This window comes from Wolffia australiana, chromosome 6 (assembly GCF_029677425.1).
Source record: "Wolffia australiana isolate 7733 chromosome 6, ASM2967742v1".
Lineage (NCBI taxonomy): Eukaryota > Viridiplantae > Streptophyta > Magnoliopsida > Alismatales > Araceae > Wolffia > Wolffia australiana.
The window spans coordinates 9,456,753-9,600,931 of NC_135840.1; the positions used below are offsets into that span (position 1 = coordinate 9,456,753).

At 38.7% G+C, this 144,179-nt stretch overlaps 7 protein-coding genes, 1 long non-coding RNA gene and 2 pseudogenes across 12 annotated transcripts; 4 read left to right on the plus strand and 6 right to left on the minus strand.

The window, feature by feature from the left end:
* Positions 1-2,426: 2,426 nt before the first annotated feature.
* On the minus strand, positions 2,427-5,242 carry ABCI11 (non-intrinsic ABC protein 14). The gene is made up of 10 exons (XM_078577314.1): positions 4,973-5,242; positions 4,628-4,707; positions 4,493-4,544; positions 4,275-4,408; positions 3,618-3,732; positions 3,440-3,526; positions 3,304-3,352; positions 3,066-3,150; positions 2,852-2,964; positions 2,427-2,693 (listed from the first exon to the last, which is right to left on the minus strand). Exons 1-9 carry the CDS (start codon positions 5,111-5,113, stop codon positions 2,877-2,879), a joined length of 831 nt encoding a protein of 276 aa, XP_078433440.1. The 5' UTR covers positions 5,114-5,242; the 3' UTR covers positions 2,427-2,693; positions 2,852-2,876.
* Positions 5,243-8,837: 3,595 nt separating this feature from the next.
* LOC144704852 (putative pentatricopeptide repeat-containing protein At5g40405) lies at positions 8,838-10,905 on the plus strand. Its single transcript, XM_078577411.1, has one exon. It carries the CDS (start codon positions 8,914-8,916, stop codon positions 10,792-10,794), a length of 1,881 nt encoding a protein of 626 aa, XP_078433537.1. The 5' UTR covers positions 8,838-8,913; the 3' UTR covers positions 10,795-10,905.
* Positions 10,906-31,810: 20,905 nt separating this feature from the next.
* Positions 31,811-48,454, minus strand: ISPD (Nucleotide-diphospho-sugar transferases superfamily protein). Its single transcript, XM_078576577.1, has 12 exons — positions 48,243-48,454; positions 48,075-48,145; positions 47,881-47,952; positions 47,182-47,237; positions 47,031-47,110; positions 46,841-46,920; positions 45,656-45,733; positions 43,180-43,248; positions 35,009-35,077; positions 34,878-34,924; positions 32,369-32,459; positions 31,811-31,967 (listed from the first exon to the last, which is right to left on the minus strand). The coding sequence occupies exons 1-12, from the start codon at positions 48,376-48,378 to the stop codon at positions 31,917-31,919; spliced, it is 900 nt and encodes a 299-aa protein (XP_078432703.1). The 5' UTR covers positions 48,379-48,454; the 3' UTR covers positions 31,811-31,916.
* A 15,214-nt stretch (positions 48,455-63,668) lies between these two features.
* Positions 63,669-67,567, minus strand: LOC144704750 (oxidoreductase, 2OG-Fe(II) oxygenase family protein). Its single transcript, XM_078577276.1, has 7 exons — positions 67,399-67,567; positions 67,163-67,326; positions 66,773-67,089; positions 66,499-66,637; positions 65,803-65,869; positions 65,607-65,728; positions 63,669-64,123 (listed from the first exon to the last, which is right to left on the minus strand). Exons 1-7 carry the CDS (start codon positions 67,530-67,532, stop codon positions 63,984-63,986), a joined length of 1,083 nt encoding a protein of 360 aa, XP_078433402.1. The 5' UTR covers positions 67,533-67,567; the 3' UTR covers positions 63,669-63,983.
* Positions 67,568-70,460: 2,893 nt separating this feature from the next.
* LOC144704668 (uncharacterized) lies at positions 70,461-72,257 on the minus strand (annotated as a pseudogene).
* Positions 72,258-77,511: 5,254 nt separating this feature from the next.
* LOC144704667 (phosphoribosylformylglycinamidine synthase) lies at positions 77,512-79,225 on the plus strand. Of its 3 annotated transcripts, none has more exons than XM_078577165.1 (5): positions 77,512-77,761; positions 78,093-78,196; positions 78,615-78,728; positions 78,815-78,898; positions 78,965-79,225. In XM_078577165.1, the coding sequence occupies exons 1-5, from the start codon at positions 77,518-77,520 to the stop codon at positions 79,019-79,021; spliced, it is 603 nt and encodes a 200-aa protein (XP_078433291.1). In that variant the 5' UTR covers positions 77,512-77,517; the 3' UTR covers positions 79,022-79,225. The 3 variants fall into 3 exon arrangements, with proteins under 3 accessions (XP_078433291.1, XP_078433293.1, XP_078433292.1); XM_078577167.1 differs by having other exon boundaries at positions 78,829-78,898; XM_078577166.1 differs by having other exon boundaries at positions 78,096-78,196.
* A 21,810-nt stretch (positions 79,226-101,035) lies between these two features.
* LOC144704950 (chitinase 4 pseudogene) lies at positions 101,036-103,111 on the plus strand (annotated as a pseudogene).
* A 19,064-nt stretch (positions 103,112-122,175) lies between these two features.
* LOC144704359 (ribonucleases P/MRP protein subunit POP1-like) lies at positions 122,176-128,981 on the minus strand. Of its 2 annotated transcripts, XM_078576770.1 has the most exons (12): positions 128,873-128,981; positions 128,345-128,793; positions 127,802-127,898; positions 127,539-127,646; positions 127,225-127,440; positions 126,308-126,426; positions 125,724-126,200; positions 125,530-125,638; positions 124,922-125,460; positions 124,245-124,400; positions 123,407-123,503; positions 122,176-122,309 (listed from the first exon to the last, which is right to left on the minus strand). In XM_078576770.1, exons 2-12 carry the CDS (start codon positions 128,779-128,781, stop codon positions 122,301-122,303), a joined length of 2,364 nt encoding a protein of 787 aa, XP_078432896.1. In that variant the 5' UTR covers positions 128,782-128,793; positions 128,873-128,981; the 3' UTR covers positions 122,176-122,300. The 2 variants fall into 2 exon arrangements, with proteins under 2 accessions (XP_078432896.1, XP_078432895.1); XM_078576769.1 differs by lacking the exon at positions 122,176-122,309 and having other exon boundaries at positions 123,262-123,503.
* Positions 128,982-133,289: 4,308 nt separating this feature from the next.
* On the plus strand, positions 133,290-134,957 carry LOC144704365 (chitinase 4-like). Its single transcript, XM_078576776.1, has 2 exons — positions 133,290-133,749; positions 134,398-134,957. The coding sequence occupies exons 1-2, from the start codon at positions 133,338-133,340 to the stop codon at positions 134,805-134,807; spliced, it is 822 nt and encodes a 273-aa protein (XP_078432902.1). The 5' UTR covers positions 133,290-133,337; the 3' UTR covers positions 134,808-134,957.
* A 1,804-nt stretch (positions 134,958-136,761) lies between these two features.
* On the minus strand, positions 136,762-140,160 carry LOC144704367 (uncharacterized). Of its 2 annotated transcripts, none has more exons than XR_013581802.1 (3): positions 138,938-140,160; positions 137,098-138,535; positions 136,762-136,950 (listed from the first exon to the last, which is right to left on the minus strand). It is a non-coding gene; the product is annotated as an uncharacterized LOC144704367 (long non-coding RNA). The 2 variants fall into 2 exon arrangements; XR_013581801.1 differs by having other exon boundaries at positions 136,763-136,950; positions 137,098-138,585.
* Positions 140,161-144,179: the final 4,019 nt, after the last annotated feature.

A 144,179-nucleotide genomic window follows, 5' to 3' on the forward strand; every position in this document is an offset into this window, starting at 1 on the left:
GATTTTTAGCTTCCCTATATTTTTGTTTACACAGTGGACATTTATATTTTTCCCTAAAATATGTAAAATTGACAAAAAAAATAAGCATGAAGCTTTTTATATGATGACATAGAAAAATAAAAAATAAAGTGAAACACTATAGGGCGTAATAAAGGGGATGCAAAGATAAATAGTATTTTCAAGATAAATTTATAAATAACGTAAATGGATTAAAAGAATTCAAATTATATCTTGCTCAAACATTCATTAAATTGAAGATGGTTGAACTAGTGGAGGGTTTTAAAAAAAATACTCCTTTTAATAAGAATTTAAAATCTCAAAGGAGGTGTGATATTGTTATTAAAATGTTTTTAGTTTATTAGGCATATCATCAGTAATAGTGCGAAATGTAGGGCATAAAGTGCATGATGGTCGTACTAGGTAGTTTAGGATGAAGCGGATATATATAGATTTTGAAGATAGGATCATGAAAAAAAGGAATTTGTGCTCCAAACTTGAAGACGTACCAACCCCTTCCCTACTTAAGAGTCTATTAAATGAAGGAACTGGATAGACAAAGTCAGATTGATGATCCGTCAAATGAGGCCGCGTTCTTACTACAGTACATTCAATAATTCTCATAACTTCTACCTGCAGAATTTCTACCATTTGATTTTCAATCCACCAACTCAGTCCACCACCACATAACCTTCCTAACTGTAAAGTCTCATCCATGCTTTCTAAAATCAGGGGTGGTATTACTTGGAAGACCTCATGGTGCACTCAAAGATTTTAATGCTTAAATTCACTCTCTTAAGATTAAGGATGTAATGAATTTCTAAAGAACCCCCTCCCCCAATTTAGCATATTGCATGAATAGAGAGAAATTAAAAGTATCTCACTAATTTCTCCTCCAACTTAAATTTTGCATGGTCCCCAATGCATAAATACATACAAACATGCTTACTTGGGGGGATTTGTACAGCCTATAGGCAGTTGACAAATGCTGGTGTCAGTGATGTGTAGTACTGTATGATGTCTGTAACTTGGGATCCATATTGAATTTTTTGACTTAGTTTGCAAAATTGTAAATCTTTCCTTTTAGGCTACACTCTTGGAGGAATAGAGAAAATGAACATAAAACTCAAATACTAAATATAGGAGGTCACAAAAATCTGTTTGTCACTTTCCCCAAGGCCTGAGTGATGCTATTTCTCCAAAAATCATGACAAATTCGATAATGTATTTGACTCATCGAAAATTGAGCAGAATTGTCCACACAACCATTGAATCAATTTATATTCGCCTTATGTCCCTTAGTGTAGGAGACAGTCTAAAAAAATACATTTTTTATGTTTTGTGATAAAATATTCTTGCTGGGTTGTGTTCTTTAAGATATAAGTAAAACTGAAACACTTCTAAAATCACAAAAGGGAAACGTTTCTGAAATTAGAAATAAAAAATAAGCAAGACAGTTAGGCTTACATCCTAATATTGCCTTTTTAAACAGTTACAAAAAGCTAGGATTATAAAATAAAATTATTACTGTTAACCAATTTCATATATATTAGTTTGAATTACGAAGCAATGTGCAAAGAAGTCTTTGTGGGAAATCAATGGTATATCTAACCGTCTCTCTCTCACCAATCTCTCTCTCCTGATCTTGTTCTTCTTGAGTTAGTTTGATTTCTTTCACATGGAGGGCCCAAATGTCTATAGAGAGAGAATGTTGTGAATGGATTCATGTCTATTTAGAGAGAGTGATTTGAGAAGGGGGTTAGACCTGCTGACTGTCCACGGCATCGTAGGGATCATCTGATCATGTATAGATCATAAGTCAACTCTGTCTGAATTTGGAGGCACATCTAACATACTTGCCCTTGATCGGAGAACTCAAGATGAAGATGAGGATGAAGACACAATATGACTTTGGTGTCTAACCGCCAAAGTCCTATTGTGGGAAATTAGTGTGGTTTCAGATCAGGACCACCAGGGAGTGGAGGAAGCTCACCACCATACTGGGTGACATGTGTATCCAAAACATTTGACCTTCGTGGATGAGACAAATGAATATCACAGTTTTTGAATTTGAAGGGGTTTTGATTCTGGCAGGAATCACTAATTTTCACTCATCTAGGATGGATCTACATCCTTGAAATACTGGTTTAACACCTTGGGATAAGGGTGTCTCAACCACTGGTCAAGTCATAGGATTTTCCTAAGACATCGATAGGTTCTTGAGGTAAGTTCTTGGATGATTACCTAATTTATAGTAATGACCTGGAGGATGATACAAATTCAAAAAACTGCCCTTATCAATTGTTGATTGTTATCCAGAGGTTGCTTCTTATAGATACTAATTCAATCGCACGTTGAAATGCTTATTTTGAATTCTCATAATCCAAAAGCTGCTTCCAGCTAGAAGCCCAACAAGATCTGGACACCAATTCACAATGGAACATAGAATACATCAATTCATAAGTCAAATGCGTATTTACAATCCACTTTTCATGCAGTTGGTAAGTCCCAAGTCTTACAGTTGCCTTTGTTTTTCTCCTCTGGTCAATGCCCAGCAACGAAGGACCCATTTTACTCATAAGAAATCTCTCTTTCTCTCTCTGTCATTGTTGGATCAGGCCTTCCCCAGGATTTTCAACTTCTTCAAAAATCTTCTTACACTGAAAGTTGAACTAAGCCAGAGATGTCCAAATCACCTGCAAGTGAAATAGGAAATCAATAATGCTATTATACCGAGCAAGGATCAGCTTCAATTTGCCTCAACTTTTATGGAATTGATACATAGAAATAAAGAGAGGTACTTAATAATCAAGAGAGATAGAATATGGATGGATGAAATTTTAACTGATGCAACCTGGAAGGATGAATGGAGAGAAGAATCAAAGTTGTCCAACTGGTAAGCTTTCCTGCTTGAGAGCTCCACCCATTCCCATCCTCCATGATATATCGACAAGTGAAGATAACTCCCTGGCAGAGCCCCATAATAGATGAGGGTATCAGCAAGCTTAATATAGCTATATTTCATCTGAGCGAATAGATGTAAATCAGAAATATGTTAGGTATCGTACTTTAGGTCGTGACTGACAACAAGCAAAGTAACCTTAGTTTTCAGATCCCTCAGAAGCTTCACCACATCAGCTCGTGCTTTCCAATCTAGAATTGAGAGTATTTTATGCGAAAATTTAAAATAAAAAAATAAAAAGATAACCAAAAAGGAGTCTAACTCATATTTTAGTTATGACATGAAAAAGAATGAACACATTCGAAAAAGATGCAAGGAGTCAGGAATAGATGATGATCTTTTACCAAGTCCAGCAAGGGGTTCATCTAGCAAGAGCAGCTCTGGCGTATTAACCTGAAAAAGACCAAATTTACGGATTCTGATAAAAAAAAGTAAATAAAATAAAGGACAGAGATGTTTCGTTTCACATTTAGATCTTACTAATTGAATTCCTAGTGCAAGGCGACGCTTGAAGCCGCCGCTTAGAGCTTGCGGGTTTTGATCCAATGGAATCCTATTTAGCCCCACCTGATCCAATTAATGTAGAAGAATAATATTAGAGATAAATAATAACCCAATAATTATCTCAATGTATTAAGGAGAAGGTGGGTCAGCTTACAGCATCAAATGCTAACTGAAGTTTCATAGAGAGATCTTCTCTCTGAGCCAGATCTGCCCTCTGTCTTGGCCATCCAAATGTAACTTCCTCAAGAACTGTGTCAGCTAAAAAGTACCTGGTACGAAAGAGTACATCTTCAGAATATCACCTTTTTTATTTTTTTAGGCCAATACTTTATTCTACCAAAAAGACACTGACGAAGCTAAAAATTTATGAACCGCGAGCAAAAACATTCACCAATCCTTAGCAAAGTTTCTGACTTGAGTAAAATATCAAAGCAAGTGATAACAAGATGTGAGAATTTCTTTCTATACCTTTCATTTGCAAATACGATCCTGGATGAGAAACCTAACCTAATAGAGCAATTGATAAATTTACGAAAATGTCCGGCTGAGATTAAAAAAATACCCCAAGACATGGCCCGGATCGCATAACAATTTCTTTGGTTCATATTTAACTTTTTTTAAAAGAATTTTGGTTCATATTTAATAATATTATTTTAATGTTTTCTACAGGTGAGAATGGCGGGGAAGATCCCTTCTGGAAATGAGATTCGGATATATTTTATATCTAATTCATCCCCCGCGTAGGTTTTCCCTAGCAATCAGAAATCAACCTTATGATGAGACATTCAAGGCAAAAGTAAGGCAATGAAACCTTTCAGGAAACTGAAAAACAATGCCAATCCTTTCTCGAGATAATGCTTCAGGAGGTTGAATTGGCTTTCCATCCTTTCCATATCGTTGAAATGAAATAGACCCTGTTGTAGGCTTGGTCAGACCAGCGAGAAGCTACACAGAACAAACAAAGAGTTGCAAATTTAATCTCTAAGACGTAAAATAATCGTATTTTTAACAGCACACGATACAGTACACCTGCAAAAGAGTTGTTTTCCCACTCCCACTTCGCCCAAATATCAAGCCAAAGCTACAAGAACATAATCCAAAAATGAATGAGCAAACAACAAAGTAGTCACAAATTTCATAAATTACAGCTGAATTCCAGCTTACCTTTTTTCAGGAAGCGAGAGATCGACATCAGTCAAGAGATTATAATCTGTTCCCGGGGGGCGGTAGGTGACACCCCTCACCTTAAACAGACCATAACGTAGAATTATTAAGAAGTTATGACTATGACTATGACTATTTTCCCTGAAAGTGTAATCAGAAATTCACGTTGAGACTCTACAAATCAATCTATCTTTCTCACTCAATTCTCAGTATTTCTTTCGGGTGCTGATCTTTGGAAACAATAAGAGGAGTCCCGTAGATAGAACCATGATAAATTCACAGTATACAGGTGGGTAATGGAAGAATCAAGTGGAAAAGTAACAAACGCCGAAATAGCGACCACACCTCGAAACAAGATCGCTGTGCTGAAGCCCGGATTAGGGTTCTGCGCCAGGGTCTCAATCGAGGCCGAAAAGAGAGAAAAGGAAGCGTCTTGCTGGAGTAAGGGGAACCGCGTGCCGCCATTGGCGACGAAGCTGCATTCATCTCTTGCACTTCCGCCGAAGATTGAAGAGAAATAGAGGCACCCACAAGCTAATTGCTCTTCTGGGTCTCAAATCAATTGCAGAAACCAGACTTAAAGCCTCACCATGGAGAACTGTTGTGTGTTCTTTCTTGAAGTTTGGTTGTGTGGGTTATCTTGAGTCCCTCTGTGTCAAAAATTTATTAAATATTTTCTATCATTGCTAAGATTTCAGCAAACAAAGTAGTTTGAAGAAGTTTGGCAGATGTGGAAAAGTTGGGGAATATTTAATTTTTTGGAGTTTTTTAATTTTCAGGCATTCTAGGCAAAAACTTGATATGTTGCATCAAGAGAAGACAAAACAGGGTTTAAGGTGTTTCAACACCTATATGCTTTTCAAGACAACAATTTTCTGTTCTTTGTTAATGTTTGGTGCTTGTGCATGTGAGAGGGGTATATTGAGTCTCTCTTTTAAAACCTTACCAAAGAGCCCACTATTAATTGTTTTTATAATGGCTGATGTCTTACCTTGGATGTCAGCAAATAAAATAGTTCAAAGTAGTTTCGGGGAAATTCTGAAGTTGGGAAATGTTGAATATTAAGGTTTTAATTCATTGGCATTCTAGGCAAAAATTATATCTTCTTTCAAGTGAAGCCTATGATGATGTGAATGTGTTTTGGCTCCTCTATGACTTGAAAGAAACCTGTTTGGGTTCTTTCATGTTGTTTTTGGGCTTCAGCTTGTGGGGATACCGTTAGTTTCCATTTCAAACTTTCAGTAAAGAATTCCCTCACTAATTTTAGCAACGTCTGGTGCCTTGTATGAGTTTGAAGCAATCTGATAGATATTGTGTGTTTGGGGAGTTTAAAATTTTCCAGGTTTTAGTTTGCTGGTATTCTATGCAAAATGATATATTATATCTTAAGGTCTATGTTGAGCTTTGATGTGTCAACTCATGTTAGTTGTGCAAGAGAGCTATTGTGTCTTTCCCTGTTGTTTGGTGCTTTTGCTAATGTTTGGGGGCAGGGGGGTGTATGTGATGGAAAAAAATATGTGGGCACCAAGACAGTCACACATCCACATCTCATTTCATGTTCATTAATATAATATATTTATTAGAGTGCTTGTGTGATGCTTATAATTAAGTCCAAAAACACATGATCAGACATAGTGAACTACAGTGAGATCATAATACAGAGATCGGTTACAGTCAACCATGTGTTCTAAATATTTCTATTCGAAGGATAATGAAGAAGGACATTGAAGTGTTCAGATAGAATATCACTTTATAGTCTCACTCATATGGTGAGTATGGCGAATCTCGTAGCCATTAGTGTGGAGACACCGAGGATAAATAGTAGGAAAGAGTTCACTAAAATGCTTCGTACGAATCTCTGAATAATATTAAACCCAACTATATATTAGGTTGATTCATGTCACAGTTGTGTTAGAGGTCCTTTGAGCTGAGACTCCAAAGATGTCTTGTGGATGGATGGTTGTACTTCGACTATGACATATGAGTTCCTAACAATAGAATTATAAACTGTCTTAGTTCAAGTGCAGGAATAAGCTCATGAAGATGATTAAGGGGTTATGTTGGAATCTTCCATCATCAATAGAAGATGAGGCAGCTCAAGGAAGATAATGTGATAAATTCCTTGGCTGGGGCAATGTAAAATCCTTGGATGTGATGAGTTCTCCAATGTGTTTGAATACATTAGTACTAACTCAGATGACTGATTAGAATTTGATAGTTGACTGTAATGTATCTCATCCTAGGAGCATCAAGCGGATGTGAGGGATTGAACATACATAGTTACTGATGGCAGATAGTTTCCACAAGTTAGTACACTCTTATATATCTTATAGAGCCCAAGGTGTAGCTTGCATCCCATGGGCTGGAGACTCAACCTATCGATTCGGTGAGACCAATCCATCATTAATAACATATATGACGATATAATTAAGTAATTTGGAAGTCCAATAAATTTTATCAGGTCGTTGGAGCCATTAATTATATTGAATCATGAGTCAAGAAGGCCACAGACAAACGGTCTTTTGGAGGTCAGAAATTAGATTTATAGTTGAGGGATTTTTATGAAAAAACCCTACTAAGTATAAAAAGGGGTAGGCCTTGAAAGAAATTCAACCAAGATAGAATTTTTCATAGCCCTTACCTTTCTTCTCCATTCTCTCCTTGGCTCTTCTCCATTCCGAATGTGATCAGGATGACATGACAACGACGGTAGAATATGAATGGGCTTGTGATGATCAATGATGAGATTTAATATGTCAGAGATCATGTGGTTACATCTAGATGTTGCACACTTAAGTAGTTCAACACTGCTCACTTGAGGATCCCACAAATGACCAATCTGATCTATGCCCATGTGATTGGATCAATAGGTGTTGAATATCATTTAGATTCCGTGATCAATTTTCCTTCTATGTGAATCACTTTTGTTTTATCTAGATCAAGGCCATAGATCCCAATAGTGTGGTAGGTTGAGTATCCCTTTTCAGCCCTCAGCTTATGTCTAAATTTTAACAAATATATGACTATTATGCAGTTGGGCATGCTGATTTTTTAGGAGTTAAGTTTACCGGTGCGGTAGAGAAAAAAGTAATAGCTTGCACCCTATCATTTTTTTTCAGTTTTGAGGTGTTTCACAAAGTTTCAGTCATTTGGGACAGTGATCTTGATTTCTAAAGTCACACGAATCTTCATGAAATAGCTTTGCTGCTTTCGTCGTAATAATAAGTGAGGGTTTAAAAAGGTTTAATGGTTGAAAAGAGATCAAAACTTTTGAAAAACAATGGTTTTGCTTTGATCTGGGATTTTATAATGATTTTCCATGTTTAAGTTGAAATGTGCGTGCATGGTTACTTGTGTAGGAATCATTATAGTCATGAATCTCATTACTTCATGAAATCTATCAATGGTTACATGTGTTTGAGTGAAGTCTGTCTCCCTAGAGTAAATAGGATAGTACAAAAGCACTAAGAGTATGGAAATACTAAACTATAAAAATGGGATATGAATTATGGACACATGTAAGCACGAGATGAGTGAAATATTGAGTTGATGATAAAATCTTACACCTATATTGGTTCATCGATGATACATATGTTGGGTTCTAGTGTCCTTCTCGTGTATCCTTTGAATAGGAATATAAGAACACATGCTTAAAGACTAGTGATCTCTGTATTATGATCTCATCATAATTCACTAAGTCTGATCATGAATTCATGGACTTCATTATAGGCATCGCATGTGCACTGTAATGAATATGTTCTATTAATGAACATGAAACAAGATATGGAATGTGTGATTGGCTTACCGGACACATATATTTCCATCAGTATATACCTAGATCTACACACAAATACCAAAGAGATAATGAAATCATAGGCTCAATGCATCAAGCTCATCTAAGATATGTATTTTTGTTGATATTAAGCATTATTCTTCTTGAATATGATATTGAGTCATTTAAAATGCTCTATGGGCTTCAAATCAGTAAAACACATCAAGATCGTCGATGTGTTGTTATTTTTTCTTTTGATTCATCCATATTTATTGTAACAAAATTTTGTCTACAAAATGAGTTGATTTTGAATCATCAGTTGTATGTGAACCGTATGAGTATGACAATAACTTAAAAAACCATTGAACATATAATTTACTCACAATACCATGGTTTCACAATATATTTCAGAGACTTCATACCAACTTTCTCATAGTATTCTAGTCAACTTCTTCAAATTTTCTGTTCCAGAGCGCTAGGGGAGAGCGATGCGGCCTTCTCCGCCATTGCTGCCATGAGAGCTCCCACAATCCGGGCAATCTCCGCCGTTCCTTGCCCATTTTCTCTCCTCGACCCATCAACCGGTCTCCAAGAGCTCAGACAGATCCACGCTCAGCTTCTTGTCAACGATCACCTCGCCGACTCTCGTAAGCTGGGCAAGTTCGCCGCCGCTGTCGCCCTGTCAAGACACTACAAACCTTCTTCAACACCCCCAATAGACTACGCAGAGTTGATAATCTCCCACTCCCCAGCTCAACCCAACGTCTTCTCTCTCAACTCCCTCATCCGGGCTCACTCCAAAGGCCCAACTCCTCTACGTGGGTTCCTCTTCTTCCGCCAAATACTCCACTCCAGCGGCAATCTCCTTCCAGATAACTACACCTTCACGTTCCTTGTCCGCTGCTGCGTTGGTCTCCCCTCCAATTCAGGCGGCGCCGCCGTCCACGCCGCCGCTCTCCGCCGCGGTTTCGCCGGCGACTCTCACGTCCAGAGCGGGCTTATCCACGTGTACGCTGAATTGGGGCTCTTGGACTGCTGTCGGAGAGTCTATGGCGAGATGGGTCAGCCGGATTTGGTCTCCCAGACGGCCATGGTGGCGGCCACGGCGAGGTGTGGGGAGATAGAACTTGCCCGGGAGATGTTTGATGAAATGCCCACCAGAGATTCTGTCGCGTGGAACGCCATGATTGCTGGTTTTGAGCAGCTGGGTCGCCCCAGAGAGGCCCTGAAAGTCTTTCTGCAGATGCAAACTGAGGGGAGCGCAGAGATCAACGAAGCCACCGTCGTCTCTGTCCTCGCCGCCTGCGGGCAGATTGGAGCTCTGGGTTGTGGCCGCTGGGCCCATCATTATGTGTCCAAGGCCAGGCTGCGGATGACGGTTGCGCTGGGGACGGCGCTCGTCGACATGTATGCCAAGTGCGGCGACATGGGCAGGGCCATGGAGGTGTTTGATGAAATGCCGGAGAGGAATGTGACTACCTGGAGTGCCGCCATTAATGGACTGGCCCTCAACGGCGCAGGCGAGGATTGCCTGGCTCTGTTTCGCCGCATGGAAGAGGAAGGCCCTCGGCCGAATGAAATCACCTTCCTGGCCCTTCTCCGAGGTTGCAGCTCTGCAGGAATGGTGGAACAAGGACTCGGAATTTTTGATCGAATGAGGGGATATTACCAGGTCCAGCCATGGCAGGAGCATTATGGGTGCTTGGTTGATCTCTATGGCCGGGCCGGGAGACTGGATGAAGCAGCGGCAGTGATCGAATCCATGCCTAGTGAGCCCCACATTGGAGCTTGGAGTGCACTCCTCAGCTCCTGCAGAACCCACAACAATAAGGAGCTTGGTGAGCTAGCTGCCTTCAAGATCACAGAGTTGGAGGCGAAGAATGATGGCGCCTATGTTCAATTGTACAATATCTATGCTGGCAGTGGGAATTGGGCTGCTGCTGGAGGGGTGCGCGACATGATGAGGACCAGAGGTGTGTCCAAGGAGCCAGGGTGCAGCGCAGTGGAGATCTCTGGCAAGCTCCATGAGTTCTTCTCCGGTGACAGGTCCCACTCTCGGCAGGCTGAGCTCGAGGCCATGGCAGAGGAAGTTGCTCGACGCTTGAGGGCGGTTGGGTATGTACCTGCGACGAGCCTGGTCATGTTTGATTTAGAGGAGGAGGAGAAGGAGGATGCTCTTGCCAGGCACAGTGAGAGGATTGCCATAGCTTTTGCGCTGCTGAACTCACCAGAGGGGGAAATCATTCGGGTTGTGAAGAATCTCAGGGTTTGCATTGATTGCCATGAGGCCAGCAAACTGATATCCTTGGTGTTCCGGAGAGATATCATCGTAAGGGACAGGAGCAGGTTCCACCACTACAAGGATGGGAAATGTAGTTGCAGAGATTACTGGTAATAAACGGCTCACACTATATAATCAATTCTTTTACAACGGAAGCATATGGCTCCCCCATTATATGACTATACTGTACTTGGTTTACTAATGTCTCAGTTGACTTCAGGGTTATGCTCTCTGGCATTCTGTTTTCTTGTTGCCAGTTGAGGGTCAATTGAGAAGAAAGTTGTCAAAGAGAATACTTAACAAGATAATGCAGGTGATGATAATAGGGCAGAAGGAAAGGTATTATTGCATTCCTTTATCTGGGACAGATAATGTGCAGCCTATCCCTCACTTGTTTGCCCTATTTTCAGGTCTTAATTGGTATAATTGTTGATTAAAATTAAATTGGTCTGATATCATTGGCTAAAGGCATCAAATACATACCCAGGGGTTGAGGAAATTATCAAACCTTAAACTGTCTACAAACTTAGCGTCTCAGCTGAACATTACTTGAGAACCAATGCCATCACCACTTTAGTAAAAGAAGCTGGTAACTTTTGAGAACCAATGAAATCATCATGTGCCACAAAGACCTCTCTCATAATGGTATCCCAATGTCATGGGAGTCAAAAATTAGCCCAGAATATAACATGGGATGCAGAGCTAGCCCTCTCTGCAAAATTGGAGGTAATTGGAGGTTGATGACACAAGTTTTGGGCCACATGTTTGACCTTTTGTTAAGGAGAGGGACCATGATGCAGTAGCAGTCAAATTGATCAGGAATATTGTACCCAAAATGAACCATTTGGATTCCACAATCGAGACGCAGACTCTAGAAAAAAAATCAACTTGCCCCACGTTTAGATGAGCTTACAATGGAGACCCTACTGCATAGTGAACTAGGCTGCCCAAAATAGCAGAGTGCTTCCCTCATTTTTGGGGAGTAGCCTGCTTCTTCAGAAACTTCTTGGCACATACATTAAAGAAGCCATTGAAAGGTGACTGAACACCCGAAACATCGACTGCCCAAACTATTTTATAAGAACACTTTCTGCCCAGGCCCCATTAATTGATTGTAACAATATCATCACTGACTGTGATTTTGGCTGAACTAGTGCTGACGCTGAATTAGTCCAGCCAGACTGGCATGGAAGGCAACAACTTTTCAATTAAAATAAGAATGTGACCTCTCGTGACCTAGGAGTAGCTCCCATAGGAGTAACTTACAATCAAGTGTCCAAGTTACTAGATGCAAGTCCAAAAAAGAAACAACTCAATGAGCTTGGCAAGAGAACGCACGAGCACAGTTTAAATGGGGCCACTGATACTTCAGATACTAATAATAAATATCTTAAGTGTATTCCTGGCTCACCTGAGATGTCACACACGATAGTACACCCAGTCCAGGTTCACAAATTATCCAAAGAGACGAAAAAAACCAAGGCAATCCAAATCACAAGGGCAAAATCAAACAAACCACCACACATATTGCCTCCATATATGCCCGAGCGAAATCATCTGATGGCGTAGGCCACACTAATATCATTAAAATAATGTCAATAACTATTTAATTAAATACTTGATTTATTATGTATTTTCATTATGCACATATATTAACATAATTTAAGGGGAAACTGTTAAATTCATGAATTATTTACTATGTTCTTTTTCTCTGCATTTATTAAGTTATAAGAATAACGAAACTTGATTTCTTTCATTTAAGCGGAACTACTCTCACATTTCCTTGAATTTATCTTAAATACTAGTTTTAGGCTAATTTAATTATAATTTCTTGATGCATATTTGGGAAGCAAAGCCTAAGCCATGGAGTGGATTGATATAGGAACTTCAATACTCAAGGAAGAAGATTTTTCTCCTCTTCTTGGGAAGCAAAACAAGAATCCTATATCAAGACTCCTACGAGCCATGGTCTTGTTTAGAGACCATGCCAAAAGGAAGGAAGTTCTGTAGGACTAACTCTATAATTCGATATAAGAATTTCCTTAACTATAAGTGGATAGATGAGAATGTAAATCAAGGATTGATTGAATATATCTCATCCCTTTAACTCCCTGAATTCTGTTCCGAGACCTTACAACGCTACGATTGTTTTATTTAAATTTATTATGTACCACATCCTTGAAATATGTACCAAATCATTGTTTGCAGCCTAAGTGCATCAATTTTATTTTTTCCATTATCTCAAGAGAGTGTCGGATTGATAGATTAGAAAGGCACATCCGCTGATCTAATGACGAAGAAGAAAGAGCAACTTTGACCTTAACTTGTGTGACAACAAGGTGTATGTGTTTGGTCTAATTTGTAACTTGTTTGTTTCACCTTTGGGGCCAAATAATTCATTGCTTTAAAAGAGAGGATTTTTTATTAAAAATGAAATGATTTTATTTTTTTATTCAAATTAGTTTATCCTAACTTGATTACATTTAATATAATATTTGAAACAATATAAAACATTTAAGTATGTATTAAAACATATATTAAAAGCTGAATGATTTAGTACTTAATATTTGTCAATCTACCTTTACTTTTTTTTGTATTATTACGAAAATATTATAATTTTTTTGTTTAAATGATAACATTAAAACTATAAATTTATTCATAAAAAATGTTTCATAAAAACAACCTGTGATTGTCCACCACAAGAATGATAATACATGAATGAGGACATGATGAACTCACATCTATCAAAAGATATCCAGGTAGAGTAAATTTCCATTCATAATTGAGTTTACTCAATAATATTTATGATGTCCATGGCACTGAAAAATATAACTCGATTGGGATGTGCTAGGATTGTCTCCAAAGGGAAAAATACATTAGAAAATTAAGGTCTCTTTATAAGGTTTTAAGGGGGCTGAGAAGGAACATGTCCTGAGATAGGACACAGTGAGAAGTGTGAATTATTGAGACTCAAAGATAACTATAATTAACAGAGAATGTTTATATGCAAGTCGGAATAAATGTAGGGTCTTGGATATAGAGAGGTGCTGTGAGGAAGAGATGAGGATATATGTGTAAAAATGATGGTATAAGAAGATAGATTAGGAAATATTTGTAGATAAATGTATATAAATTCTCAATGGTAGAATTCAAACTATGTGGTTAATAGCTTTCAATACGTCATGCACATGTCTTTCTCATTAGAGGGGAATGGACAACCTAAAGAGAACCTAATGGGTACTGTTTACAGACTAGCGATAATTGATAATTAGCAAGTTTATGTTAACTATATTAGTAATATCACATCTTTTATAAGTAAATACTTTATTGAAACTATCAAATATTCAAGCCACTTAAGCTGACAAAAAATTTATATTTTTAGAATGATACTCTGATTTTCCAAACTTGTGGAAAAATATACACAATTTTGTAACATAAATTTCACATATAAATTTGGATAATTTCAAAAGTATTATATTGAACGCAAAATTTTTCTGTCATTATATAATTTTCTTAGACTAAAGCCAATCATTGGTTGTGACTAATAATTAGTTGCGTCAATCAAACGCCACATTATAAGATTTTATACTTAAATTTTGTAGCCATGAAAAATGGACTTAATGAAACCTGATGCACAAGAAAGGTGGTGGTTGATTAAAAACATTGACTTAATCCATAGTAGATTTATCCAGCATTTTTAATTTGCATGCACACATGATAAAAGGGATAATGCATTAAATGGGCCAAAATTATATTTTTATTCCTTTTTGGGTTCAGAAGGCACTTCGTGATTTGAAGGAAAACTTTAATGTGGATTTGTCTGCCAATGATTGTAACATTTTTTGGAAAATTTGAAAACAAGTCCTGAGATCAGATTGAAAGCGTAGATTTTTTCCAATGATCAGTACCTTTTATAATAAATATGAGGTCACTTGTTCAACATGGATATTTTGGGAAATTTGAGGATTTTCTGCAACACTAGTGATCCATGACATGGATTGAGGAAGAGAGAGAAATAATCGATATCCAGAATTATGCAGAATTATGGTCCAGAATGGTCCAGAATCATGCAATATCCAACAATATAGAGTTTTCACTGAAATCTTGAGTTTAGCTCCATCTTCATCATTGTTATCCATACTTGTGCTTCAATTTATGAATAGACCCCTATCAGTGTAAAAGGTCACATTTAGGTTTTGTTGCTAATTAAGGTTAATAAATTGATTTTCTCATTCAAAATATAAGTTTGATGCATTCTATATCTTGAAGAATGAAGGATTGAAGGAATAATCAATGTGATTCAGACTTTGAATAAAAATCACCACTCGGCCCATTGGGTTTATGACAACAATGTTGGTTTGGTCTTATCTCTTTTCTAGTTTGATTTATTTGTCCTTTCTTCTAGGTTATCTTACTGGATGATAGCATAGGTCCTCTCCTTTCTGCACACCATGACCACCTCTGTCATTTGCCATCGCACATCAGCCATCCATTTATGCTGTTCTGAGCAGTACTTATCCACATCACTAGCTCCACTTAATCTCTTCATGACATGTATCATCCACCATCAGCATGAGTGTTCTACAAACCACTATATCCCCATTCATGCTTGCTTAGATCAACTGTCATCAATGCTACCAAAAGGCCAGCCAAGATAATTTCATTCAATATAATTAGTTGCAAAAATTAGGAAATCTGATAAATATGTTGAGATTATTCTATAAAACTTGGATAAATTAGTTTAGGTTGGATAAATATTTCTAACCTTATTGGAATTATGTTATTATCTCATATTTAGATATTATATCATGTATAATATCTTAAGTTAGTATTCTTGCAATATATAAATCAATTGAAAAACTATTTTCAATACCTGGTCAATTTGGTTGAACCATTATTATTCCTTACTCATTAGAAAAGTTATAAAAACTTTTAGATATTAGAAACTCTAATTTATGATTAATCACCCTCACCCTTTGAATAAATGAAATAAGGAACAGCTTGATGGATACTAAACTACCTTGCTTTTTCTCAGCCTATTAATTTAGGTAGAAATTTAAAGATAGGTCTCAATTTATTTGATTTTTACCCTTATTTATTAAAGTGCAGATTGATCAATATTATGTGGCCTTAAAATTAATTAAACTTTAATGTTTTATTTAGTTTCATTAAATTAAATTAGTATTGTGTGATGTTTATAATGAAGTCCTTGAATATAAGGGATGACCACGTATATTATGATGAGATGATACTGGAGTGATTCTTGGCCTTTAAAAATATATTATAATACTCCTATAGAAAGGATAATTGAGATGGGCCTCAAGAAAACCTTATAGAATAACAGAATCAAATCCTTCTTTTATGGTTGATCCTTTGGCCATTAGTGTAGGGACCTAAATGATGGATGGTAGGTGTTGTTTAAGGAAAGGTTTCATTAAATTTATCTATATGGACCTCTATTGATATTATGGTTACCTATGAATCAACTTGATATATGTTAGGCTCTTATAATTTCCTAATACTTCAGAAACCAAATACATCTTGTGGATGGATGATCCTATTTAGAGTATGACTTACAAGGTGCTAATCACAATATTTATATATTCGTAGCTACATTCAAATTATATAAAACAAGAGATCCATGAAGATATTTGTGTTGAGTTCTATGTCCTTGATATAGATGAAAAAAGTTATTCCTATTGCAGAAGACTAATAATATATTCAAAATGGGATCAAGAAATAAATTATGAAAGCACATGGACATGGATCACAGTTGTGATTTCTTAGATCCTCGAGTGAGACCTTTTGAGCTGCTCAAGTGTAAATTCTCTGGATGTATCCATGATGAACTCAAATTTAGGGTGTTAATATGTCATTGATATTTATTTAATCAATTATCATTTGTAAAGCTTTACTCATAAAATAATTTGACTAGTTACTAATTAGAAAGGGTAGTCTTCACAAAGAACATATATTAGGGTTTAAATACTCTATAAATTATGATTAAAGAGGGGTGAGAAAAGATAAATATAAAATAGGAGCTTGTAATATGATGAATATTAGGCAGTGAGAGGTTGATAATAATTTGTTTACTAAGGATGAAATGAATAATAAGAGGAATAGGTAGGAGGAAGGATAGATCAAAGGAGATTGAGATAGATGAAGACGTGAAGTGATGATGGATGTAAACTATGAATCAAAAGATAGGATGATCAAATGGGTGAATGGATGTGAGTTAATTTGGATGGATGATGTTTAAATAGAATGGTGGAAGAAGAAATGATAATGATCTAACTAATGGATGTGATGGAAGAATGAAAAGATGGTTATGAGATAGAGAAAAGGATGATGGACCAGATGATTTCAGGTTTTTCTATGAGAAAAAGGTGAAGAGGTTGAGACCAAGGTTGGAGATGTTTGTGGTAAGGTGAGATGGTGGAATATGTTAATGAGAAGAAGATGACAACATTATGGATGCAGGTCTAACTAAAGGGATGTGAAGGCAAGAAATGAATGCAAGGAAAATGACTGACCTTAGATCCCTATGTTCTGTTAGGAACAAGACATATTCTTGATGCAGATCAACCTTCCCAATTCTCTGTTGATTGATAACACCCAAAATTCTGTCTTTATTTCATGTTATTAGCACAATTTTATGCATTTAAAGAGCTTAAAATGGGGTTGTTATCATATATTTACATGAAAATAGTGTTTTCAAGTGATTTCTGATTTTTCCCTAATTTTCTGTTAATTCTATGAATTTTAAAGGATTTACTGAAGCTTGAAATAACTATTTTTGAATGAAAATGGCAAGTTTAATATTTAATTTTGACATTTATCAGCATGGGGATGAATCAGTGAATTTTCTAGAATTTTTTACGAATTTTTAGGATTTTTCTGAGATTTATTTGAAGAGGAAATGTATTTATTCTAAGGAAAAAAGGTATATTTATAAGAGAGAAAAAAGTATTTATATCATTTTCGAACTTTGAAGGGCCTTTTTGCAAAGTTTCGTTGCAAAAAGACCCTGAAAACAGCTCTCGGTCACCACTGCAGGCGTAAAGATGTAATTTAAAATCTTCCAGGGTTTTATTGCAAATAATTTATTAATTGTTTTAATGTTTTAGAAGAATGTGAGGAGAGAGAATGCGCAAAGAGGTATATCTATAAATATTTTTTGGGCGGCGTCAGATGGCAACCATTTATTTCGCAAAGGACTTAGGCGTAAATTTCAGGGCGATTTCTGGGAGCGACGACGTGGCCTCATCGCAACCGTAGGATGAAAATCTGATGGCGGTCAGTGATAGAGGCCAGTTGCGGTAAGATTACCGCCCCTGCAACGCATGCTAAGTGCACGCACGGGCGGTGACGGGGAAAATTATCAATGGAAGCTTTCAAGTCCAGACGCACGGAAAGGTGCGTATCAAAATGTACGCAAATCCCGACTTTTGAATATTTGTCTTGGTTTTTTTTTTCCCAGGGGGTACGTCGCTCAACAAGAGAGCACCCGCCTGAAGAAGTTGAATCGGCACCACCAATGAGAGGGCGACACCTCAGCCTGCGGTTAAGAGAAAATAAATAAATAAATGAATGAATTAATCCAATGGCTCACATTGGTTAAATTCATTTATTCATAACTTTTGATCCATAAGTCCGATTGAGATGATTTTTTTATGGATTTGCTCGTATTGATCCCCTCTTTCTATCTTTTACAGTTGGATCACTGAGATCAAGCCTGTATCGATAGATATAAATTAATTACTAATTAGGGGTAAAATAGTAATTTATTCCATTTTACCTAGGTATAAAAGCCGAATTTCGAGAGGAGGGGGTCATTCTTGATGTTTCTCTATCACAGCTGCAAGACACAAAGGAGCCCCAGCCTGGATCAACCTGTTTGGTACATTTCCCTTTCATTGTATTTGGATTTTTGTGCATTTTGAATGAAATTAGTTCAATTTCTTGTTTCTTCTTCTTGATTGTGATCTGAACTTCTAAATCGCTTGGCTTGACGGGCATGTACAAGCCCTGATTAGGATTGAGAGGAGAATTTGAGGGATTTAACTAGGCATTCAATTGCATTCCCAAAGAAAAACTCTAAAAAAATTAGATTTAATTTTTAGGAGATTAAATTACCCCCATTTCATTTCTGAATTATCAAACTTACAAAACCAACCAAACTCAAATTTAAACTTCCCTCTCAACCTCTCTAATTGACCTCTTTGATCCTTTTATTTGGATCAAAGAAGCCAATTTAGAGCTCCCAATCTCTTCTATTCATCTCATCTCTTCTACCCCCCCTTTCTAAACTTCTCTTCTAATTAGAGTGAGTTGATCCTCATTGAAGATCAAATTCACTCTAATTGGGGTTAAACTACCAAGAATATCATCAAATTAAATTCCTTACTAACATCCCTTGGACGACACTCGTACTTATCACTACACATCTTAAGTAGAGTTTTTATAAATTTTGTTGCACAAGCCAAAATTCACAACGACAAGGGCTAAAAACTACATAATTTCTACCCCTATTTTTGGCTTATCATTGATCTTCCAAAAGCACTCAAGATTTCCCTTTCTTTCAATTTTCCTCTTTAGGAGGAAGTGATCTTAAATATAGTTTTTACAAAAATCTGAGGTCATATTTACAGATCCAGTAGCATGGATAGAAAGAGATGGGGAAAAGTAAGGACCACTCATACTTTCATCTTAAAAGTCTTTTAAGATTGTCAGACACAAATATTTAAATTCAGATCATTCGCAGACCTATAATTATTCTCTCTCATCCAATTTTGGAAGTCCAAATAAATAAATAACGATTAAATAATTCAAAAAACTACATATTAGTTCATAGAAATTTTAGAAATATATTTTTAGAATTTTGAAATATGTTATATATTCGAATATAATACCAGCCTGTTCAAGACAAATCATATTTTGATTAAAACAAGTATGTTCTATCAGAATTTTGTCGTTAGAAAACCCCTTAAAAATACTTAAAATGCGTTGAATGCAAATAAACATATAAATGTGGTTCTATTGACCTACTAAAATGCGTGTGGTCAGACCCTCATAATTCAATCATTGCTAGTCCCTGAGCAATGATTTCTAATATCCATAAGAGCATCCATTCACCTTGTAAACCAAAAACCATGACCATGAAGTATCAAAGATATCAACTACATCTCTAGATATAAATATACCTGTGTACTGCTAGAGTGCTCATGACAGTATCCCTCGTGATTTTGGAAAGAGATGGTGGTCATGAGTGAAGCCTACTTCTCACTAGGTATGATACTACAATCCAGGTCATATTCTCACATTTCTTACTATCTATGTCAATTTCTCAAAAGTGGGGATGTCAACTTGGGATTTAGGTTCCCACAACTTTCCTCCCATCTGAAAAAAAGGTTGTCATTCTTCTCATCTCAATCATGCACAAAGTAATAAACATGTATAAACGAAACATGTTTGATAAGGCTCCTATCTAACTATGTCTAAAGAAATAGGAGAGTGATGGATAGCTCAAATGAATGGATAAAGGTGTTTAAGAGATAATAGATGAACCCATTAATACTGTGATAGTTTACTCCCAATTGTAGACCAATAAGCATAATACACCAGAAGGGTGTAAAGAAGAGTAAGGATAGAAAAACCCTTTTTCAAGAAGTGGTGGACAACATGGCATGCACCACCTAAGCATGGGTTGATAAATGTATTGATAAAAAATCATTAAAGATAAAATTACATGTTTCTAAGGACAAGAACCCCTTACTAATTTTCTTTCTTCTTTTTTCCAGTTCCCTTTTTTGGTCCTCAGATTTTAGTCAATGTTGAGGACTCCATTTACTTTGCATCTTTACTTGGTTCTCTTTTTTGTTTATCTTTTTTCAAAAGGGTTGAACAAAAATAGAAGCTTAGCATGAAAACAGAGACATTTTGATTAAATATATTCTCATCATAACATTCATCCCATGCTTGTATGGAAAATATGAAATAATATGCGAACATGTAGATGAAAACAAGAGGGGTATAACATGGAAAATATATCATGAAAGATTGATACCACAAAGGTGAAGAAGAGAATAAAACTTGGGAGTAAGCATATCATAAGTGTTTAGGACTACATGGTAATAGATGGGTACCTATAGGAATGCGTAACAATAGGTGAAATAGTGAACTGTTAACTGAAAAAATGGGTCAAGAGGAAACACATGTACATTTCAAAGATGACTGAAGGTGACCCAAGGAAAGGTGATTATGTGCTTCAGAGTAGAATAAATGACCGTTTTTACCCCAAATGAGATTCCACTAAATGGAGATCTAAAACAATATATTTAATCATCAAGTCACAGGATGGATGATTTCATATATAAAAATTTTCAACCCTTTGATTTTCACTTATGTTCCTCACCCTATCAGATATCCTAGCCACTTAGGAGAAAACCATATGAATATACCATGGCTATACCATCAAGAGATATATTTGATTTGCTACAGGAGACTAACTCCAAAACTCATGTTGGTGAGATTTGGGGTGAGTGATTTTCGGAGATTGTCATGATTAAATTTATTCAGATTAATGCTAATTTTTTAACAATGTAGGAATTTTGATAAAAAAAACCATGTATTAACTCATGATTTAGTATAGTTAATGATTCCAATGACACAGTGACATTTAGTGGCCTTTCAAGTTAATTAGCTATATCATCATATATATGAATTATTGTCAGATTGATCAGTGCAATCTCCAGTTCATGGGTTGCTAGGTTACACTTTGTGCTCTAAAAGATAGCAAGGAGTGTAAATTGACTCACCAATGGAACCTATCTGTCATTGGTTGGATTGTACATATAGTCTGATGTAACATGACGTGCCGGGATCGAGTGGCTCATGCTACACCACAGGAGACGGGCTGAGCAAGTGCTTAAATGATGTGTATGGTTAAAAATCAACGAGAAATATATCGGAATTCCAACAAGTCCAGAGCGTAGGCACAGATAGCAACACGAAGGGTTTGGCATAGACGAGCCCCAATGATCTGACTGTTCGGTTAGAACGGCCGACGATGTGGGGCACATTTACCCTCCATGAGCGTCCGCGTCCATCTCTGCAAACGAAGCTAGTCTGACAAAGATGAAAGAGAATCCCTAGTACAGGTAAAGTGGCTAAACCTATAATCACGTTTTAAATACTCTCGGGGCAGAGGAGCAGTCAAAGAAAATCAGAACTGAAAGACATGTGATATAAAGGGAGATGGAGAGAGGACGGGTGACATGTGGTCTGTTTGGACACTCGGAGCATCCGCGAATGGATCGGCTGTGAGATGAACAGCGTGCCACAACGAAGTAGTTGATAATGGAGATGATGGATAACAGAAAATTCTGGGGCAGCTAGTGAACCCAGGAGAACCACAAGCTGGTCCGGTGGAGACAGCCCCGACAGTTTTATGTGGTCGCCCAGTTACAGATTGAGAACCTTGGCGGTTGAAATAACCAGAGGACAACATGTCAGATGGTCGCGATCGGAGATGCAATTCGCCTTTCACTCGGAAAAATGCTGTCTTTCAATGACCGAAGCTTGAAGAATGTCATATTTTTTCGAAGACTCAAGCGCAGCAATGAAAGGAGACCGGTGTGCGGATGTCTTGCCGTGGACGCAGATGAGAGCACTAACAACACTGGTGTCGGAGGCTGGGGAAGATGGACATCAGTAGATCGTCGTAGGGCACAGATTGACCTTCTAGTCGAGCTTCAAATTCTGTCTATGAGGAGGGAGATGAGATCACAGTATATTTCACCCAGATGCGGAAGAATAACCGTGACGATGATGAGTTTTCCCTTAGCGAATTGCAGGTTCCGTCTAGAAGAAGATGAGGAGTATACCGTTGGCTTTCTCATAGTCACGCTGAGTTGCTTTGAAGGTGAATGGTCGTGCAGGATTGGCAGTTTTCTGATGATGCAATCATGAAGGTAAATCTCCGGGTGGACACTCTCTGTTTTCTCTTTTCTCCAAGGAACCCTAAAAAAACAACGGAGAACATTTTTTTTCTTTTAAAACAACAACTTTTTCCCATGTTCGCCCCCCCCCCCCCTCTTCTTAAAGTAAAAGAGGTGGTTATGGGCGTCCTATTTTTCTCCTTTGAAGGGGGAAGCTTAGAGGGTGGACTTCAACAAACAGCTTACATGAGCTATCTACTCTTAAACCGAGGGTGGACAATCCCATTTTGACTGCTAACTCATCCTTGTCAAGTTCTTGCTTCACCCAAACTACGACTATTTAGAAGTCTGGTTAGGAACTCGTAGGCCATAGTCAAAGAACAGCGGTCAGTTCACAAGACCTCTTTGGTGTCTCAGGTAAAATCACCACTTACACAACCATAATGTTAGTTATATTTATTCATAGTTTAGTATAGTTCGATTGATTAAATACAAATTATTGAGATATTTCTATCAAATTTACGTATCTTAAGCATCAAATAATTTTATATGCATATTTTCCAGCTTAAAATTATTAGATCTATCTGTCTGGATTGAATGATATTTTTATGGATTTTTCTAAAGTCAAATTCTTAAAGAACTTAATTATCTGATTCATAATATATATTTATGAATTTTTTGGCATTATATTGATGGAGATATTGATGTTTTAAGTCAGAATATATATTTATAATATTTTTATGACTTATGATTAGTTCTATGATTAATAATTAATGTATTTTACATTTTAAAATTTTACCCCTTTATGTTTCCTTGTGGTTTGATGTAATGGCAACCAATCAAGAGTTTCGACAATAATTAGTAAAACATAGTCATTCTTAAAAGGGGATATTATGATATTTCAAATCAGAACACCATAATTCCCAATCATTACTAACTTTTTTTTCTTTTTGTTATTCACAAGGATGACATGAACCAATGAAGATAAGGACCAGATTTAAATTTTAGTAAATGTGGTTCAAAGATCAAGGAAAAAAGATTAAATAAAGGATTTTAAAAATTCAAAACTTGTGCTGATACACATGGCGTGCATGTGTGACGCCGTTATTGATTAAAAAAAAAGGATGATGTGACACTTAGAAACATGTCTCTATGTGACCCAATTGTTGGAATTCTCTTTCCCTTTTATAATAAAATTGACACACTGATATGTGGAGTTCACAAGAAAAAAAAATGAACGAATAAAAAAGTGATTTTTTCTCTTGTTCGTCGAAGCAATGACAGAGTGTTTTTGGAGCGACCGATCACAGATGATGAAACAATGGTCCTAATGATTAAGTAAATGATTATCAAATATTTTAACCGTAAATGAAAAATAAGGAAGCATCATTGACAATGATGAGGAAGGGAAAAAAAATGGATGGTCAGTATTGCTCCAACTTAAATGATTGACACCTAATCATCCAAAAGGTCCACTAAGCTGAGATTTTCAAGGTCACTTTGATTTCATCCATGTCTTGTCATCTTAAATATAGGCATGGTTCCTTGTCAAACTTTATCCTTAAAGTTTCTTCCTAGCCAAGGTAATGGAAAGACTATAAAGAGGTTATGTAATTTAGCAGTTTCAGATGATAGATTAGGAGTTCAGAATCAACTTTACCCTAGGTCATTTAAGAGTTTCACATGGATGAATGATCATATTTATGTGGTAATTGATGATGGTTTAGGTTTCAAGAAATATTTAAAATAATCTACTGTATCTTCTAGATCATGAGGTATAGCTTGACACCCCATGGGCTGGCTATTGAATATAAGTTTGATTAAATTGATCCTTAATTAATAAACTAATTCATAACTAAGTGAACTTAGAACCAATTAGGATGATTAATAAATATTATTATTTCATTAAAGATGTGTCCTAGGATGATACATGGGCATGTAGGGTCACATGGATAAAATCATAATACATTAGTGGATATACTCAAATTATAATGGCTTCTATCAAAAGTTTCCAAAAGAGTATTAATATTGAGGGTACACATTTCAAGAGCCCATGCAAACTAGGCTTGGACATACCAAAATTATTTGTCCCTCTTCAAAACATCTCATCCAGTGTGTCGGGTTGGTGAGAAGATCTACAATATTTTGAAATGATGTTTAAGAGAATCAAGATGATATCTAACATTGAAAGATCTCATTTATACATTTAGAGGTATCACATGTGAACTTCCTGAGGAAACTCATACAAGGAACCAAATAGTAGAGGAAGTGATTCCACATAAGGTGATGTAATTATCCATTGTTAATAGTTAATCTGATTTGTTTTGTAAGTTTTATAAAGATCAAGTCATTTTGGATACCCAATGAAGACTAAGAATCCAAAGCATTTTTTTTTATAGAAGATAGATAAATAAAAATTCCAAACAAATTTCACCTCAATAAACCTTTTGTATTCATTTTTATCTTCTCATTTGCACAGACACTGCATTGATTTAGGTTCTTCTGTCCACTTCCTCTTAACAATGCAGGCCCCTGATTGGGCAACATAATGCTAATAATTGAATTCCTAATATATATGCATATTCCCTTGTTCGATTTCCTAATAAAAGAAGTAAAAATATGCATTTAATGCTAATAATCGAATTCAACAAGTTACAGTTAAAAAGGGTCACGATTGTTTGGCTTCCAGAAAATGCTGCATACCCAAGAATTTGTTATCCCCAGATGTTTAGGTTGTCATTTATTGTGATTTTAGCCTTGCCACCATTTGTCTATGTGTCTCATTGTATTAATTTTGATTTTAAGTGCCAATTTTTTTCTGCCAGCATGTGCCCCTGCACACCTGATGCTGTCAAGTTAAGGGCATGCTTATAACTCACATTAGCAAAATTTTCCAATCATTCACCGTTATCTGAATCTGATGGAAAAATGAAATAGAGAAGGATTCAGTAGTGACAAATAGCATTTAAGTCCATAAAAATTTTAATCAAATCCCGAGATATATATTCTAAAAGAATAAAATTAATTTAAAGAGAAATCTGATGTAAAAAGTTTCTACAAAAATTATAAATTTAAGAGACCTCAGAATATGTGATTAGCCTAAAAATGATGTGAATAAGTTTTGTCTAATCGTATTGTTGGCATCCAAACTTATGCAACAAAATTAATTAATATCCCATAATTAAAATACAGAGATTTAATATGAGGAAGGGGCAGGATCCAAAGTGGCAGCGTTCAATAAAAAACTGAATAAAGATTTCAGTAAAGTTTTCTTTTGATTCAAGATACTATAGTAAAGGTAGAAACTAGAAAAAGTATTTACATGATTTATAAAATGGTTTTAGGTCATTATAATACTTTATTGAGTTTTCATTTTAGGTCCATATATCATTATAAAAAATGGAAAATATATATTTAAATTGGTAGAAATCATAAAATCATATTAAGGGCTATTTTCTCAATTTAGATCTTGATACCATGCAAATGTAGAAAATTTAATGCACAATTTCTTTTAATATCAATGGTATGTTAATTGTATTTTTCATGTTATCACTATAATTCTATAAATATATTAAATAATTTCATTCCTAGATAATAAACATTTATGCTTATTTGAATGCAGAAAACAAGTTAATTCCTTGATATAAATGTTTTAATTTCAAATTATTACTTCTACATAATGCAATATGAGAATAAGAAAAGGTGGTTCCATCAGAGATAGCAACACTTCCATTTTTATCTTACAAGGGAAATAAGAGGTTACAATTGATTTGGATGCCACTTGGTTGCTAAATTCGTTGATAGGTTTTAGTACTCTGATATTGAGTTTAAATTTCTAATTTCGGTGACTTCAAGTGCAAGTATTTAAACATTCAAACACTAACAATCAGGATATAAGCAGAGCTAAATAGTTAGTTGAGCAGAAAGCAAGGTATTCCAATCCAATTTTATTGAGGTAATCATAAAATTTTGGTGTATCTACATTTTACATATATGTTTGGGAATAGGTCAAATGTTATAATCCTCATACTTAGCATACGATGGGTTCATACATGATCCACATCCAAATTTGTTCACACAATAAAAGTGAAAAGATAGATTGAACGACACAGTTTGAACAAACTTATAATAAGGAAACTTAAAATCATATCAAAAAACATTTATAAGTTTTTTATGGAGTTATTTCAATGTTTGTAAATGTCGAGGTATCTAAAAGTATCGACAACATCCTATACACACCATATTTCATCTTCTTCTTCCTAATGAGGAATTTAAAATATTTTTCTAGGCCTTCTCACCATTCCCAATGTACCAGAGAGGATGCCCAGTGAGATATGATAGTATAGAAGTGGGGATGATGCTGAACGAGAGGATTTCACGAGTTCCTCTACCCAATGACTCATTATTTATATTGTTCAATTATTTCATAAAATCTGATAGTTTAAATTTATCCGAAAACATCTAATGAATTTTGTGTGTGACTCTTTATGACCCTAGACCAGCTTAGCTAATGATTTGATGAGTCACATAACTCGGAATTGGCTAATTGACTTAATTAACTACATGCAACTTGTAAATTTATTGATCTTCAATTCATTTAACCCAAAAAAGAGGTCAAGTCACTAAAATATTAGATGATAAGGTACATTTTTATTAAGTTAACCCTCTAAATGTTAATTTTACTGAAAAGTTAGGTAATAAGGTAAATTGCATGCCGTAAAATGTAAAATGAGTTTACTCAACCCTTTCATGGAACCTATAAATCATTATTTACTCAGCACACACACATGTATAAGTATATCACTCATCCACTACACACTACTCAAATGAACAGAGGATGGTCAACTTTCAAATCTTAATTAGTCACAGCAATTTGGATTCAAGGAATACTGTTATACTATTATTGTTTGATATTTTCACTTTTTTGGGCAATGACTTGATTGATTCATCTTCAGGAAGGCTTTCTCTTATCATATGAACGTTAAATGATCCCCTCTCGACCACAGAATCAACTTCTAGGAACTATTATTTAACTATTAGTATTTGAATTCCTGTGATTAAGGACTCATAAGTCAATGCCAAATACTATCTAGAATTTTTTATGGATAAATTTATTGCTTACTTCTTTAAATAGAATGAATATTCCTGTTGAGTATCTCTATATAAGTGGTGACCATCACTCTCACATGATCAAGATTGACTAGCACAATTTTATCTGAATATTTTTGTGTCATCCAATATCGTACACATATTTATGATACACTTTATGATATCCTATAAATAATAAATAAGTGTTTTAGTGTAATATTTTTCTAATGTGGTCATCATTGTTCATGCCCGTGGATTTCTTCATCGACATCACTTGTAAATACTGATGACAACAAAGTTGAATGTTAAAATGAATCTATTAGATTTTTGAATTGAAATTAGGAAATAAAATTCCATCATCATCAACCTAAAGTATTTACCCTCAAGTTGGTCAAATAACCCAAACCCATTCAAAGAGATATCAAAAGAGCATGATAAACCTCAAGTATTTGTGTTCCTTACAATGTTCAAAACCGTTCCTAAAAATCTACATCATAAAATTTTATGAAATAGGTTTATGGCCATACCACTCCTCAAAGGTAGTCTATTGATTTGTGACTTCTCCCAACCCAGACTTAACGATTCAATTATAGATTATCTGCATGTTTTTTATGTAATAAATAATTCTTGTATTCATTTTAAAGTAAAAAATGGTTCTTTAAAATACCAGCAGACGATATTATGAAGTGATTTGCCGATTATGAAACTTCTCAAGCATAATCTTATTTTTAATGTAACTTATCCAAATATGATTCAAATTACAAATTCTATATGATATGATTTTTTTCGTTGATATTAAAAATATGATTTTAAGAATTACTTGAAAATCACTAGTGAAAATCCTTAAGATATGTTGTCATTACAATGGTTCCACATAGAACCAATTGCGATAAGGCAATCATGTTCGCCCTATAACTATATGAAATATTTACCAATGACACAGTTCTGGCTCCTATATTTCTGGGTTGATTTTAGTGATTATATTTTTATTTAGGGAAAATTTAGAATCAAATCTGAAGATTTTTTCAGATGCTTCTCTCTTTCATGTTGTACTATGGTTTTCACATTGAGAGAAGGGGGACTGAAAAATTAGAGCTTCTTGAATGTAGATAAAAGTGCTCAAAAGTGAGAACTCCTACAGTGGAAAAAATATAGAAAGCAGTATAAGAATTAAATTTACAGCACATCATTCAGCTTTTAATTTTTTCTATCATAATGATAATTTGATAATTAATTGAAGATCCATACAAGAGAGTTAATACTTGGAGTTTCTGCATGCATTAAAGCACGTAAACTTCTTGAATAATTTATTACATCATTTTCTTTAAAATAACAGTATTAAATTTATCATTACTTTTAAAGCCTATTAAATAACTAAAATCTTGGATAAAATATCCCTGGAGGATTAGCGGACATTGACTAATGGTAAATCCAAAATTAGGCTTTTATTTTTTTCCTTGCTGCTTTTGAGTTTAATAAATAAAAATATAAACATGTACTCACATGAACGAATCTAGCTACTGATGAGTAGGGCTGTCTCCTTAAGGAACATTAAGGATCTAATATTATTTCAATAGTAATTAACAAGTTGAGGTGAGATACATATAAAATACATGATAGAGAGGCAAGTATAATGATCACCAAGGAGGTGATAAGTTTAGGAGAATTAATAGAAGTTATCAGTGAAGAGATAATGTTAAGAGCACGATTATAAGAATGAGTGGTTGAGAAAACATAGTAAAGATAATGAGGTCAAAAAATAAATAGTTAGTTAGAGATGTGATGGTGTAAGGAAGTATGATTGTTAGAGTCTTTGTGAGATGATGAAGACACCCTGATGTGAAAGGCATTTGATGCAGGAGAAAGATGTACACAGAAGATGTGATCGTAGGATGTGATCATCAGATGGATGTATGCTAAAGTTGATGATGAAAATAACCAGTGTAAGGTGAGGACACTTACCATAGATCCTTACCTTCTGCTAGGATTATGACGCTTAATAACTTCAGGTAAGCTCCCCTCTTCTCTGTTGCCCTCTTCTCAAATGCACAAGACACCTAAAATTAGTATAAATTATTATTAATCACTCAACTTTGCAGAATTTCCTTCAATTATTCAATCAAATTCAGATAAATTATGTTAAATAGGATCATTTTGTCGTAATTTTATGTAGTTCCCATTTATTGAATTAGATTTATTCCTAATCTATATTGTAAAAAATAAATTAAGTACGAATTCAATTTTTTAATCCTTGCTCCTTGTGGATTTGACCCATACTGGCTCTTTGATTGTAATTATAATTATAAATATTTTTTTCATAAATGATAAGCCTTAAACAACATAACTAACCATAATTTATGGTTTATTAGGAGGAAAAATAAAGTTTCACCCCGCTCAAAATTTCTCAACAAAAACAAGATAGAAAAAGGAGAGCAAAGAGAGATGTAAATGACATATCGATAGAGATGAGAGATGAAAGAGATGAACATAAAAGAATGAAGAGAGATATTAGAGAAAGGTATAGAGAAAAAAAAAGATAGAAGAGAAAGAGAGAAATGAGAGAATGGGTGAAATGGCAATGTTATAGAATTACACGTCTACTCCATCCTATTCTCTGCATGATGTGCAGGATAATCTTCATGCTCTGCACAAAGGGCGGTTTGAAAGTTCAAACCGCACGACGCAACCGCTCACCCATTGTGAACCTACCATTCCTCAAAGAAGGAAGTCATCGCATCAGTCATGAATGAGGGGAGAAGAAGGCTCGGCCGCACATTACTTTGCAGATAGTCTACAAGAAAAGGGAAGTGGAGCGACGGCGGCAGCCCACATCAGCTGTAGGCAAGTAAATGGCAAGTTTATCCCAAACAATAACATCACTTTTGGATTCTCATCCACCCCAACCAGGGGTTGGGATGGAAGATGGTCCATTATAGAAATAGTCCCTAGAACTTTTTGGGGGTGGAACCAGTTCAGGATGGAAATGGTAAGGCTTGCCATTCAGTTCCACTGGATCTGTCCCTAACCAGTTCTTGGCAACCATCTACAAACTCTTCAAAAGGTGAACCACCATCTTGCACTGCTACCAAAGATACCATCAGACCTTTAAGTAGCACAATGAAATTCAAAATTGTATCCCAATCGGGCGCATTTTTTTCTCAATAGCATAATACCTGTAACTAACTCCATAAAGTTTAGACCTATCTAAACTTTATGAGATCTTGTAAAATTTCCCGTATGAGATATATCTAAACTTTATACGATATCGGAAGTTTATGGAAAGATAGATCTAATAAAATGTCCAATAAGATAGATTTTATATGGGAATATTTTCAATACCGGAAGTTTCAGGGGTTCAACAGAAAGAAACTCAAGAAATAAGAAATTCAGGCATCTTCTGACACATCGCATGCTTTCCAACTCACTCACCGTTTCAAAGTAATTTCAGTGTTTCTTTCGTTGGATTATGCTGAAACTGATTCCAATTGTTCCTTAAGGTTCACAATACCCCAGATGAACATCACACGGTATCAGCGATGGAAATTGAGGAAGGTATGCATATGAATTGTCATTACTATCATATTTATGCTAGGATTTGGCACTCGTAAACCGTAAATGTCATCAACCCTTCTGTTGTCCAAAATGTTATTATACAATGACATAGTAATCGACAATGTTATCCTAGATAATTGATGCAGTCCTCCAATATATCTGTTAACTTAGAAAATTGTTAAAAAAATCAACCTTGTCAATTTTAACCACCAACTAGACAATGACTTTGATTGAAATTTTACTAACCAACGCACGGTTTATGTTGATAGTGTTGTCAATCGATGTTGACATCATCATCATAATCAAGCTGTCAACCATCCATCAGTATTAATGTCAAACCCCAGACCCTTAACTTTAAGGTGGTTGATGATGGCATATTCGTTAACGAGGTCATGTATAAAGTTGAAGCTGCCCACCAGCGTCAGCTGTCAACTTAAAGTCTTGCTAAAAAAGCATCAACCTTGGCAATGTCAACCGCCTTTATGTTAAGGTTAAAATATTCAACCTTGTGCGTTTTTCTTCTCATTGACTTCTTTGACAAAAACCAAATGGAGCAAGAGAAAACAAGACTATTAATCTGAAGAAATGTTTACCCATTTGCAAGGAAATGGTAAATGGAGACAATTAAAAACAAATTGGTTTGCCGATGAACATCAATTACGATCTCAAAATTCTCTCAGCAACTAACAAATCATCTGGCGTTGTGACCTGCAAAGAAATGGGAAATATGGATAAATGCATTTGATCTATTTATTAGTTATAACAGATTCGTCATAGATTGTTTCACAAAACCATCCATCAATAGATAATCCATGGTTCACAGAAACTACACAAGACAAACTATGTCTGCAGAGAGGACTCAGATTGCAAAGAACCAGAAGTTCATGAACTAATTAATTTACAGCCTATCACTCTCATCCATATTTCTTTCTGTCAATTTATCTATCTTTTTACTTATCTATCCGTCTCTCTATCCATCTATCAATTAATCTAACTCAACTAACTATCTATATCGATCTATCTACCCACAACTCTGTCTAACTATTCTATTTACTCTTCCATGTATCTATCAAACCTGGAATGCATTAATAGGGGACGAAGTGATGTACCTTGAGGTTAGTGTAAGAGCCTTCAGTTATATACACCGGATATTTAAGGTGCTCCACAATAGATACATCGTCAGTAACTTCAAGTCCTTCTCTGTAAGATAGAAAGAGGCACTTCTGAAGGGTTATGCAAGATCTGAAAAGACTCATCAGAGAATCATTACAGAGTTACTAAAACAAAGTGAATAAGTTCAGGTCTCAAGAGGTGTAGGAGGCACAGAACTCCTAACAATCTAGTAGTTGTGTTGGAGACATCAACAAACTCATCATCATTATCATTGTCATCCACACAGATCGTTATTGTCACTCGCCTATGACTAGAATGATTATGATGGGTTACCATCATCGTCATCTTAGCCAAAAACGGCTGATGAGATGACAGGGTCATATTTGGGAAAAATAGTATATAAATTATGCTAGTCATCAATCATTGTCATCATATTCTGGTCTAGTATTAACCCATTCTTTTTCTGGCTTGGACATCTTAAATCCTTCTACAATGGCAAGTCCATAACCGGATTGTGATAGCAGTCTTTCCACCTAGCATAGAAACCTGCTCTTACTTTTCTAAATAGTTTCTTTTGAATTGAAAATATAACTTCATCTAAATAAGAGAGATGAAAGCAGTTAGCAGGAAATACTATCGTCCATAACCAGAAAAAGTAAACACAAATTTTGGCTTCATGAGAAGTCCAGAAATACTGACAAAATCAGAGCATAAAACTCAACACAGACCAAGAACTCCCTTATCACTTTCTGAAAAGGAGTAATGCAGAATACAAACACCAATTGTGTAAGTTCCTGAATAAAATAGACACCGACACTGCTAAAAATGGATCACAGCAGATTGATCTGGGACAAAAGAACAAAGAATAAGAAACAATAATACGTTTAGAGGATTAGTACAGCTTGCTTGAGGCAATGAATCTAATCCATTAACTTTCTTGATTCAGACTGCAAATAATAGAGAGTTGAAATGGGTAAGGATAATAAGGCAGAGAAACCGGGAGAAAAACCCCCATACCCTCCCTTGATCACACCTATGGCGTAGAATTGCAAAAAGTTCTTCACGTATTATTAGATGACTTCTGACAAAGGCGGCACTTGAAATGGCAAAAAAATAGTGGATATTGACGCTTTAGTCATTGTGGGGCCCGGAAGAACCCACTCTAACTGCTATATGTCTGGAGTGACAATCTTCCCCTTAATTTTTGTCCACTATTCCTTCATACTCTCATTGGGCGTGTTTTTTATGAGGCATCATTTCCTCTATTTCCTATCACATTGAATGCATGTCACAGTAAAAGAAGTCATCTATGCCCCAAAAATCTTAATAATGTTGGAGAGGGTTTGGAAAAATTTTAAACGGTACACAGAGTTCTTGTTATAAAAAATTGTCTATGAGAGAGAATGGCAGCTAGATTCTTGTTGAGAGGAGAAAAGAGGGCTGGAAAATGGGCATCACGAAGGAGCTAGGGAAAGGCTGAGGGACCAACTTTGCCGGGGAAGAGGAAGATAAACACAACTTTAATAACCTTTTGTGTGCCCTCCCCAAAGGGAGGAACATGAAAACTGACCTAAGGGGATAAAACGACAAAAGTAGCCTAACTTGTAAAATAACAGAAATACCCCCTATGGGAGCCATGAGTATGTCGCCTTGGATACAATGGGGGGTTGTGTCATTCTCAAGTGGAGACAAAAGATAAACAAAAAGAACCCATCTTATCATACCAGTGCAGAACTACAAATTAAGGGAGGAATACACGGGAGTAATCAATGATGAATTAAAGTCAGGATACAGCCATCCGATCACTTACCATCTTGATCAGTACAGATTGGGAGTGATCAGTGAACTGATCTAATCAAGGAAAATGGGCCATCCCTTGACGATCATTGATTCTTGAGGAATGATTGATGGCCATCAGAGCTCAGATCAGGAAGACGGATTAGATCAGGCAAGCCCTAAGCCGATAAGATCGTCAACCTGATCAGTGATCGGGTAATACCGGTGGAGAACTGGAGGCAAAGGGCAAAGGACGACGCCACTGGCAGAGGTGGGCGGCGGAGTTGTGGGGGGGGTGTCGGGGTGAGGGATGGAACAGAATTCGATTGGACTGACAGATGATTGGATCTGGCAACAGATCGGTGATTTCATTAGCAATAAGGCACGTGATTGGAATGTGGCTCTGCAACTCTCAGGCGATGTGATTGTCGACATGATCAGGGGAACAATCTGACTACGGGATCATCAATCAGTCAACTCATCTGATCACTGTTCATGGCCTCTGTGAATCAGATCAGATCAAATTGTTCAAGTGATCAGGGGCCCATGATCAGATCAGGATCTCTTCTTTCTGATAAATCAACTTTCTTGATTGCCAAATATGCAATCAAAAGCAATCGAATTTTTGTTCCCTAATTATAGTCAAGGGCATAAATTTCCGAAAAACAACCCAAAGAAAGTTGAAGAAATCATGGTGCTTCAATAGTTCATTCACAAAGAAAAGGTCACCTGTACACAAGCTCGAAGCCTTCCCTCAGCAAATTTGGTTTGATGACCTTTCCATCCAGGGTATAAAAGATCAGACATCATAAAATAAAAATGTCCAAAGGCCACATTTGAACATTAAAAACTATGATAACCTGAGGAGTTTGCATCTCCCACAGTCGTTTCCTGTCAAGTGTCTTCACCACAAAGGAATCACTACCAGCCTGCATATTCGCAAGAAGGATATCGTCAATTGTTTGATTATGCATTTCGCTCCACACAAATACCTGTTATAGAATATCGTAGATTGTAGACAGTAAACAATGAACAGTTGGAAATTGGCAGAAAATAATAACATAATTGACCAACATCAGGTTATTCATGTTCTTCAGATCCCTATGGTTTTTTGCCAAAGGGAGTTACCACCAAGTCTCGGTTAAAAAGCTAAAATGCCAATCACAATTGTAAGAAGGTACGCCCATTAGTGGGCCTCAGGAAAGCTGAACTAAAAGATAAAACAAATTACAATGTGAAAGATAGATAATATGGAAGGCAAATGAGAGGTGTAGCCCATCTGTATGTACAACAAAACTTGATAATATGAACAAAGAGAAATCTCCACAAAGGCAAATATGAAAAAATGAAGACAGACAGGTGGGTACAAACAGCATGTGAGATTCACGCAGAAAATAGTGCCACTCCACAGTATTAGACGGGGAGTCATTTAAAAGTCAGAAGCTTTCCGAAAATGAGGAGAATGTTCATATTCCGCTAACATTAGCAGATCATTGATAAGTTTCAAAAAAACAATTGGCAGATCATTCTTGATTATTCTTTGGAAATCTGATAATCATTCAATTAAAAAAGTTAGGGTGCTATCACTTTTAGCACAGTGGGTAAGCAATTGAATCCAACACTCAATTAACAACCAATAGGGAAGACTAGATAAAAGGAGCTCAGAAAATTTCCGATAACGAAGATACTTGTTCATATTTTACATATATTAGCAGATCATTGTTGATTGTTCATTAGTAATCTGACAAACATTCACTTTCCATTGTTTTTTTTTTAAACAAATAAAAGGCAGTCACCTGACGAGTCATTAACCACCCGAGAAGTACATGGACCCTAGAGCCCGTGTGATACATGCTTAACCACTCCTCTTGCTATTCCCCCTTCGCGGGAACCATGCCGCAATGAGGTTGTCTACCTCATGGGTGAGTCCATCCAGTGAGGCCTGCCTCCCCCTGAAAACCACATCATTTCGATGCAGCCATATTCCTCAGAGCACCATCAGTGCGCGGCCCTTTTCCTCTTTTCTTCTATTTCCATCTATTTGCATGGATTGCCAAAAGGCCTCAGCTGATGTCGTATTGAGTCCTAGACGTGTTTGAGTAGGCCAAGTTGATCGTGCAAAAGGGCATGCAAAGAACAGATGGTCACAGTCGTCTTCTCCTTGCGTGCAAAAAATACAAATCGTCAGTATCTATGGGTACAACCGTTTCAGGAAGGCGCGAGTCACCAGTCTCTTGCGGTACAGTAGCCAATCAAAGATCTTTACCTTTAGGTCGGCTTTTAGGCGTCATATAGCTTGGCACGTCGATATGGTCGTTTGGTCCTCATTCCCTTGGCGGATCCTTGTATAGACTTCTTTGACTGAAAAGGGGGCATTATTCCAAATCCAACCATCCTTTGCTCCTAAACATGGTCGGATATGGAGCAAGGCCAACTGCATATCCGTGAATTCAGCTACCCTTTGGTCTGACAAAGCGCCGTCAATTACTGGGTTCCAAATGTTGTCCCAACATTCGCCCACTGGGGCCTCAGGATTTCGGGAAAGCGCATATAACCGCGGATATGTATCACAAAGGGGGCCGCATGGTGCCCATTTGTCTACCCAAATACGAAATATAGCGCCGTCTCCTAGCCTGGCTGAGTAAAACTCATGAACTTGGGAGAAAATTAGGCGAAGGCCTTGCCAGAAGGGTGACGCCCCTCTGATTGGGGTTGTTTTAGCCTCCCAATTCAAACCCCGACCATAGCTATCCAGCAACATCTGGATGACGAGGTCCTCACTGGATTGCATGAGCCTTGTCACCCATTTAGTTAGTAATGCCGTGTTCATACTTGGTAAGTGCAAGATTCCTAGCCCTCCTTGACTGGTGGGTCTGCAGACCGTGTCCCATGCCACCAATGCCAAACGTCGCTTGAGGTCTGATTCTGCGCCTTTCCAGAAGAATCGTCGCATCAGGCTTTCTAATCTTTGATTAATGCCAACTGGCATTTTGAAAGTGGAGAGATAGAAGATGGGGATCGCTGACAGTACTGACTTCAGTAGAGCCAACCAGCCCCCGTAGATAGAACCTTGGCTTTCCAACATTCCAGACGTCTTTCAACTTTCTCTACCACCGGTTGCCAGTCTGCTTTTGACAACCTCGCATTGGTCAATGGCAAGCCCAAATATCGCATAGGAAGACTGCCGATTGGTGTACCTAGCGCCCCAGCGCACTGCGTCTCCTCCTCCTGAGATAGCCCACTTCTCACGAAAGCTGACATGGCTCGATTGATTTGCAGACCCGAGAAAGCTGCGAACAAGTCGAGTACTGTGGAAAGATTTTTTGCTTCTTCCTCTCCGCCTTCTATAAAAATGGCGGTGTCATCCGCGTACTGCAATAGCCGTATCCCCTCTGGAAAGATAGGTGTCTGGTATCCCCTTAGGAGGCCATGTGCGCAAGCTAGATTCGTACATGTAGCGAGTGTGTCCACAGGTAACACGAATAGTAGAGGTGCAAGAGGGCATCCTTGTCTCACCCCCCTTTGTGGTTGTATCCACCCGCCTTCTGGCCTTTCGTTCACCAACACTGAAAAGGAATGTGATGTAATGCACCTTTTCACCCACTTGATCCATTCACTAGGGAAGCCCCTCCATTTCATTGATGCAAAAAGAAATCCCCAATCTAATTTGTCATACACCTTAGCAAAATCAACCATCCACATGAACCCTTTGGTCCCATGCCTTTTCCATGCCGTTAATATCTCTCCTGCTGCGACTGCGCTATCGACCAGTAAGCGACCTGTTATGAAGCTGATTGGGAGGGTCCAACGAGGCCCCCGATCACCTCTCTCAGCCTGTTCGCGAGAACCTTTGCAACGATTAAGTATATGGAGTTGGACAGGTTGATTGGCCTGAAGTCCTCAATTCTTTCGCACCAATTTGCTTTGGCAGTAGGAACAAATATGCCTTGTTTAATTTTTCCATACTACCTGACCCTAGTCGAAACTCGTCTAGTGTGGCCATCACATCAGATTTCACCAGCTCCCAGAACTTTTTGTAGAAGGAAACTCGTCTGGGCCTGGCGCCCCTTCACTGCTGAGGCCTAAAATAGCATCCTTCACTTCTTCTGCAAAAGGCTGAATCAACTCAGCTTGATGTGCATGTGCTAAAGTTTGAGCTCCCTTTCCGCACCACATCCATCGGTTGCGTCTACCTTTCTTATAGAGCTCACAAAAATGATCAGCGACTGCACGACCCACTGCCTGTGGCCAGTCGTGGACTTGGCCTCCCACTGTTAGTTTCCCAATATAGTTGGACCTGCGCCTGCCATTTGCAACTAGATGAATAAATCTTGTGTTAGCATCTCCGGCATGTAGCCACAGCTGTCTGGACCTTTGTCTCTAGTCTGTCTCTAGTTTCTTATCTTCCACGGCTACCAATCCTCTCCATTTCCTTCTATCGAGAGCTTCCTCTACTTTCAAGCACCGTGTATCCTCTAAGTCATCTAGTTGCTTGATTCTTCTTAAAGCCTTGTTTCTGGCCTTCTTTCTTTGCATATGTATACGCTTTTGGAACCCCACAAGATGACGGCGCAGCCCGTGGATTTTTGCGGATAACGTTTCTGTAATTGATCCTAAGTTTGAGCTGTGACCTCCACTTTTCCGTCACCTTGTTTTTGAAACCAGCCTCCTGGACCCACGATTTGTCTACCTTGAAGTATGTCGGCCTCTTGATCAACTCATTTGGGTATGTGGTATGAAATTGGGCGCGGAAGTGACCACACGTCTGCTAGTGGGAATCTTTCCATGAGCTCAAATAAGCATAAAAATCTGTCCAAGCGCGACATCCTGTTGGCCTGACGTGCTTCGCCATGTATAAATGCAGTCTGTGGGCCCCATTTCTTGAAGTGATGACTCCGAAATGAAGGCCTAGAAGGCTTCCGAATCAGCGTCTCTCCCTCCAGCTTCATTTGGCCGATCTCTTGCGTCTAGTATCACATTAAAATCCCTACCAAACAACATGGCGCACCCCTGGAATGTGTTTGCAAGGTCGGCAAGCTCCCTCCATAGCTCAATTCGCGGTTGGACATTTACAGGACCATATACCGAGGCTATGACCAGCTCAAAATTGTCTTGCAAGTGCTTTAGCTTTGCTGCTACAGTAAATTGCCCCTTCCACATGGCCACTTTTGAAAGCCGTGTTTCATTCCATGCTATCACCACTCCTCCAGATCGCCCAACTGCATCTACCGCTAGGAACCCTCAAGGAAGCCTCTTCCCACTACGTTCCAGTCCCTTGATTCTCAGCTTTCCAACATGGTTTCTTGTAAGCATACCACTGATGCCCCCCATTCTCGCAGGTAGCCCCCCACCACCCTCCGTCTACCTTCATCTCGATGGCGTCGAACGTTCCATGAAATGCATCTCATGATGAACTATCTTTGGCCCCTGTCTCAATCGGTGTCAACCTTAGACCCAGGGTTCACGCTATTCTTTTAGCCCGAGGATTAGTAATACGATCCGCTTCACTAGCTTTACGCTGGTGGTCATTCTCTACTTCCTCACTGTTGGTCTCGTTCATGATCTCCTTACCTTTTCCTGTGTCTCTGTTGACTCCTTCGTCACTCGTTTTGTTTTGGTGTTGTTCTTTGACATGCCCTCCGCTGCTAGCATCATACGTCCACTTTTACCAGCTTTGACCCACGCTACTAGCTCCTTTTCATGGCGGATGCCAAGTTTCTTACATTTGTAAACGAGACCTTCCTCGCCTATTCTGCCTGTTTGTGATCGTCGGCCTTCCATTATATCACGTATCTTGGTAACCAACTCCCTTATCGCAGTGCCTAGAGTCTGGGGTAACGTGTTTGGACTTGCTTGGCCTCCCTCCACTCTAGCTGCCGGCCCGTTGCTTTCAGTTGACACCAGGAACAATCTAACGAATTCACCTCCCTCCCTTCCTTCATCGGGTTGTGGCCCCCTTGAAGTTGGTGCATCTACATACAGGTGTCCTTGGCTTGTGATCTTTGAGTCAACATCGTCACATACTCCCCCATCTGTCGGGGTCTCCTTCGTTTCTACTGTGATGTCCGGCTGGCTTCCACTTGAGGCTGCCACAACTTCCTTTGAGCTTCCTGATGACATCTTTTTTGTCGCGATCTCCTCCTCCCGATCTCTTGCATCAACCTCCAGTTGTCTACTCGCTGACGGCAGTGCCAGCAGTGGTATGGTAACAACTAAAATTTTGAAGGTGCCATCCGGGCCCCAAAAGTTGAGTATAAGTGGGAGCGTGGTTGCGTGGGGGCCCTCTACCTCTAGCAGCACTTTGTTGCGGTCGTCTGACTTCAAAACGTCAGAGATGATATTTTTTAGAGAGCCTAAAGGTTTGACCATAGCCTTCAATGCCTCTTCCACCCTGTATCCCATGGGAATGCCTCTGGCTTTGATGATATGTGAATGAACAGGTCCCCTTGCAGCTCTGTCTCTTGGGTGGACCTTGCGTCACTTCAGCTGCGCGCCTCCTTCCACTTCCTGCTCCCATCCAATCACTGCAATATATTCTGCCATTGAGGCACCCCAGAGGAAGAAATCCCCGTTCTCCAGAGACCAGACCTCTCCATTGACCAAGGTTGGGAATTTTGCAAGAAGTCCCCATCGTACCTCTACCACTGTCGGAGTTCCCTGTGTGGCTTCCCCACAAGACAGCTCGTGTGGGCAATCTGTTGGGACGACATATCCCTGGCCGGCGCGTGCTGATTACCCTCTGGTTTGTGTGCCACCGGGCCTTCTTTCCCCAGGTTGATGGGCATCGCTGTGTCCACTTCCAACGAACCTCTAGGACAGTCGAATTGTCGGTGTCCTGTCCCCATACATCTATGACATACCAACGTGCCTCGGCACTCTCTTGCTCTGTGTCCGTGCTTCAGACATCTATAGCAGCAGCCTTCTCTTTCTCCCCATTTTAGTGGCCTAGGTCTGTATGAGTTGGCTTGCTGCCGCCTTGGGCCAACCCTCACCCAGGCCTCCATCTCCTCCCCTCACCTTTCATGATCCTCGCCGGCATCCTCTGCATCTACGATTGTGTGGGTTTTCAAACCCCCTCTCATCTACTGCTCCTCTTGTCGAGCTGTCAAGCTGCTAATATGCCCCACTCCTTCACCTGTTGCTCGTCTCCCACCTTCCTGTGTCACGCCATGATGCATGGTGCCCTGTAAGCGGGCCCTCTGTTCCCACGGCTCAACTTGATCGTAGAACTTGAAATGAACCTTCCGCGGATACCTTTCTCCTTTTATCTTTACTGTTTTCGTGGATCGGTGAGAGTCCAGTCTCCGTGGTCCTTTCCCCTTCCATGAACCCCCTGGAGCAGTGATGGATACCTCTGTCAGCTGCCCCGGGGCTGTCGCGACTCCCCCTATCACATGCATGTGACGCCCTCTGACCTTGCGACTCTGTTGGGGCTTCTGGTTAGCATTCGCAGGGAATATGGTCGAGTTGCATGCAGGTTGAAGGGAGATCCCCAAAAATTGGATGAGTTATTTCGTGCCTCTTCCCGCCTCCTGCCGCTCATTCCTTTGGATCGCGCAAGAAGGTTTGGGGTAGTTTATGCCGCCCAGGAGCCACGCCGCCGATTTTCCTGCCATCGCGTCTGCTGCCCCGTGTCGACTCTGTAGAGAAACTGGTGTGCCGTATTTGCTCTTGCCCGATCATCACGATGAAATTGCCACTTCAATGTCTGCTTGGTCGCACTCGTACTCCCCCGCCATTGTGACACTTCATCGCGCCACTCTTCCCCTCGCCATTGCTCACGCCAGCGTGGCTGAACCCTTGCCATGGCCGCTCCAATCCCCTATGAAAACTCAATCTCGGATTCTCCATCTGGGTTGTGGACAAGGCGATTTCTCCGCTGCTTCTTCAGCTCCTTCTCCTTCTTGGGCCTTAGCGGCGCGTTCCCCGTCCACGGCCTCGGCATCGACGGCGGCTCAAATGGCAAGAACGTGGGCTCTCTGATGGCCAAAGGCTTCATCCTCCACATATGTGCATTATGACAGGTCGTCCTCTCCAGCATCTCCTCTGTGCATTCTTCCTGTCCGCGGCACAGTCTTCTCCTCAAACAACGATCTCGATCCAAAAATCTTCAACCCCCGCGCGTCCTGACGATCCTCCCAGAATAAAATGTGTTCTTCCCAATAATCAAGAAGTAATTCCGCAGAGATCTCTAATAATTGACAAGCCGTAGCTCCCTCTCCTCCAAGAATCAAGAAATATTTTCCAAGAAATCTCCAATAATCAAGACGACGTAGCTCCCTCTCCTCCAAGAGTCAAGAAATATTTGCCAAGAGATCTCCAATAATCAAGATGTCGTAACTCCCTCTCCTCCAAGAATCAAGAAATAATTCCCCCAGAGATCTCCAAGAATTGAGAAGCCATAACTCCCTCTCCTCCAAGAACCAAGAAGAATATGCCAAGCAAATCTCCCAGCATTCACTTCCATTGGTACTGGAGCATTCATTGAAATCAACTAATCTAAACCACGCAGTGCAGATACTGTTTATAGTCTGGTAAGATACATGATTCGAATCCTGGATTCGCATATGTCGAACAAGGAGTTCTTAGTTTGAAGTAAAGGTGGTCTTCCAATTTTGTAAAACAATTGTGGAGCCCTATCACTACTCTGTCATATGACTCACAGACTGACTGCATGTCCCCACAACTTCCTATCAGAACCCTAAATATCTCTCAGTGCATCCCTTATAATTTCTAGAGAATCACTTACAAGATCATTGTCCCACCCAGAGTAAAACTGCATAAAAAACGCACCTTGAATTACAGAAGATATGGCTTCACGTCAAATATAACTTTACAAATCTGATGAAAAACATTGCTGCAGAAACATAGATGCAGAGAAAAGTCTTATTTTCAAATCAGAACGCCCCTGACATAAAATTTCATGCCAACATATCATCAGCTACATTTCATAAAATCGTATGAGTGGTTTAGAAACAGCAACACACCAGTGAAACTGAATGAGATTCCTGAGATAGATACTCCCACGTACCTCCTTGATGGTAGCTTTGACAGGAACACCAAGAACAGCTGCCCCATTTACCAAACCATCAACAAGAACCTAAAAGTCATAATGTAACACGTTTAGAAGATAAGATTGTGAATTTCTGAATTAAAACCTAGTGGAAAGACTAAGAATGAATGTTGAATTACTCTTCATATTACGGCTTTTACAAGATAAACGGAAATAAATCTCAAGTTAGTAAGAGCAGGATATTTAGAAGAGGACGACAAGCCTATCGGTATACCATAAAATTCACACAATGGTCAATTAGAATTAGAAATCTAAGGCGCATCAAATGTACCCCCTTAAAATCAATTTCTTGTCCCTCCTTTCTGACTACGATTTGCTACCACTCCGATAATGCCAACCACTCTTAGTGAAAGACTACTCTGCAGAAAAGATAGGGATAGAGGAGGAGAACCAGTGGTAGCATCTTCACCCAGAGCTTAGAGGGAGGTGAAGCACTCCCAAAAGATCATTGGTGGGGGTAGGAAAGAGACCAATGGAATGAACATTGCACTGGACAGGGAGATATGAGAACCAACAAACTCTTAATTTAAAACATGGATGTCGTCTTAAGGGGAGGGCTGCCTTATTTGAAGGGAAATACAATGCGAATGGCAAAATTGTCCTAAATATGACGGACATTGTATAAATACTCCCATCTCCTTTTGTTCAGCATCCTTATTTCCTGTAGGGTTTGAGGGCAATGATGAATTGACATTGACAGAGTAATTGTTCGCAGCATGCGTGACAATGACAATTTTGTCATCTTCATTGTTCGTAATCAATCATGATGCTGAAACAAAACCATCCTTCTCTCGTCTTATAAACAAAGTTAACAACGGATGAGATAGCTTTATCTCTAAATTGTTTCTCGTCATCCTGGTTAGAACGAAAGACAATTACAACTTCGGCATCTTCCTCATGGAGAGGACGAATATTACTTTCATCATATCACTTGTCATAATATCACTGACAACTTGTCAATGATATTCTGACCACAAAGCACAATAATTTCCTTTAACAGCCTCTAATGGCCTTTATACTCTTCGCCTTCAAGCACGGTCACACGTGAAGCTGGTTTTTGCTTGTTTTAGATCCCATCATAGGTATTTATCTGGTTCTTTTAAAGAAAAAGTACCTTATCTGACTGGAAATCCTTCTGTATATTTCACAGTAGACACCTTACAAAGTCCAAGGAAGTAATCTGGAATGCAAAGAAATTCATTCACTTAAATTTCAAAACGTTATACACAGAGATTTAAGAATAGAAGATACAGGCTTTTGGTCCTCAGGCAAGAGCCTTGATGATATAAGCCTTAAGACAGTAGACCCAGAAGGTTCCTCCCTATTTATCCCATTGGGAGCTGCTACGTTACTCCCTTGGACAGTAACCTCGCCTCCAAAGAAAATCATTTCATTCTCATATAATCCTTTCCAATGAACATTTGTTGGATTGGATTATTTCGACAATTTATTGGATCCTTGATAAAGTTCCCCCTAGAACCTATCATGAGAAGAAGAAAAGAAGGCGCCTATCAGCAAGTGTGACTGATCAGCCGCATGTTGATTCAAATGCTTATAATGCAGTAATGGGAGATCCTATAAATAAAGAATGACGGGGGCAAGAGCAGGGATCTGAATTCTCGTTTTCTAAGAAAAGGAGCTGCAGCGTGGATAGAAGATGGAGATGCTCCCCACTCTGACAGAAGGAGTCGATCTGACTTGTACTTGTGTGTTTACTTTTATCACCTCGTCTACTCCATTCTGAACTATTAAATCCCTCTACAAATTATCTGGATATCCTTTACAGGATATACTCCTACGTTTACAAAGTCTTGAAGATCTCGCACTCAGAATAGCTAGACAATAATGATCCATCTAGGATCACAACAATCCTAAGTGGACTAGACCTTTTCTGGTACTTTTCTTTTGTCATCTATTTCCATTGTACCGGCCAGTCCCCATAAAATAATACTCCGTCAGATATAGATACTCTTCTCCCATTTTGTACTATTCGCATCAAGGATCGGATCTCTTCCTGCTTCGACACAATTCTGAGCCTTAACTTATAGATTGCAATACCCAAGAAGAGAATAATTCGTCTAGGATCGGAATAATCCTTTATGGACCAACCTTTTTTAGTACTCTTATTTTGTCAATCTATTTCTATTGTATGGGTCAGGCCACTTAAAATAACATTCCTTTTGATGTAGATACTCTTCTCCCACTTGGTACTATTTGCATCAAGATTTGGATTCCTTCCTGCCTCTACACAATTCTGCGCCTTAAGGCCTAAACTACAATACCCACAAGCTAAAAGAGCGGCAGGGATAAGAGGAATATAGCACTCTTACAAACTATCTCATGAGCATTAGATCGTGAAGCCAATAATTTTTGGAGAGTTTCACATTGAAATCCTAGAATACTGGTATATGTATGTATAGTTAAGGCTCCATACCTTCTTGACATCTTCAGCTAGAACCAGAGGTCTTGCGGAATCATGAATGCAAACAAGTTCAGCATCTCCGTCGATTTCCTGAAATTATTAAATATACCACAATTCAGTGAATGATCTGACACGAGATGGACTTTGAGATCAATCTGTATAATTCATCGATCAAAGCTCAAAGTACTAAAAAATAACTTCACCAGATGCAAAAAGGAGATTGGTAAGACGATGGAACCTCTCAAAAAGAATTGGGAAAAGACGAAATTCACATTTTTGGAAATAAAAGCAGGTATAAAAGGAAATGTGAAGGTGAAGTGAGAGACTTCTGAAGATTAAAATCCCTAAACCATCTAAATTTGGCAGTACGTATGCTAATAGTGGAAGCAATAACAGTAGATGGAGTAGCTGCAAAGATGTTAACGACTGTTTTTATGCTTCTTCATTCTATTTATCCAGCTCTTTGAGAATGTAAGGCCTTCTGAATTGGGTTTGACGAAGAGTGTGCAGGAAAGATGGCAATGATACCGTTGAAGTAGGTTGAGTCCATCGAAAGGACAAGGAGAGGCCTAAGAGAGAGCCAGGGTAGAGGAAGAAGTCCCAACATTGGAGGTAAGAGAGGAGCCTGGGAGAGAGGGTGCCAAGAGAGAGGTCAAAGGAGAGATAAACAGAACACAGAGATGAGAGCAAAGAGAGAGATAGAGAGATTGCGAGAGAGAAAGAGAGAGAAGCATTCACATCATTGACTCACCAAAGGTTCGGTCTAGAAGGGTCTAATGGCTTGGCCCGTTAGAATTCATCAAAAGAAGTCCGGTAAAGCTTTAAATAATGCTCAGAATAACTGGACAACCTGATGCCCATAAGAATTTGAGATCAATCTTTATGCACTAGATTACCGTAACCAAAAGGACTGGCCAAGATCAAAGCACTCTCAAAAAATGTCATCAGACTGGAAAAGGTGACGGGTAAAAATAAACGAGAACACAAGGCCTGAATCTTATAGAGATTACAGGCCTTCTAATACAGAAACCACGTCGATTAGCCAGCATACTAGGTTTAATTCCACAGAAGAATCATAGTAAACATTTGGGTTTAATTAATGTTTAGACTGGATGAATCAGATGGGAACATGTTAAACGTCCCTGCGAGAAACATATATATCATGAAAATTGCAATCTTTTGCGGTTCAAATTGGACCTGAAGCCCGTTGAATACAGAGTCTTGCCTCTCCTTCCCGGGCAACGCAAATTTTAGTTTGACATGAGATTGTAGAACATCTGGGAACAAAGAAAAACTGTTAAAATGGTCAGCAGGATGGAAAGTAGTTTTGATGATATTAAATATATGTAAATACACATAATTCTAAACGTCATAAGTTCATTATAACCTTCAAAAACGTCTTTATAGGAGGGATCACATACAACTATTATTTCCTTGACTTCATTCATGCGTGAGAAAGTGTTGAAGCTGAAAAAATAAATTAACATTAAGTCCGGGTAACAGGCTTAGCTAAAATCAACGTGACATTAAGAAGTTACCTGTACACTGCAATGGGTTGACCAAGGAGAGGAAGATACTGCTTTGGCATTGTAGCCTGGTACAAAAATGAAAAGGAAGTATTCAGATGATGCTAAGATTATCTCTCCCACGACAAAATCATCAAAATCTTCTTCACAGTCATAAGCGTGCGTGACGTTGATAGTGACAATTTTCAACTGATAATTGGATGCTGAAGACCGGATGACGAGTTCAGATGATGGATGGAAAAGGAGAGGGTGAGATATGAGAGATATTCTTGACACAAATGTGGAGATCGAGAGAAACAGAGAGAAACTGGAGTCTACATTACACTGGTACGATGACGACCAGTATGACATTATTGTCATCATCATCCTGGCTGTAGACAACTGATGATAGCGACATCGTCATCGCCATCATCATCATCATCATCATCGTCGTCATCATCATCACCGTCATCATCACCATCATCATCATCATTCTGGCGCAGATACATGACGAGGATGACTCTTCATCGTCTTCTCGTCATCGTCAACAGGATAACAAATGCTAGAGGATGCACTAAATGAAAGGTGCGGTAAAACACAAGGACAGAAGATGAAGAATGCATCATGAATTGGTATAATCCGAGAGAAGCAAATGAATGAACCATAAACCAATTACACCAACAAAATACAAAATATCACATGTAAAAGATTCATAACACGAGTGAAAACTACCCCCATTCTCTTCCCGACGCCGCCAGCCAAGAGAATAACCGAGACGCTCCTCTCCTTCACCACGACGGCATCCTACATTGGCACAGCCACCAGAAAACCGACAACAATGTCAGCATTCCGCAGAAGAAAAATCAAAATCTAGCCACAAATTTTAAAGAAAAAGCAGCGAAAAATCAAATTTCGCTTCGACAGACCTCCCCCGACAGGCCACGAGCGCAAAAAATGATACGCCGGCGTCGTATCCTCTCCATCTCGATCCTCCGATCTAACAGAAACCGCACAAAAAAAAAACGAACAGATCATGGAAAGGCGTTGAATTAAATTCGGAAAGTGAGGAATCGAAATGGATAGGAAAGACCGACCTTGGATTTGATTGGATGATGGTGAAATTGGCGATGAGAGAGAGATCAAACTCGGCGGAGAAGAGGTTGACGGCAGATCGACATGGCGAGGAGAGCGCGCCAGAGGAAGACGAAGAGGGAGAAATCCCGTCGCCATCTTCGTAGAGGAAGTTGTAGCTCAGAACGATCACTACACAGTGAAAGATTGAACAGCGTTCTAGCGGCTTCTTATCAGCTCTGCGCTCTCTACTTCAGTTACTAACACTCGTGGACGGTTAACGTCTGGGACGGACGGAACGGAAGTAAACTGTCTTGTTGCCTGTTACGTCATCCGTTCTGAAACAGTTCTATTAACCGACTGTTTCATCATCCTTTAATAGGGCTTTGCTGAAGACAGGTCGGGACGGATGATGAGACGGTTGACGAAGGATGACGGAAGGGTTGATGAAATAGATGATGAAACGGTTCCGTCATCCGTTGACGGAGCGGTTGACTGAATGGATGATGAAACGGTTGGAACTAGATGACAGAGCCAATGATGGAACGGATGACTGAACGGTTGACGGAGCGGTTGACTGAATGGATGATGAAAATGTTGGGACTGGATGACACAGCCGATGATGGAACGGATGACTGAATGGTTGACGGAGTGGTTGATATGACGAATGATATAACAGTCGACGAAGCGAATGATGGAATGGTTGATGAACGGATGATGGAGGGGATGATGTCATGGATGATGGAACAGATGACTGAACGACTGAACGACCAAGGGAACTGTTGACGGAGCAGTTTACTAAATGGTTGATGGAATGGTTTTGATGATACACATAATGGAACGAATAGTGGGATTAGTAAATTTTAGTTTAATTGAGTGTGTTTGATGACAAGGTCTGACGAGACAAAGGGGAAGGGATGGAACTGAAGCCAGCAAAGGTTTTTGAGCTCAGGAGGGATGACTGCAAATGGATTAGATTTCATCCTCTTATTTTTGTCATATGTCTAGCATTCTGACTTCAGTATGAGCACAAATGGATGAGACGAGAACCCAATCATGCCCTGTGCCGTCCCAGACTTCAGATGGAAACAGGAGAGAGAATCTTGAGCAGGGACAGAGTTCAGGATGGGACACGCTTGTCATCCCATCCCAGCATGTCTTTTTGGAAGTATTGGATGCATGACCTTCCCCTCAAAATTTTCGTTACTATAGGAACTCTCCAAATTTACAACTAAGAGGACAGTGACCATGTAAAAATTTCCAACTTATGATAAAATATTGAAATGGGCATGAAAATTTTCTACCTTGAGAGGCTTTGAGTGAGCTACACATAAGAGATTTCAGTCGTTAGACCCCATGATTATAAAAAGAAAGCTTAAATAAATAGAATTCAAATGTTTAGGTTTGGCATGATTGTTTAGAATTGAAATTGAGATATGTGGTAAATTGAGAATCTTGAATGGATGCTGAAAGAATTCAGAATATTAATTAATAACCGGGGGGGTGGGTGGGTGGACCGCCAGGCTTGGCTGGCTTGTGTCATAAAATAGGTGACTCTCCTTTATTTAAACTCATTATGGATTTTTCATAAAAACTCTCAAAATAAAGTATATCATTCAACATCCTTTTACTCTTATGTGTGTAACCCTTTAGGCCCGTATGGCATTCTAGTAAATAAATTTATGGTACAATTACATTTATTGACCAACCTTATTAATTAACTATATCAACATATAGATGAATTAATCAATTATTGATTTAACACAATTAATAGGTTAAGTTCCCAAACATTGGGATGCCAAGTTACAGCTCATGCTCTAGAAGATATAGAGTAGTCTTTGAACTTTAATATGAAACATTCTCTATCATCAGTTTCCGTACATGTATAATCCTTCATCTCCATAAGACTCGCATATGATTTAGGGTATGGTTAATTGTCAAACCCTAATCTGTCATTCGGCAAGTACTCATGTGTAAGGAGGATCATTGGTAAATGTCTTCTCCAATACCCTCACTACCCTGTCTAGGGGCTTATCCACATCTTTTTCCTTCAACACATAATCATCTATGTGGGCTTCTTATAATATCTGATCTAAAAGTTGTTTCAATCTCGTTGTTAGAGACTTGAAAGCCATAGCCAAAACATAGGTATTAGGTCAAAAGATCACTTATGTAACCATGCCATGAATTAACTTGATTCACGTTTAGGAATAATACCAATTAGAGATTCATAGGGTCAATTGAGTGAACTTTATCCAAAGAGCGCACACCATTTGTCTGTAGTGTCTCCACTCTAACATCCACAAGATCAACCAAACTTATCATTTAAGTAGGATCAGATCATGTTATTCAATCCAAATTATTTGATGTCCATCTTGACTATCCATTGATTAGGAACATTTGGAATAAATGTTTAAAGACTAGCAATCACAGTATTACAATCTCACCATAAATCACTAGATGATTGCTCATATTAATGAAGTTCATTATAAACATCACACTGGAATAATAATGAACAAATATTTTATTCAAATAACTTAAATAAAAATATGGCGGTGTGATTTTGCCTTTCAACCACATAATTTCCATCAATACTTTCTTGTTTTATTTATTTAATAATAGTTCATTCATATTATTTTTCAGATAAACTATCCACATTTCCTTTGGTGGATTTGAAGTCCAAATTGATAGTTATCTCATAAGACATCAAAAATCTTTCTTGCCTTATAAATTAAAACTTTTTGTATAATTTCTTGTTTCAAGAACCAAGAAAAATGGCATGGGTAAAATATGGTTTCGTACATTAATATCACAAACATTTTAATGTTTTTTTAATAAATGATCATAATTGCATTTTATCAATTATAAAATGATTAAATCTATTTTTAGAATGATACTTTTATTTTTCATATTTTTAGGTACTTTTATGTAACTGTGTCATCACATTTGAAAGGAAATTTCTCACATTAGAATGATACTTTTATTTTTCATGTTTTTAGGTACTTTTATGTAACTTTGTGTCATCACATTTGAAAGGAAATTTCTCACATTAGAATGATACTTTTATTTTTCATGTTTTTAGGTACTTTTATGTAACTTTGTGTCATCACATTTGAAAGGAAATTTCTTATATTGAAAATTAAGGCCATATAATCCAACAGAGAAAATGGAGGGCACCAATGAATTTCATGAATAGGCGCCAAAATAGGACATCCTCCTTTATGAATAACCTCAAAGGAGAATCTCATTTAAATATGTGGTAAATTTATTAAATTGACCAAAATTAGAGTATATTCATGTGACCCTCTAGGACCTTATATTAATCAAGCCATTGGATTTATACCCTTATTCATATAAGAATATCAAAAAAACATTAGCAATAATGGGATTTATGCAAGTGAATCAATTGGCTGAGTCATCATCCTGTGGGGCCCAAGCTAAGCGTCATGGCCTAGAATATACAAATGATTATCACTATTCTCTAATATAACCTTGATATCATCAGTTTCTAGGTATATATAATACCTCATCCATTTGATGCTACAAGAATGACTTAGGGTATGATTAACCATCAATCCCTAATCGACTGTCCCAGTTATTTCTTATCTGTTAGAAAAACTATTACATAACATATTATCCAATATTTTAAACACCCTAGTTAGGGATTACGTATATTTTATTCCTTAAATCAATCTTTTTTTATAGAGGAAATTCCATCCATAGTGACCGCACAATCACCTTCATGAACTTCTTGTCAGGTACTAATTACAACTCATTTGCCAAAACATAACCATTCACATGGTTGGTTGCTTTGGTGTCTCAAGTCTAAGAACTAGTTACACAACCGTTACATGAATATACCAATTTGATAGTTATATATGATACTATTTAGGGACTCATGTAGGTCAATTCAACGAAGCATTTTCCTGTAACCATCTCAAGTGGGATGTGACAAAAATGGTCACTATCACATGCATACAGGGATACTTATATGGCTTTCCATAGGATATCCATGATTAATTGGTAGGATATTAATCATATAAGGCTCCACTCTAAAGATTGTGCCTCCATCAAAGGATGCATGCGAAGAGTTGCGTTGTCAGATATCGCAATAAGTATCGTATGAGTGTGACATCAGATTATCATATGATGAATCGTACCCATCCCAAGGTGAAGATGGGTATTCATACCCTAAAGGAGCATTCCTCCAACTATAGTTTCCCTCCATGATCAATCGTGAGAAGGAAGGTACATAGAGATTTTCAACAATGTCTCTTTCAAAAGGGTAGAATGTAAAATCATTAAAAAAAGAAATGTAAAGAAAACAAAAAGAAATGAAAAATACAAATAAAAGAAATTATACAATAAAACTTCACCTGAAATTTAATTATTTCCTATACCTGCAACAAGGTTAGCAATAATGTATGCAAGTAAAAAAAAATTGCAATTAAACTAATCTTAATTAGGAGAGGAAATATATTACCTTAAATTTCTCCTAATTAGATGATGTAAGATGAAATTTATTTTCCTGTAATGTTAGGCTCAAAAAATAGAAAATAATAATAATAATAAATAAATAAGACGGCTCAAAAATCTAATCAACCTAAGGGATGCCAGTCCCTGGCAAAGGCACCTATTTGATGAAGGTAAATTGGGGCGTTAAGTTGTAAATGTCATTGTAAATTTAATTTGCCTATAATCAAATAAATTTGATAAAATATATAAACTTACTCAAACGTATAATTAGAGTAAGGTCGTCTCTGTAGGGACTGGCCTTTAGGGATGTATTCAATAATGGAGTCGTTCGTTAATATGAGTAAAAATAATAGAGACAGTAAATATAAGAAGAGATAAGTAATAGTGAGTAGATAGAATAATAGGTGAATAAGAGAAATAGAGAAGAGAAAATATATAATATTATATAAATTATAGATATTAAGAATAATAAAGAATCAAAATATTATGTATTATATTTAAGAATGATAGTAATGTAGTTAGTGAAAAGATAGATAAGCATTTAATAAGAGTAATTATTTTAATAAGAGAAAAGAACAACAAGAAGAAGCTAGATAGATATGGAAGGATTATTTAATTAAGTATAGATAGGTAAGCTAGAGAAGTATTTATATATATTAAGAAGATAGACAGGGAGATAATTAACTAATTATCTAACTAAGTGGTTAGATAAGTATAACAAGATGAAGAGAGTATATTGTTATGGAATTTAATACATATTTATAGAGTTATTATACAGTTATTATGTGTAGTTTATATGTTTTATATAGTTTTTTTAATCAATTCCAAAAAGGGGTAATTTTTATCAGAATGCACGTGAGATGTTCAACAAAATGCCCGACAGAGGTATGATGTATACATATTTAATTTTTATCAGGATGACAAAGCTGAACTTAGGCAAATCAAAAAAATAATCATCAAACACATGATGTATTTGATGAAATTCCACAGAGAAATTACGGTAAATTTATTTTGATAAAACTCAATTGAATCAGTGATTAAACTAACTGGAGTTTAATGGATGATACAATCCTATTGAATTTCAACAAAAGTGACTGAAAAATCTCACTGATCCGCCTTGATTTGAAGACGAGAGTGGTAGTGCCAATCGTCGAAGCCTAGCTTTGGTTTAAGGTATCCCTAGTTCTTCTCCTCCATCCTCGCGCAGATCCGAGCTTCCCCAACCCCTCTTGAAGCCTCCCTGAGTCCTTCCGCAGCTGCATGTGCTGTCACAATGATTTAGTCTATCTCCGAGTCAGAGAGGGATCCCTGTCACCAGTGAGGCTTATGGTTGAAAGATAAGAGAATTGGGGGCCTTCGAGGCCCTTTAAACGGCTTGGGAGGAACCTCCCAGGCCATTCGATGGAGGGGGACGGCCATGGGGGTTCTCCCGGTCTGTTGGATCGCCCCACGGTTCCCCCACGCCGCCCGAAAATGGCCTATGGCAGCAGCGTCGACGACCTGTGGCAGTGATGGATGGAACTGCCCCTAGCCACCCGATCTCCCTCATAATAAATCCAATGACTACAATAAATCGCAGTCGTAGACCTTTCTTATAGTGTACCTCGTTCGCGCCCTGTTAGCGCCCCATCAGTCGTCCTTGCCAGGTCCTCATAAACCTTTCTTTTCTTTTGATTCGACCGCCAAGGGTCCCACGATCTGTGTCAGCACCCAACAACCAATCTGAGGACCTAAAATAGATATAAAGCAAGTTTAAAAAGTTGGATAGATCTCATCGTCTGATCTTCTTTAAGAAGATCCGAGGAACGAGACCATATCCCTTTACTCAACACGGCCCAAATGATACAGGCTTCAGGTTAGGTCAGCTTGAAGCCCGATCATATTTTGTTTTATAATTTCATCAGATCGTGGCACGTTGGGCCGCGATCCCTTCGTTGCTCATCTGCCCGGTCCAATGCGAGAGTAGAAGAAATAGTGGGATTCTTATCCCATATGGAGAAATGCTATATAAATTCGGTCAAATATTCTTCAATGAATTAAAATATAATAACTCTTGAATGCGCGACCAAGTCTTCACTGATGGATTGAGTGGACCTTTCTGGTGGTCTTGCTGTGGGCCTGCCTGGTGGCCTCTTCGTGGGCCTCTATGTGTGGCCAGCTGGGCTTTGCCTGCCGGGCGCAGCTCCTTGCCAGATGTAGGCAGGCTTGAGTGCCTTGCGCTCGCTTGACTGGCTGGCATGGGCGCTGATGCGCTTGATCAGCCCTAGCTGGCCCATAAATCAAAAATATCTTTTATATATTCTTTATTTTATTTTCTCTCTTCCCTGCAATATAGATAACATACTAAATAGAACATTAGAAATTCACAATGTCTTAAATATATTTTATTAATAATTCTGGAATATGTTAAACATGTATAAAAATGACATTAAAATAAATTTTTTTATTGGTTGCTCTATTTTGTGCATGAAATGCAAAAATATTGTAAAATTGAAGACAATACACATGAAATGATCCCAAAATGACTTTAAAATGTGTATGATTACATGACACATTTTGGGTTTCTCTATGGACTTCATTTATAAGCATCAGATGTGCATGATAATGAACTTATGGCTTTAGTGAATAATAATGAGATGTAAAATGTGTGATAGGATTACGGGCTGCTTATATTTCTCAAAATCCATAAACTGGAGTGCAAGAGTCATAACCATATGTGTTAATCAGAATCAGATTGCCATTCTTCAAAGGCAGTAGTATCATGCTAGTTCCCCGCTTTTATGTCCATGTGGAATTTATTAATTTTAAGCTTTCATGTCAAGATTTTTAGGCTCCCATAAGGCCATATAAAACCTTATTTAACTTATCTGCCTCATCCTATGTCTAAACATCCTCAAAATCCTAGTTGGAATGTTAATAACCATCACTTAATTTACATGTTGAGAACGTACAACTAGGTCTAACAATACTATTCCCTTTGGATTTAAAACAAGCTTCCATGCTTGAATTAATTGGTCAGGAGTATATATTATTCACGTTTTTCATTAAATTAGTGACGTGAAGGCCACATCTATATCATATACCAATGAGAATAGTCATTAACTTTTAATTTTAACCTGCTAGAATATGATCTTTAGGGATGATCTATAGATAGTGACATATATACCAATCAACTGCTAATTTCATCTCTTATCATTCCTGAAAGTTCTCATCCTCCTCTAGCATGTGTTCATCGCAACTATTCATTTATTCTTATTTGTTATCATTTTCTAGTTTTATACCTACATTACCATTTCCATCTCTACTCTCATCAATCTCCATAAATTTCAGATAGATTGATTCATGCATTTTTTAATTATGTTACTACAGGCTCTACATGTTTTATATGTTTTGGAGTATCCCACTAGAACATATTCATGACTGGTGGGTTAAAATTTTTCTATTATTTACGAAGACATAACATTTATACCTAAACAGGTGAGAATACTATTTACTAAGACCTTCTTGTTTTTCACAAGCTCATGTCATGTATTTTCTGAAAGTCATATGATGACCACATGGTTCTGTACATAGCATTTTGTGTTTCCAGCTTCATCCCATAGAGACATTTTTAACATGATATCTTGAATCTTGATCATTGACATCTCAACCAAGTATATGTTTTCACGTTCAACTTCTCCACTCTGTTTTAGAGTTCTAGAATGATCATTCCTCATAATTTTGATATTGAGTTAAGTTAGAATTGTATATTTATTGAATGCTTGATAAACTTATCAAATGCATCATTATTGTGAGTAATAACATCAAATTAGATCAATAAAATTTTGCTTTTATAATTCATTCTTACCACTTATATTTATAGTTGCGCTTGCATCATTCATCATTTAACGATAAAATGATAAACTTATGATTTATTTTCTTAATATTTAACTTATGTATTTTATTTATTTATTAGACTAATTAAAATTGACTCCTTAGAATCAACTATATTTCTCACATCTTCTTGGAGTTTTATTTGAACTACATAACTAAGGTAAATGATATGGTAAGTTTGGATTAAAAATGGGTTGAAAGAAGAAATTCAGACCATCTCCAAGATAATATGAAGAAGCCCAATACACAACAAGCCCACTATTGAACCCCATTCAAACCTCTTTAAGAACTAGGTCAACTAAATGAAAGAAATGTAGAACATACCCACAACATGAATTTGAAAGATTTTTTTTAAAATATGGGATGGAGGGAAAGTGGATTCATGCTGAAAATCAAGTAAGTCTATCCCCCAAATGTGTAGAATTAAACCCAATGTCTAGGAAAGTTAGGGCACTTCTAGTTAATATTTTCTCACATCTCTTTGTATCTTGGATTTTTGCTCCCAACATGTTGTTGGAGGCCTACTGAATGCAGATTTTTTTATTGTTTCTCGTTATATAGGAGTGTGGTTGAAAGAGTTCAAGTGAGAACATAAATCTTAGAGACAAATCACATGATGTAAGGTAAAAATTATAAATCAGAGCCTTCAAATGATGTATTTAATCCATGATGTATCACATAGACACCACTCGGTACATGCAGTAATCATAAAAAATCATTGATTTGCACCTTGGTTGACACAAATAGATTCATATGGATCAATTCCAATGGTATCTTATTTGACATTATTTTTTTGAAGAAAGCCTCACTTTTAATTGTTTCTTTTAAAGGCAAGTGGTTGATGGTCTCACTTGTTCTTCACGTGTCTTTGCATGTCCCTTCTCTAAATTTAACTTGATTAATCTTTGTTATTAAAGGGCTGCCTTTTTTACCTAAGCTCTCGTGCCAAATCCCCACCAATGTTTTATTATAGCTATATACTAAGAAAATCCCAGATTGTGTTATTTCATTAAAGCTTTTTGTGCAAACATATTAACTAAGTTTACCATATTTGCATCAGATTTTTTGCACTCATCCTTGGTGAATTTGACTTTCTGTCCATTATCACACAACTTGTAGATAAATATAAGTTGTGGTGTAGTCCCTATAACGATAAAGTCATGAATCAAAACACCACGGTTTAATGTGTCCCCTTGACTCAAAATTTCATATTCTCATCACCCAAGCTGAATTTTCATCTATCCAACTATCGATGTGTTTTCAGCCATATAGGATCTCTGTCATTAGCCTTGAGCATCCACTATTAAGGTACCCCCTCCTTATTGACTATATGTCATTTTAAAAAGAGATGGCACAAATTGGTTTTTGACACACAAGCTGCCTAGTTTGAAATTTTTGGTTTAAGTGACGAAAATAAATCAAATTCATCAACAAATTCGTCATCATAGTTTATTCTTGGTAATGCTCTAGCTTCGTATCTCTGTGTGTGATGCATCATGGGTTGATCAGTCCTATATATACATTGATAACACACAAATTCAGTTGTAAAATGATATAAATGTGTTATATGGGGGTATTAAAGTGATTTAAATGCATATTCTCATATGGAATTATCATTTATCTGCACTAGAACCACTTATTGAGCACTAAATCAAAATGAAGTTAATTTGGTGAGTATATGATTTTTCCGATTTTCTTTGGGTATTCTTCCAGGACTTTTTGTTATCAGAATATATTTATACATTTGTCAAAAGGCTTATTTGAGTCATAATATTTTAGATGATAGGTTTCAGCAGGAGATTGGACATTTTGGAGGGAAAAATTCGGAGAAAGAAGAGCCAAAACGAGCATAGAACACGAGGAAGCGTAGGAGAGAGAAAATGGTAAAATGGGGAGACAGCCCACTTCGAACCCTCATATCTCACACTCCACCATTGGATCACGCTCAAATTTTGGTTGTGGGTTGTTCACTTCATCTACTTTCAATCCAACAGTGGAAATTGCCAGAAAATCTCTAGAACTCTTGTAATGAAGGGACAACCAAGGGCAAATGGGGAAGTGACTTTACCCTTTCACCCAAGGTACTTAAACCCTTGTTTCTTTTCTCTCCGGCCATTCTGAAGTCTTCCATACATAGTTGAGCAGACAGAGGAGGAAGTTCTTGGATCAAACAAGGTTCTGAGTTTATTTCATTGCATTTTCGGGTCTTCATTTCTAGATTGTATTCTTCTAAATTGCCTTGGCTTGGGTGAACTGTTCTGGCCCTTTCTAGGAATCGAATCTGATTTTGCTTGAGATGAATATTGAGCCCTGAAAACAAAAATGAACTAAAAATTAGATAGATTTCATTTCGTTCTAGCTTAAAAATTAGACAGCTCCTAAAAACTCTTGAGAAAATTGAATCAGCTCCTATATAGATTATCATTCCCACTTACATTATCTCAGTCCCCACTCTATTTATGATTTCTTGATCTTGATTTCAAGATAAAGAAGCCTAAATAGATTTCTCACAAATAAAATCCTAATTTCTTTTTCCCCATCCTGAGGTTCTTGATGTTCTTGACAAGATCAAGAAATCCTATTATCTTCTATATATTCCTCTCCCAAATTCAGCTCAAAATCCACTAATCAGATTGAACATCTTATTACCTACTAAGCCTCTCTTGGACGATCCCTGATATTCACACTATACATATAAGTATTGGGGTAAATTTATAAATTGAATTGCATAATCTGAATTTCACAATGACAGTGACTAAGGCATCTTAATCACTCAAAAATTCAGTTTATCACACATCCACGCGTGTAGAAAGAAGTGGTACTCATCTGGTGGGTGAAAGAAAACAATACATCATTGTTAAATTTTATATGAATTAATGGGTAATGCACAAAATTTATAAATAGTTGTATCATAGGGTCTTCAAAAACCTTGTATTACACATGAGAATGGAAGGTCTAGAATAACCATTTTATGTGGCTCCATGCCCATATAGCTGACCCTACATTAGCTTCTTCGTTGACCCATGTTACCGTCACCTAAAGGTGTTCCCTTCTCCAGAATTTCATTTTCAAGTTAGCCACGTGGAATTTCACATTATGTACCTTGAGTATCTGAGATCAATTTAGTATCTACATTTCTATTGGATATAATCTATTTCAGCTTGGGTGCCCAAGCTACTGGATTTATCATGGCTTTTATTAGTATAAAAAAAATTAAACTCTTCATAAAAAATGTAAAATATATAAGTCATGGGTGAGTGCGTAAATTCATATATCTGGGTGTGTTGCCTCATGGGTTCCTCCTTGATGTTTCCATGCCCAAAATCTTCATCCATGATGGTGAGTTCATTATTTGATACTTCAACAATTTCTATGCGCTGGAAGTCTTAAGGATATGTGTGCAATGGTGTGACTATGATAAGGTGTTCTTGTAACTAGCATGTTTAACTAATGTGATTCATGCACATGAGATTAAAATCCTCTACTCAAATATTCATGCTAAGTGTAGACTCGTCCTCAGGATTTTTATCAAATAATTCTAAACATTCATAGATCCATAGATTTTTGGTTCAATGAATCATATATGGATATTTCTTTATCAATTGCTGATCGGGAAGAAGAGGACATCACGCTCAACTTAATGGGGAGCTACCCATTACATTTTTATATTTTGTTCATACTTGTTCAACTCTATTATTTTCTCATGTATATTGTTCTCAACTAGAACAAATTGATTGCAAAATTCAGTTTTGTCCATTTATTGTACCCGATAGTAGGTTATTCTTCATTTCTCAGTTCAGTTTTCTCCTTTTTGATTCTCTAATTATTCAATGATCTACAATGTAAGTTTCACTATCCTGTGGGGTGTTACTAACTATTTTTATGTATATTTCTTTTTTTATTGTATTTATTTTTTCTATAAATAAAATAAACTTCCTATAACTTATATCTTATATTGTAATTTTCCCCAAAATTTCTGGTTCTTCTCTTCTATTAAACAAATTGTTATATTATCGATCCATTTATTGCTATCATCTAATTGAGTTGAGTTGAATAATTTTTTTTTTCATTTATAAGACTTTATATTCTTAATTACTACTAGTTACATAAGAACTTTGTATTATCTCACTGTTTTGAGGTCTTTCAATCTTTAATTTATTTTTAACTACTTTGTGTTTAAGCATCAAGCTTTCTATAATGTCTCTCAGTTCCTGTCTGTCAATAAGGTCAAGTGAAGATGAATATTCATTTGACACAGAACCTGAAATCCAAAAGAGGCCGCCAGCATCATCATTACCTTTATTGTCTCCACCAATCAAACAATTATCACTTTGAGCTCAAGTTATGTTATATGCTTGCCTCTTCTTATCTCCCTTGTTTCCCTCATATTTCCTTTAAAATATTTTATTTATCCATTACCTCTCTCTTCTCAAGGAAAAAAAAACCTGACATGTAATGGTTTTTATTCTATAAAAAATATTTGTTCATTTTCTCAAATTTTAGCTCCTTACCTCACTTCTTGAAGCAGCTGCCAAAATTCTTCATGTGTCTGTCAATATCTGATTTTTCCTTTGTCTTGACTGTGCCAACTTGATCACAAGCCTAAGTTCACTTGTCTTTTTTTTTCATTTCATGGGAAATGAGTGACCCAAGTAGCATATCTTCCAGGATTTAATCCAAGTCTTCAATTACCATCACCTTCATGGCCTATTCTTCTAAAAAGAGATGTAAATATATTTGAGTTAAATGTCAATTTTTTAAAACATCTTTCCTGTTGCCTTTATGAAATTCCAGAGCTTGTCTAATCATTCCATTATCTTCTTGATCATCTAACCTTCATTCATCTTGAAAATCTTAAACTCAGTTATTAGAATAGAGAAATTAACAATTCTCACAGGAAAATATTATGCTCATATTGGTCTCATCATTCAAAAATCAAGTTGTAATTACATTATTAGAACATATCTCCATAAAACATTGATATTTTCTGGCAACCTCTCATGACTTTTTTGATCCACAAACGCAATGATTATTCCTAAATGGATAACTATAGTGATATAATTTATTTTTAAGATGAGAGTTCTAATAAGATAATATTATTTAAATAATTATTTTTATTAAAAATAATGATAATTTTTACTCAATAATTGATATATTCCTAATGTATAATTTTATTACCATTAATTATTTATGTTTTTTAAACATACCATGTCCAGGCATATAAAGATTTTGTTTACTTCATCACTAAGCCTACATGACTTCAAAGAATTCAAGAATTTCCTTTTAGAAAAAAGTCCAATTATCATATGTACCTGAATCAATTTGTATTAGTTGGATAATTATTAATGTAAATTCAATAATATTTAACTTGAAGGGGTACCTTTTCTGATTTGTTTGTGCCATGGGTTCTGGTATGAATTGAGTAAAAAAATAAAGGCACATAATTCGATCAAAGTGGGAATCTAAAAACATCAATAAAATAAGAAATTTTGCATAAAATAAAATAATAAAAAATAAAGAGGCATTTTGGAGAATTAGTACATGTGTATAAATTTTATATCCTCTACATCTCATCAGTTTTGGAGTTTTCCCTACTGGGGACTGGCTGAAGCAGATAACTACTGCAAGGTGTAAATGAAAACATGTGGTTCAATAGAAAAAATAGAAACCATGTGGTTCAATGGAGTTTGAGTATCCTTGATGCAACAAAACATCATGATACGTGCAAAATAATCAGCTCCAAGGTAAGTTTCTTAAATATCAAAGTTCCATATTTGATTTTGTCGACAACCAAATAAAATTTCAAAATATGTATATCATTCTCTTTTAATTCATTCCCAAAACTAAACCCTAACTCCCAAACTATTTCTTTCAAATCTCTATGATTTTATTTTTGCGGTAAAATAAAGAGCATATTGCTTTTCCGATATGTATTCCTTTTCACTTCCCTCAGGTTGTTCTGTCAACCTGGAGTAAACAAAATATTAATATTAATAAATTCTGATATCAGAATATTGATTTTATTGAAATTATTTAATCTACTGAAAATGAAACACTTTTTTTCCCCATTTTCTTTCCCTCCATTTTGATAACTCTCTCTCTTTCCTTCCTACAAGCAAATTACAAATCCAATCCCATTATCCAGAGGTTAGACCTCCTACTTCACATATTATGAGAATGGCTTATCTATGGAGAAAATTATAAATTTTTACGTAGTCAAGGTAGTCCAACAACTATAGCCACACCTACAAATACTTCTTTTATTGTCCCTCTTATTATTGATCATTTTTGCCAAGTTCCTGCAGATCATTCTTCTCATTGAATACTTAATTGCATAACTTAAACACAACTATTACTGATTAAACCTAAACACAACTATTCATGACCGCAAGTGGTACCAAATATCAACTGATCTGTTCTCCACTCTATAGAACAACTGAATCTTACTGGTACTACCAAACCTATCCCAAGTATTCTGCTGAGTTTTTCAACAAGGTAAGATTGCAATTAGGAATACTGTTTATCATCCATCTAACAAGGAAACATATGTCTGCATACCCTGAATGACAAATATATGCTCATATTCCTTTACCCAATACCAGTCTATGGAAGATTTAACAGGGGAAGAAGTTCTCGGCAAGACATGCTTTGAGATTGGGCTAAACTCGTATAAAAAAAAGATTTCACTCAATATTTCCTAACATCTTCCTTAGACATGTATACTTAGTTGCATACATGTAGAGTATACAGCGTAAGATACCATTGCTTAGAGCACAGTATCATTCTAAAAGTATTGATAAGTAAATATACATTTATAGGTCACAGTGTCATGATTCTTCCTTTAGCTCATTGAAGTCATAGAAAGCTAATACTGCTATGCATCGGATCAATTTAAGAGGTAAAATACTTGAGCACTTATAAGCTACACAAAGCAACATTACATTTTGTTCATATGCCTTTATTAGGTTCAAATAGCGTCGAAAGTAGATTTGGGGAAAAAATGGGAAGAAATATGCTAATACACCTATTGAGCATCCTATAAGTGTGATTAGCCACTTTTTGGAATTTTCAGCAAGTTCTTTTCTCCTAACAACCAACCAGTCTGTAATGATATTACAATGAATAGAACTCAAATAGTATACCAACTTTATGAGTCATGGATTGAGGAACGATAAAAGGCTAAATCAAAATAGCATGGCCACCGATCTAACATTAATTCAGCTACTTTACTCTTGAACCACCCTCTTTAAATGGGCCTATGATCCAACAAAATAGATGATAATTGGGGCTTGGAGGAGGCTAGCCAGAAATGGAAATGATGCTGAGCTCAACCGTACCTCCAACAGGCCTGGAAGCATACTTCCATGCAAAAAAAGTCAAAACTCCACTTCACCTTTCCATCAGCTCACTGTTCCTCAGAACACTTGCCTAATATTGATATTTACCCTGGAATTCTGAATGTACTCCCTGAGCACAATGTCCTCCTCACCAGTGAGATGGGACACCAAGGCAGAGCAATCAGCATTCTCGTCATCACAGAAAATTCGAGGCACCCCTGCATAAGTCCCACAGATCATGAGACCCAAAGCCGCATAACTAATAATTTCCATCAGCCAAAACAAAAATATTTGAATATCAAAACCCATGTCTGAATTTAAGCTCCCAAGTACATAAAAGTCAAATCTTTGACCCATATCACAAATTAGGATTGGCAGACAAAGGTTAACTCCTCATCGTCATCCCTTGATTTCATTATCTCATTGTCAGCCATGTGCAGCTTGGAAGAATAAGACGATGATAAATTTATCATTAACAGATGGATGATAATGACGATGCCAATGACCCCCCTTGGAAACTGGATGACGATGACAATACACACAATCATAGTACAGGGACGCGGACGGGACAGTTTTTGCGTCTCAGGACGAAAAAATCGTCCTGTCCCCAAGACAGGAGGAACACTGGGACAGAAATTCGTCCCAGGACGAACGGACGGGACAGTTTTTCTATCGTTGGATGAAAAAACCGTCCCGTCCTGAGGTCTCGGACAATGAACGGTATGGGAAGGACGAAAATCCGTCACTTCTGACGGTTGAGATCTTGCCACGTGGCAAGGCACTGCGAGAGGGAAAGAGGGAGCAGATGGGAGGAGAGAGAGAGAGACGGAGAGGGAGCAGGTGAGAGGAGAGAGTTCGAGAGGGAGAATGGGAGAGAAGGCGAGAGAGTTCGAGAGGGAGGTAGAGAAGGAGAGAGAATGAGGGTGAGAATGAAGGTGGGAGAGCATGATAGAGAGAGAATGAAGGTGGGAGAATGGGAGAGAGGATGAGAGTGGGGGAGGAAGAGAGGGAGAGCGTGAGAGAGGGTGAGAGTGACGGAGGGAGAGAGGAGAGTGAGAGAACGAGAGGGAGAGAGGAGAGTGAGAGGAGGGAGAGGGGGTGAGAGAGAGAGGGAGAAAACGAGAGGGAGAGATTGAAGGAGGGAGAGGGGGAAGTGAGAGAGAGCCGGTGACAGTGCACTGGAGGGGGTGGAGGAGGGGGAGGGGCAGAGAACCAGAGTTTAGGGCATAAAAAAGGGTTAATTTTTTTGTCCGGGACGAGGGACGGGACGATTTTTATTCTGACGGGACAAATATGGCAGACTCGGGATGCTGACAAACTGTTTCGTCTGCGGATGAATTCCTGGACAGGACAGTTCGGATGAATCTGAAATATACGGACGCCAGACAGGACGATGCTCGTCCCATCCCGTCCATCGTCCATGTCCCGGACAATCCAGAGCTATACGCACAATTAAACACTATTTCTTAGTTTGGAACCTGATGGATGATGATGACAATGATGCTTACAGCTGACAGAAACTGGATGATGATAACAATGGCACTATGCCATCAGTAGATGGATACCGCTGACGAGGATGATGACAAGAATACAGCAGCATTGTCATCGTCACAGTCATCAGAAATTCCAAACCATATCACTAATCTGAGTTTTCAACCATGGCTTGAGCCATGGACACTAGGAAGAAGACAAGGAGCTCACCATGGAAGCATTGTCTTGCCTCCCCTGCCATAAGAACAACGTCCCCGCTCCTTAAGAACATTGCCAGAGGAGGATCATCTCTTGTCTTCCCTCCAAGGAGGAAGATGGCCTTGCATCCGAGGCTGAACAAGGAATGTGATCATAGAGAAATCTGGGGGAAGAAGAACAATGGCTGAGAAGGCGAGAATTACCTCACCTTATGCTCACAATGGGCTTGCTCCAGTCAGCCTCCATGTCGTCAAGATGCCCACCCAGCATATCACCTGGATAGATGGTGAGTACCCAGATTCAGATCTCCATGAACATGCGAATTGGATTTAAGTATCGGTGTCAATCATAACAATTGAAAGATGATAATGATGATGAAGAGTCATCATTGTCATTGTCATCAATCAGTTGATGATGAATCATCATCATGGGTCAGTGTAACTTCCAATACAAAACATGGATAACAATGATGATGATGATAAGATTTGGGGATGACGATGATAAATCAATAATTGCCTGCCTACACTAGTTCAGCGCCAACAATAACAGTGAAAAGTAGACTATGGCAATGACAATTATGAATCTGTCAACATCCTTTTGTTCATCATCCATTGGTTGATTACAAATCATCATCATCATTTATCCAAGCCCACACATAGATCATGATGAGGATCCATCATTCTCCGCCAACACCAAGCATCAGCGATGACAATGGAGAGTGGACAGAGACGATGACGATGACAAAACCTTCATTATCCTTGTCATTTTCTTCCATATGTTCATAAGAAATCATCATTGTCATTCATCCAAGCCCAAACATAGATGGCGACGATGAGATTCAAGGACGTCAACGATGCTTTCGTCATCTACCGACGAACCTTCCCGAATTGCATGAAGCACCTACTTGGTCCAAAGTAGTTAACAATAGCGGCTTCAGGGGAGAATTCCTCCCCCAGAGGCATAGCAGGCACAGCCAGCTTCTTCGCCAGCAAGCAGAGCACCGAGGGAATCTCCCTGTGGGGTAGAGAGATGTCATAGCTCCTCTGGAGATAAAACCAGTACCCACAAAGCCAAACCACATCAATCCAATGAAGAAACCAGTATAATTTCAATAAATCTTTGAAATTTTGAAATTTTGAAATTTTGAAATTTTGAAATTTTGAAATTTTGAAATCAACCTTGGACCAATCAAACTGCAATCCCAACGTAGACCACCGGAGCTTCCTCAGCAATGTCACAGCAGGCGCAATGATCTTACAGAACTGCCCATCTCTATCATCTTCCCCAACGAAGCTGTGGCTATTAGACTGCAAATTATCAAATTCAAATTTCCCCAATAACTTGTTCTTCCGAGCTGCATCAAGAAGGCCAACCAAAGGACCGTAAATAGCCGTATGATTGGTCCTGTTTGGGGGCTCTGGGAATGAAGCCAGACTCTCCCTCAGCAATTGGCACTGCTCTTCTACGTTCAGAGCTCTGGGAATGAAGAAGAACCCTAAACCCATAATCCATATCAATCGAGGAAAACAGATGAAGAAATCGATAAAATTTGGCTAAGATTTCCCTACCCGGTTTATCTCGGAAGCAGAAGATGGGATCAGTAACACCTGGGCTATGGAATCGAACAATCCCGGGAGGCAGTTCGCCGCAGACATGGAAATCGTTGAGAATGGCAGCGAAATCGATTACTTGGGTCAAATCGGTTTTGAGGGCAAGAGCATCACGCTTCTGCCTAGATTGAAAGAGGGCCGGATTATCGATTGAGGAAGACGAATTGGGTGAATTGGGCGAGGATAGAACATACCTTCTTCTGGAGGATGAATTTTTTGATTGAATGGTCTTGTAAAGCTTGTAGACTTTCTCGGCCTTTCTGAAGGCCGTCCTCTCCTCTTCCCCGGGTTGAAGATCGGCAGTGGAAGCGCTTGCATCGTCGTACATCGCCAGAAAACTTCAGATATTGCAACTCGTGTAATTTTTATATACGACTATCCTCTTATACTGATGAATGGTAGTATGAACTAATTCCTAAAATTTCATGTATTATGAGCAAAACTTTTAGATTTTTAGATGTATCATGTCAATGTTAGTTAGGAAGAATACTAATTCGTCTCTGTACATCTCATTCCAGAACTCATCTAGAAGTTTTAAATACTAATTGTGATACAATGTAAAAAGAAATTTGGTTGAAGTGTGCATCAATATTTACCTGATAGATAGTGAAAAGGATCCAAGTTTGACCCTGAAAACCCCTAACAAGAAGTTAAAAATAAAAGAATACGAGGAAGATGGGTGGATGTTTGTTCCTACAATGATATGATGAATGTCTCAATTCTTCTACATTTTGTGATGCAAACATCATTTCCCGAGAAGCTAAGATATATTGGTTCTTCAGATCTAATAAAATGACATGAAGTATTAGGAAAGGAATTACGAAGTGAAGATGAATGTTATGAAGTCAATGAAGATGAATCTGCTAAGAAGTCAATGAAGGCGCGAGTGAGCGGGAGCGGAGTCACGGATAAAGAAGATTCAGATTCATCATAAGAAAGTTCTGTTGTTTTGAACATAAGAAGTCACAGCGAATGAAGAAAAAAGAAACCCGGAAACGATCGTTCCCGTTGGCCTACTTTACTTTAGGATAAATCATTGATGTCTAACCTTCGTAACATTGATTTTTTAAGTTCATCTTCCTCTTCTTTGTAATACTATTTACAAAGACACCTATAATTGAATGGCTTCGTAACATTGATTCTGTGGTTAATAAGATTTTTTAAGTTCTGTAAAGTTTAACATTGATTTGTGGTTAATAAGATCGGGCGGGCTGGTTGAGAAGGCGTGAAGTTTACGAGCGGGAGCGGAGATAGGTTCTGCAAGAAGTCAGGACGAATGAGATATATACCTACACGGTGGGTGTATCCTTGAGCGGATCCCACGCCCCAAGACTAAGGCGCGTAGCGAAGTCAAAGTCAATGCTTAAGCTTGAGAAGCTTCTGGCGCGTCCGTCAAACTAACTGGGATAAGCGTATTGAACCAGACGAAACAACAAGCGATGAAACAAAAGACAGATAAAGCCTTTGTTTGAACTATAAGAGACAAGTAAGCTTCTCCAGTAAGGCGCGAGTGAGCGTTTAGGAGCGGGAGAGAAGTGACGGAGCGAAGGTTACGAAGTCAATTAAATAAATAAAGTTATGAAAGGTTACGATGAATCATGGATAGCACAGATCAAAGCACAGTCGAATTATCATTCCCGGCCTCTAAAAAAAATATGGGTAAGTCATGGTATTGTTTTAGTCTAATACTTGTTGTGGGAATAGGTTATTCCTTTTTTAATCAGAACAAACTACCTGTCAATTATATACACTAAAAGGGGAATTCCTGTTTGGAGAAGAATCATATAAAAAGGTTTCTTTTATATGATATGAGCATACAAAAAATCCGGTTGTGAGCGTGAATATTAAGATGAATACGCCGGTTATGAGATTTACTTAAACGGAGACGGTTCAGGCTTATCCAGGTCAGCCCTTCTCTATGGAAGCCATTATGTAAACATAACCTAACATTCTAACGAATGCCTCTTATCTGTTTCTCGTCGTATATTTACATAATTAAGCTTTTCATTCTTACCAGTTTCGCTGTTCAGGTTACGAAGTAACTGCAAGAACTTGCAGAGCGCGGACTTTATACACTGAAAGATTCATTCATTCTGAACTGGTCACTGCTGCTTTTCAACTTTGTTTGATTTTAAACCAGTTCACTCGACTTAGCAGCCACCTTACTAACAGTTAGTTGTTTATAATGGACAACAAATTCAGCTGTGTTCCTTCGGGCTCAGTTTACTGCGGGACGGCGTTCTGTAAGTTTAATCTTCTTCTGAATCTTCATTGACTCGCATTTTATTGCTTGCCAAAGATCCTACTTCTACAATTGGTAGGTCACCGAGTTATTCAACTAAGTCGTGTTTTCCGTGGTTTTCCAATGTTACAACTTTCGTACCAATTCGATTGATCCGGAATGGATCGGTTAAACATTCAATTAGGGAGTCCGGTCTTTACTCTTCTGTGTGGTATTCATTCTTGTTCGGCTCTTGGAATCATATCCAGTTGGAACAGCTCGGGTGGGAATTGAAGGCGCGGAAGCGGTGAATATATTAAGATGAAGGCGCGCGTGAAGATGAAGGCGCAGAAGCGGTGAATATTAAGATGAAGACGAGCGTGAAGATGAATCTGAAGATTCAGAAGAAGTGTAGAAGTCAAACTCCACTCCCATTTTAGAGTGGAAATCCATCGCGTCGTGGCCTGTAGGTCTTGTCGTTGAGCACGTAACCAAAGCCACGCCACCACTATCTATATATGATTCTTTTTTTCGAACAAGAGGCTGGGCGCATCTAGGATTGACCTAGAATTATGATTTATTTCAGAACCTTCCCTCATAAAAAAAATATGGAATGACGATTGGGTCCAGGAGCCTGCTGAGCCACAAGATCTCCCTCTTTTAATCGATCAGATAGAGGTTCTGATTTATAATAATTTGACTTTGCTTTTTTAAGAAGTCTAATATAAATAAACAAAGAAGGGGCGAAGCAAATAACTTAAGAATAATTCTTTAACAATTCCCGAAGCAAAAGTCAAGCTATCACGGTCATGTTTATTATTTCCGATATTGAAAGGAAGGAGGATCAAGGTGGGAACCGTAGTTGTTTCATTTGAAGCTGCACCGGTGATCTCGATCGGTACGAAGTAGTTGATTTCAGCCGAGAAGACCAGGAAAAGGAAGGATAAAGAATGTTATATATCTCAGGAGCTAAATCAGTTCCTGATGAACAAGTAAGAATTGCATCAACTAAAATTGAAGGAATTGGACCTAAAAAAGCCATTCAGGTTCGTTATCGATTAGGTATCAGTGGGAACATAAAGATGAATGAGTTAACCAAGTATCAGATCGACCAAATTGAACAAATAATAGCTCAATATCATCTTGTTCATTGGGAATTGAAAAGGGGAAAACCATCTCCTTTTCAATTCCCTTCTGCTCTGCCCACTCTCCGTTCACACAGTTATCAAAGCGGAGGAAGGGTGGGCAGCCGGTACCACGAGCCCTCTGTCCCACACATCTATCCAGAAGCAAGTGTAGTTCAACGGTTCCACCGAATGCTCCTATCTCTCGGCAAAGATCATGTGAGTGTGCAGTTATGCTTCGGATGCTTCGCCATGGACGACCCAGTTCCCGTTCTTTTCCGGTGCACTCGCTTTGTATCTCCGACACACAAGGAAGGACGCGGTGGGAAGCAGCCCTAGCCTCTGTCTGGCCGATCATTCCGCTGGCATCTCGCATACGACTGAGATTTACTTCTGGCAACAAGGCGCAGAAGCGATGAATATGAGGATTCAGACGCGAGTGAGCGAGCGAGCGGGCATGAGGAATTTATGAGCAGGAGCAAGGGAGTGAGGAAAAATAACATAGAAAGAAATGGGAATAGACTTTATCATTTAGCACAGGCATACACTTGAGCACTGCGGTTCGGGTCACAGCAATTCCGTTACTATACTAAATAAAGCTGGTCAGGTGCGAGGTGGAGCATGCATATATTTATTAGAAAAAAGATGTTTCTCCAGCGGTTAAAATGGGAAGCAGTGAGTAGAGATTCCCTTCACCATATAAAGAACCTCCTTCCCCCGCCGTCTTCCGATCCGCCAGAGTATACAATGAAAACTTCCGGACACTCATGTCCGATTGTGAGATTGCCTGTTGAACGTCTGATGGCACATTGCTCCAACCTGAGCTATGCAACAACGAGATCCACCTTGATCCTTGCCGGATGTGCTTGACGATCCCCCAACATACGCTAACTTGGGGACTTCTGACTCTAGCTGTTCCAAGAGTCTCCGCTAGTTGAACCGCGTCCAGTAGACTCCCTGTTCTGCTCATCCCCTTCGTCAGATGTTTGATCGGGATATTATAACCTAGGTCCCTAAACTTGGAATGGATGGCGGAGCGTAGGTGGCAAGCTGTTATATGGATATGGTGCTTTACTCGTAGACGCTTCCCCAGCTCTCGCAAGAATTGTTTGGGAGCCATCCTTGGAGGGACTTCCCGAATTACCGTACCGGGGAATTCTACCGTACTCCGTGCAGCTATGGTTATTGATCCTGCGAAGCCTACCCAAAGGTTCAGGCCAGATTGTAAGAACTGGGTGATACGTTTTTGTATTTCTATGAGAAGCTCTACGGCACCCACGATTCCCAGTAGTCGGCATATCGTGCGTAACAAATTCTTATTAAGTAATTGGTTTTTAAAGGGGCCAGCTTACGGGACAGGCGTCTCTCTGACCTGATAACTAATATCGCCTCCCTGCCCAGCTCTATTAGCAGGCCCCTTCTTTTGCAAAACTTTAAAAGGTATCTCATGGCCAAATTTTGATTAAAGTGTTCTCTACCATAAAATTCGGCCTTTGGGGTCAATCCGGCGGCTTCTATGAGGAAGGCGGCACAAAGGAGGCTCGAGGGCTTGTTAAGGAAGGCAGCAAGGCGCGTAGCGTTTAAGGAGCTGATAAGGTTACGAAGTACGCCTATAACCATTTGTAAACTCACTGAATCAATGTTACGAAGTATAGGTTCTTTACAAGTAAATCTTCATAAAAGTAAATCTCATAACCGGAGAATCCCTTCCTAGATTCGGAAATTCCTAGTTTTATAAAAGCAGCGTTCCTTTAACCACGTCTGGATTATTCGATCGCTTTCGCCAGCAAGATAATTCTAAAAGGAGATGTTCCGCAGGAGCCTCATCTGGTCAACGCAGATTAATCCCTATCCCCTAGCTTTGGGCTTTGGCGGGGACTCCTCAGTTAGAGTCTTGCAAACAAAGGTAGAACCCGCACATCAAGGTGTCTTTGTTAGTCATAGCCTTCTCGTCTTAGCACTGTAGACTTTCCGGAGTCCTTTTGAAAACCCTGAAAATAGCAGGATGGCCTTTGTCTTGATGGCAAGACTTCCAAAAGGGGCCAATAAAAGTCAGTAACTAAGGTTCTATGATTATCTATGCGATTTCGTGTTCCTATTGTTTATTTTGGAAAAGTGAAAAAATACACCTATAACTCAAACACACCTATAAATACACCTATAACTCAAACACACCTATAAATACACCTATAACTCAAACACACCTATAAAATACACCTATAACTCAAACACACCTATAAATACACCTATAACTCAAGTCAATCAACTCCTTTCTCAGTCCTATTCCAATGAATGAATACCTGTTAGAACAAACCATTCTAAAAAGATTATGAATGTTTTTTCTCGAAAAGTTAATAACTCCGCATTTCTTAATCGCTCGGAGCGAGCGATAGCCTCCTCTTATTTTAATCGCTCAGAGGTTGATGCGATTCATTGTAAAAAATGACATGTTCATGGTTTTGTTTTTTAATATATGTTTTTTACCCCGGCATGTTAGGGAATGAGGATTTTTTCCCCTAAAGAGAGCCAAGAGTTATAGGTGTATTTTTTAAGTAATACTATTTTTTATCTATGTGATTTTGGGTTTTTACAATGAAGATTCCAAATTCGTAAAATTTAGGGCTTGTAACTGAATCAGCGGATAAGGTTATCCGAAGGTGATGCCTAGGATAATTATTCGAAGGTTCTGCAAGAAACACAACATCTTCATTAAGATTAAGATAAGGAGGTATCGATCAGATATGAGACATGGCCCAACATTTTAGAATGCCGTCAGCAGATATCCTGGCTGAAGCATCAATCAGATTGCGCGGTCAGTAATGGACCTTTGACCAAAGCCATCATATCTAGGAAAAGTCGCAGACGAGAGAGACGTTCTGAAAGAAAACGATAAAATATTAAAGAAGGGCATAGTTACATGGTCTAAAAAGAGAATGTCTCACTCACATAGCGACATTTTAATACCAGGTTTGGAGAAGGGGTGACTTCAGGTGCGAATTTATGAGCAGGCGCGGAAGTAGTGAATATATGATATGATGAATATCTCAATTCTTCTACATTTTGTGATGAAAACATCATTTCCCGAGAAGCTAAGATATATTGGTTCTTCAGATCTAATAAAATGACATGAAGTTTTGGTATACCTTAATGCTTGAAGGGATTTATAATACATTTCATTGAGATGAATATCATCTGGTTATGAAAAGTGGTTGTAGGGACTCATTATGATAACTATGAGTCCTTCATTTTAGTACTAATAGAAATTAAGTTTTAGGGTTTAGGGTTTTAGGGTTTAGGGTTTAGGGTTTAGGGTTTAGGGTTTAAGGTTTAGGATAGGGAAGGTCGTGCAGTCCAGTCCGATTTTTTCGCCCGGTGTGTGATTTTTTTGATCGCACAAAAAGCGCACACCAATGTGCGGTCCGATTTTGTGTGACGAAATCGAACCGCACATCGCACAAAATCGGACAAATGAAGGAAGAAGAGGGACATGCTCTAGACTCCATCTCCTTCACAATTCCCATGGCTTCTTCCACTCTCCCAGCCTTGGCCAGCACGTCTACCATGATCCCATACGTGACCTCGTCCGGCTCGCACTCGTCCCTCGATCATCCACCCATAGAGCTCCCTTGCCTTTGGCAGATTCGGCTCCTTCCCCGACCCTTCTATCAGTATGCAGAACGTCTTTGAGTCGGGGGCAAACCGATGGGACATTTCGTCGAACAGGTGTTGTGTTCTTCTTACGTTCTTGGACATGGATAGCGCACTGAGTAGGCCGTTGAATGCTGCCAGGTTTGGCGCCACCCCGTGCTTGTCCATCAGGTTGAAGGTGTAGATCGCTTCATCTGCTACAAAACACATAACACATTTCCCCCCCATTCAATCGAGGAATTTCCCCCAAATTTAAGGCGATTACCCATTTGAGAATTCCCTTGAAGTGTTCTCTTGAAGATTCTTCCCGCTCTCCATCTTCATCCCCCGGAGAGCAGAAACCCCCTCAAGAGGCTGTTCCTAAGGCCATCTCTGGTAATTTTACATTTCTATTTTCTACGCTCTCGCGTAGTTCCTCATGATCATCGCGTGATCATCGCCGCAGCTCGCAGACCCATAATCTATTATTCAAGAACAAAGAAAAAAAGACCGGCCCAAAACCGCACAATCGCACCGCACAGGACCTTGGCCAATGTGCGGTGCGATTTTATATAACGCTGTCCGATGTGTGGTCCGAAAATTCGAACCGGACCGCACATTGGCCTAAAATCACACCGGTTGCACCAAAGAACCATCCCTAGTTTAGGGTTTAGGGTTTATGGTTTAGGGTTTATGGTTCAGGGTTTAAAGATTGAGATAGATAGATATACAGATATTTATATAAGGGAGAGATTTATATACTTAGAGATACAGATAGATAGATATACAAAGAGATATACATATATACATAAGTATAAGAGAGACACAAAGAGAGAGAGACAGAGAGAGAAAGAGAGACGCAAAGAGAGAGAGAGACAGAGAGAGAAAGAATGATAGAGAGACAAAGAGATAGAGGGAGAGAGAGAGAGACATAGACATAGACAGATACGGAGAGAGAGATGGACATAGACAGCTATGGAGAGAGATAGACATAGACATAGAAAGATATGGAGAGAGAGAGAAACATAGACATAGACAGATACAGAGAGAGAGAGAGAGACATAGACATAGATAGACGGAGAGAGAGAGACATATGCAAGACAGATACAGAGAGAGAGATAGACATAGACAGATACAGGGAGAGAGAGATATAGACATAGACAGATACGAAGAGAGAGAGAGAGAGGCATAGACATAGACAGATACGGAGAGAGAGACAGTGTCACACAGTCAAATCCTGAGCTAGGTCTCTTGCTCGAATGTGGCATGTGCCGGCCTCAGTGCTCGGAGCAAAACACTGAGCAACATTGATCTCTCACAGCGGAAATCTTTGCAAATGCTTAAGATCGCATAGAAAGGATTAGAGGAGATGGTGGGGACGCAGCCCCGTCAGGGAATAGGGTCATTGCATTCATATCATTAAAAATTACATCGTAGTTGGGACAACTACATGGGGGAAGAAGAAGGGTGATACAAACGAACGAGACGCGACGCCTTTTGCCAAGGTAGTGTCGCCACTCCACCTCGAGGCTGCCACTCCGCGCGCACGCACTCGCTCTGCTGCTACACATGTGCCCCAGGCTGGGCGCCGCACGCCCGCGGGCGTGGCGATCACACACGCCACCCCTACGTTGACAATCACACACGCCACCGGCACCCGCATCGACACCCTCGCGTGCAGTCTGCACGACGCCGCCGCATTCGATGCCCCAAGCTGGGCACTGTGCACCTAGCACTACCCGCGGGAACGCTTCGCGCCCTGTATACCACCTCGGCACTCTTAGTGTTCCACATGCCTTAGTCTCCTAGCGAGATATCTCCCTACCCCGTGCCCCCCACACGCAATGCGCAAGCTGCACAGCACCCCGCACGACTCCGCGCGCTGTACCCGCGGCATGTCGCCCGGCTTGCGCATCCTGCGTCTGCACGCAGCGCTTCCCACTCCCATGTGGCGCTTGGCGCTTGCGCATAGCATTGGCGCCTGCGCGTGGCGCTTGGCGCTGGCTCGCGGCACTGACATTACATTTCATTTCGGTCAATCATTTCTACGGCATTACATTTGGGTCAATCAGGATTTTCCTTTTATCTCCCGCACAAAATCTTTGTATGTAGAAGGTGGCCAATTTCCACACTCCTCTCGCTGACGCCACCATGGCTTCGCCTCGTCCGTGAGGAAGTAGCTAGCACACAACACTTTATTTTCATCTGAAAGTTCTTTGTTCCCAAAATATCGGTCACAGTCGTAGAGGAAGTCCACCACAGCGTCTTCCCTACGGGGCATGTTGAACTTCGGTGGCGGGAGTGTCAACTTTTCTCCAATGTCGATGTTGGAATGGCTACTAGGGTGCAGCGCGCGAAGCTGCTGGAAATTTTTTCCATCTATCTATTTAACTTCGCGGCCCTTGGTGCTCGTGCGTAGCGTTGGCGCCCGCGCGTGGCACTTGGCGCAGGCTCGCGGTGCTTGGCACACGCGCGCTCACGCCTGTCGGCCTGCACGCCCAGCACACGCAGACTTCACCTGACATATCTCGCCTTGGGCACGGACGGGCATGCGCACCATCTGTAATGTATCACCACGTACAGGGGTGATGGCCTGAAAGATCAGGTTTGGGCATCACTACACATAATGACTCTGTCCTTTAATATCGTGAGTCTACAATGCGAACATACCCTCCCAATAAGCACGTAGGCCTCTGAGCAGGGAATGCCGCCTAGCTAGGGGCCTAACACATAGACAGAGAGAGAGAGAGAGAGAGAGAGAGAGAGAGAGAGAGAGAGACAGAGACAGAGACAGAGACAGAGACAGAGAGACAGAGAGACAGAGAGACAGAGATAGAGACAGAGACTAGGACAGACATAAAGACAGATGCACAAACATGGAGAGATTAAAAACACAACATAAAAAGATAGAAATCGATAGATAGGTAGATAGATAGATGTGAGAGAGAGAGAGAGATAGACAGAGACAAGGACAGACATAGAGACAGATGCACAAACATGGAGAGATTAAAAACACAACATAAAGAGATAGAGATCGATAGATAGATAAATAGATAGATGTGTGTATGTGTGTGTGTGTGTGTGTGTGTGTGAGAGAGAGAGAGAGAGAGAGAGAGAGAGAGAGAGAGAGAGAGAGAGAGAGAGAGAGAGAGAGAGAGAGAGAGTCAAAGGTCAAAATCTTAGTCGATGAGGATAAGTTTCGGGCCGAACACTAGTGTTGGGCCAAATAAAATTAGGCCACGGCCCGAGAATCGCGGCCGTTGAATGAACGGCTGCGATTAAGTGAGACTTTGGAGCATATAAATAAACGGCTAAGACGGCGAAGAAATATCCAGCAAGAAATGGCGTGCCGAAGCGTTCTTCGCTCGGTGCTCTTGCCGGAGCCATGGCGCTCGCCTTCCTCCATCGCCGGTCTCTCCTCCTCCACTTCCCCCCCATTCAATCGAGGAATTTCCCCCAAATTTAAGGCGATTACCCATTTGAGAATTCCCTTGAAGTGTTCTCTTGAAGATTCTTCCCGCTCTCCGTCTTCATCCCCCGGAGAGCAGAAACCCCCTCAAGAGGCTGTTCTTAAGGCCATCTCTGGTAATTTTACATTTCTAGTTCTGTGTTTTGTAGCAGATGTTTCGTCTGATTGATTCGTTCTTTTTAAGATAAATCGAGCTTTTTGGTATTTTCCGTTTGTTTGGATTATAGGATGGGTTTATAATTTGGCTGATTAGTTCCAACTGTGGAAGCTGCGGAATCTGCTATTGGGTTTTCCATTTTACGTCGAAATATGTTTGTCTTCAAGGGTTGTAGACAATTACCGGTCGTTGAGAGGCTGAATTATTTACTTGCGAGTTTTATTTATTAAAATTTTGATTTTTTTGTTGCTCTTGCGAACCATCTTTATGTCTCCGGACATTTGATCCAGAAGTGTCCAAATGGGAGGGAAGGAACAGTTACACTACAAATATTGTTATGGGGGGAACTGTTACAGATGATTCCACTGATGAATGGCGTTCTCTTGATCAGAAGGTTGGTTTCTTGGCTGACTTTGATTTTTTTATTCAGTGGTTATTCAGTGAAATTTATTAGAAGTATTCTTTAACTTGAGGAAACAATCGAGGTTTGAGAGATTGAACAAATCTATTTGTGAATGGTATTTTTGGATGTGGCTGAGGGGAAGTCATTCTAGGCAGTCTGTTTTTGAATTGCATCTTCAACGTGGCTTGTTCATCCAATAATTCCATTGACATTTGATGTTTATGTCGTATGTCAGATCTTGTGGCAAAATTATGATCAAGTTTTCTGAGATCTTCATAACTTCCCCTCATGAATACCCAATGAATTATAGCTCATTCAACAGTCGTCATGATAACACAATCTACTACTCACCACTTAATTGCATGATCGATGCTTTTCTTCTAATCTTTTCTTGGACTTGACTATGCAGGTAAACTCATACCCGACCGTAAGAGGTTTTACCGCAATTGGAACTGGTGGAGATGATTTCATCCAATCTATGGTCGTAGCGGTGGAATCTGTCCTGCAGAAGCCAATTCCCGAGGTCAGTAGCCTGCCCAATCATGCATTTATGGTTATGCCTTGATCATTATCCTCATGATCCGTACAATCATTATCAACAACCATTAGGGTCATATAAACAGCAAATTTTCCTCCCGGGGCAAATACGTCTCTGTAAACATCGGGCCGATTCAAGTGGTCTCCAGTGAACAAGTAAGAATATTTAACAATTATGTAATATCTCAATTAGCTCTGATGAATGAATTATTGGTTTTACAGGTCCAAGCTATATACAACGCCATGAGGCAGGACAACCGAATGAAGTATTTTTTATAGCGCGATATAATGATGATGATGACAACAAAAATGATGATGATGATGATGATGATGATGACGACGACGATGCTAGAGTGATTCATCTTTCTTCTGGCACCCACAATGAAGAGTCATGGAACCATCATCCAGTGTTAACTCACCCAGTTTCTACAATGTAACACTATTGATCGGGGTATCATTTCCAAAATTATTTTTTTCTGCCAATTTATTTTTCTCTAAGTGGCTTTTAGAGAGATTTGGAGAAAGAATGGACCACCCTTCATGCAAGAGGCTAGGGCTAGAAAGTCAATGACCCTTCCAGGCTGTGTGATCGAGAAGCTTCTCAATCTGATTGTTTGATTAAATATGAGGTTTGATAATTGACCTGAGTACAAGATTGCTCATATCTTCTCAAATTTATCGACAGAGCTCGTTGGGTAAATCATTGATGAATCTGAGAGGCCCAACTTGGCATGGTAAACCAGTGGCTTAGGAATGATGTGATCCATCCTTGACGTATGATAGGTTTTATTTTCACCTGTGTAGGTTATTTACTAGCATATAATGTTTCATAGAGGAGATCAAGCGCTATATCTCCTTTATATCTCCTGCATAGGTTATTACGGAGATCATGTCCTCTCCTTATTGTGCCTATTGAAATCCAAATAATCAATTAAAGTCATATCCTTTTATTTTAGTGTAGAATTCAATAAGACTCAGTAATGCCAATAAAAGTATAACTATTTCTCCATCTCTATTCTTCTGGATAGAGTGCAATCTTACTCCCTTGAGTTTTCTCACTCTTCATAAGTCACGAAGCCTGATTTTATAACATTACTTACTCACAGATTATATTTTAAAGGAATAGAATGTACTAACCTATTTGCTTTTTACTCCCATAGATAAATTTGACTTGTTCATAACTAAGTAAATTATTCCGTTATCACTAGAGAATAATCAGTTGAATTAATGTATAATAGATGCTTAACACCAGACATGAGAGAGATGTGCAATGGTGAATTAAAAATCTAGTCCTGGTATAACTCTTATATTAGTCTGTAGAGTCCTAAATGAGCTGCTCAATCCTCAATACTAAATTTTGATTTGGGTAAACATATTGCAAACCAGAGTAACATGTCCATACTATGTTAGAAAGTCTATAAATGAGGGAAAAAACCAAATTTGGTCAAATTTGGTCAAATTTGATAAATCTTCACCTTCTTTCAGTTTGAACCTGAAAATTTTAGGCCCTAAAGTTCATGATTAATTTACTAATGCATCAAGTTTTACACCAGTTAAAAGACAGTTGGTCTCACAAGTGTCAGGGCCAACTTTAGAATGTAAAACCTGACTATTATTGTCCAAAAATACTCAAATATCCCCACAGGATAAAATATATTAGGAAAATTTATTTGATAGTAAAAGAATAAAATTTAAGTCAATAATCGAGATATTTTTAATGCTGAAAAAAATATTTTTTTCATAAAAGGTCAATGAACTAAAGTGAGTTGTTCATAAACTGAATAGTCTAGTCCATATCAGAAAGTGGAGAGTCAAAAAACTCAAACACTTTTGTTATAGAGAGTTGTAGCACAACCTGAAGGTATCATCTGTCAGACTGAAAAAGATAGAAATCTATCATCACATGTAAGTTGTGGTTCGCTAGCATTCGAACCATTAACCAACAGGTATATACATTCCAGATCTTAGGATTCATAAAACATTATAGAGTTCTAAGATAAAAGAACTGTACTTATAACTACATTCACTCATAATTTTCTAATCCAATAAAAAATATCAAATTATATGTCTTCTTACCTTATCCCTTAAACTAGGAATAACTCATTTAATCTTCTTGGAAGAGTGTGAGAATCTAGAAATGGACGATTAGAAAATAATTACAAAGAAATGAAGTTCAAGTTCGTTTAACTAGATCAGAAGACTTTAGAAGATTCAAACATATAACATAATTAGCCTCTAAATCCTTTCAAGACTAGCCTATATATTGTGGGGAGATTCATAAATAAGATTAACAATTATGATAAAAATTTTGGGGGTAATCATACACGCTATTCAGTTCATATTAAAGTGTATTTTTAGATTTAGTGGGGATAAATTGAGAATAATTATGCATGAAAAAAAATAAAAATAAGGAGCTCAAAAATTACATGGAAGATTTTTTTAATATTGGGGCACCGCAAAGTGCCATTGGACCCCTAAAACAGTGACTATGTTGCGTGGTGGCTACACATTGAACACACAAGCTCATCTTAGACTTGTACGAAGCTTGAACGAACCCTAATGCTCATGGACTTGGGTAAGTGCACAGACACATACACATGTCATGGTTTGACAAGTCATATTTTTATTTGAAAATAAAATCCTCTCTTGTTTTCTAATATTGGATATATCTTTATATTTTATAATATAGGACATTGAACTGAAATTTAGGGTTCGAGGACTGAGCATCAAGAATGTGGACAAAAAATCTCATTAGGTTTATGATTAACTGGAATTTGGGTTATTCTAGGACTCTGATTTATAAAGTTTTCATACAAGAGGGTAAGTAAATAATGCACAGGAAAAAATAATTAGAATTTGGTAAAAATATAATTTACAATATTTTTGGAGGTATTGTTAGATATTACTGGATTTAATATATTTTATAGATATAAAATTCATTCAAGAAAAACCTAACATGTTGAGCTAGTTTACAATGTAGAAATATTTAAATTTATTTGTAATTTTTTTACTAATTAACACTTAATATTTAGTATTATATATAAAGTTTATAAATCAGAGAATAAGCTAAAATCACGCGAGCCAACTCCCAGGTAGTCAATGGCAAAATGTACAATATTCTGGCATAGAGAGTGCTTGGTGTCAGGTGTAGTCTGGTTGGTAGACGTTTGACACTAATTTGAAGTAGGGGAAGAGAAACATAATTCACCTTATTGACAGATTGATGATATATGATGTGGTAGTGATGGATGACGTTAAGGAGGCTCGTGACGGTGACAAGTGATGTGACAAAATAATGGTAATGAATGACATGATGGAGACAATGGGTCTCATATAGGTGACATAATGAGACAACTGTCACAATTTTCAATAAAGAAAAAAGAGGGGAAATAAAATAGTTCTATTTTGGAATAAAAGGGGAGATATGATGGTCAAAACAAAAAATGAATTTTTTTTTAACACTCATTAATACGCATAATTTAAACTGATTAAGAATTTTTCACAAAATACCTTTTTTAATCAAGTATATCTTCCAACATTCTTTACTATTATTTGTATGACTCTCTAGACCTATATATCAATCTAGTTCATAATTGTAAAGGCCCGATAACATTTATTGACTAACCTTATTAATTAACTAGGTCAACATATATATTAATTAATCAATGATCAATTTAACCCAATCAATTTTCTAAGTTTCCATCCTATGGGGTGCCAAGCTATACCTCAAGCTCTTGAGTATATAGAGTAGTCTTTGAACCCTCTTATGGAACCTTGACTCTGATTGATGTTGTATAACTATAATCTTTTTTTCATAAGAGAGTCACCAATGACTGAGGTTATGTTTACTTGTCAAACCCGGATCTATCATTTAGTTTGTACTGATACGTATCAGAGATCATTAGAGAACTCCTCCAATATCTTAACTCCTGTAGCAATGGATTTGGCTGTGTCATCTTCCTCGAGTCAATCTTCTCCCTTACTTAGGCTGAATGATCCCGTCTTGACCACTTAATCACCTCCGTAAAGTTCTTAATGTATCCTATCAAAGACTCATAAGCCAAAGTCAAAACATCAGCATCCATCCATGAGATGTCCTTGGTGTCTTAGGTCAATGGATCACTTATACAAACGTGGAATGAATCAATCTGATTTACGTTTAGGTATAATACCATTCTGGGATTTATACGGATCAATTTAGCGAACTTGTTCTCCAAATGCATCCACCATTATCCTTAGAGTCTCCATACTAATGGCCACAAGATCATCCATACCTATTGTGTAAGTATGATCAGGTCATAGTACTCTATTTGGATAATTCAATGTCCATCTCAAATATCATTCGTATAGGAATATTGGGAATATATATTTAAAGACAACTTATAAATGTATTATGATCTCATCATAAGTCACTAGGTCATTGCCTTATTCATGGACTTCATTATTGTCATCATTAGGGAATAATAATAGATAAAGTTTTTCTTTCACTGAGCTTAAATAAAACTAGGTTGTGTGATTTGTCTGGCAGCGAAAAAATATCCATCACCAGTATGATGCACAAAATATGAATAAATTATGCAATAAGTAATCATATGCAAAATGATATAGTGAACTTAAATGATACCATATGAACCCCGTCCAGTAAGGCATTAATATTCAGAAGATACATTAATATGTACATAAGTATAAAATTCTAGTGGATCATTACAGTATGTTTGGAACACTTTTTCAATGTATGTGTTTAGAGGCCATATAGATTTTTTTTATTAATTTAACTTTATAATTAGTGATACGTTAAAAAATGCGTGTTTATAAGTCGTTATTTAAGGGTATTCTGAACTTAATCAATAAAATTTATTTATCCCTTAGTGTTAAGTAAGGGGTCGAACCCTAGGGAGGTGATAGGGAAATTCAATTTTCATCAGATTAGGGATTAGCACTCTAGGTTTTAACAGATATAATTTTTTTTGATTTTAACAGATTCTATGATTAGTTAGCAATTCTTGATAAGAATTATTAACTATCCCCTGCTAGACTGTTTAAGTATTCAATTGATCCAGATTTTCATGATATGAGCTGGACTAAAATCTAGATCAATTGGTTCTCGTTAATCATGCTTCAATAATGTTTTTGGAATTTTTTAGTTAATTGTAAGATCCAATTCAATTTCATTGTAAATTTGAAGTTGAAATGGTAGAGAAAATATAGTAAATCATATTTGATTTATGTTAAATAAATCACGATGATAATTGGACTATGATTCATACCTACTATTCAAACCTCGGTTACAGCATTCCTTTCTACTGCACCTAAAATCTCTATTTCTGCAAATATGTCACGTGTTTCTATTGTTGGTTCCTATGGAGGTACATTGCAACAAATCTTATTTTTCAGTAGCATTGTTTCTATGATCTTAGGAGCACTGGTTCTTGGGAGGTACTTAATTAAGGGCTTTCGCCAAATTCCGTAAGTACTAACCTAAAGTTTTATTTAAACTTACAAAGTAATTTTGGTGTGGTCCGGCAGATAAGTCGTCCGTATCAAGTGATATGTGAATTGCTCAGTAGTGCTTTCTTTCATAAAAAAAGTTGGCGGAAATAGTTTAATGGTAGAGCATAGCCTTGCCAAGGCTGAGGTTGAGGGTTCAAGTCCCTCCTTCCACTCCTGGCTTCTGAGAAGTCCAAATTCAGGGTTTTATGTCATTGTTTGGATTCAGACTTAAACAACAAAATTTATAAAGTTTTTCCACTTAAATACTCTATAATTAATATAAGGAAAGTAAGGGGTCGATCCACAGAGAGGAAAAAAATTAATTTCAGAATTTTTTGTCAAGTTTGAGGTGAAGACAATGATTTTAAAAGTAAAACAATATAATTTTTGGGATTTTTCTAGATTTTTAGGTAATTTTCATAATTCCCTATGATTTAAGTTAAGCCAAAATACCAGGAGAAACACAAAATCATATTTTTAAACTAATTTTTCTATTTCTCTTAACAAATTAATCACAAATAAATATTTTTAGAATTTTCTGGAATTAAATTTACATAAAAAAACTATAAATATTAAAAATGAGAGATAGAGATTTTTTTAGAATTGTTTTGGGCGTGAAAATGACTGTAAATTGATTATATGAATTTTCTGGATTTTTCCTAATTTTTCTGAATTATTAAATGCAGAAAATAATTTTTCTGATTTTTTCTATTTTTTAATAATTTTTAAATATTAAAAATATGGTATTTACCTACTCTAGCGATCCCTGGAGCGGCGGCGGCAGAGTGGCAGCGGCGGCGGAGTGGCGGCAACGTTGGAGCGACGGCGGCGGCGGCGGAGTGGCGGTGGTGCCGGCGGCAGGCCAGATGGGCCAGCAGGCCTGGTGTGGCCCGTATAGGGCTGGCCTTAGTGGGTCAGCCCACTAAGGTTAGCCCAATTTGGCTAAGTGAAGACTTAGCCAAATGGGCTTAAGCCTTATTGGGCAAACCCAATAGTAAGGAGTTAGCCGATTTGGCTAAGTCCTGCACAGGGCTACCCTTTGCGCTGCGGTCATGTGCGCTGCCCGCGCATGGACGGGCGGGCAGAGGGCTGTCCCTGCCGCACGGGCACCGCACGGCACCACATGGTGGCGGCTAGAGGACAGAAAACTTGACTTTTGAAAGGATAAAAATGATATTTTAATGTGATGTTTTTGGAATTCAAAGTAGGGAATGCTTGAGGATCTAGAGAGATATAGGGAGATATTTTAGAGGTAGAAATAAACATTTTTAGAGAGATAAAATGTTGAAATGAGAGGATAGAGAGAGAAAATGATGAGATAGAGAGAGAAAATGTATAGATGGTGTAGAGAGAGTTTGAGAGGGAATTTGAAGGTGTAGATGAAGGAGATTTTTTATGGAATTTTTAGAGGGTGAACTATGGATAAAGGTTAAGGTCTAGAGAGATACAGAACATATTCTAGAGAGAGAAAGGGCCGAAATGTGTAGATAGAGAGAGAAAATGAAGAGAGAGTGTAGAAGGAGTTTGAGATAGAATTTGGATGTGCAAATGAAGAAGATTTTTTATGAAATTTTTAGGGGAGTAACTATGGATATAAGTGAAGGTCTAATGAGAGAAAAAACCTATTTTGGAGAGAGAAAGTAGAGAAAATGAGTGTTTAGAGTGGGAAAGTGATGGATTTAAGGGTAAATGGATGGGAAGTGATGGAGAAAGTAAAAATCTAAGATCCCAAAGCCTCAATGCAAGTTTACTGAGCCTCAATGCTTCCTCTCGAGAATGGATCCTTATATTTCGCCAGGATCATACGTTTTTCAATGCAAACAAGAGACGAGATTAAGAGAAAACTTCAATAAACTTACATTAAGCAGGTTGAACAACCTGGATTCTGAAAAATGCCTTGTCCTGCTAGCCATCCACTTGCTAGAGCACGTCCATAATGTGGGAAAATGAGGGAGAAAAGTCTATTTATACATTTGGAGAATTACTAAAATACCCCTTTGGGCATTATCTATTCTCTTTTCTTACCATTTGGCTCTTTTTCTCCATTGATTGAGAGCTTTCCTTGTAATTTCAAGTTTGTTTCTTTTGCAAGGTGTTTGAGGGCCCAATGGGTAGGTCAGGTCTGATGGATATTATGTGGCCGTCAAGCCAATCACACGACCATGTATATTTAAGTTCATTGAATAAATTATTTACATTCATTATTATTCCTTGTGATGTTTGTAATGAAGTCCACGAATACGTGCAATGACATAGTGAATTATGATGAGATCATAATACAATGATCACTAGTCTTTAAACATGTATTCTAAATATTCCTATTCGAGGATAGTCGAGACAGAGATCGAATTATCTGGATAGAATAACACTAGCTGATCCTACTTATTTGATAAGTATAGCTGATCATGTGGCTGTTAGTGTGGCGACACTAAGGATAGATAGTGGGTGCTCTTTGGAGAAAGAGTTCACTGAATTGATCCATATGAATCCCTGAATGGTATTATACCTAAACGTCAATCAGGTTGATTCAAGTCACGATTGTATAAGTGATCCACTGACCTGAGACACCAAGGACATCTCGTAAGTGGACGACTACATTTTGACTGTGATATATGAGTCTCTAATCATGGGATTCAAATAAGTTATAGATTGGATGTAGTAAGAAGCTTACGGAGATGATTGAGTGATCAAGATGGGATCATCCGCCCTCGGTATAAGAGGATATTGACTCGAGGAAGACGATGCAGGAAAATCCCTGGCCAGGGTAGTGAGGATATTGGAGAAGGCATTCTCTAATGGTCCCCATAACGCATCAGTACTTATTGAATGACAGATTAGGGTTTGACTGTAAACATGCTCTTAGTCGTTCGAGAGTCTCGTGCGGATGTTGGATTATACATATACGGTAACCGATGACGGTAAAGGTTCCATGAGAGAGTTCGAGACTACTCAGTATCTTCTAGAGCACGAGGTGTAGCTTGGCACCCCACGGGCTAGAAACTTAACCTGTCGATTGGGATAAATCGATCCTTATTTAATTAATCTATATGGTGATATAGTTAATTAATTAGGTTGATCAATAAATGTTATTGGGCCATTAAAGTTATTAACTAGAATGATTCATGGGCCTAGAGGGTCACACGCACAAGGTCATAAGGGCATTGGTGGATATATTTTTCTTTGGAGGGTTTTTGAGAAAAACCTTAAGTGAAATATAAAGAGGGGAAAGGGGTCTCATTTTAAGCACCCATGCAAGTTTCATTTGAGAGCGCCCTCCCCTCTCTAGTCTCTTCTACACTCATCTAAGGAAGAGTGTCTTCATGGTGAGGAGATCTTCAAGATTCTCAAGAAGAAGTGAAGAAGAAGACGTGGAGATCCAAGCATCGAGTGATCGCGTGGATACTTTTAGAGGCCGGACGTGTGAACGGCTTTAGAACGATCTCAAAATGACAAAGTCAAAGGTGGAACGTAATCCACAAAAGGTACTACAAATATTTTTGTTTGAAAGATCGATTGAGAATCAATCGACCACGCTTCTCCATCCATGGAATGTATTTTTCATGGATGAACCAAACTACAGAACCCAACAAGGCCATGGCCCAAGCCCTTCTGATCTCTCCGTTAAAAGCCTACAACACTGTTTCATCATTTGCAGCACATTTTGCTAATCACTAAGCTCCCAAAAATCCTCCAATTTCCTAAGAATTGTATCTTCTAATTCCTCTAAATTTCTGCACATTTGGAACTATAAAAGACTCATCAGTAATCAAACTGATGGACTTCATAGAAGTGAATGAAGTTACTGAAAAATAATCATAATGTGCAAAAGTTCAAATTTCTAGCGAATGCATAAATATTTGGTTAGTTTAAATAATAACATGATAAATTATAAATTAATAATACTAAAAACATCTAAAATGTATGAAAATATATGTCCATTTATCATGTCATCTGCTTCGTCGTTTAGTGATAGCGATGGAATTCGTGGAATTTCAGTTTGTGGATTGTGTTGAGGGAAATCTACAAAAGCTAGGCAGATAGATAGACTCCTTTCCTGCTGCTAAGTTTACTAATTTTAAATAGTATACGTTTTAAATGAGAGAGAAAGGATTGGATAAGGATTCCATAGCTCTACAAAAGGGTGCTCAAAGTAATCGAGCACAACCAATACGGTCGGTTCTGTTAGTAATTCTTTCAGCAGAATTTGAGTCTTAAGAATATGGCCACGCTCCACTCCTGCTCGTAAACTTTGCGCCTCCTTCCAAAAGAAAGTGGTTAAGTAGTTATGAGGGCCAAAGCATTGGAGTGTATCCAGTCCCTGCCCAGCAAGGCATTGTAGGTTGATTGAGCATCAACCAAAAAGAACGCGGTCAGTGCCACTCGGATTCCTACGGTCAATTCTACCAGCAGAACTCCCAGTGCTGGAGTTGATCCGTCGTTGAGTCTGTTATGTAATCATAACCTCTGTCTTTCTTAAAAATAAGAACCTTCTTTGTTTCATTACTTTTTCGGGGAGGTTAATATGAACATGTACGAATGATGTAACATTTTTATCTAAAGATAAAGATTTATGTTAGACCATAAAAGCTTGAAGAACTGTTCTTTATCCACTGGGTAACGTTTCATTGCTGACGTCAGATTATGTAATAAACCTAGTTCACTCGCTGTAGCATCCATGGTGCTTAATGGTTACAACATTGGCTGGCTGAGTAGGTTCGATTCCTGCTAGATGCACTTAGAACGTTCAATAATCGTCGTTCGTAAACTCAAGTTGGTGCAGAAATAAAAATTCTGACAACAAACAATAAATCGATTGTTACATTTCCACATTAAAGTCAAATATAGTCATTTAATTTTTTTTTTAAAATGCCCATTGGTGTTCCAAAAGTACCTTTTCGGAGTCCTGGAGATGAAGATGCAGTTTGGGTTGACATATAGTGCGACTTGTCAGCCATATTGGCTGATATGGGATTTACCCATTCTCTCCCCCAATGGAGATATCTTCTGTTTCAACCAAGAAAGATTGTTGGAACTATCAAAAACTCAGAGTGCGAAATACAATTAAATCAATTGTTTTAGAGATCAATAATCTAAATTAGAAGTACTTATGGTTTAGTTGGTTTCGAGTTGACCATTGAGAACTTAGAAATGTAATACAACAAATATTATATTTTCTCAAAGTAATTTCGATTAAACCCCTATGCCCTTAATAAAATGTTGAATTATGCAATTCATAATTCAACATTAATTATGAATTACTTTGCTCCAAAGAAAGGGTGGTTAGTATTTTAGAATTTAGTAAATCCTCATACTTGTTTACCTTAGTTATGAATCTTTGCATAGTTACTTTACCAAATTTTTGTAAAATCTAATTCAATTTTTCCATGGATTCAGTGTTAAGAATGCTTTATTAAATTTTTATTCCATCTTATTTAATTCAATTTTGTGAAGTTGTCCTAAATTACCAAATCATTAATACGATTCAGGATTGCGAATTTATGAAACACGAGATTAAATTGGATGATTTAAGGCATGAACATAATTTGAAAATTTTAATTGAGAACCAAGGGATACTAACTAAATTAAAAACAAAGTAAAATTTACGAATTAAGGTGATTAAAATCAAGATTTGGGAAAAACGTCGAACGTGAACAGAATTACGAAATTGAGAAAATTGAACGATAGTTCTATTGTAAAATGCATACAAAATAGGCCTAGAGGTACCAGAGATTATCAGAGAATCGATATGGGTGAATTCCGCGCAACGAAGACCCTGATTTCTGCAATTTTTTGCTTGAATTTGGGGGAAGAATGCGGTGACGGATCTGCAAAATTGCGGTCCAAATCGAACTCTAAGTCACTACGGGTTGATTCTTGAGTCTTCAAGGAAGCTAGGGCTTGCTTATTTGAGCTTAAAATCAAGAACGACCATAAAATTTTTGTTTCCCCCCTTTTATTACCGTGGAATCGGAAGAACAGCTCTTCTGATTCTGTTATTATTTTTTTCTTATGTGCATTGTACGCAGAGCGTATAACGTGTCCCCTATTTGCTAACGTGGTGCCATGTACGGGTCTTCCTCCATCCGCACCGCACCGCGTACAGGCGCTTTGCACGGTGGAAGACCCGCCCAGTGCTATGCATGCGCTTAACTTGCTGTGTCGCACGCAGCGAGTTAAGCTGCACACGGTTGGTTGCAGCGTGGGTGCGTGTGCTGCGCGACACGCACGGCGCAGAGCATGTGCGTGTCGCGCACTAAAAGCACCGATCTGCGCATTCATTGGTCCACCTCATGACGCATGAGGTGCACTTCATGCCGCACGTGATGTGCGACATGCATGATCGTGCGTGCGTGCGTGTCAAACACCGAAGCACGAGTGCGCATTTTGATTGGCTGGGGCTCTCTTTGATGTGTTTCCCTGCTCACTAAACACACTTTAGCACTTAAACTGGCCCAATAAGGGCCAGTTTCAATAAAGAATACATTTTTATTGAAAAAATGCTTAAAATAAATCCTAAAAAATGTGTATTGATGCCAAAAAAATGATTTTTTTAATTTCTAAAATTCGTTTTATTTGTTTCTTTTGTGTTTGTTTATAGAAACAGATCAATTCAACATTTAATTTCTTCTAAAATTCATTATAAAATGTTTAAAATGTATAAATTAACTTGAAATTTAAGGAAGTTCTTCTGTTTACCTAAAATCATGATATCATGCATTAAAATTGATGTTTTAAAGCTTTAAAACCCCCAAAATATGATGACTTTAACACTTTATTAGCTCTTATTTGCATGTTATCAATTAGCATTTGATTATCAACCTTCCTTGTAATTAGAACATGGATCCCATTAATCAGTAAACATATGTAACCAAACAGACAACAAGAATCCCTTATGGTATGAACTATTCTAATCATTCAGATTCCAAACCAAAATACCATCAAATTGTACAAGGGCTCACCCCCACCTTGGTATGCTCCCACTTACCTATGACATGAGGCACATTTCGTTCTCTTAAAAAAATAATCGGTTGATGACAAAATAATAAATTGTCCAGAGAGCTATGTGAAAATTAAGGCTGAAAAGAATGAACTCACAATACTCATCATTGTTATAAAGCCTCTTGTCTCTATCGACATCATGAAGTTGTGCATTCTCCATGTGCAACCAACACTTGATATTGATTAGAAGTCAAGTATTTTTGTATTTGGGCACACCTTTTAGAATGTGATGGTTGCACACATCGTTGAGAAAAATCACTCTGTGGTGGCATAAGTCACACATACATAATAAACTCTTGCACGTGTAGCTACTCAAATAAACTCTGTGTGCCCCAATGCTGCCATTAAAAAAATATATTCATTATATTTGTGTGATGCTTATAATGAAGTCCATGAATACATGATCAGACTTAGTGAATTACGATGAGATTGTAATACATAGATCACTAGTCTTTAAACATGAAGGACATCGAAGTATCTAGATAGAATATCACAATCTAGCCTCACTCATATGATGAATATGGCCGGTCTCATCACCGTTACTGTGGAGACACTAACAATAGATAGTGGGTGCTATTTGGTACAAAAATTTCACTGAAATGATCTTTATGTATCCCTGAATGGTATTGTAGGGAAATATCGATCCGGTTGATTCACGTCACAGTTCTGTAAGAGGTCCTTAGACATGCGATACCAAAAATGTGTTGTGGATGAACTTTGACCACGAATTATAAGTTCATAATCATAGGATTCTAAATAATCTTAGATCGGGTGAATCAAGAAATTCACATAGATGATTGAGTAGTCAAGATGGGATTGTCTATCCTAAGATGCATATTATGTGGCTGTTAAATGAAATTGTACCACCATGTTTGGTTTAAGTTCATTGAAGAAAATATTACATTAATTATTTTTCCAATGTGATGTTTATAATGAAGTCCATGAATACATGCATGACCTAGTGAATTATGATGAGATAAAAATATTGTGATCACTAGTTTTTAGACATGTATTCTAAATGTTTCTATTAAGTGGATAGTCGAGGTGGACATTGAATTATCCAGATAGAATAACAATAACAGATCCTACTTATATGAAAAGTATAGCTGATCCTATGGCTATTAGTGTGACAACACTAAGGACACATAGTGGGTGCTCTTTGGAGAAAGATTTCACTGAAATTGATATGAAGAATTCTTGAATGGTATTATACCTAAACGTCAACTGGGTTAATTTATGTCATGGTTATACAAGCAATCTCAAGGTGGGGCTCTCATTTCAAGTACCCAGGCCAACCAGAATTGAGAGCCCTCCCTTTCTACACTTTAATCTCTTCTCTACTCAATTGAGGAGAGTGTCTGCATGGTGAGAAGATCTTCAAGATTTTCAAGGAGACTTGAAGATGAAGAGGTGGACATCCAAGAGGTGGGGCACGTGAACTGATTCAGAAAATCTCGAAGTGAGCTGGTCAAGGGTGGAATAAGTTCTGCATAAGGTACATGCGATGTATGATTTCATAGATCGATTTTGAATTGATCATCGCTTCCGCATCCATTAAAAACCTACTTTACATGATTGAACCAAGGCACAAAACCCAAAACCCTTGGTATAAGAAGAGATAGCTCAAGGGAGATGATGCAATGAAGTCCTTGGCCAATGTAGTAAAATATAAAAGAAGAGTTTCTCACATGATTTTTGAACACATTAGTAGTAACTCAGATGACTGATTAGGGTATGATAGTTGAACATACTATAAGTCATACTAGAAGCATCAAGTGAATGATGGACTCCACCTACACGATAACTAACGATACACATGTTCGATAACTGAGTCGATACACACTCCTCTGTATGTTCTACGCCACGAGGTGTAGCTTGGCACCACACAGGATGGAGACTCAATCTATTGATTGGGTTAAATCAATCTGATACTAATTAATCTATATGATGATACATTTAATCAATTTAGAAGATCAATAAATGTTATTGGTCCAACAAAGCTATTAATTAGACTGATACATGCGCTTAGATGGTCACATGCAAACGTTTGAGGGTTTTTATGAAAATACCGACTTAGTATAAATAGGGGAAGGCCCGTAATGAAATTAACCCATGCAAGAATTGTTCAAGGGAATTCCCCTTCTTCTCCCTTCATCCCATAACTCCTCTCCCTTTCTGATTTTATGGGGATAACATAATGACGACGACAGAAAGTGTGCTTAGATCGTTAAGGCCAAGGAGAAGATTCAACATGGTGATTGTGTTGATAAATCTAGGGACTTTACACATGATCAGGTCAACTCGTCTGAATGAAGGGTCTAAGAAATCACGGATGCGATCTGTGCAATGGTGATTCATTTCATATTTTTTTGATATCATAACAATTCCGTTTATGTCTTCTGCTGCGAATCGATAGGTTTTTCACACAGATCAAGGCCCTAGAACTTAACAGTATTGGTGTCCTTCCTCTTTGATTCTTGGAGATAAGTTTCCAATTTCTAGGTTGGGTTGGTAATTCATTGCTCCCTTTCTCTAGGGGGCTAACCCCATCAATGAGTTTAGTGAGCCAGTCTTTGTCTTGATGATCATTTAAGGATGGATCTAGGTGCCCACAAAAGGGGTGCCGGTTGTCACACATATGCCTTCAGTGTCATTATTGATGCTCATATACAAGGATGACCAATTGTTGAAAGTATTGAGAATGACAATTGTAGTGGTTGCGTGGTTATTAGATATAATCATCTTATAATTCAATAATTTTGTCTTAAATTCTCTTACAAGGTTGTTGGATTGATACAATTTGTCTAGTGGTCAGATCTCTTTCGAGCTGAAGATAGTCGAAGCAGAAAACCTTTGTAGCAAATTTTCACTATGGCTCATCAACACCTTCAGAATGCAAAGGAGTTACACAATTTTCAATATGTTTAAGCCTCTAACATAGTTTTCTATTCCAGATAATGACCCTAGGATGTTACAAAAGTCAAGAGTACATTTTCCACTCCTCATGAGACACTCTCATGTCATTATTTGTTGAAGCCAAGATTTACAAAACCATAAAATCCACAATATCTTGCTTATCCAGTGTAGAACTTAACATGAATTGTGTACTGTTTAACTGGGTTTGATAGTCCAATGTGATATAGTTTGATTCTTTTCTTCGACATCTTTGTATGTCTGCACGTATTATTGTCAAAAATGAGTTAATGCTTAGATGAATGTGAGCAAACGAGCAGCCACATCTCAAAGTCAAGGTTAGGTCATGAACCACTACTTTGATACTTCATTGAACCCTGGTAAATGTTGCCCAAATAATCTGTCAGCGTCATAGGCAAATTCATCTCCATAAAAAATGTTGCCCAAATATAGTGCCATTTGCACTCGAACAAGGATTTTGAATAAGTTTCTCATGCAAGGAGTTCAAGCTAGCATGGACAAAGATGTTCAACAGATGGAAGCACATGGGACATGCCAATCCACTAAAAAAATCAGGATGGATTGAGTTGTTACTGACCTTTGGTTTTAGCTGAAAATTATTAAACACTTGGAGCATAATTGCACTCATATCTGGCCATCGTTCTTCCCCACGAGCTCTTGTACTACAAGCACATGCTCACATAGTTGCCATTGATTGTTGCCCCAACGAGCCATGATACAGAGTAGGCCACAAAATTTTTAGGAATCCACACGTTTACTGTCGTGGACACCTTGGGAACATTCACAAGAAAATCCCCTAGCCTTCCCTTCATTACGCCATATAATTTATGTGTTGCAGCCTTTATCCTTCCAGCACGGTGGGTCAACAGTCATCTCAATAGTGTACATCCACATGATCTTGAACCCCTAAACTTTGACAATGGTCCATGGTGAGTCTATGAGACAAACAAAATTTTCAGAAATCTCCTTCATTTTCACTAGAGTCTTTCTCATCACATCGCTCCGGGTGTACATGTTAGCAATAAAGTGGTGTTCACTAGGAATGCCCCTCAACTTATCATGAATTGTAACACGGTTGACCTAAATATGCTTCCATAAGATGTTCTTACATCCATCTTCATGCCTCTTCAACCTATAATTCAACATGTAGTAGTATATTAGCACATATGGCCATTTAAACATCTAGAAAATATGTCAATATTTTTGCCATCCTTTACACTTGGTAACATGCATCAGGTACATGCATATATACACCATATTTATGCTTTTGGGCTTAAATTCATATCAAATGATGCATGTTATTACTGATTTAGGTCATTTTCTCCATGTATGTGTCATTGCATCAAGTTTGGATTTAATGAGTTGACCTTTCTCAAGGTCAACACCTTATGGTATTCTTTGAGTAAATGGTGCGGAGCTTGGGTGAGATGCAAGTCAAGACAAGGATAAGAAGAGGAGAAGAAGAATTTGGAGTCAACTCTAATAGTTGACCAAGTTATTCTTTATAAGGGCAAGATGTGTATTTCATACACAGTAAATTTTTCTTATTGAATTTTTTTTCAATGGCAGTTAATTAAAGATAATTCAATTCAAAGACCAGTGGAGATAATTTCAGTAAAAGTGGAGTTATATTTTAACAGATATGATTTTTTGAAGTTTAGCATATTTAGTCTGATTTAAAAATTGCAGAAAAAGATAAAAAGCTTGGGCCTGCACACAGCTGATGTGGCACACAGCTGATGTGTCCATCTCGCCAAGTGGCCACGTGTCTAGTGAACTAGCATGCACAGCGTGTGGCATGGCGCCCATAGCTGGCGAAGGAGGCACCCCGGAGAGAGAGATGAAATTATTCTGATTGATATCCAGATCAATCAATATAACCATCTCCACCCTAGAGAGAGAGAAAGGGAATACTATAGTCCTGCCATTTACCTTTAACCACAGGTGCGATGTGGCAACATCTCGGGCATCGGATGCCATGGCAAGTGTCACAGCCATCGCTGTGGTGGTCTATGGTAGGTCGTCGGATCGGCGACAGATGGAGGAGATTGGCTGGCGGAGTGGTGGAACACACCACATCACAGTGTGGCTTACCACGTTGCGCTACATGCCACTCTCTCAGCCGTCCGATCTCACTTAAACGAGATGGACGGTTGAGAACCCCCATGTTCTACATAAACTTACCTCTCGCTGAACGGTGGAGGTCTCGTTGAATCCTCAGAAATATGAGAATGAAGTCATGTTCTTCGATCAAATTCTTGAGCTAGATATGCTGAGGACTGAGTGACCACTGTTCTGGCACTAAAAGCTCGCCAATTGATCAACAGAAGAGTGGGATTTGCCCCGTCGAGTCAACTCACCGAGAAACCATAAATTCGGTAAGAATCATCCCTTAATCCTGTTTTAAGGCCTTAGTTTTGATGGAATTGGTTCAGGAATGTGGATTTCTTGGTGCCTTTGATCATCTTATCATAGATTTCGAGTTGGACTAGTTATTAGATGCAAATTTACATAAAAACTTACCGTAATGCACCCTGCTTGGTTGCAATTTCCATAGACAAATTCCATCGCGGATTTCTGGTGTAAAATTCCATAGACAATTGAATAATTTCAATTGCATTCGAAGCGTCGTTGACTTATCTTTCAAGCGGATTTGATTTTTCTTGAATCGATTATGAATTTACACCATAATTCGACTTTTGAGCGCACATGTTGATGCAAATTGTGAAGCGTGGAACGTAGATTACGGCACGATTTTCTCCCTCTTTGCCTTTTCATCTGATGTGATTCTTGTGGCAACAGATGCTCCTCTCTGATAACTATTAGTATACAGCTTAATTTCTTGATTTGGTATCGATTTGATTCTGGAATCCTGCTTTGACCACCGCATCCTCATGCGAGTGGTAATTTTCTATAGCCAATTTGCCAATCATGAGTCTTTGTGATTACAGCTCTAACCACCTCATGTTTTAGCCATAAGAAGCGTCTTTATGTTAGCTTTCCATTTCCAACATTTTCATCCGATTCTGAGACAGTTTGATCCCTGAAACTGGTCTTTGACCAAGACCCCCTTCTCTGTGAAGCGATTCTTGAGCTTTGACTTCAATTAGTCATAACTTTGTGGTCAACCTTCAATTATCTTTGATTTTGGGTGCAATCGATTCCTCGTGGTAAGAGCTTTCCAGCGGCACATTTGGCCCTCAACCCAGAGTCGACTTTTCATTGTTTTACATGTTGAAGTCAATGGCTTTGACTTCGACCGGTCAAATTTGTGGGTCAATTTGGTTTTTTATGAAATTTAAGGCCCTTTCAGCTTATTTTAATACTTTTCTTTAGTTTACCTGTAAAAATTCCAAAATTTAAGAGAGTTGACCATGTTAACATAGAGAAGTCACCCACTCAAGTCAACCATAATTCCCTATGGATTCAACACATATTCCTGCTATACTCGTCTTTTGAATTTATAGATTTGAGTCAAAAACATCACAATTTGACCAAGTCTAATTGTGGTTTTTGATGCGTGTGCCTCGGTGTCGTGTTAAAAATGACCGCGTGGCGAGTTCTCAATCAGAGGTCCACCAGAAAATTTGAGAGGGATTTATTGATCATCTCTCAATAAATCTTGACCGAGTGAATGTAAAAGTTGGCATAGGGAAAACCATTAGAAACTATGTTATATAAATACAAAAACAAGTAAATATTCAAATAATGATCAACAAAATTAAATATAGTCTAATTATTGCATGAGAGAAAGGCACAATATGGACAGTTCACCATGAAAAAAAAATTCTTGGTGTGAAAATCCCATATATATCTTCTTTATTTGACTTATTCTGTTTGCAAGTGGTAGAAAAAAATGTCCACTATGAAAGTAGATATGAACCGATAAAAGACCCCCAAGCCACAAGGTAAGAGACTTAAAATATGTTAGACTATAAAACACTGATTTCTTCCTTTCAACATGTGTCCCTTATGGTATCATGATTGAGAATAGAAATAGTCGATTTTGATTGGGACATTATGCCTTTTTGATTTGGGAGCCCATAATAGAACCTTTTCATAATGATTTTGATGGCTAACTGGTTTTGACCAATGATTGGCCTCAATCTGAACCAAACGCTTAGAGATAATTAATAGTGCAGAATAAATCAGAATATAATACAAAAATACTTACAAATATTGAAAAAATAGACTAGACTTAGCTACATAGGCAAAGTAACAAGCAAGATGATATGATAATTGCAAATAACTTGTGCACTTTAATAGTAACATCACATATTTTTATGATCATTTCCAGTAAAATGACCATATAACCAGGCCTCAATGCTCAAAATAGTTGGACATATTTTTAGAATGATACTCTGAATTTTTCTATTTTGGTATTCAAGGAATGATGTCAGATAAAATTCACGAATACAAAAATACTAAATTTATTATGACATGTTTTAATTAGTTTATTTATGAATTTTATCTGACATCATTCCTTGAATACCAAAATAGGAAAATTCAGAGTATCATTCTAAAAATATGTCCAACTATTTTGAGCATTGAGGCCTGGTTATATGGTCATTTTACAGGAAATGATCATAAAAATATGTGATGATACTATTAAAGTGCACAAGTTATTTGCAATTATCATATCGTCTTGCTTGTTAATTTGCCTATGTAGATAAGTCTAGTCTTATTTGACGTTGAAGTCCTAGTTTACAAGCCCAACTGACCACACAATCCTTCATTTTATCCAAATTCATGGAATTAGTTTATCCTAAATTTTACTCCTACTTGATGAATATTTTTTGGGTATTAATTCATTAAAAATAAATAAGTCCCTTTATCTTGGGTTGATAAAGACATTGCACAACTGTTTTATGCTGTATCACACTCATCAAGGAATAATACGTACCTGGAGAATAAAATAGGAATATCCAAAATCTTTTGAACAACTGGAGATAAGTTATATTATACATAATGGACTTTTCGCTAAAAACTGAATCTTGTGATTGATGATGTTTTGAATCCTGAGATATTTTCTCTACGAATTAATCAGTAATATTGAGTTAAGGGATTATGATTTGCCGATACAATTTATTTCCAAAAAACGTTTAATTTCAGTCATGCTACAAGACGGCGGAGGTTATTTGTTGGAAATGTAATGAGAACCGTATCATCAGTCTACACGAGATGAATAGAATCGATGTATTTACAGTAGCAGGTAGAAAGGGTAGATTGACCAATGGCATAGGAAACTAATATGCGTCACAATCACCTTACAAATCAAAGCATGAAGATATATTTTAAAGGTAACCAAGAAAATTTACCTTTCAACAGAAATTAGGAACTTCTGTCTTTAAAACAAACAGGCATATGATTGACAAGATAGTGCAAATTCAATTGGGAATAATTTATAGCTACAACGTCCGGACAACTTTGTATAGAAACATAGTATGCAAGAATGAACTTTCATGAGGTTAACAAAATTCTAATTCATTGAGGAAAGTAATTTGAACTTAAAAAAATTGTTTTCATTATTGATAAACGAAGATACGATAAAAAAATTTCACCGAAATTTGTGAAAATATCGGTGTCATTCTCTTGTTTTATGCACAATGACTACCACAAGAAAACATGGTTACAAACTGGAATAGCAAGAAGTCCATAGAAATCCAATGAACTAGAATATAATAAATCAAACACAGAATCGAGGATCTAAATCTATTGAGAAAGATTTTCTTAAGAAAGTAACGAAACCTGAAGATAAGGAAACAAAGTTTTGATTTCATGGGTATTTAACAATAAGTCTTAATAGTGATGGTGTAAGTTTAGTTTTCCAGCTATGCGGCATATTTTTCTTGCATTCTTAGATATATTTCATAAATTTGTAGAAATTATTTGAGATAACTATCGGCAAAATGGCAATTTTAAATAGGCAAAATAAATATTGATAGTGGGATGAGAGGGAAATTATGGAGGTTCATGGAATCCACATTGAATTCGGAGCATCCTTGATAGTGATTTATTTTTATGATTTCTTTAATCTTAAGTTAACACCTGGAAATCTTGAGAAACTCTCACCAGAATGAACATTAGCGAACTCTCTCTCTCTCTCTCTCTCTCTCTCTCTCTCTCTCTCTCTCTCTCTCTCTATCGATCGCCTTCTCTTTCCCATTTCTTTTTCTGCACTCCCGCCTCTGTCAGTGAATCACTGGACGATGGCAAGAATTGATCAAGAAGGCAACCATCCCAGTTTAATACCATACTGACAGTGTTTCATTAATGACTGTGAAGTCCAAACGCGGAGAATTCCTGTGCAACACGAGGGCAGTATTTTATAATCTTGACGAAGACAGCAAGCAACGCGTCGAACCACATAAAAGAGTCGCGGTCTATTACAATGGGCCGAATTCATTGACATCGAAAAGAGAAAGCTGCGCGCGGATCTCAGCAGCAACAAGGCGAGAAGTTATTGCTCCAATTTCTTGATCTGTAAATAAAGGATTCGGCCGTCTCTCCGGAAAGAAGTCTGACGGGGCTGACTTGGAGTTGAAAACCCAACTTCAAAAATCTCTGCGGGCGACGCCTCGCCGCGGACACAGAACGAGCGGTTGACCATTTACAGAAAAAAACGAACGACCTCGCTCAAGTATAGGGGCGGCAACTCCGGCGAAAGAGACTACAGTTTCCAAACAAACTCACTGTATCTTCCTTCATCCACTCAGTGGGCCGGCCATGAAGGGCAATCGGGTGTATAAAAAGACAGGGTCCGGGTAGAACTCTCCTTGTGTGTTCTGGAGAAGAATTCTCGACTTGGGTTTTCAACGTGTGAATCTACAGAGTGCTACGCTGTTCGCCGCGGCAGTCGCGGGGTTTATTCTAAGCCCGGCCTCCGCCCAAAACTGTGGCTGCGCCGCGAACCTCTGCTGCAGCCGCTGGGGCTACTGCGGCACGACCGCCGCCTACTGCGGCGCAGGCTGCCAACAAGGGCCTTGCTTTGCTTCGACGAGCCCGACGACCCCCGTATCGAGCGTCGTCACGGACGCCTTCTTCAATGGTATTATCGGCCGGGCCTCCGCCAGCTGCCCCGGCAAGCGCTTCTACTCGCGCGCCAGCTTCTTGCAGGCCCTCAACTCCTTCCCTCGTTTCGGCGCCGAGGGCACGAACGACGTCTCCAAGCGCGAGATCGCCGCCTTCTTCGCCCACGTCACCCGCGAGACCGGAAGTCAGTGCGATTTCCTCGCACACAACATACATTCGTCGAGTATACTTTTATATAGATAGTGTTAAGGAGTCAGGAGAGCGCCAACTCGCAAAGTCAAGCCAAGCGACGGAGTCTCCCTAGGACTTAATCAGATTAGTTAGTAATGAATTAATATACTATACTCGTTAGAGGGTTAGATGCCAGGATGAAATATAGGTTCAAACATAGTATAGGACTAAACTTAGACAGCTAGGATTACATCTAGATAGAGTTATAACGGTCAGAATTACACTGGGTCCATAGCACCGACCTACGGCTAGGATCGGTTCGCCCAGCTAGTTATAACGATCCAGATTAAACCTAAAGCAAAGGACACGAGGCCAGTCGACGGCCAGGATCGATGCACTCCTTTGAATTATAAGGGTTGAGATTTAATCTGGATTCAAATGTAATATATCCGTTGCAAGCTGTTACAATGGATATATTACAATAACGGATACTTACTATTTTCTATCATCTATATGTACTATAAAAACCAACACGATGTTAATGAAGATCTTGGGGAATAACAACGATCGAACCTAAGCACCTCTTTTCTTGGTGTTCTTCTTCTCTCTCTCTCACTTCTCTTCTTCCTCCTCTACTCTCTTCTTCCGTCTTTGTCAAAGATCCTCAATAGATAGAAATCCCGGTTTCTGTTCGTCTCTCTCGCGGTTTTTGCTTGAACGTAGGCTTTGCTGAAATTCGCTACGTTTAGGGTTATCGATACGTTATTCCTTTTGAACCTTATAGTGGCTTTTTACTGCCGTTGTCTTTCAATGCACTGTCTCGCAGTTTTTTTGCTACGTCGAGTATATCTATGCATATAGAGATGTAAATCTCGGTTTCTGTTCGTCTCGTGTGGTTCAGTTTAAAGTCGCTAGATATTCCTTTAACGTAGGCTCTGCTGAAATTCGCTACTTGTTCCATTTTTCCTCTACTTCTAGCGTTACAGATATATATTATTCGGTTTGGACTTTTGAGTCGCTATTTTTTTGCCGCTGTCTGTCAACACAACATTTCCACTCGTTGTATAGGTATAAATCTCGGTTTCTAAGAGTCACTCGAAGTCCTTAATTGCTGCATGTTTCTTCAATGTTTAGGGTTGGTTATATGGATGTATTTATTCGGTCTGGAGTGGTTATTTGCCGGGATTGACGTAGTTTTTTGCGCGTGGCTGAAATTCGTCGGTTGTCGCAGGTTTCTGCTACATAGAAGAAATTGGAGGGTGGAGGAGAGACTACTGCTCTAGGAGCAGCACTCAGTACCCGTGCGTTCCGGGCAAGAAGTACCACGGCCGGGGGCCTATTCAGATAACGTGGAACTACAACTACGGCGCGGCCGGGAGGAGCCTCGGCTTGGATTTTCCGGGCTCGCCGGAGACGGTGGCTACGAACCCGGTGGTGTCGTTCAAGACGGCGCTCTGGTTCTCGATGAACAACGTGCACTCACGGATAGTCTCCGGCCTGGGATTTGGCTCCACCATCCGCGCCATGAACGGCGGAGAGTACAACAATGGTAACCCGGCGGCCGTCCGAGTCAGAGTTGAGCACTATGTCCAGTATTGCCAGCAGCTCGTCGTCTCTCCGGGAGCCAACCTCTACTGCTGAAGACGGAACTCATCTTATATAATAAAAGGGAGAATACTATGAAACAACATGAACTCTCGTTTTTGTCAGCCAGGCAGCATAAACTTTCAGAAATGTTCAAAAAATAGCACGCACCAATAAGAAGACCCCAAGTGGCGTCTTCTTATTTTCTTTTTCAGCGATGGTCAACTGCTGACGTGATAGCCAGGTGGCTTCCACCGTGGTAGCCAGGTGGACTCCACGATGGCATCCACATCTCCTGCCGCCGACGCCACCGTCTCCGTCCGCCGCCGCCGCCCGTCTCCGGCCGCCGCCGCCGCCGCCCAGAGAAGCCCTGGCACGGCCGCAGCGGCCACCGTCACCATCGCCCTCGTCCTCGCCACCCCCGCCTGGTCCTCCCTCGTCTTCTCTTCCTCCGAGGCCCATCCCTGGCCCTACACCTCCTCCGACGACGGCCATGGCGGATCCAACCCCTCCACCGACGGCCCCCTCTCCCTTCACCACGTCGTCTTCGGCATAGCCGGCTCAGCCGGGCTCTGGCACCGCCGCCACAAGTTCCTCTGCCTCTGGTGGCGCACCGGGGCCATGCGCGGCAACGCCTGGCTCCGGGAATCGCCCGATCGCGAGGACCTTCGATTTCCCCCAAATTCCCTTCCTGTGATCCGCGTCTCTGAGGATATCTCCCCGTTCCGCTACACAAATCCCACGGGACACCCCTCTGGGCTTCGAATTGCGAGGATCGTGGCCGTGGCGGTGCCCGGAGACGGGTGGCGGCGGCGGCCGGAGACGGGCGGCGGTGGCCGGAGACGGGCGGCATCGGCGGCCGGAGATGTGGATGCCACCGTGGAGTCCACCTGGCTACCACGGTGGAAGCCACCTGGCTACCACGTCAGCAGTTGACCATCGTTGATAAAAAAAAAAAAGATGCCACTTGGCCTCTTCTTATTGGTGCGTGCTATTTTTTGAACATGTCTGAAAGTGTATGCTGCCTGGCTGACAAAAACGAGAGTTCATGCTGTTTTGTAGTATTCCCCCATAATAAAATGAGCTCTGCTTTGCCAATTGAGCTTCACACATTTCTCTTTTTTGTAACTATAACCGTCCTGACCACCCGCGTCATGGTCTGTACCTAATCGGCCTTTTCTCATAGTATGTCTATTATCCTTCACCGCTTTTGTTTCTTTCATCTTTTTGGTTGTACCTATGGTGACTTGATTTACATCTTACCGGTGGAAAATATTTTGAGATTTGATAAATTAAGACCCACAGCAGTGGTCCTAAAACTTGATTTATCTGCTCCTTACCAACCATTGTCTAAATCCAAGTCTGAAAATAAATCTAGAATACAGAATCCTCGTAACCACTTGTCTCAAAGTCATGACTAAAGATTCTCATGGATGCTTTATTCGCCTTGATCTCGGAAATTTGGGTTTGGTATCCTCTTCATTATAGAGAGGAGATATAATGCCGTTTAATGGTCCCAGAATTGACAGAGGGAAGTATGATTACCTCATTAACATAACTGAAAATTTCATAAAATATTTTCCCTCTCAAGTAAATTTATAATTAGAGACATGTTACTAATATTGGATATAAGATGAAACCTGTTGTTGAAGTTCTACCCTCTCTTTCTTAATTCCTGTCCTGAAATTTCTTCGTTTATCTCTACACTTCGTTATTATTGTTAAAGTTTTATTTTATTTCCCTCTAACTCTTGTATATTTTCTTTACCTCCCGTTTTGCCTTTTCACTCGTTCCTCTCAATTCTACATGTTGAATCATTGTTGGTTCAATTTAAGCCCTCAAGTAGCACAATTTATTTTTGCACGAGATTGAAAAATATTCATATTTTCGGAATACTTGGGTCAAACATGATATCATATACATAAAGTCTTACGGGTACCAACCTTTTCCCATTATATATGAAATAAGGTAACACCAACAATGCCTTTTCATAAATAGGACAAATCATGCGTTCACCTAGTTCTAGGATTTTTTTTAAGGTATAAAATGCCTTTCTATATTCAAAAAAGTTATAATATCATGAATATCAATAGGGATTAGTTTTTTAAAAAATATTAATATCCAATTAAATAAAGCCTTACCGGAATATACTAAGGATAGTTAACTCCTACCATGCTGACATGGAAATATGCATCCATATTTATCCAGTAACATTCAATTTATTTTGTAAAATCCCAAAGTTCCTGCAGATTTCTGTAGTTACTAGAATGAAAGATTTTTACAACCCCTATTGTTGATATCTTAATAGAAAAAATGACTTCAGTATGTTTTTTCTGGAATAATTTACGAGTCGATGAACGAAAACGTCCTGTACTGCTCCTAAAAATTGATTTATCTGCACCTTGAAATTCATTGTTTAATTCCGAGTCTAAAAGGTAGTACAAAATACTCCATTCGCTTAACAAGGTTTTCATGGATACCTTTCAAACTCGAAAAATTTGGTTTAAAACGCTTTTTTCCACAATTTTTCATTGAAGCTTGTTCACAATTTACATAGGAAAATATGCAGATCTTACAAACACATTGGATAGTTTCATAGAGTATTTTAACTATGAAATAAATTTACTATGCAAAGGGACCTATATCTTCTGATTTTTATCTTGAGATAAACTGGCTAACTGAGTTCTAGTATTTCTGTCCTTCTTCTCTTAAATCTCAAGTTTTCCCTTTCTTTTCTCTCTCAATTTTACTTTTTGCCACTTATATGTTTTACTGTAGACCTTTACGCCTTATAACTTTGTTTTCAATTTACATCTAATTCTTGGATTTTCTCTTTCCCTACCCTTTGCTCTTTCCACCTTCTTGTTTAATTTTGACTTTGATGTAGGACGTCATCGGGACGTCGTCCGATCGACACCAAATGTGTAGGATCGGTGCCGATGACAGGTAATGGTAGTCAGACTACGGTGGAGCGTCGTCCGACGGTGAATGCGAACGAGCGAATGACGATGGAATGCAAAAACGGTAAACTATGGTACGTGCAAGTGCCGACTTGCGGGAATTTCCGACGTCTAAGAAATCAACGGAGTCCCCCGGGAAGGTAGGGTAGACCCTTCGAACCTCGTCCGAGAGGACAAAGACGGCTACGACGCCGAATGGGGTAACCCCGTTGGGCGTTGCTTCACGGGACGGACAAACCTGACTCGTACCAAACAGGTAAGATGCTCTTGTTCTCGATGTAATTCACTCAACCTATCTCGCTCACCTACATCTAACCCGAGCGCGGTGGAGGCAAACCAAAAGTTCACTAAAAAAGATAAGAGATAGTGACGGGGCAGGCGTACCTCATTAGTGTCTGGGGACGAACGTCTCGGCTTCGTGCGTCGGCTTCGTGCGACGTCGTCGGGGACGATGGTGCTGAGGCACGGAGGAGGTCCTACGGGCCAGTGAAGGAGGGCTGGCGCAACGTGACGGTGTCGACTGCGTGCAGGCGGCAGCATAGGCACGCGGCAGGCACGCGGCGGCAATAGTTCGCGCCGCGAGAACGCGCGTACACGGCGGCGTTAGCACACAATTATGCGAGCACCAGAGGCGGGGTTACCGTTGGCTTGCTCGTAGGGTGCAACATCAGGGCACTGGCAGGTGGGTGGCGGCAGATTGCACCGCGAGCGCACGCGCAGGTGGCGGGCTTCGCACGGCATAGGACTCACTATGAAATCATGTTGATTTCATAGTTGGAGATATGAAAATAACCAGAAATTTGAGCCATGCTCCTATTATTTTAGGTAGGCCATTCCTAGCCACGGCGAAAGCCACAGCAGATTGGGAACTCAAAATAGGAGATGAAAAAATTGAACTATCTATCTCAAAATTAATGAAATACCCAAAAGACACAAGCGAGGATGTTTGTTTTCTAGGGCTGGTAGAAGAAGACGACTTTGATTTTGATCCGTGCTCTTATGATTATTTTCTTGTGAATCTAATGGATGTTTAAATGAAAAATCTTCCATGCCAACAAATATTTCATTACATTCTGAAATTGAGCTTAAACCTTTACCTTCATCATTGAAGTAATGCTTATTTAGGACCATGTAATTCTTTTCCCGTAATTATATCATCATTGTTATCTTCTGAACAAGAATTAGAGCTTTTAGATGTTTTATCTACGTACAAATCTGCCATAGGATGGACAATTGATGATATTAAGGGCATTAGTCCAAACATTTGTGAGCATAGAATTTTCTTAGAAGAAAATTCTAAAGCAACGAGACAACCTCAAAGGCAACTCAACCCGCACATGTTGGAGGTTGTTAAGAAAGAAATCATGAAATGGTTAAAAGCTGATTTCATATATGCCATTTCAGATAGCCCATGGGTAAGTCCTATACATGTAGTGCCTAAGAAAACAGGAATAACATTAACAATGGATGAGAATGGAAATGAAGTTCAAACTAGAGTGGCTTCTAGTTGGAGAGTATGCATAGATTATAGGAAGCTTAATTCCGTGACAAAGAAAGATCATTATCCATTACCATTCATTGATCAGATTCTTGAAAGACTTTCAGGTCAAAACTTTTATTGTTTTCTAGATGGATATTCAGCATATAACCAAATTGAAATTAAAAAAAGTGATCAAGAGAAAACAACATTTACATGCCCAGTAGGTACTTTTGCATTTAAAAGAATGCCTTTTGGGTTATGCAATGCACCAGCTACTTTTCAAAGATGTATGACTGCTATGTTTTCTGATTTAGTAGGGGATTGCTTAGAAATTTTTATGGATTGTTTTTCAGTCTTTGGTTCATCATTTGATAGTTGTCTATCTAATTTAACCAAGGTGTTGCAGATATGTGTACAAAACAATCTGGTGCTAAGCTGGGAGAAGTCCCACTTCATGGTGGAGGAGGGAATTGTCCTAGGGCACCATATCAGCAAGGATGGGCTAAGGGTGGACAGGGACAAGGTCGAGGTTATCAAGAACCTCCCTATGCCAACAACCCTAAAACAACATAGGGAATTTCTAGGGCATGCTGGCTTCTACAGAAGATTTATCAAAGATTTTGCTAAAATTTCTAAACCCTTAACTAATTTACTTTCTAAAGATACATTGTTTGTTTTTGATGAAAATGCTAAAGCATCCTTCTTGCAGATTAAAGGGGCTTTAATTCAAGCACCAATATTACAAGCTCCAGATTGGAGTAAGCCTTTTGAAATTATGTGTGACGCCTCTGACAGCGCAGTGGGAGCTATTTTAGGACAAAGAATTGACAAGAAGCTAGTTGTCATCTACTATGCAAGAAAAACTTTAGGAGGAGCACAAGTAAACTACTCAACAACTGAAAAAGAATTGCTTGCTATTATTTTTGCCTTAGAAAAATTTTGTTCTTATCTGTTAGGTAGTAAAATAATTGTTTTTTCAGATCATGCAGCTTTAAAGCTTTTATTAAATAAAAAAGAAACCAAACCTAGATTAATACGGTGGATTTTACTTTTACAAGAATTTGATTTAGAAGTCAAGGATAAACGTGGAATAGATAATACAGTTGCAGATCATCTTTCTAGATTATCTACAAAATTATCTATTCTTATCCATGATGATTTTCCTGATGAATATATTTTATAAATTCAAAGTAAAAAGCTTCCATGGTATGCTCATATTGTAAATTTTCTTGTCATAGGGTTAGTACCTAATGATTAGGATGTTAATGATAGAAAGAAGTTTTATAAAGATATTAATTACTATTATTATGATGAACCTGAACTTTTTATATTAGGTGTTGATTATGTGTTTAGAAGGTGTGTGCCCGAGGAAGAACAATAGAGCATATTAGATGCTTGCCATTCTTCTTTATGTGGTGTACATTATGCTCCAAAATTAACTGCATTTAAATTTTTAAATTGTGGATTCTTTTGGCCAAGCTTATTTTCAGATGCTTTTAAGTTCTGCTCTAGTTGTTTAAAATTTCAAGTTGTGGTAAATATAAAAAAGAATGATAGAATGCCACTACAGCCCATAATTGAAGTAGAAATATTTGACCTATGGGGGATTGATTTTATGGGACCATTCCCAAATTCAGATGGACATGAGTACATCTTGATGGGAGTTGATTATCTTTCTAGATGGGTTGAAGCAATCCCCACTAGGTCAAATGATCATAAAGTAGTGCTTAAATTCATTCAACAACATATATTTTTCAGGTTTGGTTGTCCTAGAGCAATTATTAGTGATGGAGGAACTCATTTCAATAATTCTCAATTCAGGACCATGCTTAAAAAATATGGGGTTCAACATAGAATCACTACCCCATATCATCCACAAGCCAATGGTCAAATTGAGAATTAAAATAGAGAGATTAAGAAGATTATTAAAAAGATTATTAGGCCTGATGGGAAAGATTGGTCAAGTAGGTTATATGATGCTCTTTGGGCATATAGAACTGCTTACAAAACACCCTTAGGGATGTCTTCTTATAGGGTTGTTTTTGATAAAGCATGTCATCTTCTGGTGGAAGTAGAACATAGACCTTATTGGGCTATTAAGAAACTTAATATCTCTTTAGATGCAGCAGGAAAACATCGTTTATTGTAGATGCACAAACTCCAGGTGCTGATGAATGAAGCTTATGAAAATTCAAGAATCTATAAAGCTAGGATGAAGCATTTTCATGACAAGAACATTAATCGTAAGCACTTTCAGAAACATCAAAAGGTATGGCTTTATAATTCAAGGTTAAAACTTTTTCTAGGGAAGTTAAAATCAAGATGGGATGGATCATTTATAATTACTGACATATATGATAATGGAGCAGTTTTGATTTTTGATTCTAAGACAGGGAAGGAGTTCACAGTAAATGGCATGCGATTAAAACCGTATGTGGAAGCAGAAGATTTATCGCAACCCACAGCAACAATATTGCTAAATCCGATCGAGCCCACCGAACATGAAGCACCAACCTAGGATTTGGATTCTAGAACTTTTCTCTTTTTATTGCATTTTTATTTCGCAAATGATGGGAATTAACCTAATTCCCTAGCTCTCAATTTTTCTTGTTTATTTTGTTTTTAGTTTATAGCTTTTCCAGGAATAAAGAAGAAGAAGAAGAAGTACAATTTTCACACAAAATGAGATGTCCGCTCATCATTAGTAAGTTCTTCAAAGATCACGCCTAAGCAGGTTTCCAATTCTGAACTTCTGAATTACAATTATGATCCATTCCCATGCATTGAGGACATTGCATAATTTAGTGGGGGGGGGAGAACATTTCATGTGTTTAGGAGTGCAAACCTTTGTTTTTTGTGTCATATAAATTCCATGTATAATTGAAACCCACCTTTAGGAGACCTTCTTCATCCATGAATTCGACTTACATGTGTAGGGAAGTTTGGCTTTATATAGAGGATCATGATCATGCAAAAATAAAACAAACCTTGATTTTGGATAATATGGGAGTCAATTTCCAAATGGCTAGGGTATCTAGTGGGTGTGTAGGGGATAGGAAAATCAAAGGATTGAAGCACTATGACTCAAAATTGTAGAGAGTTGAGTGAATTGAGGACCCCCACCGCGCCACCATTCACTTAGCCGATCCTACTTGAATGTTTTTATTCTTTCATTAAGTCAATCTCACTTTAGGGTGGAAGATAGGTATTTCTCTAAGTCTTTAAGCACAGAATTTCCTTTTCTTGATTCTCCATCTACCTTGCCATGCCATTCCACTATGTCATTCCATTTGTTATATCATATGTCATTCCATTTGTTCAACCATGAGCCATATAACTATCCACTTTTTTGAACTTTTCTCTAACCAAACAGCCTTTCATGGATGGTAGCCATCTCCCAAGCCATTCTATCTCCCTTTCCATGGGATCACCTTTATCCCATCTCTATCACCATTTCTGTCTAATTTCGCTCTTCAATTTCTTTTTACCACTTCTTCTCTTCAATGATTTTACATAATGCCCTTATTAGAGTCAATGATAACTCCATTATGTTTTCTCTTTCACAATGTTTACTATTTTCTTTACCCCTAATAAAAAAAGAAAAAAGGAAAAAAAGAAAGTCCTTAAGTTCAAGAAAAATATGAGGAAAAATGATTCAAAAAAATAAATAAAATTATGGGGATTTTTGTGATAGGCATTGATAGTACATTAATTTTGTTTCAAGTTATTGAATCTAGTAAGGGCATTACTCATGATTTATTTCTTTCGATTTCTTTCTCATTCGTCTAAGACTTGGGAGAAGGCAACCTGAAATGATATATCCTTGATGAAACCTTTCATTCAAAATCCATCTCTTCCCCTTTGAGCATGCTATCTTTCGTTCATTCTTATTCTCTAACCCATGCCATCACACTATTTGATATTCTGTGCTAACTGGGAGGCGGAGAATGTCTAGATTTCATCTTATAGTTGGAGGAAACTTAGTGGAGAATTTTAATACAAAGTAGCCGCTACCCGGAAGAGAGTGATCTTGATATAAGAGGCGAGAGGTCCACCACTTGAAGAGTGCAGTGAGGAGCATTCTGGATCATAGTGTAATATCTGGAGAGAAGTACATCTTTCTATTTCATTTCATTAGCTCTACCCAAAACCAAGAGGGATGGCACCCATATTCCTGACAATGGGGGAATCCAAATTGTCGAGGGGAGTTTCCTTTGAGCATGTTATTGATAATTCTAGCACTTCATGCGGATGAATGAGGATTGATGGATGAAGGAGTCATCTACAGAAATAATGGTACATTGCTAAGGGACTAGCAATGATTTAAGTGGGGGTATGATAACTTGCAAAATAACATGATTAATTAATAACTTTTGCATTATATTTATGTGTTTTAATGACTATATTTGCATGTTATCATATTAAAATAAAGATAAATCACTTACATTTTCATTTTACTATTATTTCTGATTTTTTATCATTTTTTACATTTAACCTCATTTTAGTGAAGAAATATTTTTTGCAGGGCCTTAAATACTTGGTTAAAGGTTGGTAAGGGTTTTTCTAATTTTTCTGGAAATTTTCCATATTTTAATATAATTTTTTGACAAGAAATGATTTTTCATCATTTATTCAGCATTTATATATATATAAATAAATATATATATAGAGGGGCATCCACGTCATTTGCCCGAAATTCGGGCAAATACGTGGATGCGTTTTTACATATATAAGACCAATAATAATAAGAATAAATAAAAAAGTAATTCAGCAAAAAAAATATTTTAATAAGAAAATTGTCGGTTAGCCACGTGCATTAAATGCACGCGGCAACCGACGCGCTTGACCTTTTGCACTTGGGTCGGTAAGCCGCGTGCATTTAATGCACGCGCTAACCGACACACGTGCAACATTTTTATATATATATTAGCTTGTTAGCGCGTGCATTTAATGCACGCGCTAACCGAAATATTTTTTAAAGAAATCAACGATCAATGGCGTCAAATCGCCGCGTGCATTAAGTGCACGCGGAAATCGACGCCATAAAATGTCACCGACACACGTGAATGTGCATGCGACGTCGATTCGCCACGTGCATTGAATGCACACGGAATCGACGGCGCATGTCGGTCAAAAACGGTGGCTTAAGTTGTCGTTTTGTGTTTTTATTTTATTTTAATTTTTTTAAAAAAAGAAAACTGTGCTGACGAGTGACGTGGCATGTCTCTAGCCATTTAAATACAGGAATGACTTTTTCAATGATTAGGCCTGCGGGCGCGGACAACTACGTGTCAGAGCCCGATCCGAGAAAACGGCAGTAAAATGGCGATATCTTGAGATCTAGATGTCGGATTGGGCTGAAATTTTGAGGGCATGTTTGTCTTTTCCCCCTCTACAATCCAGACGGTTGGATCTTTAAATAGAGGTCTGGAAAAGGGCAAAATTCACTTTTTGAAGCTCTCTCCAAGGATTTGGCCAGGAAGGACACAAGGGATGCTTTGGAAGTCGACAGTTCTTGATTCTGCACTCAAAGTTGTAAGTTTCTGATTTGTATTTCAATCTTCTTCTTGAATGATTCTAAAATGCAAAGGCATGGGCGAAAGTACATGCCCTCGAAGTTGATTTTGAATGTAATTAGCACTGCATTTTTTATCCTTAAGATCTGATTTTTGATCCTTAATTCTACATCAATTTAGAACATTTCTGCTTCATTAGATTTTTAATTTAGGGTCAGATTTCATCTTTTCCCCAAATTCTTCACTTTCTCTCTCTAGGTTAATTTGTCTAGTTTCTCTCTCTAGATTTTGATTTTTATTGTTTAGGAATTTAATTTAATATATAAAAACATAAAAATAAATTTTGATTTGAAAATTCATCTATCTTGAAGTTCAAATTTAAAAATCCCTTTCTTGATTAGTTAATTCCCAATTTTAATTCATAAAAATTGTCTTAATATTTTATAGTAATTGGGAAATTAATACTCTGAATTAATCTGATCTTAAAATTGAAATATTCATATCTTGAGCTTTCTGACCGAAATACCTAAAATCAAAATTAAGTTTTACTTGATTTTGATTAATTAAAAACATTATTAAGCATAATTAAAATTTATTAATTGCAAAATTTATTCATCTTTAAATTAATTCATTGAAATTGGATAAAAAGTCTTATTTGTTGCCTCCCTATGGTTCGAACCCTTGCTTGCTCTATATTTTATATTTAGTGATTCAGGGAAATTATAAATTTTATTGTATAAGTCTAACGCCAAATCAACGACATATTTACGTGCATTTTTACGCTTATGAGGGGGGAGAAGATGGTTCATCCCCTTAGAGGGTGGAGGGAAAGATCCTTATAGATTGGATCTCCCATCGCTACAACATGATTGTAACGGGAATCAAAACGACGAAGGATGAACTAAAAACGAAAGTGATGAACTAAAAATGACAAACTGAAAAACAAAGAAAGTGTGCCCGTTACCCGGAATACTTGAATCCGGGCGTACGTACCGTCGCCTTGGCTTGCCGGGCGGGTTGAACGCAAACCGGTGGCGATGTTGATGAGGATGGTGATGTCTCCAAAGACATTTCTGGGGGCTCGGGCTGTGCCGCGCCATCAGACTTGTTTTACTCTTTGTTGATTCAATTTAAGCCTTAAAACGTTAGATCAATCGTTTAAATATAATATTTCATTTCATTTTCAAATAAGTTGAAAACTAATCACTTTATTTTGGATTGTTCTATCAAAATATGATATCATATTCATAAAATTTACATGTAGAAGCTACTTTCATCTTATTTATCAATACACTAGAAGTAACATTCAATTACCATACAGTGGCCAAGTCATGTGTATAAAACATATTGATGTAGGACGACGACGGTGTCATCGTCCGGTCGGTACCGAGGTCAGGCATGGGTACCAGGGGCTAGCACGGATGTCGTCGTAGATGTCAATCATCAATGTGGACCTATCAAGATGGGACTTGGTGATGCGATGCAAGCCTAGGTGACGGTACGTGCAAGCCCCGACTCGTGGGGTTTGTCGGGCTCCATGCTCCGGGGCAGGCGACAGATGACGGTGACAGTGACCTCTTGACCCTCGTCGGAGCGACGAAGGAATCTACTGCGCGGAACAGATTGAATCCGTCGGTGCTCTCACGTAATGGACGGGCTCGGCCCGTGCCTTGGGAAGACGCTCATTGGACTCTCTCGTGTCTGTTTACCCTCTCACCTACTCTAACTCAAGCGCGGTGGAGTGCGTCGACAGATATATGACAAGAGATAATTAATGGGCGAGCTAGAGGAGTGAGGTACCTCGTGGCGCATCGTCCCGCAGTCGTACGCAGTCAATGCGGAGTACCGGAGGGCCGCGTCGAAATGATGAGATTTGCCCTAGAACCCTTAAAAAGCCACCTTTACCCCCAAATATGTACCCCTAGAATCAGTATTAAGAGAGATGAGGTCTCTTTTGAGATCTAGTACATGTCCCACATATCCAAAACTCTGAATAGTACGATCACAGATATGATTTTAGATATTCCCAATACACTGCGTCTTACAAGGAGTACCATCTACCATCAAATGATACCAAATGAAGCATTATTATGGAACATAAAATCATGAGGTTCTTAGGATACATGGAATGCATGTAGAGAATCAAGGATCCAATCATCACAAAATTTAATCTGACCATTAGAGATTGCTAAAAGTGGACCCAAATTTTGAGCTAGGACAATGCTGGCTTCACCGACTGGTCTGATTGATGGCCCAATTTCAGCGTAACACCCTCTTGTTTCTGTTTCACAACTAGTAGCATTCAGACATACTATCTGCCTAATTTTCATGGTAATCACATACAGCTTCTTCTATATCTTGGACTCTAATCTTCCCCCCTTAAATTAGTAGTCTTGTCACTATCTAATTGACAACATAATATTAATATGCTAATATGATGATATTTACATGTTTATTCGCACTAAAGTTGTCATATATGTGTTAAATCCATTTTTTTGAATGATGTTTTGAGACTTACGAACTCTTATGTTTAGGAAACTTTCAGTCTTCATATTCTGAAACTACATAATGTTTTGAGTCAGAATATGAATTTCTTATTTGTTGACATTATATTTTTAAACACATGGGTTTTCTATTTATATATATATTTATTTATATTTTTGGATTTATATTTAATTTATATCAATTATTAGTGGAATTTGGGGTTTGATTTCCTTCATGCCACATGTCAATCGATTGCCAGCCTCCGATTACCGTTAATGATTGGGGACATCCAATCGTTCTTCATCGTGAAAGATTATATTCAACTAATATTTAAAACGTGACAGTTATGGCATGATGATTAGCAATGAAATAATGACAATAATTTCTAAAGAGATAATACATTATTCTTTAAACCCTAGGTATGACATGGCCAATCAAAAAATAAAAGATTTTTTGTGCAATAAATGTGTGGGTGGATCAATGGGGCACATTGAAATTATACTTTTCTTTCTTTTTATTTTATTTATGTTCAAATCAAATATTATGGCGTCGGTTAGGAAACAGAGTGACATGTGTACACATAGTACACACATGTATACATGGCACCCTTGTGTGGAGTATTGAATGGATAATGACATTTAGAGTGGGAACTGATGGAAATATATGTGGCCGGCAAGCCAATCACACATTCCACATCTCGTTCCATATTCATTAATAGAACACATTCATTATAGTGCATGTGTGATGCGTATAATGAAGTTCATGAATACATGATCGGACTTGGTGAATTATGATGAGATCGTAATGCGGAGATCACTCGTCTTTAAGCATGTGTTCTAAACATTCCTATTCAAAGGATACACGAGAAGGACATCGAAGTATCCGGATAGAATAGCACTATCTAGCCTCACTCATATGATGAGTATTGTCGGTCCCGTAGCCATTAGTGTGCCGACACTAAGGATAGATAGTGGGTGCTCTTTAGTGGAAAGAGTTCACTGAATTGATCCGTACGAATCCCTGAATGGAATTATACCGAACTGTCAATCAGGTTGATTCACGTCACGGTTGTGTAAGTGGTCCTTAGACCTGAGACACCAAAGACGTCTTGTCGACGGACGGTTGTACTTTGGCTATGGCCAACGAGTCTCTAATCATGGGATTCTAAACGGTCTTAGTTCGGGTGCATCAAGAAGTACACGAAGGCGATTGAGTGGTCAAGATGGGATCGTCCACCCTCGGTATAAGAGGTGACAGCTCAAGGAAGATGATGCGATGAAGTCCTTGGCCAAGGCAGTGAAATATCGGAGAAGAGTTCTCCGATGATTTATGAATGCATCAGTACTAACTCGGATGATCGATTAGGGTTTGACAGTTGACCATACCCTAAGTCGTCCAAGGAGCGTCAAGTGGATGAGGGATTATACATACACAGTAACCGATGACGAACAGGTTCCATGAGTGAGTCGATACACACTCCTTTGTATCTTCTAGGACACGAGGTGTAGCTTGGCACCCCACGTGTCGGAGTCTAGACCTATCGATTGGGTTGAATCGATCCGACATTAATTAATCTATATGATGATATAGTTCATTAATTTGGAAGGCCAATAAAGGTTATTGGGCCGCTGGAGTCGTTAACTAGACTGATACATGGGCCTAGAGGGTCACACGCAAATGGTCTTTTGGACGTTGGAAGATATACTTAAGTTTTGGGGGTTTTTATGAAAAATACCCACTTAGTATAAATAGGGGAAGGCCCTGAACGAAATTCACCCAGGCCAGAATTGTTCAGGGGCCTTCCCCTTCTTCTCCACTCTCCCCACACCCCCTCTCCACCCCTGATGTGATCGGGACGACGTAACGACGCCGACGGAGATCGAACGGGGCTCGTCTATGAGAAGGAGGAGATCCAACGTGCCGAGGATCGTGTGGATAATCTAGAGGCTGCACACTTGAGCATCTCGACTCGTCTCGCTCCGGGATCGAAGAAATCACGAATCGGATTCGTGTAAAGGTACGTTGTTTAATGTTTTTATCGATGCCATTCGATTCACAATTACGTTTTCCACTGCGCATCGTTTTGTTCTGTTCATCCATCTCAAGGCCACCAGAACCCAAGAGGAACAAGGCGCATGCTGATGCGGCACCATGTCGCACGCTTATTATAATTAATACTTGATTTTTTTTATGCAAAGGGAGTCGTGTCACCCTACTGGCCAGTGATGCCAAATGACATGTCAAAAATCAGTGTGATGTCGGACGTTGTCAATGATGTCGTTCAACGTGTAACAAGACGATGCTCTGATACAAAAATGATGTCAGACGTTGTCAATGACATCGTCCGAAGGGTGATGAGATGATGCTCTGATATCAAGATGATGTCGGGCGTCATTGATGATGGCGTCCGACAGATAAATCCCTAAGGGGATGTAACTACGTGATGCAGTATCCTAGGTGAGATGTACGTGCAGGCCACGACTTGTGAGGACTCGCCAAGCTCCGAGCTCTGGGTAGACGACTAGTGACGGTGACAGTGACCTTCTGAACTCGATAGAGAGATGACAGTGACTACGTCTTCAAGTGGAATAAATCCGTTGGCACTCGCACGTAACAAGTTGGGAAATCACTCAACTTGTAGTTTTTAAAAGATAATCTCTCACCTAAACTAACCCGAGTACAGCTGAAAATATACTGGAAGATGTAATATAATTGACAAGCAAGGGGAATGGTGTACCTCGTCGGTGGCGTCGTCCATCATTGGTGTCTTCATCGGGGCATGGGCCGATGTGGGCAAGTAGGCAGAGGCGTGCCGTAGGTGGGCACGGCTAGGCTCCACTGGTATTTTCGACGTGGCGCAGGAGTGGTAATTGGAAATTGGAGGCAAGGACGATGTAGAAGAGAGGTACATCGGCAAAGTGGCTCAAGCGATCGGCTTAATCCGGCAGAGCGATCTGATGTGGGGTCAGCACGGGCTGAGTCACACAGCGGAGTGAGTGGCGGCAGGCAACACGATGGCTGTGCGCGCGGGAGCGATGACAACCAGCAATCCGCGGATGGTACCACGTGCAGCCGCGGGGGAAACTAGGTCACGCGCAATACGCCATAGGTTGCACGTGGGCGCGCATGTATCAAGAGCGCCCTGCGATCAAAGGACGGTTGCACGTGTGAACTGACTTTGCAAAGAAGCGGGGCGCGTTGGCGTGTCTCACTTGACGGTGTAAGGGGGGGCTGGCGTGAACATTCACACGTGCGACACGATCGACGAGCGAGAGATAGCGCGGACGTCTCCCACCAGGAAGGTCAACTGATCGAGGTACCCGGCCAGGTGATGGGGTGAATGACCGAGAAATCCCCATGGCAAGAGGCATCGCGAATGGCCATCGACTGTGCGAGGCATCGCGGATGGCTGTCACCTCAACAGCTAGGCATCAGAGCAGGTGTGTTGGTCAACGACATTCTGGACAGGTGAACGGGTGAGGTTAACCTCTAGGTAACAACGTGGCAGACTGTCGACCGCGAGAAACGTAGATGACCGGTGGATGAAGGTCAGATGGCAAGGGTGCAATCATTTTCTGCCTCCCTTTCCTCGTACTTGCACCGTGAAACAGCGTGGTGACAGCACGATTGTGGATTTGCCAGCTGCACGGGGCGCACGCAGAGTGGTAGAAGGAGGTCACCAACAATGCACGGAGGTAGGGGCTTAGCTCTTTGCTTCTTCCCATTCTTTTCTCTCTTCCCTCTCATCTTCCTTCTCTCCTTTCTTCTTCTCTCAGGAGACCTAGGTAGCACGATAATCTCAACAATGATAAACCTGGTCTGAACAGCTAGGGCTCCATCGTGGCCCTTATATAGGGGCACGATAACCCTTTGTAAGGGAACAAGTGCCCTTACTGGGGTCTTATACATATGACCCCCTTTAGTACAAAAAAAAAAGATAACTCCCGACACGCATTCGACGACATGAGACAACACGACACACGTTGATACAAACATGAACACAACACGATGGATACAGACTCGACAAAGATGAACACACGAACACAGTAAAATGGAAAAAAAAATGAGCACGAGCCGGCGAGAAATCAAAACATTCAAAGGCGTGGTCGTGCTTTCATCCGGGGTATTAAACCCGGGTGTCTTCACTATCGCTTTGGCGTGCCAGTCGGGCTGGACGTGAACCGGCGGACTATCAACGATGATGATGATGGTGGCTTTGATTGCATCTTCAAAGGAGTAAGCTGGCCTGCTCCATCACAGTTCAAATCATTGTGGAATCTTTGTGAGCTTTAAGGAATAAACCCTTTATGATGTGATGACAGTGACAAGGATGAGGAGAGAGAAATCTCGGGATCAAAGCAATGACTAGGAATCAGCTAACTTCGTAGCATAATATTTGATGATCTCGAAGGCCAATTGAGCTGAAAAACATTGGGATTCATAAATTGAGCCCAACAGTTGTAATTTTTTTTCATAAAACTCACTTCTTCCTAGAGAGGCAGATTGAAACAGAGTGAGGTTTTGAAGATCCACTAATGGTGTTGTTGGTGTCTTGAGTGCTTGGAGAAGTTCTTTAAGAACAAATGACTTTAAACCTATTTTATGATCACTATCTACAATCATCCATCACCATATATTGTCATTTACCACCTGCGTCACGTATCATCTATGTCATCACGATCTCGTCAAGTGTTTCCTTATCTATATACCTAAATAACCCATAACCACTCTCTTCCTCCACCTCATCTCTTATTCCTCTTCTACATCTTCTCTCTAAGTCTTCACCCATCTAGCTCCATTGTTTTCATCCTCTCTAGCTACGTCATGTTAACTACTTCTTCTAGATTAACAGTGACATCTTCATCTAACAGCTAGAACTTCTCTCTAATCAACATATTCATCTTGTCACTACCTTGTATCCTATATGTATCACTTCTCATCCTCTTAAAATCACTATAACATAGGGTGATTCCCTAAGATCCTTTCCCTATGGAGATGACCCATATCTATCTACTATCTAGTACATTCAAGTGAGTATTTTTTATTGATTAAAATCAATAGGACAATGACATAATTTTTGCCTAAGTTTTAGTTTATCACTCAACTATGAATCACTAGAACATACACATAGGTTCACAGTGCATCTGCCATATGGTTCATGATCTCATTTAATGGCCATGCTCTGTTTATCACGGGTGATGTGTCGTTTACCCAAAAAATAATGAATATTGAAATGCAGTGTAAGAAGCAGAAAAATACATTAGTTATAAACATCATAAATCCTCAATCAAAGTATTTAGATCCATCACCTCAACATTATCAGTACCTTTTAAGGGATCAGATTCAAATGTTGTTGATCGAGCCATGGGAAGACCAAATCGACTCAGAAATTGTGTTTTCTGTAAAATTTACCCCAATTTATTACACACTTTAAAAGAAAATGTTTCTTTATATAAATATTGAAATTTTTTATTTCATAGATTCAAATGAATCTGTGTCAAAGCCTTGCAATTACTCTTTGTTTGCTTACCCTCACTTTAAATTTTGGACTTTGCATCTTGACTTAACTCAGAAATTTGGTCTTATTATCCGAAAATCCTGCTCCACTTTTGACGATACCTAGGTAGTAAAGTTTAGACTTTGATACAACTAGTTTGAAGTAGAACGTACTTAATATTGAAATATAGCAGAATAGATGTAAACTTCAGTGAGGTTGTGTAGAATATCTCTACTACACCTTTTTAGAGGGGGAGAGCGTCTTTTTTTTTTTCTTTTCTATTTCCGCACAGTATCTTGTGATAGATTCTGTAGGCTCTTAATGCCGTAGAACATGTTTTCTCATGAATTGTCAGGCTTCTGATATTTTGTTTATCTTGTTAGTTCTACTTTTTCCTGATGCCCAAATTGTTTTTTCCATATTTCTTGTGAATGGCCTTGAACCTTAAGTGGCCGAAATAAGAAATCACTATAATTTTGGCACATCATTACAGATTTTTTTTTAGGGAGAAACATGTTTCTCCCCTCTGAGTGTTCCCATTTTTAAAGAGGTCTCTAGTGCTTGTGGACTCAAGGGTTGTAGATGCTATTTATATGGATTCGGTACTTGGCTGCGTTAAGTAGAGTAAACCTTGTTAAGATGATAGGTGATGATAAAAATGTGTCATACAGCTGCAGGAGGATTGGCGATGATGAATTTCATCATTACTGTGATAGAAGATACAAAAGACTTGAGTGGTACTACCCTTCTTATTGGAGTTATGATTTTCTTTTATCATATACATCACTCTCCCGACATGCCATATTATTCATCATTAACATTTTAATTATCCTTTTAGTTGTCTGCACTCACAATGAACTAGGTGTTATGGTATTTTCAAAATAGTTGCAGATGAACCAAACATCCTCTCCAACTTCAGAGAAGAAGGCTAAATTAACTCTCTTCTCCTAGTGGATCAGTGATAACACCCGGAATTCTTTGCTGAATTCAAGTAATTAGCACAATTTTATCCATTTTAAGAGTTTAAAATAGGGTTGTTAGTATATATTTACATGTCAATTATTATTCCAAGCCAATTCTGATTTTACTCTTATTTTTTGTTAATTTTACAAATTTTATGGAATTTATTTAAGCTTGGAATAACTCTATTTAAATTGAAATGGCAACTTTAAAAATTATATTTCTTGTTATTAATGTGGGGATGAATTACTGAATTTTCTAGAATTTTATGGATTTTTTGGGATTTTATTTGATACAAAAATGAATTTTTAAATAGAAAAAGGATATAATTAAAAGGAAAATTAACAAGAAATATAATTAACAAGAATATAGGAGTTTAAATCAATTTTTTAATTCTGGTAGGGGCTCTTTCACAGCTTCAAGACAGAGTTGAGAACCAGGCTGGATCTAACTATTCCACCTGCAACATTATGAACATAAAAAAATTAGTAAAAAAAGAGGGTTTAATTTCTAAGAAAGATTAAATTATAGTTACGACATAGTAGTTAGTTTGGATTCCAGTCTCACCAAAACAAGCCAAAACCGAAATTTTCTCTTAGTCCCTCTACTTGACTCCTTGGATCCTTTTTATTGCATGAAAGAAGTCAATTTAGAGATCCTTTTTCTATACTTCCCATCTCTTCTACCCTCCTTTCTAAATTCTTCGTCTAATTAGGGTGATTTGATCTTTACTGAAGATGAAATTACCCCTAATTAGGAGTTCAATTATTCAAGTAGATCACTAATTGAATTGCCTTACTAGCTTCCCTTGGACGATACCCATACTTATCACGATACATCTTAAGTTAGGGTTTTATAAATTTTATTGTACAAGCTAAATTAACAACGATAAGGGATTTTAATTGGATAATTCACCCCTATTTTTTGGCTTATCAATCACCAAGTGTTAGAAATGTTATTTCATAATCAAATAAAAAGGATTCAAAGTCTATAAAGGTTTTTCAACCTAATAAGAATGTGACATCATTTTAATCTGTAATCTAAGCAGATAAACGATTAATGTGATATTTTTTCCCAAAAGTAAATGTTTCACATTCTCTCCGCACTCAAAGGCCTACATAGGAAGCTACCAGAATAATCCATACTTCAAATGATAACTCTTAAATATCTTTCTATATTTTATAAGTTCAAAATGAGATTTAATCTCCCAAGGGACATCTCCAGAACTTGAAAAAAAGGAATGGAAGAACTAGACAAACTGAATCTTGGTCCCACTGAGACAAAACTTTATGATTTCCTAATCAAGGATATCAAGTGTTTTTGAATTTATTAGATACAGCAATGTAAGAGGTTAATTTTAATAACAAGACTAAAAACACATGAATCTTGGCCTAGAAAGAGGAAAGCCAAAGTTGGGAATGTTCCGAACGAATTTTTTTGCATAAATCAATTTTTCTTGGGTCACATGACATCAAAATCATGGCCATGCTCAAGAACAATCGAAGCACGACAGAGACGGTAGGCAGTTGATCTAAGGTTCCGCACGAGGACAAGTACCTCAGGTTTGCTCTTCTCCTGTTTCTCTCTCCACTGCTGCTGTCTCAGCTCAGCCAACAAGGTCGCTTCACATACCCCCATGGCAGTTGGGTGAGCACTGCATGAAGATTGAAGCAAAGAAATGGAACAATTAGTTATATGCAGTATGGTTGGAATATATTATCAATAGTTTATTTTAAAATTTAATAGTACCCCAGAATTTTTTATAATTATGTTAGTCTTCCAAAGGGTAGAATAAGATATTTAGTTCCCAAACAACAGGAATTTGGAATACTTAAATCAATTCTCTTGACTGATCTCGGCAAGTTTTATTTAATATGACTGGAACATATCGCGAGCTGTTTATTTTGTAACGTATACAAACAACTTAAGAAACTACTATGATGTTTAACTCCATTAGGAAAATAAAGATACTTTGTTCGGAAACAAAATAATGGAATTCTTGAATCTGGAACACTGGCAGATTTTGGTTAGTTTTCCTAAATATGGTTACAATATAGTACTAGTCAATTCAAGAGATAGAAAGAACAAAAAAAAGAAAAACCAAATAAAGGTTGATCACCGGTTTCGGGTGATCTTCCGTTTGATTTTCAAAAAAAAAGAGAGATAGAAAGAACAACTCATGAAAATATTATTATATAGAATTCCCAAGTGAAATATGAAGATAATTCTGAGCAAAAAGACTAGAATACTTGGTGTTATTCCCTTAATAGCTCTCGGGTAGCTTAATTTAATTCCCAAGGGAAGCAATATAGCAGGAGTTGTTTATTTAATGTTTTATAAAAATCGTTTCTGAGAATATCAAGATATTCAATGCGCAACTGAAAATTTATTTTACCTCCCATGAGTTGATCCTGATGTGACAAATCCAATAGGCCAGCGGTGAGATAATGGATCTTCTGGAACTTGCATTGTCCACGTGCCAGAATCCACTTCCAGGAAGTAAGAAGCAGTCATTGACTGAGAAAGCTGAACCTTTCCTCTCTCTTCAGGACTGCAAAATAATTAAATGGCTTAATTTACAAAAGCAATTTATGAACCGTAATTTTGATCTGAATAATATCATAAAACATCCCTCGAGTACCCTGTATTACTAAACATTAAATAATGTTCCCATGAATAACCATAATTTCAAGCAATAATATCTACTATTTAATAGAGGGATGGATGTAAAATGAAGCATGTAAGAAGTTAAGGAATATATTGATATGTTCTTTTCGAGAACAAGTTGGGGTCCCGTCAAGAAGTACGGGAAAAGGCTGGAGAGCAGGAGAAGCCTGCTTCCACAAGGAAGAATTGCTCAACCCTTAGAACTGGTATCTTGTATTCAACATTCTCGTATTCACTTTGTCCTTATGCTGTGCGGAAATTATAGACTGTTCACAACAAGCAAGAGATGAAATGAACAAATTCTTAGAAAAACTTATAGCAAGCCAGAGAATAACCAAATTTGAACAGACAGAATAACAGGTGAACATAGAAATAGACATTGATTCAGTTAAGGGAAATGCTGACCTTGCTGAGAGCAATAAGATATCAGAGAGGAGAGGGGCACACACAACAGCTCCGTCCTCGAAAGTTCCTTCTCGGCAGGGACACAAAAGAACCCTACACCAAAGTAGGGACCTATCTAGAAATAGGCTTTCCACACGTCTTGGAGCCCACTTTATCCTTTCTCTTTCCAACAAAATAGAGAAAGGCTTTTCACACATTTCATTGTCAGGAAACAGCAGCAGATTAGCACCATTGATGCGCTTCAAGCTCTGATGCAGCATGTCCCATGATCTCATTAGAGATCCCAAACAAACCGGAGGACCCGCTGATTGAGCCGTAATATTGCATATGTTCTTGAAGGGGGGAAATTGGTCATTTTTCTGAAATATGGCAACAGAAGAGCTTACACAATCCCATGGAGGAGGTATGGGAATCTTAGTTGGTCTCACGGGGAGGGGTCGTCGCTCTGCAGCTAGATTCATTTCAGCAGATATCTCAGACATGAGTTTCGCATAGGCTTTGCAGTCTGGGAAGTCAAAGGGAAAGCAAGGAATGCCGCACTGTGATAGAAAATAATTACCATTCATAAATAACACAGAAAATTAAATCCAGGGTTTGGGTATACTAACATCTGATGCAACCCATCGTCTCTCTCTTAGTCCTATCACACGGGCCCCACGCGTAACCAGCGAAATCCAGAAGACTTTCACCCAGCTTAATGGAAGAACGATTGACCATCTGCAACCCCCACAAAAGAGGAATCTGTCAACAGAGAGAGAAAAGGAAATATGATCAGGTAGATAATAAACAAATAGTTTCTTACCCTTGGAGTTTCTTATTCTGAAAGCTATGTTTCAGTAGGAACACAGGACATGTTCTAGAATCTAAGTCTTGGTCCTCACTGACCAGAGTGCCAGGTTCTGCATCATCCAAGTAGAAGTCCCTTAACTTCTTCCCTTGTTTCTCCAAGCAAAGGCGAGAATCGTTGATTGGCGGCTTTAGCTGGTCATGGGACTCCCATAATTGTTTGCTATCTGAAAGAAACTCGGGATCCTGAACTGACCTAAACCCTAATGTGCATTCAGGTTCTTTGTGCAATTTGGATGGTACAGTTGCATCTTCGTTTGGAAAATCTGACTGAATTGTATCATCATATTTTGCTAAAGGAGCCGGTTCATCTTCCTTGGTTAGTGACAAATCTCGTGGATCTTGAACATGCAAGGATAGGACTACGGATGATGGACTCTCGTCTGCCCCCTCAAAAATCATAGATAGTTTACTTGACTGTTCCTGTTGGAACCTATGGCATGGAATCAGATAAGAAAACACAAGAATAAAGAACTGTAATAAATGATGTAAAACAAAGAAGATATTGATTATCTACCCTCAAGTGTATGCTGAACGTACTTTAAAGCAGAATGAAGCACTTTTTGAAGGATCTGAGTCACTTCCGATCCAAAGAGCTCCAACTTTCCAAGCTTACCTTTTAGGGACGTGCAACTTATAACAGTACCGTCCTTGCATGTCTGTGATAAATTAAAAGGTTAATAAGGTGGTTATTGTAATAATGAACGTATGAGAAGGTTAACATGACGGGTATCCATCAGATAAGATCACGACATAATCCAAAGGTGAGACAAATGGAAACTAATACCAATCAGATTATATACTTCCTACAGTTGTAAAGGGATAGGAAAATTTCATGAAAGACCCTACTTCCAAAAAGAAGTAAAAACTGAAAAAGTGCAATCAAATATAGTATCATCGACATGAAATAACCTTAGATCATCGAATAGTGTAGTAGACTAGCAATTTATTGTTACTTTCACGACCAGTAATAGAAACTATTTGATAAGAACTGTCCAAAAGTGACGAAAAAAAACTAGTTCCAGAACTGCTTTTTACTGCCATTATCCTGCTTTATAACAGCATGTTCCAGACAAGCATTCTAAGTCAAGATCAGAAAGTAAGTCGATTTTACATAACCCTTAATATGTTCATAGCTACAATTTTTGTCTCAAAATTTCATATGGTCAATGCATATTTGCGGAATGTGATATGATTATTTTCCCTATAGTTAATTAAATAAGCCCGAGTGGGAATGATATCTCAAAAGCCACATGGGTATGAAACATGTAAAATGATGACTTTTGGTTAGCTAAATGCCCTTCTTACTTTGCTGCGAACAGTGAACCAGAATTTAAGTATTACTTAGCGGAAAAATTGTTGTCGGTTTTCTTTGTAGATATTCTTTTCCCACACAAAAAAACTAGATAACCCAAAATTTTGGTTTTTATTGTTGACTCTTGTTACAATAAAGGTACCTGCTCACGGGATGCATCTGAAAGAACATCAAGCGCTTCATTAAAAGAAGCAGCATGTACCCAGATCCATAACATCCGACAGGAATTTCTGATATCATCTAAAGAACAGCCACTGGGGAGAGAACTTTGTCTATCGTTGGCATTTCCTTCCACAGGACGCCACATGTATGTCACTGGACAAATAAACTTGGATACTGGTGCTCCAAAATGATGCAGCTGAAAAGTTTACTATGAAAAATTCAGTAAATAGAAAATAAAAAATGAAGACCTTATGAAATCATCTTTAAAAAAAAATATTCATGAAATCAACGAACCATAGCGCTCTGGTAACACATCCCCAGTGACACAAGCTCCATTTTTCTTTCTGATACATCCAGACTAGGCTGAACGAATAACTTTCTGAGAATAGCCATTATCGAATCCTGACAGTACATGGAGTCATCTTAACGACCAAAAAAGGACATTTCAGTATTAAGTTTATGCCAAGTATCAAAGAAGTGTCAACACCGGTTAATATTTGTGATTGACACGAAAACCTTATATTTGACCATCATAATTAGAAAAAGAAATAAACAACCTCTCGTCCTGTTAATTGAATAGCACTGCAGTAGCTTGAATCGTGTATCAGGGTCCCCGATTTCAATCGTTTAAGGAGAGCTCTTGACCCACGTCCCCTGAACCAATTAAAAATAACAAGAAAAAAAGATGAATATTTTTCAGCAATAAATGACAGGACCAATGGCAATGACTTAAAAGATTTACTACAAATTGAAGTAAATAATTTTTCAGCAGAACCAATGGCAATGACTTATTCTGCCACAAACTAAGAAGCCTATGTGTCTCTCGATGAACACTTTGGAAACGAGAAGAGCATCGAAAATATCATTTGCTATTATATCAAGAATCGAAAAGATGACTTACTTTTTCAACAATGAGAATAAACAAAGTAATAAGCCAAGCAATCAGAGCTTTAAATTTGAATTATACATTAAGTTGGCAGTAAAAAAAGGATTATAAATAGAATTTCACCAACATCTGAAGGAGTAGAACTTTTTTAAGAGATCTTAAGCTTTCAACGATGCACCATGGTATAAAAACACGATATTTAATAAACAATGACCTGCCATGTACTCCCAGAGGCAAATAAAACCCCCATCTTTTCACCATGGTGAACCGTTTGGCATGCCATAAGTGAGTCCGAAGCCTCTCCGTTCCATCCCCAGACGAACAAAACCCTAGTTCATCGTTCCTCCGAAACATCACCCTCCTACGAACACGCCTCGACAGCTTCTTCTCCCCTCCCTCTTCGTTAATCTTCTTCATAGATGTTGGATTACTCCCTATCTTGGCCCTCTTCTTCCGTTTGGCATCATGGCTAGATGTTCTTCTCCGTTTACTGGGCTGAAGACGGAAATTGCCTGCATTACGGTTGGAAATGATTGCGTGAAGAGCTTCAAGCTCTGCTGCTCGAGACTCTGCGAAGTTCTGTACGTTTAGAACTCGAGGTGGCAAGGACGAGGAGGTGGAGGCCGGTCGATTCCTCGCAGTATATGCCATGACTGACCTCGCCTGATGCATACGATCACGCGTGAACAAGATGAACACTCGATTGAACGCACCGCGAAGAAGAAAATGGAAAAATCATCACCTTGAAGCTCGAATTTCGACTGAGAACTGCGGCAGAGAGGAACGAGAAATCGCTATGCAGATGTTGAGAATTCTGCTCTTGTGTTCTAACATGCTGGTATTTATAGACTCAACAATACATGGGTTAATTTTATAACTTTATGTCCTACAGCAATACCTCATTGGAAAATTAATTCAGGAGAATACTATTTCTTTACTTTACAAAAAGTATATGAACTGTGTCATTTATATGTTAATTCTAAAGTCTGCAACTGATGGGCTTACTATAGTCTTCGCGATTGGGTATCCGTCCTGATATCCGATATCTGACAATTCGATATTCGAAATCCGGGCCACTCAGGACGATTACAGATCATGGTATCAGATACTGGTATTTATAGACTCAACAATACATGGGTTAATTTGATAAGTTAGGTCCTACAGCAATAGCTCAGTCGAAAATTAATTCAGGAGAATTCTTTTTCTTTACTTTATAAAGAGTATATGAACAATGTTATTTATATGTTAATTCTAAAGTCTGCAACTAATGGGCTTACGATAGTCTTCGCTATTCGGTATCCGTCCTGATATCCAATATCTGACAATTCGATAATTGAAATCCGGGAAACTCAGGACGATTCCAGAGCATGGGATCAAATACTGGGCGTATGCTGAAGGGTTTTGGACGGTGGGCGGTGGCAGTACTGGGTATAAGAAAATGATATCTGTATTGAGATCAGATATTGGGATATCGGATATGTCATATGGAAAAGGTTTTAAAAGGATGTATATATTGTTTTTTGTGAAGACAATGCTGAATAAAAATCTTTCTATGAAAGAATGGGTTCCACCAAGACAATACAATGATGATTTCTCTACTTGTGTCGTGGATAGTCATAGTTGCCCCTTTAGGCATGGCCTCGATCACATGGGCTATAGAGTTACTTATTTAACTTTTAATAATCCTAACTAGGTTTTTATAGATTAGCATATGCTTGACATAAGAAAACTACTTAAAATGCATTTGAATATTTAATTGGATATATGAAAAACCAATCTTTGTGAACAAAATCCTATATCATCATCCAACCCCTCAGATGACTGTGGCTGCCACAATAAGAAAATGGTATCGATACCAGGCATCATGATATTGGTCTAGGTGGATATCAAATCCACCCCTTCTAATATTGAGTGTAGCATATGTCCGTGTATTGGCATTTGATATCAACATCTAGATAGGTGTGATAGATATATGTGGCCATCAATCCAATCACATATGTCTGTCATTTTTAATTTCATTGAAATCAATCTTTATTCATTATGATTCTTGTGTGATGTTTATAATAAAGCCCTTGAATTTATGTAATTACTAAGTGAATTATGATGTGATCATAAGAAAATTATCATTTATATCTAAGCATATACCAAATATTATAACTCAAATGATAAGGCATTTAGACATCAAACTATTTGGAAATAATAGATCTATCTAATAATACTTAGATGATAATTATATCAGATCTTGTGGCTGTTAGTGTAGCGATACTATTGATAGAGGATGGGTACCGTTTAGTAAAAGATTTTCACAAATTAAGTTTTATGAATCTATGAATGGTATTATACGTAAATGTTAATCAAATTAGTTCATTATATGATGGTGTAAATGGTCCTAAGATCTGAGACACCAAAGACATCCTATGCATGAACGGCTATTTTTTGATTGTGATGTACAATTCTCTAATTGTGGGATTCAAACCAGTCTTAATTGAGATATCGCAAGAATTACATGGAGGTGATTAAGTGGTCAAGATGGGATTTTTTCCTTGGTATACAAGAAGATTGACTTGATGAATAAGATGCATTAAGTCCCTAGCCAAGGTTGCGAAGATGTTCTTCAATAATCTTCATTTCAAATGATGGATTGCAACTTGATATTTAAAGATCTTTCATGTGGGAGTTCTATGCGAATGAAGGATTAAATATGTAAAATAACAGATAATGGTAAATTTTCCATGAGAGAGTTTATTGACTACTCTATATCTTCTAGAGCATGAGGTGTAGCTCGACACCCCATGGGTTGGAAGCTTAACATACCGATTGGGTCACTTTGATCCTAGATTCGTTAAATCTGTATGCCAATATTAATTAATTCATAAGGTTGGGAAATGGATGTTCTTGGGCAATTAAAATTATAATCTAGACTAGTACACGTGTCTAAAGGCGTTGGGTTGTAAGGGCCTTGATTTTGATAAAAACTTGGAACAAATCATAGCGGAAGACATAAATGGAATTAAAACGGGGAACAAAGCCATCATGAAGAGCTCTATTCACCCTCTATCGTCGCCGTTATGCTATCTTCACCGCATTGGGAATGGAGAGAAGCGAAGGGGAGACAAGAGAAGGAGAAGAGCCCAACAGAAATATGGACTCACGGAGTTTTGTTTCGGGACTCCACTTATTTATACTAAGCGGATATTTTTTATAAAACCTCCAAACTTTAAGTATATTTTTCAAAGTCAAAAAAACCATTTGCGTGTGACCCTCTAGCCCATTTATCGTTATAGTTTACACCTCTGATAGTCCAAGAACCTTTTATTGGCATTTAAAATTAATTTACTATATCATAACATATGGTAACTAACGTTGGATTGATTTAACAGTTGAGTCTCAAGCTCTAAGGGTGCCAAGCTACACCTCATGCTCTAGAAGATATAAAAGAGTGTGCATCAACTCACTCGTGGAACCTTTTTGTCATCAATTTATATACACATTAGTCCCCCATCTACTTAACACTCTCATGACTACCTAGGATATCGTCAACTATAAAACCTAGGTGGTCATACAAATTAGTAGTGATACATTCATAAATCATTCAAAAACTCTTTTCCCATATTTCACTACCTTGGAAAAGGATTTTATCACATTGTCTTTCTTGAGTTGTCTCCTCTTATATCGAGGGTGGATGATCCCATTTTGACCAATCAATCATCTTCATCAACTTCTTGATGTAGCCAAATGAAGACTACTTACAAATCTACGATTAGAAACTCATAGGTCTTAGTCAAAGTACGACTGTCCGTCCACTAGATGTCTTTGGTGTCTCAGCTTTAAGGACCACTTATAGAATCGTGACATAAATCAACCTAATGTAAAGTTTGTCTTAAAATCATTCAGGGATTCACACAGATCACTTCATTGAAGTCTTTCCGTTAAAGGGTACTTGCTATCTATCCTTAGTGTCTCTAAACTAATGGCTAGCAGATTGGATATACTCATTGAAGTCTTATATGAATGAGACTAGATAGTGTTATTCTAGCCACATACTTTGATGTCCTTTTTGAGTATCCTTTAAATAAGAATATTTAGAACACATTCTTTTAGACTACTGACCATCGTAGTACAATCTCATCATAATTTACTAAGTTAGATCATGTATTTATGAACTACATTATAAGCACCCCATATGCACTATAATGAATACATTGTAGTAATGAACATGGAACGAGGTATGGATTGTGTAATATGGTATGCTTGGATGTATTTCATAAACAGGTAGCATTTATTTGAGATAATTATGGTTAAAATGCCAATTATATATATGCAAAATGAAACTTGAGCGTGGGATTAGAGGTGAAATATGGAGGTCGACATTGAATTCGGAGCATCCTTGATAGTGATTTATTTTTATGATTTCTTTAATCTTAAATTAATACCTGGAAATCTTGAGAAACTCTCAACAGAATGAACATTAATGAACTCTCTCTCTCTCTTTATCGATCGCCTTCTCTTTCCCATATATTTTCCTCCACTCCCGCCTCTGTCAGTGAATCACTCGATGACGGCAAGAATTGATCAAGCATCCCAGTTTAGTACCATACTGACTTAGGCTGGGCCCGATACTTATAGTTTGCTGTGTTTCATTAATGACTGTGAAGTGCAAACGCGGAGAATTCCTGTGCAACACGAGGGCAGTATTATATACTCTTGAGAAGACAGCAAGCAGCATGTCAAACGGCAGAAAAGAGTCGCGGTCTATTACAATGGGCCGCTTTCATTGACATGGAAAAGAGTAAGCTGCGGGCGGATCTCGGCAGCAACAAGGGCAGAAGTTATTGCTCCAATTTCTTGGTCCGTAAAGAAAGGATTCGGCCATCTCTCGCGAGATCGTACGCTCCCGGAGTCTGACGAGGCTGACTTGGAGTTGAAAACCCAACTTGAAAAATCTCTGCGGGCGACGCCTCGCCGCGGATACAGAACGAGCGGCTGACCATTTACAGAAAAAAACGAACAACCTCGCTCAAGTCTAGGGGCGGCAACTCCGGCGAAAGAGACTACAGTTTCCAAACACTCTCACTGTATCTTCGTCCACTCAGTGGGCCGGCCATGCTGCCGTGTGAACGCCGCGAATTCACGAAGGGCAATCGGGTGTATAAAATGCAGGGTCCGGGTAGAACTCTCCTTGTGTGTTCTGGAGAAGAATTCTCGACATGGGTTTTCAACGTGTGAATCTACTGAGTGCTACGCTGTTCGCCGCGGCGGTCGCGGGGTTTATTCTAAGCCCGGCCTCCGCCCAAAACTGTGGCTGCGCCGCGAACCTCTGCTGCAGCCGCTGGGGCTACTGCGGCACGACTGCCGCCTACTGCGGCGCAGGCTGCCAACAAGGGCCTTGCTTTGCTTCGACGAGCCCGACGACCCCCGTATCGAGCGTCGTCACGGACGCCTTCTTCAATGGTATTATCGGCCGGGCCTCCGCCAGCTGCCCCGGCAAGCGCTTCTACTCGCGCGCCAGCTTCTTGCAGGCCCTCAACTCCTTCCCTCGTTTCGGCGCCGAGGGCACGAGCGACGTCTCCAAGCGCGAGATCGCCGCCTTCTTCGCCCACGTCACCCGCGAGACCGGAAGTCAGTGCAATTTCCTCGCACACAACATACATTCGTCGAGTATACTTTTATATAGATAGAAATCCCGGTTTCTGTTCGTCTCTCTCGCGGTTTTTGCTTTAACGTAGGCGTTGCTGAAATTCGCTACGTTTAGGGTTATGGATACGTTATTCCTTTTGAACCTTAGAGTGGCTTTTTACTGCCGTTTTCCGTCAACGCACTGTATCGCAGATTTTTCAGCTACGTCGAGTATATCTATGCATATAGAGATATAAATCTCTGTTTTTTTCGTCTCGTGTGGTTCAGTTTAAAGTCGCTAAATATTCCTTTAACGTAGGCTCTGCTGAAATTCGCTACTTGTTGCATTTTTCCTCTACTTTTTTTTTTTAAAGGCATTTTTCCTCTACTTCTAGCGTTACAGATATATATTATTCGGTTTGGACTTTTGAGTCGCTATTTTTTTGCCGTTATCCGTCAACACGAGATTTCCACTCACTGTATCTCGATTTCCTCAATGTATAGATATAAATCTCGGTTTCTATTCTTCTCTTGAAGTCGATACTTGCCGCTTCAACGTTTCGGGTTAAATAGATGTATTTATTCGGTTTGGAGTAGTTATTTACTTGGATTGACGTAGCGCACGAGGCTAAAGTTTGTCACTTGCGGCAGGTTTCTGCTACATAGAAGAAATTGGAGGGTCGAGCAGGGACTACTGCTCTAGGAGCAGCACGCAGTTCCCGTGCGTTCCGGGCAAGAAGTATCACGGCCGGGGGCCTATTCAGATAACGTGGAACTACAACTACGGCGCGGCCGGGAGGAGCCTCGGCTTGGATTTGCTGGGCTCGCCGGAGACGGTAGCCACCAACCCGGTGGTGTCGTTCAAGACGGCGCTCTGGTTCTGGATGAACAACGTGCACTCGCGGATAGTCTCCGGCCAGGGATTTGGCTCCACCATCCGCGCCATCAACGGCGGAGAGTGCAACAATGGCAACCCGACGGCCGTTCGAGTCAGAGTTGAGCACTATGTCCAGTACTGCCAGCAGCTCGGCGTCTCTCCGGGAGCAAATCTCTACTGCTGAAGAGGGAACTCATCTAATATAATAAAATGAGCTCTGCTCTGCTGATTGAGCTTCACGCATTTCACTTTTTGTAACTAAAATAATCCTGACCACCCGCGTGATGGTCTGTACCCAATCGGCCTTTTCTCATAGTATGTCTATTATCCTTCACCGCTTTTGTTTCTTTCACCTTTTAGGTAGTACCTGCGGTAACTTGATTTACATCTTACCGGTGGAAAATATTTTGAGATTTGATAAATTAAGACCCACAGTAGTGGTCCTAAACTTGATTTATCTGCTCCTTATCAACAATTGTCTAAATCCAAGTCTGAAAATAAATCTAGAATACAGAATCCTCGTAACCACTTGTCTCAAAGTCATGACTAAAGATTCTCATGGATGCTTCATTCGCCTTGATCTCGGAAAGTTGGGTTTGGTATCCTCTTCATTATAGAGAGGAGATATAATGCCGTTTAATGGTCCCAGAATTGACAGAGGGAAGTATGATTACCTCATTAACATAACTGAAAATTTCATAAAATATTTTCCCTCTCAAGTAAATTTATTATTAGAGACATGTTACTAATATTTGATATAAGATGAAACCTGTTGTTGAAGTTCTACCCTCTCTTTCTTAATTCCTGTCCTGAAATTTCTTCGTTTATCTCTACACTTCGTTATTATTGTTAAAGTTTTATTTTATTTCCCTCTAACTCTTGTATATTTTCTTTACCTCCCGTTTTGCCTTTTCACTCGTTCCTCTCAATTCTACATGTTGAATCATTGTTGGTTCAATTTAAGCCCTCAAGTAGCACAATTTATTTTTGCACGAGATTGAAAAATATTCATATTTTCGGAATACTTTGGTCAAACATGATATCATATACATAAAGTCTTACGGGTACCAACCTTTTCCCATTATATATGAAATAAGGTAACACCAACAATGCCTTTTCATAAATAGGACAAATCATGCGTTCACCTAGTTCTAGGATTTTTTTTAAGGTATAAAATGCCTTTCTATATTCAAAAAAGTTATAATATCATGAATATCAATAGGGATTAGTTTTTTAAAAAATATTAATATCCAATTAAATAAAGCCTTACCGGAATATACTAAGGATAGTTAACTCCTACCATGCTGACATGGAAATATGCATCCATATTTATCCAGTAACATTCAATTTATTTTGTAAAATCCCAAAGTTCCTGCAGATTTCTGTAGTTACTAGAATGAAAGATTTTTACAACCCCTATTGTTGATATCTTAATAGAAAAAATGACTTCAGTATGTTTTTTCTGGAATAATTTACGAGTCGATGAACGAAAACGTCCTGTACTGCTCCTAAAAATTGATTTATCTGCACCTTGAAATTCATTGTTTAATTCCAAGTCTAAAAGGTAGTACAAAATACTCCATTCCCTTAACAAGGTTTTCATGGATACCTTTCAAACTCGAAAAATTTGGTTTAAAACGCTTTTTTCCACAATTTTTCATTGAAGCTTGTTCACAATTTACATAGGAAAATATGCAGATCTTACAAACACATTGGATAGTTTCATAGAGTATTTTAACTATGAAATAAATGTACTATGCAAAGGGACCTATATCTTCTGATTTTTATCTTGAGATAAACTGGCTAATTGAGTTCTAGTATTTCTGTCTTTCTTCTCTTAAGTCTCAAGTTTTTCCTTGCTTTTCTCTCTCAATTTTACCTTTTGCCACTTATATGTTTTACTGTAGACCTTTACGCCTTATAACTTTGTTTTCAATTTACATCTAATTCTTGGATTTTCTCTTTCCCTACCCTTTGCTCTTTCCACCTTCTTGTTTAATTTTGACTTTGATGTAGGACGTCATCGGGACGTCGTCCGATCGACACCAAATGTGTAGGATCGGTGCCGATGACAGGTAATGGTAGTCAGACTACGGTGGAGCGTCGTCCGACGGTGAATGCGAACAAGCGAATGACGATGGAATGCAAAAACGGTAAACTATGGTACGTGCAAGTGCCGACTTGCGGGAATTTCCGATGTCTGGGAAATCAACGGAGTCGCCCGGGAAGGTAGGGTAGACCCTTCGAACCTCGTCCAAGAGGATGAAGACGGCTACGACGCCGAATGGGGTAACCCTGTTGGGCGTTGCTTCACGGGACGGACAAACCTGATTCGTACCAAACAGGTAAGACGCTCTTGTTCTCGATGTAATTCACTCAACCTATCTTGCTCACCTACATCTAACCCGAGCGCGGTGGAGGCAAACCAAAAGTGCTTAGAAAATGATAAGAGACCGTGACAGGGCGGGCGTTACCTCATCAGTGTCTGGGGACGGATGTCTTAGCTTCGTGCGTCGGCTTCGTGAAGCGTCATCGGGGACGATGGTGCTAATGTGCGGAGGAGGTCCTACGGGCCAGTGAAGGAGGGCTGGCACGACGTGAGAGTGTCGCCTGCATGCAAGTGGCACACAACAGGCACACAACAGGACTGGCACACAACAGGCACGCGGCGACAATAGTTCACGCCGCGAGAACGCGCGTAAACGGCGGCGTCAGCACACAGTTACGCAAGCACCGGTGGCGGGGTTACCTTTGGTTCGCTCGCAGGGTGCAACGTCAGGGCACTAGCAGGTGGGTGGCGGCGGCATGCAAGTGGCACACAACAGGCACACAACAGGCACACAACAGGACTGGCACACAACAGGCACGCGGCGACAATAGTTCACGCCGCGAGAACGCGCGTAAACGGCGGCGTCAGCACACAGTTACGCAAGCACCGGTGGCGGGGTTACCTTTGGCTCGCTCGCAGGGTGCAACGTCAGGGCACTAGCAGGTGGGTGGCAGCGGCAGATTGCACCGCGAGCGCACGTGCAGGTGGCGGGCTTCGCACGGCACAGGACTCACCGTGGCGAGCGGAGTTGACATCGCGCGCAGCGGGTGGACGGTGGCGGCAGGTGGCACTGGTGACTCACGCGCGAACGGCGGTGTTACCGCGTAGCCAGGGGACAGCGGCCGCGGTGGACGGGGCCGTTATCGCGCGGGGCCGAACAGACCACGGTGGTCGGTCGGCACCACGAGCAGCCGTGCAGGCGGCGGGGTCGCCGTGCGACTACCAAGCGGTTGCAGTGGGCGAGGCCGGTGCCGCGCGAGGGAGGTGACAGTTGCATGCAGAGAGGCAGGGGCCGGCTTCGGCGGTGGCGGCGGGGCGCGCGCAGGACTGACGAGGGCGCACGGGCGTCATGGGATGGTGGCGGTGGCGGCTGAAGGTAGGCTCACTCCTCTTCCTTCTCCTTCCCTCTTCTTCCTCTTCCCTCTTCCTCCTTCCTCTTGGATCGGGACCCTTCTTGTCTCTCATGAGATTTCTTTTCTTCAACAAAACAAAAGGGTGACTCTTTTAGGGCATCCATTGTTCCTTTTATAGGGGAACATGGATGGACCCTTAAAACTACAAAATAAACCAAATAAGAAGGGGGGGGAGAAGATGGTTCATCCCCTTAGAGGGTGGAGGGAAAGATCCTTATAGATTGGATCTCCCATCGCTACAACATGATCGTAACGGGAATCAAAACGACAAAGGACGAACTAAAAACGAAAGTGATGAACTGAAAAACAAAGATAGCATGCCCGTTACCCGAAATACTTGAATCCGGGCGTATGTACCGTCGCCTTAGCTTGCCGGGCGGGTTGAAAGCGAACCGGCGGCGATGTCGATGACGATGGTGATGTCCCCGAAGACATTTCTGGGGGCTCGGGCTGTGTCGCGCCATCAGACTTGTTTTACTCTTTGTTGATTCAATTTAAGCCTTAAAACGTTAGATCAATCTTTTAAATACAATATTTCATTTCATTTTCAAATAAGTTGAAAACTAATCACTTTATTTTGGATTTTTCTATCAAAATATGAAATCATATTCAGAAAATTTACATGTAGAAGCTACTTTCATCTTATTTATCAATACACTAGAAGTAACATTCAATTACCATAGAGATGCCAATTCATGTGTATAAAACATATTGATGCAGGACGACGACGGTGTCGTCGTCTGGTCGGTACCGAGGTCAGGCTTGGATATCGGGGGCTAGCACGGATGTCGTCGTAGATGACGTCCATCGATGTGGACCTATCAAGATGGGACTAGGTGATGCGATGCAAACCTAGGTGACGGTACGTGCAGGCCCCAACTCGTGGGGTTTGCTGGGCTCCATGCTCCGGGGCAGGTGACCGATGACGGCGACAGTGACCTCTTGACCCTCGTCGGAGCGACGAAGGAATCTACTGCGCGGAACGGATTGAATCCGTCGGTGGTCTCACGTAGCGGATGGGCTCAGCCCGTACCTTGGGAAGAAGCTCTTTGGACGCTCTCGTGTCCGTTTACCCTCTCACCTACTCTAACCCGAGCGCGGTGGAGTGCGTCAACAGATGTACGACAAAAGATAATTAACGGGCGAGCTAGAGGAGCGAGGTACCTCGTGGCGCATCGTCCCGCAGTCGTACGCAGTCAGTGCGGAGTACCGGAGGGCGGGGTCGGCGGGCGGGCTTGGTGGTGACTCGGCGTTGCTCGACTGTCAGCATGGCGCTGCTCAGGAGCGGTGGTGCAGCAGTAGAGTTGGCAGGGGAGAGGCGCGGAGAGCGAGCGGTGCTCGGGCGGCGGCCCTCAGGGCGGCGCAGGCGCAACGGCCCTCGGTGCGGAGCACGCCAGACGTGCCGCAGATGTCTGGCGGCGGTGGGGACCTGGTGGTGGCAGCAATCCTGAGTCGGCTGCAGCCTATTGGAGGCGGCCACGTCCTCATGGCGGTGGCGGCGCGTCGGCCCCGTAGGCGGCGGATCCGGCGGCCCTCAGGGAGCAGCGGCGGCGAGGATCCGCGGCCTAGGGTTCCAATGGTCCCTGACTTGGTGCGGGCGGCTTTGGGCGGTGACAGCGTCGTGGAGGGTGGCATCCCCGTGTGACGGGGCGACGACCTCAAGGAGCAAGGGGCGGCGGCCTCAGGGAGCGCGGGGCGGTGGCCCCGTGCGACGGGCAGCGGCCTCAGGAAGCGCGGGGCGTCGGCCCCGCGCGACTGGCGGCGGCCTCAGGGAGCGCGGGGCGGCGGACTCAGGGAGCGTGGGGCGGCGGCCTCGCGCGACGGGCGGCGGCCTTAGAGAGCAGCAGCGGGGGGAACCCGCTGCCTGGGGTTCCGGCGGCGGCGGGCGCCGCCTAGGGTTCCGTCGGTGGAGTCCGACGGAATGGGACTCGGCGGGACGGGACGGGAGATGGATGTCTGCCCCGTTCCTGTTCCGCCCTTCTCTCTCTCACTCTCTTTCTCTTTTTTCTCCTTTTTTTATTCCTTTCTCTCTTCTTCCTCTCACAAGAGGACGGGACGGGTTCCTTCCTTTTCCAAAAATTCGAAAGACTTCTCTTCTTAGGGCGCCCTCTCCTTCCCTTACGTAGGGAGGGTGATGGGCCCTAAGGAGGGACCAAAAGAGGGGGAACCCATTAGGAAAGGTTCCCCCTCTTAAGACCACTAATACATAGTTCTTAAAACAAAACAAAGGGAAGAAAAGGAAGAGGGTTTGAAGGGGGAAAGACGAAACGAAAAGGGCCCTTGCAAAGATAATGGCCGGGGAAAAATCAAATCTATCTAGATACCTTTTGCCCTTGCCTTGGCGGCCCGATCTGGCGGGGCTCGAGCCGGCGGGTGTCGCCAACGACGGCGGGGTCTTTGGCGTCATCTTTGATGGAGAGGGGTCTTGTTCTGCATCACATATCATCTGGGAGACTCTGAATATCCAAAAATAACTTCTCCACGGCACGAAGGATTTCATTTCCCCAATTTCTTAAAAAACTACGTTTAAGATTTTATATAGGAAAAAGTACAAAATGTCTAACATATATAAACTCTAATTGTGTTCTTTTCAAGCTCATCTGCTTCCTTATGCATGTTGGTCTTATGAAAATTAAAAAATTAAAATACGAAGCAGTATTATCATTTTGACCAACCTGTATTTCTAAGGTATGATACGGAATTACATAAAACATTTATATCAATATTTTTTATAATGTAAGAAAACTCCTAGTTGTTGAACTTCACATTTTTATTAAGAATATGCTTCTGAATAATTTTTTTCTAAATATGAGGTTACATGAAAACTATCTTTTTGATATCTCATTTTTAGTTAAAATACATATCACCCTACAAATATATAGATTTAAATCTTAACTGTAACATACATATTTACCATACCTTGTATCTTTCTTGTCTAACTGTATCTGAATTGAATATCTACTTGCACTATATTCCTCATATTAGTGAGTGAACTTTGGTTTCCAATCAAATGCGTTGATCATGTTTTTTTAAGGTGACAGATATTATTTGAGAAAATTAGAAATAAAAAAAAATTTATATTGAGAAAAAATAGATCCAACTTAAAAGCTAGGAGTATGTAAATAAACTATGCGAAGTCCACTTCAAATGGTATTCACCCATCAGTTTGATTTTAACAACACATTTTGATTGTTTGACCATTGAAAAAAATGTGAGTTTTTAAATTATTTTTACACCTTTGTATTTGGAATATAACCAAATTAAATAAATGCATAGTTAAATAATTTAAAATATGGAAGAAACTGTATTCATTATTTTACAATGGTTAAACTTTAGAGACATGCCGTTGAGAAAACTTATAAATTTATGTAAATTAGAACAAACTATTTTCAAAACTATTTTCAAAATTTATATCCATCAAAACTATTTTCAAAAATATTCCCTTCAGACTTATGTCATTAAATATTTTACTCAATATGTACAACGCATTCTTAGAATGGAACATCCATAAACAAGAGGGGTTGCATTATCATTTCATTGCTCAATTTTATTTCATATTATAAAGTTTTAAAAATTGGAACAAGGAGATTTTTACTTTCTTTGCTGAAAATTTATAACCTGCTGATCTTGTCGTGAAAAATAAAATATTATGATAATTACGAACATTCAGTGTATGGACTAATTGTGTTTTCTCCATCTATCTGTCATATAGTATTTAGCAGTAGTCTTAAATAAAAAAAGCCGTAAAAATGTGTTTAGATAATTCAATGACATTGAAATGGAATTTACTGAGTACACCTCCCAGATTTGATGAGATAACCTAACTTACATAATAAGAACTTAGGTCAACTGAATTAGAAATTTTACAGCAAGCATCAACCTTATGTTGCTACAGAATAATTGAATATTTTTTGTAAGTCAATTGAATGGAGATTTTACCTCATAGGGATAAGAAGCTAATTCATCAAAATAAACTTTGAATAAATTCAAAAGTATTATCTCATTAAATATATGTGAATGCTAACAAATATGATTTGGAATTTATACATCAATGTAGATAACAATATATTTATTCCTGAACTATTTTTCTGTCAAAAATTAAACCATGATTTTAATATACATTCATGCAAACTATGAATTTATGTAGAATGATGAAAAATAACTTTTTTTACTTAAATGATTTCCAGATGTAATCATCAATGGATCTGACCTACCTGTTTTGAAACAAAAAATTGAAATTTGGAATTTGTGATAAGGTCTGATAAGAGTTTCAACCTTTTATCAAAATAAAAATAGAGAAACTAAAAATAATAAACTCTAGCACGCCGACCTAGATAAGTAGGACCCATGGGATGCCTCCAATATTCATAAGGAATAATAATAAGTCTGATCATTTTATTTACAATTTTTTGTGGTTAATAAATATAATAATTATTTTTTCAAATGAGACTAATGTTTTATTTTAGTTTCAGTATGGAACGACACATGGCATTTACAATAACAATGACATTCAAAAGTACAGAAACACTAGATTTTTTGAAAATTTTAACTCTGTCTAAAGTTTTTACATTTTTCCTGAAATGAAATATGCCAAATATTATAATATGCAATCGAATTCGACCAATTCAGCCAGCACCTAATTTTCCAGAAATGCGTCTCCCCAAGAATTTCCGCACCCTGAAGACATACCATAGGTGATCCACACATTAATCAAGAAAACACACCCTTTGTTACATCCACGAAGTAGCACATGAGAGGATGAAAAGTAACTTTGAGAATAATGCTGGATCCATCATATATCTTACCCTTAGCTTTGGGTCATTAGAGTGGCCAATGTTCTTGTAATGTTCATAATTAGGAGTCCTCGGCTAAACAAAGATCTTGGATGGTTTTATTGATCATTGGCTCATGGGTGGACGTCTGATCTTCAAAAATAATTCAGCAACATATCTAATTATGAGTTATGAAGAAGTGTATAGATCAAATATGATATAAAATTTCACTATAGTAATTTGGTTTTATGTTTTGCTTCCAAAATTGTTTTTTAATGTAATAATGATACAGTTAATAAAATAAAATTTTCATGTGCTAATTTTTTTTTTACTTTATTCGAAACATTTATTAAAACCCTTTATTCGATGACACCATGTCTCATGAGAGACAACTAAGGACTATCGTTTTTCAGTTCTACAGCATTGATCTAGATGAAAAACTCAAAACAATTTTCCGTGAAAGACTTTAACGGAATGGTAACAACATCAACAAATTATGAAATTAATAGTTTCAACACAGATCACATCGGTGACTTCTTGGATCCTCAAGCAAGACAAAATGAGGTACTTAGGTTTGCATCCTCTAGACGTATCCACATGGTCTATGGCACATTAAATCTCCTACTTTTCTTTGATAAGCTCCATTCAACCTCCGTCGTCGTTATTATTCCATCCCAATCATATCAAGAGCGGAGTGGGGATGTGGGAATAAGGAAGAAGAAAGGGAAGGCCCTCGAACAATTCTTGCATGGTTGAATTTTGTTCGTGGTCTTCCCCTATTTATTCTAAATGGGTATGTTTCATAAAACCCTCCCAAACTTAATTATATCTTACGACATCTAAATGTCCATTTGCATGTGACCCTCTAAGATTATTTGAGGTGTAATGAGTCTAACAGACCAATAACTTTCATTGTCCTTCCAAATTAATTAACTATGTCATCATATAGACTTAGTAATTTTGGATCAATTAAAACTAATCAATAGGTTGAGTATCCACCCCGTGGGGTTCCAAGATATACCTCGTGCTCTAAAAGATACATAAGAGTGTGTATTGATTCACTCAGGGAATCTATTCATCATTAGTTACTGTGTTCATATAGTCACTAATACACTTGGCGCTCGTAAGATGACTTAGGGTATGGTGAACTATTTGTTGGGTTCTACACACCTAGATATGGATGAACACAAGGATTCCATGCAACAAAAGACTTAAATGAAATCCTAACAACATCATTACAATCATGAAAAGAAGAACATGTGCACGGATCACATCCGTGATTTATTGGATCCCGAAGCGAGAGGAGTCAAGCTCCTTAAGTG

Bases quoted from the DNA above. Each gene is read 5' to 3' on its own strand.
- ABCI11 (XM_078577314.1), bottom strand. From the start codon at position 5,113: ATGAATGCAGCTTCGTCGCCAATGGCGGCACGCGGTTCCCCTTACTCC. The intron at 3,527-3,617 runs GTAAGCTGACCC...TAATTGGATCAG, and splicing joins TTCAGTTAGCATTTGATGCT to GTGGGGCTAAATAGGATTCC. The intron at 2,965-3,065 runs GTACGATACCTA...GGGCTCTGCCAG, and splicing joins GTTGTCAGTCACGACCTAAA to GGAGTTATCTTCACTTGTCG.
- LOC144704852 (XM_078577411.1), top strand. From the start codon at position 8,914: ATGAGAGCTCCCACAATCCGGGCAATCTCCGCCGTTCCTTGCCCATTT.
- ISPD (XM_078576577.1), bottom strand. From the start codon at position 48,378: ATGGCGACGGGATTTCTCCCTCTTCGTCTTCCTCTGGCGCGCTCTCCT. The intron at 46,921-47,030 runs GTTATAATGAAC...CTTTGTTCCCAG, and splicing joins CTATAAAGACGTTTTTGAAG to ATGTTCTACAATCTCATGTC. The intron at 31,968-32,368 runs GTACATCACTTC...ATTTCTTTGCAG, and splicing joins GCTCTTACACTAACCTCAAG to GTCACAACGCCAGATGATTT.
- LOC144704750 (XM_078577276.1), bottom strand. From the start codon at position 67,532: ATGTACGACGATGCAAGCGCTTCCACTGCCGATCTTCAACCCGGGGAA. The intron at 67,327-67,398 runs GTATGTTCTATC...CTTTCAATCTAG, and splicing joins AATTCATCCTCCAGAAGAAG to GCAGAAGCGTGATGCTCTTG. The intron at 65,729-65,802 runs GTGAGGTAATTC...TTCCTTGTTCAG, and splicing joins AAGCCCATTGTGAGCATAAG to CCTCGGATGCAAGGCCATCT.
- LOC144704667 (XM_078577165.1), top strand. From the start codon at position 77,518: ATGGCGTGCCGAAGCGTTCTTCGCTCGGTGCTCTTGCCGGAGCCATGG. The intron at 78,729-78,814 runs GTCAGTAGCCTG...AACAACCATTAG, and splicing joins TGCAGAAGCCAATTCCCGAG to GGTCATATAAACAGCAAATT. The intron at 78,899-78,964 runs GTAAGAATATTT...TTGGTTTTACAG, and splicing joins AAGTGGTCTCCAGTGAACAA to GTCCAAGCTATATACAACGC.
- LOC144704359 (XM_078576769.1), bottom strand. From the start codon at position 128,781: ATGGCATATACTGCGAGGAATCGACCGGCCTCCACCTCCTCGTCCTTG. The intron at 127,899-128,344 runs GTCATTGTTTAT...TAATTGGTTCAG, and splicing joins CCTCTGGGAGTACATGGCAG to GGGACGTGGGTCAAGAGCTC. The intron at 127,647-127,801 runs GTTGTTTATTTC...ATGTACTGTCAG, and splicing joins TTCAATTAACAGGACGAGAG to GATTCGATAATGGCTATTCT.
- LOC144704365 (XM_078576776.1), top strand. From the start codon at position 133,338: ATGGGTTTTCAACGTGTGAATCTACTGAGTGCTACGCTGTTCGCCGCG. The intron at 133,750-134,397 runs GTCAGTGCAATT...CACTTGCGGCAG, and splicing joins CGTCACCCGCGAGACCGGAA to GTTTCTGCTACATAGAAGAA.